The 144,179-nt window shown below is 39.6% G+C and overlaps 2 protein-coding genes across 4 annotated transcripts; one reads left to right on the forward strand and one right to left on the reverse strand.

The window, feature by feature from the left end:
* The first annotated feature begins 3,001 nt into the window (after positions 1 to 3,001).
* Positions 3,002 to 73,705, forward strand: gbf1 (golgi brefeldin A resistant guanine nucleotide exchange factor 1). 3 transcript variants are annotated; one of them, XM_020626476.3, is made up of 40 exons: positions 3,002 to 3,284; positions 7,197 to 7,301; positions 8,251 to 8,317; positions 34,480 to 34,611; positions 40,647 to 40,765; positions 41,286 to 41,394; positions 41,681 to 41,741; positions 45,775 to 45,829; positions 48,663 to 48,810; positions 49,311 to 49,540; positions 49,778 to 49,946; positions 50,137 to 50,348; positions 50,736 to 50,834; positions 50,997 to 51,191; positions 51,878 to 52,070; positions 52,208 to 52,339; positions 52,429 to 52,517; positions 52,619 to 52,821; positions 52,957 to 53,080; positions 54,454 to 54,579; positions 56,625 to 56,707; positions 57,673 to 57,909; positions 58,212 to 58,305; positions 59,061 to 59,237; positions 59,395 to 59,459; positions 59,617 to 59,740; positions 60,347 to 60,418; positions 60,586 to 60,680; positions 60,794 to 60,947; positions 62,332 to 62,557; positions 62,764 to 62,921; positions 63,218 to 63,467; positions 65,544 to 65,764; positions 67,712 to 67,862; positions 68,090 to 68,220; positions 68,424 to 68,525; positions 68,741 to 68,854; positions 69,241 to 69,418; positions 69,562 to 69,738; positions 70,688 to 73,705. In XM_020626476.3, exons 2-40 carry the CDS (start codon positions 7,206 to 7,208, stop codon positions 70,939 to 70,941), a joined length of 5,622 nt encoding a protein of 1,873 aa, XP_020482132.2. In that variant the 5' UTR covers positions 3,002 to 3,284; positions 7,197 to 7,205; the 3' UTR covers positions 70,942 to 73,705. The 3 variants fall into 3 exon arrangements, with proteins under 3 accessions (XP_020482132.2, XP_029131370.2, XP_020482135.2); XM_029275537.2 differs by having other exon boundaries at positions 7,202 to 7,301; XM_020626479.3 differs by having other exon boundaries at positions 3,003 to 3,284; positions 65,544 to 65,752.
* A 1,578-nt stretch (positions 73,706 to 75,283) lies between these two features.
* Positions 75,284 to 83,820, reverse strand: macroh2a2 (macroH2A.2 histone). Its single transcript, XM_020626961.3, has 9 exons — positions 83,599 to 83,820; positions 82,249 to 82,428; positions 81,195 to 81,301; positions 80,203 to 80,397; positions 78,931 to 79,029; positions 78,758 to 78,857; positions 78,582 to 78,671; positions 78,243 to 78,417; positions 75,284 to 75,817 (listed from the first exon to the last, which is right to left on the reverse strand). The coding sequence occupies exons 2-9, from the start codon at positions 82,418 to 82,420 to the stop codon at positions 75,652 to 75,654; spliced, it is 1,104 nt and encodes a 367-aa protein (XP_020482617.1). The 5' UTR covers positions 82,421 to 82,428; positions 83,599 to 83,820; the 3' UTR covers positions 75,284 to 75,651.
* Between the last annotated feature and the right edge of the window lie 60,359 nt (positions 83,821 to 144,179).

Raw genomic sequence — 144,179 nt, forward strand, 5'->3', positions numbered from 1 at the left:
GAAATTTGTTTTACACATGTTATTAGATTGTATGGGATGTTGCAAATGTACAGTACATGCTAGAACTTAGGCAAATGAAAACAGGGCTGTTATTGCTGCAGTGGTGCAGACATGTGGTATCTGCTACTGTGGAAAATGACATGCGTGTGTTTGCAGATGAAATGTTGCAATTACAAATCTAACAGGTGATCAAACACTTTGCAAAGAGCAAATAAAGGTCTGACACAAGTCAATTCCACAGGCTTTAAACACAGAGAAATACTGTGTAGGTGTAGGTGTAAATCACACAGCCACTTCTGAGTGCACAGAAAGATAAGAGATTGGAAGAGACAGCAAAGCAATGTCAGCTGGATATGGTATTTGTTTTGATAAGATTTGATTATAATGGGGCATTCTCTACTTTCAGCGGGGGAGTTCCTTTTTCACCCACGTTTTTCTTTTCACCCAACAAAACAAACATATCCCAAAACAAAACAGGAGACGCATTATACATTATATTAATGAACATGTAGTGTCGCATACAGCCACAACAGCATTAAACACATGTTAAAAGTAATATCACATACCAAAAATAGCTTTAACAGTCCTTCTTCAAGGACTGAACATCTTTATCAAATGATCTGATGAACACAATGCAAGCACAATTGTAACGTCAGGAGATCAATGGACTCCATACTGAAACAATATACAAGACAAGTGGTTTCTCTAATTTAATTGGATAATGTCTAAAATCCAAAGTAATCTCCAATACTACACTGATAATGTTTATGGATCTAAATAAAAGCCAACTAAAAATATTAAAAGGGTTTTCCTTACTGCTTTTTCCCGTTAGAGGTAGTGGGGGGCTGGAGCCGATCCAAGCTGTCATTGGGCGAGAGGCGGGGTACACTCTGGACTGTATGCCAGTCTATCACAGACATAGAGAGAGAGACAACCAGCCACACTCACATTCACACCTACGGGCCAATTTAGAGTCACCAGATATTAACCTAACGAGCATGTCTTTGGACTTTGGGAGGAGGCTGGAGTACCCGAAGAGAACCCACGCATGCACAGGGAGAACATGCAAACTCCGCACAGAGAGGCCATGTCTGATGGGAATTCGAACCAGGAACCTCCTCGCTGCAACAGTGCTAACCACAGCACCACCGTGCAGCCCCAGAAAACATGATACCAAACAATTTATGCTCTGAACAAGCCAAGCATCTGACACCAAAACGTTGCTTGTTTTGGGTCAGTTCCTTTAATATCACAAAATGTGTCTGTTTTGAAGACAAGAATGTTATGATGAGTGACATGGCCACATGAAATAAAAATAATTGCCATCTTGTTTTTGTTTTTTAATAAATCTGGCATTAATATGACCTTATTTGGTCAATAATAATTAATCTGATAAGCTATTACTGTTGCATTTAACTAAAGAGCTGAAAGATTAAATATTGTTCAAGTTGATAAAAATGTGGTTGCCATATATTTTCCATATTGTTGTTCTTTTTATTCATTCGTGTTGATGGCTCAAAGTTCAATTTTGACCTTGGGAAAAGTCATTTAACCAAAAAATGTGAACAAGGCAGAACCTCGAGTAAAAGCAGACTGATGTTGAACAGCTGATCTGCTGAAACTGTGTTGGGGTTGAAAAGTGGGACAGAAGGAGATACAAAAAGAAGAACACAGACAAACAGAGTAACAACAACAACAATGAATACAATGTCAGTAATAATGGTAAAAGTGTCTGAAGTATTAGCAGTAACAGCAAAGTGTGATACTAAACATATCAGTCTAATATCAACGTGAGCAACTGTAATGATGATGAAACAGGGAGGACTGATATTATAGAGGTTGAAGCTGAGCAGCTCTAAGATTCACTTTAATATTTATATTACTGATAATAGATATAAGGCTGATATTAATAACTGTAGCTCTTAGATTCACTTAAACATTTATAAGAAATATTATATAAAGCTCATATTTTCCAGAGTTTTAAACCACATCTCAGTTGGAGGCCTATTGAGTGTTTGGGAACATTAGGCCTATATCAGTTTAACATCAAGGACCCTTCACAAAGGACAAGATAAACTCAGAAACAGTCAGGACATTTACAGAAGAGTCTTGATCACAACCTAAACAAGATGACAACCGAGTTATCTCCATGCATTTCCCTCCACTGATAAAGAATCTGTCTTGTTTCTCATCTGAATCGTTATACTGTAGGTGTCAAGATATTCCACGTGGAATAGGCTATGTCTCTTTATCGCAAGCCATTTTGGATTTAACACTGCTTTCCTCTCAAAGCACCATATAATCTAGTATAAGAACATGTAAAAAATAATGTATGGAATGATTTGTTTTAATATAAAATCATTTATTTTAACTGAGGATTTGTCAGCCCATTTTTGGCTTTATTTCTTCCATTTATTGGAAAAGGAACTTTAAAGAAATGTACATGCGCTATAGTTGAACAGTACGTTTCCACCAGCTAGTTTTTATTAGAAAAACAAATTGATAATATTGATAATAGCCTAGCTCTGTATCTTGAATTAGCCTACATATGATTAAAAAGGGCTGACCATGATTATTGTGAGTAAGCTACAATAATAGCCTCACACTTTTATTCAACCATTTAAAAAGAACCACCCTAATGAATGATTTTGCACACAAACACTGATATTAAACCGGTTAAACCCAGTCATAGATCGCTCTTCTCATTGGTGATGCTGGCCGAGCTGCTGTCGTCATCAACACAATGCAACCAACCCTTACAGCACCACTGCTACCTTTGTCCCGCCCCTATCTCTGTGTTACATATGCAATATTCCTTTATTTAATAAAAAAAAGTTGCTATTTATTATATAAGAAACATAGTGCATGTGCTTATACAGTGGGAAATCGAATAGTATCATATTTACATGAATTGTAAGACGCCATATATCTATCAAAACGACCCGTTTACCGGCCTGTCAATCAATACTCAAGCTCGGTTGAGACTGCAGAGCTTTTCCACGTCAGTGTGTTTACCAAGAGCAGACTGACAGCTACAGGAAGGTGTTTCATTTATCCACGTATGGAGCACTTTTTGACGGGTGAATGAACAAGGGGTGTTTTGGGTATACGACGTGATCACGCAGTGTAATGTTTGAGGTTATAAGAGTGCCATTTCGTCGTGGTGAACTAAACTTTGCTCCTCTTCATTCACTGTTTGGCCGGCTAGCTTGCTAGCTTAGCCGAGCGAGGCTAGCATTAGCAACATCAGGACTCCATCTTTGAAGTGACAGACGAACACACAGGTAAAATACTTTATTTCTACAAGCGCTCAAAACTAATTGTATATTATATTCACTGGGGTCTTACTTTATTATTTCAGGAAACTAAAGCACTAGTTTCTTCAGAGAATGGACGCTGACAAGTCGTGTACTAATAGCCAGTTGACACGCTAGCAAATTGAGCTAGGTAGTTAGCTGTCAGGTTTCTGGGCTTGTAATTGATCTTGTTTATACCACAAACATGTTACCTAATCAGAAAATGTAAAGATAATAACGAATGTATTAGTCCTGCAATATTTCTCTGTATTATTATTCGACTTGGAGGACTGTCAGCAGTCAGTAAACACCTCAGTGTGGTGGAGAGTTAGCTTGCTAGCTTTCCTCAGAGTAGACACAAGTTAATCTAATTAGCCAGCTAGCACCTTCACCGACAACCATCTCATTGGCTTTAGCTGTTTGACTGTATTATGTTAAAGTATGGAGGGCTTCACTCCAACAATGCAAGATTCACATTAGACATCTCCAGATTCTTGTCTATAGTGGGATGTTTTTTATATTTAAGATACTACCTTATCTTAAAGAAACATCAGCTGTCACCTTACAGCAGAGATGAGCAACTTTGGTGACAGCAAGGGCCACATTCATTTAATTCTCACTGCCAGAGGGCCAAATTAAACGATTACAGTCGATTATGTCTCAAATTTAACTCAACATATACCAGTGATCAGATATTGTTATGGACATATTTCTGGTTTTCATGATTTCATGGCTGATTTTGTCATGTTTTCTTCATGTTTCCAATTAATTGATGTGTAAAAAATTAACCTGAGGGCCAAATTTAAGGTTGATGGGGGCCGCATGTGGCCCCCGGGCCGCCAGTTGCCCACAACTGCCTTAGAGCAAAAGAGGAAGCCTTGGATTTTCTCATCAACATCTGGTGATTTGTGAATTGTATCTCTGAAATGGCTATCATTATCACTAGAAATGGATTACAATTCAAAGGCTGTCATTCAAAAATGTAACCCCCAAAAAGACTGTTTCCTTTATCATTTTTAATGGTTATGAACTTTTCCAAACAGCAGGGAGTCCTTTTGCCCCTGAACACATTTTGACATGTAGCATAAGATACTGGCACAGGGGGGGGGCAGGTAAATGTTAACAGTTCTACAGTATGATTGATTAGAGAGTATTAAGTAGAACAATTCAGATTGATTCAAATGTATTTGTGGTTGAAGACAATGCTAAGAATGTAAGCCATCTAAAGTGAACTTCAGATTTCTACGTTTTCAAAGAATTAAGATGTGTAAACTTCATGTGTATGAAAGAGTTATTTATGTTCCATAGCATTGGTTTTAATTAATCTTCTGTTTGGTTCTGAGCTTAAGCTCTTTGTCGTGATTATTGCAAGTTCACTTTAACTGTCCCTTTGGTGTCTTTAGGTAACACAGATTTACTTATTGTAAATAGGACTTCCGCTTTCTTCATCTAAAAAAATGCTCTGCGGCTGGAAAGGAGAAATTATAATCATCCAAAAACTGCAGACTGACTGGCTGTTGTGTTTAATTACATCTGAGATAGACTATTTAATCAATCAATAACAAATAAGAACTGCGTGACATTTATCATATTTATTGACACAAACTTTATCTACAAGCCCTAAGTATTACAGTTACAATATGTTTACATTCACCCTTCTGTTAGGGCTGGACGATACGACATCAAATCAATATCATGATTAATTGAACATTTTATCAATAATTTCGTTTAGTTTTTTGCCCTCATAGTTCACTGACATGGTATTTACTGTAAATATGCTCAACTATTGAAGCTGGGATATTTTTTCTAATGAAAGAGTGCCTATCTGATTAATTATTTTGTGTTCATTAATTGAATATTTTGAACTGAAATCAAAGCGTTGCTTGAAATATAAACGACACATTTTAGTTTTAAAGTAAAAATTAGTTTCTCTAAAACAGTAAAAATAAATAACTTGCATTTCTTGCAAACAGTTTTTCCACAGTGTTTACATTTGACTTCTTTTTGTTCAGTGTCATCTTCCCTAAAGACAAAATGACAGACATTGCTTCCATGTTGCGGATTGGACGTGTCGTCAAGTTTCTCTGCCCTGAAAAAAATCAAAATCGACGCGGGCAAGATAACATCGGTTAGAGGTTCTGAATGTCGGTTTTGATTAATTTTCGATTAATTGCCCAGCACTACCTTCTGTAACACATGGCAATATTTATATGATTGAAAACTTTTACATTTCAGTGTCAAACATAATAAGCAATATTTTTTCCAAACAGATATCATCAGTGTTAAAATCAATGACTGACTAATCAATGACTAATCGCTTAGCCCAATAAGGCACTCTGTTATTTTGTTATATAAAAATATAGGGACAGATGTAACAGTAAGTTGTGATACTCTTACTCAAGCAAGAGCTATTCAGTTGTCAAATGTGTACCCTCAACTTACCTGCTTTTTCTAAGTCTGCTTTTCCTGCTCTGTGCAGAGTGCAGCTGTATTATGTTGGAAGTAATATAATATTGGATTACGGCTCAACATCTTTGATTCAGGTAGTGGTTTAAAAACGTAATCTGTGCATTACTTGTGGGAACCTCCATCCGCTACAAGCTTATTACTCTGTTCATACATCCTAGCGGCTACCTACCAAACCTTCATCCTTTTATCATTTGGAAAAGTCTGCTTACCATGAATTAAAGAAGTGGACTCAGCCACCCTGTTTCCACACTCAGAAACCTTCTCTTAAGAGTCTTATCTGGCATGGCTTTGAAGACCCAACAAAAAAGGTTAATCTGACCATTTGGAGGTACACTGCTGGTCAAATATGAACAGCATGTCATTTGGATTCTGTTTGGTTTTCCATATTGACTCTTGGCATTGTCAGTGTACACATGGAATTTGATGTTTGGTTCAAACATTTTGTGTTCACTTTAGGTTAGAATCAGTACTTTGACTTTAAACCTTCTGACATTTTCATCACATCTTTCGCAGTATTTGAATTTTTTTATAATTTATATATTAGGATATTTTACATAACAGATTAATGTTATGTTAATGTTAATTAACTGATTAATTATAGAAAACATTTGCCCTGTCTGGCAGTTGAAGTGACTGCTCAGAAGCCAGTAGTACCTCATTTAGAGAGCTAGTATATGGTGATTTAATTTATCTAAATACTGTAGTTTTGGTTCTATGTTTCATTAAGTGTTTTTTGTTGGATCACACATTCACCTGTTCATGCACCTATTTTTTAAATTTCAGTCCCATGATAATGTTAGTCAAACAGTTGTTTTAATATTCAAAGCTCTATGATAAAGACCCAGAAGCAACATTTACAGAGGTAATTTTCTTCCTTTTGAGTCTGGTGGTGTGTAGTGTTGTTTTACCTGAACTTCACACTATGAGATATCAAAGGCGTGTGAATGCTTCTGGAGCATCATGCCATTTCATCCAAACCGACTGTGACCTCTGTTAGAGTGTCAGTGTCATCAGAAGCAGCTGTCCTGTCAGCACCACTGACCGAGGAGCTGAAAAGACAGCAGAAGGACAAAATGTCTTCACCAGTCTGACTGATATCGGAATTTACTTTTAGACACAGTTAGCATACAGGGTTTCATGTTTACGTGCAACTGTTGCTTGAGAGACAGGAAGAAGAAGAGGGACATAAAATTAAAACATAAAAAGAAAAACAAATATTATCTTAAAAACTTTTCAAACTGTATGCTTTTTAGTCATGCTTTGACTGCTTTTAATGAAATATTTCCTCTTTAACATCATTCTATAATGACAATGAAGAACTTTGTAACAATGCATTTATACAAAGGGACTATAAATGACAACACACATGTGTTACAAGGGCTTGGATTGACTTTCTCTTTTCAAATATGAACTATTTTGTTTTCTTTTCAGAGCAGCAGCATGGTGGACAAAAATATCTACATCGTCCAGGGTGAAATAGGTACGGTTGTTGGAGCCATCAAGAGGAACTCCAGATGGAATTCCCACACACCACTGGTAAGTTACACACAACTAGAATGCTAAATCATTTTAACCGAGTTTGGGTTACAGTAGTTTTACTAAAGATGTTAAAACTGATGTGTGGTTAGGTTCTTAAAAAGTCTGTGATGCAGTTAACATATCATTTTAATGAACATGTTCCTTGTCAGATCCAGATGTTATAAACCATACAGTGAGTGATAATAATAAAAAAAGAAACTTCTGTAGAGCACTTGCATATTGAATGCTGGTGTAGGAGGAAGAACATGTATTAGGTTGCATCTTGATGAATTAATTCTATTTGTTGAGACAATGTTTACGTCATCGTTTTCTTTCTTTAACTTACTATCCTGCATGCAGTCCTGGTTCAGAAAAAAATACTGAGCATACACTAACGCAACTGATGTAATGTCAAGGATGCAATATAAGAAGGGCCTACATGAAAATGATGTCAAAAATCCCTCTCTGTCATCATGTATGACTCACTAGAGATTTGTGATGGTGTAAGTACCTAAAAAGACCTGGCCTTCTGTCTGTACTTTGAAATTTTCCTATCAAGGCAAAGCTGTTAATGCTTTTCTCTATTCATGTTTTTAATCATTGATTTAAAGGGTTTACTAATGACAAACAAAAGAGCAACTACACCACAAAGAAACTGAGGATTACACTGTTTAAAATAAGATCATTGCACAGAGAGAAAATGTTACTTTCAAACTCACTTTGAGTCTGTGGCCTCAATGAGGACTGTAACCTCACATGGGGCACCTGCTCTACTGACTGAGATAAACCAGTGTCCGTATATATTTAAGAAATTTCAGATGTTATTATTTTGTTCATTCAATCGCATCCTGAAACTGAGAATTTAGTTATTAAATTAGTTTCTACTTCTCTGAAAGGCAAATGGTGTCCAAGATGTTCGCCAACACTGCCATCATGTTCTCTTCTCATGCTTTATTTCTCTGCACAGGACGAAGAACAGGACCCATTACTTAACAGCTTTGGCCACCTCAAAGAAATACTCAACAACATCAAAGGTATGTGGGGCTGTGGTAATGTAGGTAATGTGTAAATTGATGGGATCAACTCTGATGACCGTACCACACAGACAAATTAACTTTTTCAATTGTTTTAACACATACATTTAATAAACCTTTGTGAAGAGATCCAGTCTGCGGCATAGCTTCATGGGTTGCACATGTCACATGTTATATGTAGCCTCAAATAAATCTAAAACTGCACAAATTGGCATCATTTTGAGCAGAGAGTTCCACCCAAAGGCAGATTACGCAACATGTACACTGCAACAAGGTGTTCGGACCCCCCTCATGAGTGAATCCTAAGTCAAAAGGGTAACTTTTTTATTTTTTGGTTCAGTCGCATGTTATGGTTATCTCAGAGATTTTACATTTTTAAAGAAGCCCTACCAATATCTTTAAAAATGATCTGCAACTGATCATCTACAAGTCCAATTTCTTCCCAAACAACAGTGCTTAACTTTTGCAGATGGTGGTTTCTTACTTCCCTCTGACTAAAATATAATTTAGGACACTCTTTGGGTCTAAGTCTGAAGATTGGACCAAATTCATGGCAGGCTATTTGCTGATGTGTTGATCATTTCGGAAGGCAATATATTTGGTACCTCAGTCTGATCTACTTATACATAACTGGACTAGGTTTCAGCCTCGTGCTATGAGTATTAGTGAGGTGAATACATCCAAAGGAAAGAAATTGGATACATTGACTGCTATGCCCTGCTTTTCCATCATTGTTTATCTGAATCCATTAGAAGTACATTTTCAAATTAAGAGACATGACTACAAATGTAAAACTGCATTGCTTAATGCTGTTGGCATTAAAGCTGTTGGCAAGTATTAATCTGTGCTTGATGCTTCAACTGGAAAATGACCTCCAAATCAGGGCCTCTTTAACTAAAAGGCCAAAGGTTAAGGATAAACATGGACTTTGTCCAGTGTAATCACACAATCACTTAGTGTGGTGATTGATCATTTGTGAGTCTAAGTGTTTATAAATGCAGTGGTTCCTTTCTGACAGTGCGCCCCCCCCCCCCCCTTTTTTTTCTTCTGAGAGAAGCCCAAGCTGGCTCTGAGGACAATCCTGCATGTTGTCATGCCTTTGCAATGAAAGTCCTGGCAGCTTTTACAGCGTTACAGCTCCTCTTGTAGAAGTCATAAGCAATGGGAAAGATGCAACACATGGAGCTCCACAGCCTGAGCCCCCACTGCTGCTGCCTTCCTCCAGGGAATGCCTCTGCCACAGTGAGATGGACAGGCGCTGCTGGCTGTGGAGGAATCCACCACACTAGTTAACCCCCCTCTTTGTCTTTTCCTCTCCCTATAACCCCTTTCCCTTCAGCTCTCATATCAACGAAGGCTGTGTTCTCTGCCCCACATAAACCACTTCAGTGTATTTGATCATAGTAGAATTGAAATGTTAAATTTAAATAATTTTAGGACATTTGCATAAATCCATGTCCAGGATGTTTAAGAGGCATGTTGTACCCTTAAGCCCAAATCCCTTGTGCACCTAGCCTCTCAAATGGTACATCCATGCCCTGATGAGAGACAAAATGAAGATCAAATAACCACAGTAGCTGAATTCTATGCTTGACAGACTGATCAATTTGTTTTGTTTTGTTTTGAAAGCAGAGTAACTACCCTAATAGATCTCTAGCTGTGTCTCTCATACAGAAACGCAGCAATATTTTGGTAGGAGATCTTGTGGGTGGGCTCTGTTACTGCTGCTTGGAGCCTTTGCAGCGGCCCAGCTGTCTGCTTAATGAAAGCCCAGTAATTCCATTGACTCTGGTGTGTATCTCCGCTCACTCTAACAACAAAAGCCAACCAGCAGAGGAGATATGAATTAGGTTTCCCAGCCCCTCTCTCTCTGGTCTCCCATTTTCTTTTCAGCGTTGTCTGTTGCCCTCACTCTTTGGCTGAGGGTTTCACTGCTCTGGGGGTTCAGTTCTGTTGTTTGTGATTGACAGGACCATGTGCTGTAGAGCTGGGGAGTAATGCAGCTGGAAGTATATCATCTGCAATTTTAGTTGGGTAAATATAGCAGGGAGTCTTGTCAAGCAGGGAGAAAAATTGCTCTGGGAAAGGAAGTGTTGTCTTTTCTATGAAATCAGGAAAAAAAAACGTCTTCAACTCCTGGAAAATGTGGTGCTCTCTCGATGCTTGAACAATGAGAGTACAGTTAGAGAAGCTCGGCCAACGATGGACCATATGTTGTGATGCAGCAGCTCCACCTTGCCCAGTCAGACAGGCCAATCTGCCACAGGAAGCAGGAGACTTTCCTCTGATTTAAGCGAGATGGTTTGGAATCAGCCTGATACCTAATGCTCCATCCCTAACCTCATTAGACCCATATAATTGAGTGCTTTCCACAGCTTTTGGACCAGCATCTGTTTATAATGTACACTGGTTTGCAAAGAAGTATTGTGTTTTATGTCCTACAAAATTTACTTTGTAGAACACATTGGTATTATATCTATAATGAAAGAAGTTCTGCGTTTAAGGTTGTGCAGTTCTCAGAAGAATTATGGGAGCATCATTGAGCAATGAGATATTTCAAGCCATTTAAGCCAATATGAGAACACACACACACTCCTGAGATTTTGTGGCTCAACCATCAGTTAAGTGTGTAGAGTAAGCTTAAGGATTCATGTCAGGCCCTCAAACCATTTGGAGCAGGATCTTCAGCTTATGCAAGTTTAAGTTGTTGTCATAATTGTTGAGCGCATCTGGCATGTTCAGCTAGACAAAAAATATGAAAATAAATGTAGAATGTGGTGAGGGACAGGATGTTAGAATTGGAGGTGTGTCATTTCCATTTTTGTCTATTTATAGTATTGATAAAACACAATTCAGAGGGCCTTGGTTGATAACAGGAAAATGTTCTGTGTTTAAAGCAAAAGATGCTTTATTTTTCAAAATACAGACTTAAAACCTATCAGCTTAGCTTCAGCTTTTATCCCTCTGCATACACAGATATCTGCCTATTTGTGCAATCAACAAATCTGTTAAGATTTGCACACCTCAAACTCTGGAAAGCCTGGCCCAAACATTCATTATCAATTATTCAACTATCTTCTGGCTACACTAGAAGCACTTAAATATTGGCTGTTGATCGTTTTCAGAGATGGCTGACATATTAACATTTGTTAATTTATTTGAAATGTCTCTACGGCAATGTTTGAGTCCATCAGTTGACGGTAAGAATTCTGGCAAAAGAGCATATTTGTATTGTTTATAGTTCACAAAATAAGACACTTAAATGGGTTGCATTAAAATATAGGACCCTAATTTGAGCTACCAAACCTTGGACACCCATACAATCTTTTCATTTTTTTATATACAGGTGCCTTGTTTCTTAAACCAAAATGTTGAGGTGTTGTTCAAAAATATGTGTTTGTGTCATAATTGATATTTTAAAGATTTCTTGACATTTTGAGCCTTTATTAATGATTGCTGTGGTAGGATATTACTTAATCAATGATAGTTGGTGAACAGTCAGAACAGAGAAGTAGCCTTTATGGTGACAATTGCCATGTGGGCAGTGTTGTGTCTAAACTGGGTGCTATACGATGCTGACAAATTGACTCTGAAATTTGATTATTTGCTGGAGGCATGTTGTGCCGTTATCAACCACAAAAGTATAAGAATACACTAATAGTATTATTGTCTTTGGTGCTATAACATCTCAAGCATTGTTCTGAGCCTCAGATTGAGTTTTGTCTCTTACCTGACATTGACAAGGGGTCTCTTTCATATAAGATTGCCATCACACGGACAAATCTGTCTCAATCTCTTGTTGAATAATTCTGTGGATTTATTTTATTCCTACCATACCCTAGAGAGTACAAGAGCACAGAGAGCAGCCTTTTATTCTGACATACATTTTATTTCCCTCCTTCTGCCCACCTATCTTTTTCTTTTATGTGGCACCTTTTTTATGCAAAAGTCACTGAGCCTCAGCTTCTCAAATCTTCAATTCTTTCCATCCACCCTTACTCTCACATCAACCCCCTCTGCTGCAGCGAAGGTCAGATTTTTGACAAGTCTGCAGAAGAAACAGTCTGCTTCTAAATCCCTTCATTTTTATTCATACAAATACAGGTTTAGAGCTCCTTGCAGCCCCCCAGATACAAAGCCAGAGTGGCCTTTTGACTGACAGCTTTCTGCTTTTCTTTCAAACACTAACGAAATTCACAAGCACACCTCTAATTGACTCGAATCACCAACACAGCACCAGAGGAAGATATCAGGGGGCATGGTAGTGGATTTGCAGAGTGAACATTGTGGAGGATGATTTGATTACTCTCCAGCTGACCTTTATTATAATTATGCTGGTTTCCCCAAAGCAGGGAAAATGCAGAGCTAATTTGCCTTGGAATAGTGGTATTATTTCAAAACTGATGTGTTTGTAATCAGTGATCTTGAGGCCCAAACATGTTACATTAATTTTGTGCATACACTAATTCGTTCCGTCTGTTTGCAATAAAATCAAGTACTCATTTGCACCAGTTTACTTTTTTTCTTCTCAGTTTCACACAGCCTAATCCATGCGTTACTGACGATCTTACTAATTCATCACATTTTGCTGTCATGTCAGTCAGCAAGAGAGAATGCACACATGCCGCCCCTCTCAGTCTTATTTCAAGGTCAAGCCCGAGTGTATGTCGTCTTGGTCCCCAGCTGTGGTCAGGCTGGCACTGTGGGGCCTCCCAGGGGTCACAGCCCAAACACTTGGGAACAAGTTGGGGCCTTTTAACCCCCCCTCCCCCCTCCCCCCTACACACACACACTTCCCTGCCACCTGATCTTCTCACATATATCACTCCCAATTGAATCGGAAGAAAGCAGCTGGGTGAGGAAGAGGAACCATAATTCATGTCGCTCAGCCACTTATGCAAATATGTTTACTCATGAAGGCATTCTGAGCAAGAAGAATCTGCCTCATGGCAATTCTTTACATGTCAGACACGTGGCCCCCGGTGTCCTGTAGCTTTAAGCATGGGATCACAGGTTAGACTACCAGTTCTACTGTCAGTCTTATTTTTCTTATATGGTCAACAGACAATAAACTGAGTGACCATAGTTTTATCTGACCAAGTCAGATTTGTTTTGATGTGGCTGGATAGATGACTTCCTTGAGATTTGTGCATGCATAGGAAAATAATACAGCGCTCAAATATTTGTTTTAATTGTTGGATAATCTACTTATTTTTTATTTAAAATAACATATAAGAAAAGTATAAAAAAGACCATCACACTTTCTCAGTAAATGTCTAAAAAGGCTTGTTTGAGTCCAAAAAATAGTCTATGATTTAAAGATTGAGTTTCCTATCATAAAAGATGAAAGTGTTGATATTTCATCTTCAAGACTAACTTGAATGGTAAGTTACAGGAATTGTCTGTTTCTTTTCAGTAAGCTGTCAAATGGCCCTTAGTTTCAACTATAAGACTAGTGATGACTATTGAGCAATTAGGTCATCATTTTTTAACTGCTCTGTGAATCTTAAGCATGTTTCAGTATATTGAGACTGAATACAAAAGAAGGCAACAAAGCCTCGATTTGAAGCTGAACTGGAAAATGTTTGGTGCTTTTTCAGGATTCTGAAACGTTTCCTCATTCAAATGTTTGAATCGTCTTATTATTAATTCTGTTAAATGACTTATTGACTTGGCTAAATGTTACAGCTATTATGAAATGAAAATTAAACATTTTAAGACCTTCTCTTAATCCAAGCCTAGGTGTTAACATGAGATGTGATCCTCCATTTTTAGTAGTTGACTGATTCAGGTCGGTATTACTGTTAAATGATCCAAACTACACAACACCACAGAAAAAAAGAATCCTTGCTGCATCTGTGTCTAGTTGTAATTCACGGTTTATGGGAGGCGACTCTATGGATTATACAGGTGTTATACATGGACAAGCCTTTGGCCTACAGGTTGTAAACGTCCCCATCAAAAGAGTGATGATTAATCGGTGGGCCCCCCCTCTCCAGACAGGCTGCCATCTAGTGCTAGTTAGTACTGTAGCTGTAAATCTGGCCAGTTAACAGTGCCCTAACCGGGGACTGACAGGCAGGGCTTAGGCCCAGTGTGAAGAGGGGATGCAACTGTTGTCCTGTCTCAGAGCCTCTCAACAATGTGCTGAGTGGATAGAGAGTCCCAGCAGAGGGCTATTAATCATGCTGGCCGGGGATGTCTGTTAGGTGTGAGGGGGGGTCGGGCTCAGGCATGGACGCAGTTGAGGGTGCCGTGGAGGATCTGGAAGTGCTGACAGGAACAGTGGGCAAGATTGGGGCAAAATAAACTAGCCCCCTTGAGCTCCAAAAGACAGAGGAGGAGATCGAGGGTCGAGTGTCTACAAAAAAATATACTTTGCATTCATACTGAAGCTTCCAACAGACATTGAAGGGTTTCTGCACAAATATGAACTTATTTCAACCAGATTTATACAAAAATCCCCAGTGCTTCATGTTATCTTCTAAACAAAGTCACAGAAAAAAAAGATGATTGCATCGACACAATTTATAACTGCAGGAATGTGATTTTATATACATATACGTATATGATAAATGATTTATAAAAACCAATAATAATAATATATAGAAATAAAATAAAAGGGGAGAAACAAGAAAAAACAAGAACATATTTTTATTAATTAAAATAAAACCAAAGTTTTAAGTAACCTTAGTGTTCCTTAATAAACGAGGATAAGCACAATTGTTGGATAAAATCATTGCTGGTCAGTTGACCGTGTCCACCAGAGCGGCCTATGTGGTGCTGGTTATTTGTTTTCCGGGCCTGTCCCACAGAGTCTAGACTGGATCAGTCAGGGTCTGGACCTTCTCTGAGTTGTCAGCTGAGACTGGATGGTGAGGATTTAGTGTTTTACTCCCTGCACCCTGGATTGTGTTTAGATGTTCTGTTAAGCAGATTCTTATGAGGTGGTAATTGGGGTTCAGGATACCCCAACAGACACCCATCTTGTTTTAGTGTACCTCTGAGCTAATGGGCTTTGAGTTCAGTGCTGCTTTAATTACTCCTCACTGAGCTCCGAGCATAAATAAAACCGGTGGTATTAAGGTGGGTTTGGGATGTTTCAACACCTATGAATGTAATGCTGACTCTCCACCGGAGGTCTACTCTAAAAAAAGACTTGGGTCTGCACGTGGTGACATGTTGATTGGCTGAACAGCATTTTTTTAGTTGGACTGAACAAGCTGGTATTGACAATATCTGAAGGTGTCAAGTGTAGGTTTTCAATGTGTAAATAAGTGTGTCTCCAAGTTTAGCCCCTGCGTAAGGCCGAGTTAGTGGGCATTTGAATTTTGTTGATATTTTTGGTGCATTATAGGACATTAACAGGCTGTCGTCTAATTGTGTCTGAAATAAGCAAAGTGCAACCAGTCATCCCAATCTGCTGCATACAAGGAATGTTATTTTCATATTAGAGTAATGCATATTTTAAGCAGCTTGCATCGTCAGAAAAAAAAAATACTTAAAGTTATTTTCAATTGTTTCTAGTCCCCTGTTGAATTCTTTGAGCATACAGTATGTGTACGCTTATGTGATTATGAGTTATAAGATATTACTTTACAAGAACTTAAAAAAAAACACAACACCAAATAATGTGTATCCACTTAACAAGTTTGAGTTACCATTATTTTGTCTTTCGCTGTCATTATTTTATTCAAGTGTCACTTTGTGTTGAAAAACTTGTCCCATAGTCAACCTGTTGTAAAATGATTATTTCTTTGGTTTGCTGGAAGACCAAGTTAGCGATAGGAATGAGTAGTAGAGGAATAAATTAGAACTCTAAAGTACTGGTAATACATTGTAAGTCGTAAACATTCTCTTTTAGAAAACAAATGCAAATATGAATCAGCTTTAAGATAAGTAAAGTAGAATTTTGTTTTACTGTAATATTTTTGAAACAAGCTGTGGAAAAAATGAAAAAGCTAGCTTGGGCTACCAGATTCAAACCACATCAGATGAAAGGTTTATTGTGCTTTAAATTGAATCTCATCTTACCGTTTCACATTATTTTGTCAATGTTTGTTAAAGATTGCTGGCTTCTTTTGTAATCATCTGTCTTGAACTGCTTTGTCCTGACACTCTATGGCACAGTGCAGAGATGTCGGCTTACAGCTTATTGATGAAAAACGACCCCGACATAAATAAGACTAAGTATGCTAATGTCACAGACTGTAGTTTGACTTGTCTGGGACTTGTATTATGTGGAGAATGCATAAGTCATAACTAGTTAATGGTGTCGCCACCATTCTGACGTCTGCTATGTTGCCATGCTTTCAGTTGTAAAATGTGTTTGTGAGAGCACAGACTAAAATAGGCTCTTCAAATCCTCTGTACCTTTGACAGAGGCCTATAACTCCATATTGATAGTTATATAGGGTAAAGTCCTGTAAAGTGGGCTTCACACTGCCCTGTTTATTATCATGAACAAACAATGTTCTGCGGGGTGAATCACAATGGAAAATCTGGGGTAAAGAATTGAGGCTGTTGTTGATAATCTTCTCAGACGGACAGCAAAGCTGGTCAAATCAAAGCACACAGTCCATTCGCTGTGGAAGCAGCAATGGAACGGAGGTGTTGGCTGTGGAGGGGGATGGAGGAGGGTGAGGGGTTGTTGTGGTAGAAAATAAGGGGCCCATATTAGTATTTTGGTGAGGCACTGTCTTGCTGTCTTGCTTGTGTGGTGCTCACATCCTTAAGCCTTTGGTGTCTCAGTGTGAATCCCACACTGCCTTGATGGACTGGGTTAATAAACCTCTCAGCAACCATCCCTCCCACACACACAGAGAAAGACAAACCGAACACACACACACACACACACACACACACACACACACACACACACACACACACACACACACACACACACACACACACACATGTGAAGTCTCTTAACACATACAGCTGCTTGTTATTTCATGCCCCATAAGGGTGCTGTGACCACGGACATTGTAATACACATATCCAATTAGCTAAGCATTGAATCACACATCGGTCTCAAGCTGGGATTCTCACAGATACATACATGCTCACTTTGAGAAGACATGGAATCTATTTTCTTATTTGCCTCTCATCACAAACGAGTGCTTTTTGTAACAAACTCGACTGCACTCACATTGGATCATTTATTTTAGCAGAGGGACTCTCTTTTTTTTGTGTTCACTTCATATTGTTTATAAGGCTAAACACAGTTTTCACTGGTTAACAGAGCAGGTTGGTGTATGGGGTGAGAAAAGACAACATGGCTCAGATAAGTAAAACCACCGACTGAAAAACGTCTTTAGTCCATAGTTAAAAGAGACATTATTTTGCAGGATCTTGTTTTACCAGTTAAGAGCATACTATGAGCTCCTTAACAGATACTAGTCATTGAAGAAGACTTGACGCTAAAACAGTCATTAGTTCATTGGTCTTTTAATTGTTTGTTATTCAGTTGTTTAACATATAGCATGTTCATAAAAAACCTTTGTTCAAGTTTTCATTACGGAAAAAGTTGATCTAATACTTTTTATCAAACCGAATTCTTTTGACATGACTAGTGAGAGTCTGAATACTTATCCAGTGAATATGGAAAGACTGATCCTTGGTTTCATTTGAATGAAATCACTCTACAAACTCTGCACAACATCCATACGGTTGTCATCCCCCTCCTGCTTGGAACAGGACACTGGCACAAGGCACTCGCCTTTGAGTGGACACCCAGAATTAAAAAAAGCTGTCCTATTTCTGGGCTGCAGCTGGGGGTTTGAAAGGAGTGTGTGCTGTAAAGGTGACATGGGTCAAAAGTTTCTTGTCAAATGATGGTGGGAGGAGGAGAACAGGCGTGCTGGTGGGCATGTTCTAAGGGGGTGAGGGTAGGGGGGGATTAAACAACTGGCCACATTTCGTAGCACAAATATTGAATCAAAAAGAGGTGACACATGCAGCAGGAGTGCTTTAAACCTGTTGACTCACCCCTTCTTAAATAGAGTGGGATCAGCACCGCTGATAACAAATTTTAACAAAAGCCGCCTGCTGACAAGGGAGGGAGCCGAGCAGGCCGGTGTGGAACAGTGCAGCTGACGACGAGACATGCTAACAACCTGGGACAACAAGGAGGTGTTGATTGCTCTGAAAGCAAAATAGACCTGCCGATATGTACAACCACGTTCCCTCCCTGCTGTCTGGTCCACTGTTTTTTCATTTCTTTGGACTGCTCACAGAGATGAGCTTCAAACAGGGAAGACTTCTTGTCTAAATATATGAATATAGTCTGCTTTGTGGATTATCTAAAGAAGATTAGTGATCTGCACAAATTCAGATTAGGGATAAACTAATGCATTGGTTTAACATCGGTATCAACTGATATTGGGCCTGTTGACATACATTGGCCCATTTGCAAATAATGTGGAATAAACCAATCTGAGTAGCCGATGTTAGTCTGTTGTGTCAAGTTAATCCTGACATCTAGTACTCCTAATTACTGATTCAGATAAGAGGATTTTTATAGGGCAGAAGAAGTTTCTGAATATATGTATCAAACGTGAGGCAATATTTTGGCATTGTAGGAGTCTTGCTTAAAAATAATTTGTGGAAAAAACTTTAAATTAAATTGTTGTTTAAAGCAGATTGTTCATATGTGCAGTGAATGAAGATGTTTTAAGGGCAGATATTTTTTTGTTTTATCAGCCTAAATTGAAACGTTTCAGTAAGGCAGAAATGGCCACTGCATCCTTGATAATTTTCTTGGGTCCACAGCTCGGAAGATGTAAAGTATAAACAGACAACTACTCATCACATGGTTAAGGTGTTAACCATCAGTATAATGCAACATACTTTGGGAAGATTGGTGACTCTGAGCATGGTATTAGCAGTTAGTGTTGTTTTATGATGTTTGCAACAAATGACACAAATACACTTAGAACACTTGAACTTTTAAAAACTAAATACTTAAACCTTTGTGAAGTTCTTTCTGTAATTTACATAAGCAATTAGTAAACAAGAAAACAACAAGTTAGACTACAAACAGAAATACGGCAGATTTTTTTTGACAGGGCTCAGAAGAAGGAACTTTATTTGAATGTTTTTTTTCCTTAAAAATAAAAGACAAGATAATGTTTAAGTGAGGTACAAGAGCGATAGTAGGCATACATGTCAAGAAATGCACATGCTTTTTCTGCAACACACTGTATTCTCATCCCAGTGTGATGAGCGCCCGTGTCCACAGGGCAGCCAATAGCCATCCCAGTAATGCAGAAATGTCTATGTTGATTTTAAACTGTAAAAATTCCTGTAAAACTGGCAGGAGCTAAGGAGGGTGTGAGTGGTGAAATGTTACTAAATTTACGACTTGTGGTGTGCGGTCGCGGGTGTCTTCTGTAGGGGGTTGGTTGACAGAGTAGACTTGGGGTGGGGTTGGTGTTGTGGGGTGGTAGGGGGTCAGACACAGAGGTCAAGGAACAACGAACTTGTGAACTAGAAGGGATGAGTGTTACTGTTGAAGTCAAGTGTAGGTCGAACTAATCCAGAGCTCACAGCACAGATTCCACTTAACTCAACACTGCAGATGTATTGGTCTGAGCTTTCAACTGTGTGCTCTGAGAAAATGTTGTATGCTGTGAAACTTTTAAGTCTTTTCATATAGAAACTAAAGCATTTTGAGTAGAGCTAGACTGGTTTATATTTAACTAATCGTGATTTAAGAAGGGAAAAAAAAATCTTTATAGAAACATTACTGTTAATACTAAGAATCAAAACCAAACTTAATGTTTCATTATCTAACAAGTCAATATGGTGAAGAATCATCTACAAACATTTTAACTTCCCTCAAAATAAATGTAACTTGACATTGCTGCCACTTTAAAAAGAACCTTTATAGAAAATATGTTTTAAGGAACCAGAGATTTCATCAGCCAAACTTCAAATGATAGTTTATTTACATGCACCAAAATATCTCTCTCAGTTTTTCTAACCTGAATTCATCAGGTGGTAAACATGATTCAAACTGAAAAAACAAACAAACATATATATTAGCGTCATCATGAGCAACCACAGGTCCTCAAGCCGGGTCTCAAGCTAAGGTGACAGTTCCAAAATGAGTACAGTTTTAATGGGCAGAAATTCCTACATTTGTATTATTCCTAATGTTTCTCCTTTCCAAAGCCAGCGGACCCAGTGATTATAACTGATAAAGTATGAAACAGAAGTCATTGGTCACAAATCAGAATACTTTGGCAGGGCCTCATGCTTCTACCTGAGCTGCTACTGACATTAGACCAGTTTTTTTTTTTTTTTTATCTCTGTACCTCCAGATGACAAGCGACTAATATTCTTTTGATTCTTTTGATAAAGTAAAACAGCCTCCATCTAAAATGTGACAATGATCCATCCATGATGCCAAGCTGTTTTTGTAAACAAGAATCTGTTCTTAATTACCTGCCTGGTTAAATAAAGAATCTTTTTTTTTTTTAATAAAAATCTTGCAGAATCACAAAGTAGTTTGTTGGAAATGCAGGTGTGCAGCTAAGCTTAAAAACCTTTATAATCATCATTGACATAAATGTCCTGACTAAGCAGATCAGTGTTTATCCCAGCCCTGCAGCACAGTGTGCTAACTGCTAATATTTCCTTTTTCTGTTTGGTATTGTCAGTCAGTGAGGTGTCGTGACTATTCCCAATGCTTCACTACCTGAGAACCCCTGACACAGCAGTCTCTAAGTAAAGTTATGTGACCGGTGTATGATTTATTTGATATATATTTATCACACTATGAGTAGAAATGTGTGTCTTGCTGGTCTTTTCAGACTGCTCCAGAGGCTTATAAAGGTGTGGATATAATTTTATCCAACATCTCTCTGCTTTTGTTTACATAGAAGTTTTGTGTTTAGCCACACAGAGGACATTGTCACTTGCACCCACAGACACACTACCCATGCCATTTTCTTTAAAGGTGACAAAAGGGATAACCAATTGTTTTTCTGTTTATCAGAGGTGACATGACCAGTGGCGCAAGGGGGCGAGGAGGCCCTGTGTTGCCATAGCTAAATATACATCCCTGACAGCTCCATAATAGGTTCCAGGAAGTTCAGTCGAAAATAAAAACAAAGCAACATTTCTAGCTGATTGGCTTTGAAAGGCCGTTTTTCCTTGCTGAATGGGAAAAATGTGGACTTCAGCATTCCATGGCCGTGATGCCAGTCGGATTGGATAGGCGCAGCCTTGCGTGTGCAGAACGAGCTTGGTGTGAGGGAGACACATTGCACTGCAGAAACCAACTTTATGGGAAAGAATTTGTCTACATGTTTAAAGACCCAACAGCAAACACAAATAACAGGAATGTTTTGAGATGTGCACATCTGTCAGTTGTGCTTTTAGAGTTTTGCAAGTGGCATTTCTATGTCAATATAGGGTATTTGTCTGACATGTGTTTGTTGACACTGGAACCTTTTCACTTTGTTTTTTGTAGTGTAGAACAGAAGAGTGTGAGCCCAACGTTTTGTGGTTTGGAGCTAATCCTTGTAAAGCCTTTAGTGCAAGCCAAAGTAACTGGAAACCTTATACTACGATTTTACAAAGATTATCTGAGCTTTTTTCACTTTAAAGTTTTTTTATGTAATAGCTATGATTTTGCATTTCCAGATGTTGCAGTGTAATGCCTTTTTGAAAGGGTATCCTGACACCTGCAATGAAACTATCTTTTTTTTAAATCTCAATTGATGCAGAAGTTAAATGAAACAATTACTGACACCTTGAAGCCTCCTGCTTTATGATGAACATTTAAACTCTTCAACGTTCTTCAACTTGTTACGTTATGTTTACAAACGCCCAGGCCTCCATCACTTTCTGTACAATTTTTTTGTGTTTATAAAGATAATGCAGTCCCTGGATCCCATCCCATTTGCTCAGCTGTCTGACATTACCTCACAGTATCTTTTGAGAAGGCACTTACTGCAGCATGGTTTAGAATTACTGAACTCCTGGCAAGCAGCTCCAGTATTAGACTCTAACACCCCTTCAGTAAAATTGTTTGTTTTCCATTTTTCCCCCCTTTTTTTAGCCTCTCGTGTTTGGTCAAATTATGTGCTGAGAGATGTTTTATGACAAACAGCAAGCCCTGGGGAAGTGCACTTTATACTTCAGTGGAAGTAAGCTGCCATGTGAATAGCATTGAAGTGGCTCATTTTTTTCTCCTCTTCAGCCACTCAGCTCCTCCTTCAGATGACACGCAAAGAAAAACGACAAAACTCTAATGGATGCAGAAAAGAAATCTGTAATGTTGTAAAATTTAATTTAAATAAATGTGATTTGTTTTTTTAGAATTATTTAATTATTGAGATGAGGATTTTATTTGCACTTAGGTCAATAAATTAACCCATCCCCTCTCCAGAAAATCCAAACAGAAAGGTTTTGCAACAGTTTGACTGTTATGGTGGTGCTCTCTGATATCCAGCCCTTTTGCTGCTGCGTTTCCCTAAAGTATGGCAGTCATGCAGGCCCACAGGGGAGTAATTTATGACAGTTGTCGCCTTGGTCTGCTAAGCCAGGCTAGGGCATCTCCAACCACTCTGTGCGGGGCAATTCAGTGCCCCAGTGGGGATAAACCCGATAGGCTTTAATGTTTCCCCACCATGGAGCCTGTGGGGCATCAGCGGTTAGAAATGTCTCCTGTATGCCCCTGTTGTCCAATAGTGACGGCATGTTGCCATGGAGAGGGCAACCTGTTGCATGTAGAGGGCTTACATGCCAGTTGTGTCTTTTGTAAAACAGTCATCTGAAATGCAAGAAACATTAAATCACCTCCCGTCACCCATGTGAATGTCGAGTTTTGCTGTCCTTTAAATTTCTATATTGGTATCCACTAGTTGTATAATGTTAAACAACATGAACATATTTCCGAGGTCATAATGGAGTCAGGTTTTTTGGGCTTCACCCATGTTGTTAAAGAAGGCAATAAAAGGTGAACAATTTAAACCGTTCAGCTTAAAAGTTGTGATATTTGGTTATTAGGGCCTAATTTTAATCGCATTTTCAAAATCAACCTAACATTTAAGTGTGCAACAATTTGAAAAAAAAAAAAACATATTGTAGGGTATGCAAGATTAAGTTGCCTGCACTTTTTATTTCAATGTGCCAGACACACTGTCATCAACATTCTTTATCTTCTGCTGCTCTGGAAGTATAAGAACTGGATTCTATTTGGACTGGGCTTTTCTATTTTTTGCTTTGTTTGGTAATTATAGGATGAAATTGAATGTAGCTCTCCATGTGTCAGAGAGGAAGTGATCCTTGTATCCATGCAGATAGAGCACCATGAAACAGATGCTGATGCTGGCCATCTCTTGAAACAGCCTCTGAAAAAGTTAGAACAAATTAACTAGACTGGTTTTAAAAATGAATCTCACATTTTTCACTGAATCATACTTAAGAATAATAATAGTTTGAAGATTTAATTCAATGCAACAGTGACACAATCACCGTCTCTCTCAAGCTCCACCCCTTCCTGCCGTCTCACCTATTTACATAGCTTAATGTTGGAACAACAACTCTTCATTCCTCCTTTTTACTAGTCGTGCTGGTGACCTTATAACCTACATAGTTGAAGTTATATCATCACATTTTTCATTGATTTCTTTCAAAACTTCCCTTTAAATATATTTCACTCTCACTGTTGCTCTACTGTCTCTCAGTTCAACTCTTTGGAACTCTCTTCGCTACGAGGTCAGACAGCACTAAGCAGTTGAAAGTTGCCCTTTACTCAGACATACTGTATGCGTCATGCTGGCAGACTATCTGTTACTGCTACACATTTGGCTGTTGATTTTTTTCTTCTTGTGTAGAAATGTCCAAACATTATTATTGGCTTACATTTTTCCTTACACCCAATCAATCTTGTTTTATTGTCCTGTGCAACAGTAGTTAATAACAGCTTAGATTGTTTATGACAAGTTCTATTTGTTTTCTGCATGAAGCTCAAGGTGAGGTGCAATGTGTAGGGGAACCTTTTTATTCATGTGTTAGCTCTGAAATCATTAAACAGCATGTAGCCCTGGAGATGGATCATCAGCAAGGCTTTTACTTTGGCAGTGATCAGCATGCAAAACCAACTCAGTAAAGTCGTTTTTCTGTGTTTGGGAACTGGCTGACTAGCTGCTGGCCAGAGGAACACACACTGCTCTGTTGTCTTCTCAAACCACCCACCCCTTCAGCCCTGGGTAAACTGAAACAGCCAAGATTAGTATTAATCCCTCTTAATGCTGGGGCTCATAATATAGTCATTAGGTGACTTGAGACTAAGCCATCCCACCTAACTGCTGCGATTTATTAAACACACACAGAGGATTTGCTGTCAATGCTGGCTGGGTATAAAGCGAGCATCACGTCTAAATACAGTGGTATCAGCCTATTAATACTGATGAGATGTGCTGTGAATGGCTACATTCAAATGAAGGCTTCGAACACTGAGGCAGGAATGAAATGGGATGCCTGGGCTCTCCACTGAATCCTGCTTTCCTACATGTAGTTGGAAATTCCTTAACATATTCTACATGCACCTCAGTTATTGGTAACGAACAGACTCTGTCAGGATGGTTTGCCTATCAATTTTAATGTAAGTAGGGCCGTTTGAATTTGATTTTAATCTTTCACAGATTCTGTTTAAATGTTTCCAAAATTCTGTGTTATCAGATTTCTTTATTTTACGATGTAATCACATCAGTGTAATCAGGTGATGAATTAATGCAATCTTTGATTCCTTACAGTTATTCACAGATGAACCGATTGTATTATCTTTGGCTGATTCTAATCTTTGATTATTACCTGGTCTGACATGCTGATACCATCTTTGGCTGATACTGATTTTCCTTCTGTAAAGCAGTGTATTTAAAAGCAAAAACAAATGACGTCTGGAACTTTTCTGTGATAAGAAATAATGTAATGTGCATAATAAAACGGTGACTGTTAAGTTGTTGTGTTTGTGGCCGTTCCGTGTGTCGCTGGGTGCACGGCATGAAGCGGCTCGTGTGATGGAGTCTGAGATCGTCTATATTTGTGATGAACGGCAGGTCACAGCTGCGGGCTGAAAATGGTCAGATTCTGGTTATCAGCCGATCTATCGGTGCACCTTTAGTTTTTCTCATTGTAGGAATGAGAGGGCCCTGTACATGACCATTTAAATATAAAGTTTGAAAGAAGTGCTATGGCTTGTTCATGGTAGATTATTCACTATGTCCTTACTCATAAATCAGAAATACAGCTTAACATATTTCTTAGACCTTGATGGTTTCTTGATTTACATCACACAGGAAACATTTTATAACTTCACAGCTTCTGTGTTGATTTAATGGCTTAAAGTCATCCTCACCAAGGATATAGAATAGTTAAAGCACCACCAGTGATGGTTCAGCTAGCTGTGATGCATTGTTAAGAAAATCACCCATAGCCCTGAGATAGTTCAGTAGGAGTTCTTCAGGGATTTAACTCTGGATGAGTGCCAGAGTTGGGGAATCTTGAATTGATGTTCACTGCTTCATGCTATCATGAAACAGTGTCATGTATTGACTCCTTAACCTTGAAGCATTATGTGACACTGTACTTCATTTAATTAATAAGAATCTATAAAGCAGCTTTGTCTACATAGCCAGTTAATTTAATGTTTTGTGAACAGTGTTGGATTCCCGTGTAGTGTACTTATCCACTCAACAGTAGTTTTTCAAACACTACAACAATTGTGTTCGTATTGGCCGTGTGTACTTTCCAACACTCTGTAGTTGCAATGCGAGCCTTTGTTGCAGTGGTGTAATGTGTCTCATGTGAACACAGCAGAGTCGGCCTGTACAGTGCGTGGTTTCTGGAATCTCTCCTACCCCATGGGAAAGCCATTAGTGGGGAGCTGAAGGAGTGCAGCAGGTGAAACAAATAAGGACAGTAACTCCCCACTTCTCTACTCACACACATAACGTTTGGTCCTGGGTCACAGTTTGGTATGTTTGGTTACAGCAGGGAAAACCAAAAAATGGAATGAAACCTTTGGACTTTTTATATAAAATGTTTTAGACATTTAGCAGGACTCTTTATTTAGTTATATTCTTAGTTTTTAATATATATGTATTTTTAAGGTAGGGGGAGATTACCTTCCCTTAATTGTTCAAATAGGCAAGATTTTTAAACTTGTCTTCTATTAATCTATTAGTGCAGGATTCAGAGCATGTACAATGTTAAACAGCATATACATGAAAAGTACAGAGGAAAAGGAGGTTATTGTCTAGTTTATGGATCGTGACTATCTCATGCGGATTAAGAAAAAAAAAAAAAAGCTCAACTCGTTGGCAACTTTACTTAAAGGACTGCAATCACACCTGGGTGGGCTGCCAAGTTATAGTCTGCGTTGGCAGACATTCTACTTCGGGATTCACTGCACACCTGCCTGAATGCATGTGTATTTATGCACGTGAGCGCAGGTGATCCAGACTAATGTCGCTCACTCTGTTCAGTCTGTCCTGAAGTCAAATGTTCGCTGTGTAATATACGGAGGGATTGTAAGGCTGACATCATTCTAAATTTATGCAGGGTTTTCATGCATTATGAGAGCCAGACTTGTAGGAATGTCATATTTTTTTCTGTTCCTGCAATCCCGCACTGAAACTCATTCCCTGAAATCAATATTAAGTGTGACTTTGTTGTTCATTTAAGAACAGGTATTAATGTTCACAATGACAGGGATTTGTGGCACAGCAATCAGGTAGTCTTTTGTTCTCCCCTCTCCACATTTCTGTAAATAATATAGGTGTGCTCGCCTGCAGGGAATCTCTTTCTGTCTATCTGGGGCTGTAACATAGGCTATGTGCTGGAATAGATTTGCATCAGGTCTACCTGAAAATGTGTATCAACTGAGGACTCACCTGTCTTGAGTCTGAGATGATACAAAGAAGCAGGCTGTTGCTGTTCACAGTGTTAATGAAAATCTCTCTTGTTGTAGCTCCGTTAAAGCCAAGTTGATTTCATGATTAACACATTTGAAAAATCCTTCAAAATAAAAGTCCCCACTCATTATGTTGTAGATATGTTTTTATTATGAAAGAGCCACAACAGGAAATGTGTTTACAGCTGCAGATTTACCCACCTCTGGAGAGAGAAGGAAATAAATAAACAATTTGCGTGATATGAATCTGAGGTCACCACAACTTTTGAATAGTCATGAACTTTAAGTGTACAGCTATAGTTGATATGTCTACTTCATTCCATCTGATCTCTTTGCTAAATCTGTTGGTCACATTAGCCATATTCAACCCCGTTTCATGCATTTGTTTGAGTTATTCCCACTTCTATCTCTAGCTTTTATTGGCAACTTCTACTATCCTGTTGCTTTTTCTTTCTCAACCTTCTTTGTCCCTCCATCCTTCATTCACAGCTTGCACTTGAGGATGGCGGCACTCATAAGAGGGGTGTAAAATCCAGTCCGAGCCAGAGCATGTGTGCTGGTTTATCCAGCCGAATGGATGCCATCTGCAGCTTAACCCTTCACTCCACCCAACCTCCAGCCCTCCAAACCTCATTACACCAACTGTACTCCCTCTCCCCACCTCCCTCTCTCCTGATCCTTTCCTCATCCCCTTTCTTCTTTCCCCGCCCAACATCTTCACCAAGACACACACTGACATTGGCAAGGGTACATGGTTAAAGGATGTGATGGAAATTGTGCGTCTTGCTCTCCAATGTTTGTTTTTCTGGAAATAGAGGTGATAATGCGAGCCTGCCTCATCTGAAGGGCACCTCAGTGGGACACTACAAGCAAACACTTCTGCTTAAAAAATGAAATGGGATAGTTTGGATTAGATGGCAGCATTTAAGCACGCGGCAGCTTATGAAGAAATGTGTAAAGTCAATTTTTTTATCAGCTTCAGTTACATAAAAATATATTTATTCAACAACCATAACATTCTGACAAACTACTTCTTTGAGCTCACAGTGATACAAATTATTTCACACACAAACACAAATTAATTGAGAAGTGTTTGTGTGGGTGAATTTAGCAGGATAAAACATCCGTTATTTATAAGCACACTAAGCGTAAAGTATGTCCATCCATCACAAAAGGGACAGCAGGCTGTGAAACACATTAAGTGGACGTTGGGGCCGGGCCAGCTCCCCGCTGGAATAATGTGGCCTCTGTGCAAACTATGCAGCATAGAAAATACATTTTATGTACAGGATAACAGGTGCAAAGTTCTGCAGTGGCTGACAGGCTCCAGCCAAGGCAAGGTTCAGTAATGAAGTCATGCTGTTTAAAATCACCTTCTTCTTTATTTTTTACAACATGAAAACAAGATTTTGCTTAAAAGATTTGACTAAAGAACTTTTCTATCAAAAGTCTCTTAAGAGATTAAAACAAAAAGACAAAGCGTTATTGCTTTTCCTCTGTCTGACACTTTAATGCATTCCCCAATAACGGAGCATATCACCTTTGACTCTTACTCTAATCCTGCAAGGCACATCTTTCCTTTTTTTTAGGCTATTAGAAAATAAGCATAGCAAGTGAGATTTGTTTATCTTATGCAAATCCTTGAAAGAGAAAACAAAGAGCTAGAATAATGTTTTACATGGAGGACCCCTTTAGCTTTCTTTTATTGTCTGTTTGAATAAATCAACCATTGCATAACATAAAACAAGGAAACCCATCATTAATTAAAAGTTGAATCTCCAACTGTTACTTCTGAGCCAGTTACATCCAGCAGAGCCCTGCCTGAGGAACTAAGACTGTGCTGCTGCGGCTCACAGGGGAGCAAGAATCCAGCATTGTCAGGAGATAAATCATGACGTGCAGAAAGGTGGCCAGTGAAATCTTAAAATGTATTCTAAATCTGACTGCCGACCTGTTCGGAGCGGCTAAAACAAGGCTGATGACCACTATGACCTAGTGTTTGTTAAAAGCATTGCTGCTCCATCTTCTAAAAGCTAAAGCTCTGAGACAGTTTTCTTCCTAATCCAGAATTAAATGAATCCAATCTTCAAACCAAAGTGAAATACAAGTATCGATCATCTTCTTCAGATCAGTCAGAGCGATTTATTTTTAAATGCTCCTCAAATGATAAAAACACGACTTTTGTTACTTGTCTTGGTATTAAAACAAAATTTAGATTATTTAACAATACCCCAGCTGCAATCAAAATCATATTTAAATAAGGATTAGCAGCTTGTTTATCCAAAAGCTGTACCTCAAAGGCTTCTGTTATAACTTGGGTGAAAAGCTTGATGCTTCTCCATAGAAGTAATGTGAAGACAAGTTTTTGATTGACTCAGTAGTGGATTATGCTGTAGGAGCTTATACATACTTGTAAGTCTGTTGGTTCTCTGTTTCTTGAACAAGTCGATTGAGCGTTCTTGTAAATACAAATGCAAACTATATTCCATGTACCCCTTCAGGAAATGCTCTCTGGCAGTAGCCATTACAGCCGTCCTCCCAAGCATTTTTTGCAAACTTTTAATTTCTCCGGGGCTTTCAAATTGCCTGTTTAGGTTCTGCAGAGGCATTGTTCCAGGCATCTATAAAATACCTCTGTGGCTCAATGAAATGACCATATGTAGCTCCATAGCACAGTTCCAACCTAATTGCCCCCTTTCACAAGTGTCAATTTCATTCAGGAGAACACAGGGATGGAGGGCAGGAGAGAGGAGTGAAGAGGAGTGGGGGGGGGGGGCTAAGGAAAGCTGACATTCATCAAACTTCTCCCGAAAGATGTATAAGAATACTGTCGTGCGGGACTTTGTTCGGCAGATGAACAGCAGCGTTCTCTCTGGATTTCATTTAGCCTTGCTCTTCTTGTTAAAGCGTCGCCTCTCTCCTCAGCACGAGGAGCCTCTGCATCGCAGCCAAGGACCATGACTCTTAATTTTAGCAGCTGAAGAGGTCCAGATCAATAACCATCAGTGTTTGGTTTTGGGCCGCTGCGTCGGTCAAAGTGGGGGATACAGCCCTCCCTTAACCCTCCCTGCCTCTGTTACACCTTATAGAAGGTGTCATTCTGTTTTTGCCCATTATCACAACACACACGTGAACTGTTTGTTAGTGGGCTTTTGTGTGTATGAGCTGTGCACACAGGTTTTTACTGCTATGACTTCTACGATATGCGACAGCTTGTTGCAAGGTAATTCAGCTATTCCTGAGGCAAGACATAACTTTAAAAAACTACATGCAAGTTCAGACGATGCAAAATTGACCGCTGTACGACGCTATAATGGGAATATTTGCCTATACGCTATGTGTAATTTGACAGAATCAAAGTATCAACAAAAGAGAATCACAGTAACTGAAAGAGTATCATAGGGTGTGTTGTAAGACTGCGTCTCTAGGATTAGCAAGTCTGTTTTAAGAACAATAACAACCAGAACATTTGTAGTTGCAGATTCATGTTAAAGTCATGTTTATACTATACTTTAAAAATGATCTTTGGTTGATTACAGACACTGGATTTAATGTTTAATTATGATCTTTTGCCAAGTTGGCCACTCAACTATCTCCAATCATTGTGCGATAATCTTTTCTTCTGGTGTTGTCATTTCAAGAAGAAAAGCTGTTGTTCATCATAGCTCCCTATGAGAGAGACAGCTAAGGTAGAAAAATCTGATTTATTAGCATCAGACTTATTTGTGTATTTCTGCTACCTTTTTCCAGAGCTCACAGAGGTGCAAAGTTTGTCTCTAACACTAAATGTTCTTTGCATCATTTTTGTTCCATTTGGATAATATCCAGTGTACTCTTTGTTAAATTTGCTTTACAAGAGCAATTCCAGTACCGTACAAATGTAAATCTTTCTTTATTTTCCTGTACCAGCACTTGAAAGCACTAGAAACGTTGCCTCTGTTGATCATCTCTTTTACGCAGTGATTCCGTGGAAGACTGGCCTGTTTGCCTAACGCCTGGCTCTGTTTAGAGAGCTTTGGGAAGATCTTTGGAGCCTTCACATTGATTATTTTCTGTGTTTTTTTTTCTATAGAGATGGTTTGGTTTTTTATATATATATATATATATATATATATATATATATATATATATTGTTTATGTTTTATATCTAGATGTTCTCTGAGCAGATGTTTTCTCCTGTTTTCCTGACAATAAGGTGCATCTGCAGCACTGATTTGTCTCCTGCTGTTGCTCCCTGAGTTATAAGCCTTTTCTGCTCCAGTGCCAATACATGTGCATGTGTTAAAGATGGGCCTCTATTTTGCGGTGAGCCGGCCTCATCCCGAGGTGCTCTCCTGGGGGGCAAAGGTTCACCCCTGCTTTCCCTCTCTCTTTGCTAGGGTCATTTGGAGAGGTAATCCACACATGGCTGGATACTCTCACTACAGCTCCAAACAGAAAGATGGAGCTCCTGCTTGGTAAAGAAAGATAGGATTAGGTTCATGCTGAATCGTAATGGGCTCATTTCACAAACCTCTTCTTTTTTTTTTTAACCAATTAAGCTGTACTCGAGTTGGACTTGTACACATTCTTAAATCAGGACTTGTACCCAGCAAACCCAGCCCTTAGATGGCAACATGCACGCCTGGTTGAGCTGCTTTAATCCTGCGTTTTCTTTTTTATTTTGGTCAATGTCAGCCAGAGGTTAACCTGGTTATAGAATGATTGCCTCACCACAGCTGTAGCCGTCGTTATTTATTTCACTCCACTCCACAAGCCCCGGAGATTGAGTTGAAGTACAGAGCCTGTATTTAGACTTTATATAAGAAGATTGGTGGTGGCCACTGACAGACCGCTCCAGTCAGCCCTGTGTTCACCGATGGCCAGTCGGATCAATACAACACAATTGAGTTTTCCAATCTGTGGTCTTTGGGAACGCAGCCACAGCACTTACAGGGTGATCGCATCTGATGAAGTCTTCATCAGGGTCTATTGACAGATTCATTTGAGCACCTTTCTTCCCCCCCTTACTACACTGTAAAGTAATGGGACACGAAAACCCTCTTTAAAAAGTTTTCTTGCAGCTGATGGATGGATCAAACCAACAGAGCTATCTCTCTCTTTGAAATTAACTCCTTTTTTTAAGTTTTATTTTTAGAGTTATATTAAGACTTTGCTTAAGTCATGTGTTTGTTATAGCTTTCACTGGGATGATTTGTTTTTTGTAGTTCTAGTCGCTAAATTTACACTCAGTTACCCTTCATTCATTGAGCCAAAACTGCTAAGCTTTCAGATTTTTACAATAACTAAAATAAAACACCAGATGAAAAAATATTCAGAAAAGAAGCGAGCACGATTTGCTTTTGAAAGCGAGGCCCAAAAGTGACCTGGCGGCTGATAAAGGGACTGTGTAAATTTCCAAATTATTTCATATTTGATATCCAAACAAGCCGCAGGGGTATTGGATATCACACGCTAATGCAAGGCGGTCACATGTGCACTTGGGAAATTGGTTGGACCCTCTCCCCGGCGCTTTTGATGTCCAAGTTGTTTTTTCTCGTCTGGAGTGGAGCTGCTCTTAAGAAAGCCATAATCCTCACAGTATTGCTGTGGCAAGCATTCCTCTGGCACAACATTTCACAACGGCCTGCGTGACTCCACTAATTTTCTGTTGTTTTTTTTACCTGTTTTGTATTTTTGCCCCCCCCCCCCCCTTGACCCGTCCTCTCTGAATTCTCCAGAAAAAGAGGGACTATTGAAGTCAGGGTGCATTGGCTAAAGGTGGTTTCCTTTGTCCATGAAGAGGGAGATCTGCTGCATCTTAGACTGCAGAAGGACTGGATTTGATAAATTAAAGGAATCAGTTTTTAGATAATATTTTATTAATAATCAATTGATGTTTTTTCCCCAAAATTTATTTATTGATATTTCTTCTTTTTCACAAACAATAACAAATGGCTCAGAAAAAAAATGGTCTGAACACCATCATCAACCCATAGTTTCTTGTTTTTGTTTTTTTCCAAAAGAGAGCTGTGTCCATAGTTAGTCAAGCAAAAATGCTTGCAAGTGTCGAAGCCACAGTAGAGTTTGAGAAACGGAGGTGTAGGGTACATATTTGCATGAATCGTCCTTTTGTAGAGTGAAGTTAACAGGTCAAATATTCAAGAGGAAAACACTCCATGATAATCTTATGCCAGTTTGCCTTTGAGGGTGATTTTTCTTGCTTATCTATGACAGAAAGATATTCTTCCTCACAGCATAAGTGAGGATATCATACAGTCTGCTAGAGCGAGTACAAACAATAGCATCTTGACACGGATGACCCAGGAGTTAAGAGACAGGATTCATACACAAAGTCACACCCAGAATGTTTTCCCCATTAACGTTTTTAATTTCAGAAGGCATAACCTTTTTATCTTTGCAATGTTTTTGGTAAATCATTGCTTATGACCTCTGTAGAACACATTAGGGCTGATTTTTTATGGTCTTGCTTATATCACTTCTTCGCTGTCGCTTTGAAACAAGACAGTACTTTTGCCATTGCAGATCTTTGCTCACGTCCACCATGTCTGTACACCTCTGTTCTTCAGCTAGGGATATCAAACAAGGATAGCCAAAAGTAGATAGTGCCCTCCTCTGGTTAAAAACATTGTATTGCAATATATTTTTTGTCTCATGGATTGAAATTATGCTATCTTGAGGTAGCAAAATGAGTGATCATTGTCTTAAACAGTTGAATTATTTATTTCAGTGTCTCGTAGCTGTTCTCTCCCTCTTCCCATCTCTACTGCCTTCATAGTTCCCTTCTTTTTTTCTCTTCCCTCTTTCTCTGCATCCTGTGACGTTAATTCCTCAGTAATCGGGCCCCCTCGGGCAACAGTGCTGTTTTCACAGACCCTTATACACAGTGCAGGGAAAAGTACATTAAACTCCACAAAGCACTGTTGACCACTCTGGGCCTGCCTTGTTGTGTGAGCAGCAATTTCTGAGGTCAGCGTCTTCACAGGGGAACCCCATGAGGTGTAAAATTGCCCAGTTTTAGTGTTCAAGCTGAAAAGAAGAGAGTTGCTTTCTGTTTTTGAGTATGTGGTGCTTGGTGTTAAAATAGTATAATTTTTAGATATTGATTAACTATTGGAATGCAATTAAATATCTAATAAACTGATGGGGCTGAAGTTAACTACGAGTAAGAAAGTGATCTGATATTGTGCTCATAATGCTTACTGTTGTATGTGTTTTGTTTCCTCCTCAGAATTATCAGATGTTGAACCCAATATTTTCCTGAGGCCCTTCCTAGAAGTGGTCCGCTCTGAAGACACAACTGGACCAATAACAGGCCTTGCCCTTACCTCCGTCAACAAGTTCCTCTCCTATGGCCTTATAGGTGAGAAATCGTCATATGTTTTTTTTTTCTTATATTTTGTAATATTTAAATTGACCTTGAACATGTACTTACTGTTGTATGTGGTAAAAACCAGCACATGAAACTGAACATGACTAAGATTCAGGAACTTGTTGTCTTTTTTTTGTTTTCTTTATAGTTCAGTCATCTGTCATGGGTTTAATGTCTTTGCAGCACAGAAAAAGGGTGTTGTAAACTATAAACAACGTTAACTAAATAATTCAGATCAGAAATGAGCTTATAATGCATCACAGCATGGCATCACACTAAGGGGTTTTTATCATATAGCACTACCACACAGTTCTGCCTTTATATCACTGTGAAGGTTAACTGGATTTATTCACAGTATTTAATGGTAAATGGACTTGAGCTTGAGTTTGTCGCATTCTGACAAACAGAAGACTATGAAGTAGCTTCAACACATGCATGAAGACCCCACAGGTTTCTCACCAGTGACAGTGAATTTTCCTGAATATCACTTGCTGTGTTAACACAATACTCAACCTGAGAAACTTTTACGTGGATGCTGTCAGAAAAAAGTCAGAATGAAATTGGTTTGAAAACAAGAAAAAAAAAAAAAAAACAGAGCCCAAACAGCAGCTTCATCATGAAAGACTCAGGACATTGTGATGTGTTAAAATCACAGTCATGTGATGGGAATTCAAACTCTGAGTACTAACTAATTTTACTTTTAGCTTTACTTTTTTCAGCAAGGCTTCTGAATTTCAGCCATAAGCATATGAAGTAATTTTTGGTCTTTTGTCCTTACCTTTGTGTATATTGATGTCAAAATAGTACAGACGAAATCTGGATAACAAGTATGTTATTGCAAAATACAAATATTAGGCCTGGACTGGTGTGTAATGTGTCATGTCCACATATTTTATCCAGATACTGATCACATGTTAGTTTTTGTTCAAAATGGGGCTCTCTCTTCCGATAGCATATGGCTCATCTTTTCTAACGGCATGCTAAATGTTAGCCACTGCTGCGGCTGATGATCATACAAGTTCAACATTCTGATAAGTGATGCAGAAGCTGACTTGTGTTGACGTACGCACAGGACTGCCTGTCTTCATCAGCCTCATCATGGAAATATGACAGTGTGTCTGCCAGTGTTGTTAAGTCACCAGATGTTGGTCTAAGTAGCAGGAGTTGAGTCAACATAACATTGCTGTCAAAACAGCTGCAGTCATCGCTAAACAACTACAGAAACATTGTAGCCCACTATTAAAAAGTACTGGGTATGTGTTCTTGTTCCCCACCGGGAGACTGGTACTGAAGTTCTCCAGAATATATCTGAAAAGAGGCCTGTTTTCCAGAGCTCACACACACATGAACAAACACTATCTGTTCAACGATCACCAACTAAATCAGCCCCTGACTCCCAGAGCCTCTGTCTGTCACCCTAGACCCAGCACTAGCTCCCTTAATCCCACCACCCTCCCACCCCACACCCCTGACGCCATCTCAACACGACTAGTATCTCATCAACACTCTTCTAAGGGGAGCATCACCGAGGTGATGCAGCTCAGTTGCTCTCACTCTGCACTGACTGTAAAGATGTATAAATCTGACAAAAGTTGGACATCTTTATAAACCCTCCTTTATCGCAGTTTGCCTTTTGTTCCTCAAACAGCGTAAAGTCTCTGCAGCCCGCTTTCACTATCTCCTTCTCTTGTTTTACTAAGCCATGCATCCATTTCTGGTTCTGTGGGTGGGGGTGGGGTCAGGCTGTGAGAATGCAATATTGAATGTGAGTTCAAAGAGTATTGAAACTTGATCTTGGAGAATGTGTCTCCCTGAGGAGACTCAAGACATTTTTCCATGAAGGTGTACAGTGACTGTAAGATTTAGATTTTCAAGTTGAGGTGTACTCTCCCCTGCAGTAATTGCATCAGTCGTCAAGTCAATTGTAAAACTACAGAATATAGATTTCCATGAGTTATTAAGTAGATAAGACGATAACAATTTTGACATGTCCTGTGAGTTTTAATTGAAGAGACAACAGTGGTTTAAAATTATATCCTTGCTGAATATCAAACACTTAACCGGCTTTTTTTAATGAATAAATCTGAAGGTGAGGCAGACATCATATGAATGCTATATGAAGGGTGTAACTGCAACTCAGCCTGCAACTCAAGATAAAAAAAGCCTTTCTTTTATGTATTCATCAGGATTTGTTAGGGAACCATGAAGGAAACTGTGGGCATATTTGGGGATAATTGATGGCTCAGTGCTAGTAATATTGTGCAAAATCAACTAGATTGTGTAACTCCAACTAAGGCCAACCATGTGATGACATCGTCCATGCATAAGGACAATTGTTGCTGTCAAAAAACACTAGTTAGATTTGCATGAGCTCATATACGTTTACTTCAGAGCAAGTCACACAAATCATAAACCAATATTTTAACAATAACGTTCATTATTTATTCATACAAATAAACATTCTCAAAAATCCAGAGGGATGTCTTTAAGTCTGTACTGACTATTAATAATTCATGCCCAAAATACTTATTTCATATGAGCTAGAATCATCAACTGACGTTTGGATGTATATTACGGAAGAGACAGAAAGCACTTTAATGCTGGTGTTGTCGAGTACTGCCATCTACTGGCTTGGAAGAAATACAAAATCGACCTTTTGTTGCCATTATGATCACAATATTTCTCATCTCTTTTGGATTCAGATTTTCTTAAACTATGTTTCAGGTTTTTTTTTAATTTGATAAGGTAAAAAAAAATCTGTTTGTTTTAGTTTAGTAACCTGCAGTGAGACATACACTGCTGAAGAGCTTCTGTATGTGGACATAATGTTGCTATTGCATTGTGATACTTGCTGAATTAATTGTGTTAAAGTTGTAAGCCATCAGCAAAGGATGTAGTGTGTTGATATTTAGGATCAGTTTAGGTAGGAACAGAACACATTACACTATGATCCCTCTCTAACTTTACAGTCAGAAAACCCACAGGCAGTTACACTCCTATTAATGCTGTCTGTTAAATCTCATCTTCCACTACAGTGGTTAATGCCAAACATTTCCCCCTACTCCTAAAACATGTCCACCACCTTCCTCTAATTTTTTTTTTTTTTTTTTTAAGCATGTACAAGGTCCAAGAGAAAGCAAAAGGAAATCATCTCCACCTCACACCCACTCATTGCACTCAACCATTTCATTTAGTGGGAGATAATTCCTCTCAATCTGTGGCCTGAGGTCTACTGGCATAGAGGGAGCAGTAAACTAAGCCTAGCTGCTGACAGATATCCAGATCCCTTCTCTCTCCTGTCTTTTCCCCATGCTCGTCTCTCCTCCCCCGTTCCATCTTCGTTCTCCCTCTTTTCCTCCTGCCCCGCACAGTCAGCAAAGCCCCTCACAGTGCTGCTAGCAGCCATGTGGTCACTAGCCCCCACAGGGCTCAAAGCGAGGCTCAGCTGAGGCTTAACCTGCAGCCACTGCCAGAGTATATAAGCTTAGTGTACAGCTGTAGTCTGCCATGATTTAAGGGTTCCATACATTGTTATTCTTAAATAAAATCACTGTTACAGGAAAAGAAAGAAGCACATGGAATGAGAAATGATTTTACATGTAGGGGAACAAAGAAAAGAGAAACAGCCTCCTACTCTACTCAAAACCAAATCCATAAAGCAAATTCTGGTTAAAACAGAAACAAATCACCACATGTTTGCAGTAGTTCGGTGAAATTTAGTTTTTAATAATGGACTGATAAAACTGCTGTGTGTGTGAAGAGGAGCCTTCAGAAAGCTGGTATAATTGTTTTAAAAAGACACACCATGCACTTCAGAAGAGAACAGTTTAAACAGTGTGAAGATGCATCTAAACTAAATCAAACTGAAAGAGACAAAGACAGTGATAGCTTAGGAAATACAGAAAAATAAAACATTACTTATAAAAAGTACGGAAAATGGGGCCCAATATATTTTCAAAACATGTTCGTCTGTAGTTCAGTGTGTTTTCATCTGATTGTTGTTTTTCATTTGTTTACTTATAAATGAAAATGAACTACACAGAAACACGTCAATTACTAAGGGTTGTTTTGTTTACATTTGTTGACTCATTACAAATGGATGCATAAACACCAACACTTAATTGCCATAGAACACCCAAACAAAATCCTATTACTTAATGTATTCTATGCATTAACTCCTGTGTTCAGCCACCATGTTGCTAATGCTGGGAGCGGCTGCAGCCTAGCTGAAAGGTGATCTTGTGCCATTCAGAAAATGAACAGGTGAACAAACTAATTTTCTTCTCTGACCATGGAAAAAAAGGGCAGCAGTCCCTTTGTTTGGTTTCTAAAGATGTATTGGCCCTCATGCAGCATGTAGCTAGAGAGCTTTTTGTGTGCTGCACTCTTAAACACCAGCCACTCTGCGCTCTCTGCTCAAGCTCTCTCACGACAGTCTTTGATTTCTGTGACCAGAGTTTGATATCACTTTAACTGCTTTATGTGGCAGCTGGTTCAACCCCCCATTGACTTTGCCCACATACCCTCAGGCACACACTCACTCACACATACACACACTTACTGAGCCTCTCTTTTCCTCAGCGATATTTTAACAATGCCCCCTCCACCCCTCCTCTGGACACGGCGTGTATAGACTGTGTGCCAAGAGAAGGATTAGTGTTTTATATCACTTCTGACATTCTGTTGGATCCCCCTGTGGCTCCAGTTTCTGTGTCTAGATGTTGGATGTTTTCAGCACAACTTCCACGCTTGTTGCTGCCCTCGCCCTCTGGAGGGATGTTAGCATTGCTCTGTGGAAATTGCCTCTACAACACGTAAACCTGATCTCAGCCATTAACTTCTTACTGCTAAGCTCTCTGCACTGCAGCTCTGTCCAACAGCCTCCAACGACTAAAACGTCCCAAACATTTGCCGGTGGTAGTTATCTATTTATTAAAGTTATGTCATTTACCAATTATTAATTGCACATTAGTAATTATATGCTCACTAAGCAAGGTGCAGTGTCACTTTAAGCCCTGAGCTCCCAATCTCCTCAAATTCTCATCTGCACCTCCCTTTCTCTGTCTCCCTCCCTCCCTCACTCTGTCCTTCCGCTCCCCTCTCTTTCCCCCCTGTGCTTATTAGTTAATGAATTGCTGCTCCTGAGGGCGATGGGAAAGGAAAACAGGCTGGCTCCAGGCAGATAGCTGGTCAGCCGCTCGGGTTTCAAAAACACTGGCTCCTGTTGCTCTGACAGCCAATTTGTCCCAGCCTACCTCCAACAAAAGGCCACATCTGGTCATTAGATCCAAAGGTTGGAAGGACAATGTGGACAGGCTGTACTAGATTTGTCTAGTTGTGTTTAGTGTGAAGCTGTTGGAGATGTGTTATTGGTTGCGTAGTTCGCTAACAATCATAACCCATACTACATAGATGTAATGGCTGATTAATCATACATCTCGGTAAAGGTTATGCATTCAGATTAGGTTTTTGTTGTATTAGACACCACAATGATTTCAAATTCCGGCTGAAACATGAAATGAAAAAGGAAATTCTAAATGTTTTAAACCTGTGCCCTTTTTTAATGACCTATTTGGGTGTTGAAATGACTCGTAGATTAAAAAAAATGTTTAGAGATTTCTTCAACGGATCACTTCAGTCAGTGGCAATGACCCAATCAAAATACTTTGATTAAAATTGCACATTCAATGTACTTTTCAATACAATGTATTGAAGTTCAACATGACCATATGACATGTGAAACAATATCAGTAATCATGAATTTAAACCTCTCTGACATCATCCCCAAATCCTGAACATGCAAAGTTTGTTAAAGACAAAATCATGGCAGAGCTCTTTAGTAGGAATGTTGAGCGGGTAGTAGATGTAAGTGGCCAGTGAATGTATTCCATGATTATGTTTAGCTGGCTATGATCTACATTAAGAGTCTAAACTCAAAGACTCGTTCCTCCCTCGGTAACATTGCTTCTCTTCAGTTTCCTCGCCCATTAAAAAGTCTCGTGATGATCTCTCTCGTCTGTTTGCAGATGCTGACCATGAAGCGGCAGCAGAGGCCATTGAGAACATGGCAGATGCAGTCACACATGCTCGATTTGTGGGAACAGACCCTGCCAGCGATGAAGTCGTGCTTATGAAAATTCTACAGGTACAAAGTCTTGCACTTGTCTTTTTTTAAGTGATTTTGTGGCCTTTATTTGATAGGGCAGACAAAGGGGAGCAGGAAATGTTGGAAGGAGAGAGTAGGAGATGACTTGAAGCAAAGGGCTAAGGTTGGATTCGAACCCACAGCCGCTGCGATGAGGCTCTAGAGTAACAAGCCAGGCAGCACTAGTTGTGGTTGTTATACTCTGCAGCACAAGGCTTAACCAACTTGTGTTTTCCTGTACATAATAATAAACAAATAATAAAATAAATACCTATAAAATACAGTATTCAAGGAATTGTCTGTCAAAAAAGAAATGAATATCTGAAATATTGACTAAATCATTTAATGCTTGTTAAAGGAACATAGTGCATGAAGCAGGTCGTCAGGTTAAAGTATGTTTTGATTTATGAGACAATTCTATTTTCTACGTATTTTCCGTTAACTTGTCTGATTTATTTTTTGGATTAACTTAAGGCTTGTAGATTGGTTTTTCAAAACAGTCTTCTTGAACTATGTTCAGGTCCTAAGGACTCTACTGCTGACGCCAGTCGGAGCCCATCTGACCAACGAATCTGTTTGTGAGATCATGCAGTCCTGCTTCAGGATCTGCTTTGAGATGCGCCTTAGTGGTAAGTCACATCAATCACTCATCAAACCCAGATTTTTGACAAGATTGTGATTGGCCCTATACTGACCAGGAGAAAAGACTGTTGACTTGTCAAAATTTTCAGATTAGATATTGATGGATGTAGCTGTATTCTCACTATTTGTGTGTCATGTTTCTCGATCTCTTTCAGCTTGAAGTCATGAAGACGCTACTTTATATTGTCTCTTTGTCATGCAGCCTCTAACTCTGACTAAACTCTCTGCCTCTCTGTTTGGGTCTAATCTCTGACTTCTCTTCTGTGCTTGCAGAGCTCCTCAGGAAATCTGCTGAACATACACTTGTTGACATGGTGCAGCTACTATTCTCCAGGTAAATAAATGGGACAGTGGTGAATGGAATATGGGGCAGCTTATAGCAGACATTTAGGCTTTTTAAGGCCCTGTTTCTACCAAAACATCTTTTTTAATATGCAAGCCTTATCGCTAGCCAAATAGTTTGTCCCGTGCCACTGTACATTGCATAAAGAGAGGATACACAAGGCAAAAGTGTATATTCTCGCTGAGCATTACCATTTTTTTTTTTCTAGTGAAAAATGTCACGGTGACTTTTTCTCAGTTCTCAAATTCCACTAGAGGAGGGGTGAGATAAAAACCTCTATTGTCAAATCCTGGATGTACAAGTATTAAAAAAAACTGCAGTCTGAGAGAAATGAGTGCACGCCCCTCGTTTGTCCTCTTCTACATGTGTCAGTACTCCCCCTCAACCAGTCAAACATTTGCTGAACGCTTTCTGTGCAAAACATTTATACTTTTGCTTATATTCCATATTATTTTAACCCAGGTTATCACGGTACCAAAATCTTAGACTTCAATGCAATATCAGTAAAAATCAATAATTCATAAATATTAGGTGCTTTCTTGTTTTTAATCACCACATTTTTGCAGGCAGACTCCTCAGCACTCAATACTGTCTAAAATGCACAAATAAATGGAAACAAATAGGTAATCAGACATTGCTAATGTACTTGTGTAATTTAGACAGCGTCACATCCTCTGATCTGTGTGTTTATAAGAAATACAATACATCGGCATCTTTATGAAATGACAAGACATCTATTTTTTTCTTTCTGTACTCTTTGATACTATAGGTCATTAAAATAACAGGGATTGTATCGTTTTAAAAGATGCAATATCAAAAAGTAACCAAGTATCAGAAATTATGACAACCTTCACTGTACCTAGACACAGGTGAAGCTTTCAAGTATTTCTGAAAGCTTGAGCAATATCCAAAGTGCCAGGTAATGTATTGGTACATGTTAAAACATAATGTTGAAAAACACTTTATTCAAGTCAAACATTTAGTCCAACACTTGTAGGATAGTATGGAAGCTGCTTTAAAGTGAATTTTCCAACACAAAAATCGCAGGTCGTCTAACTGCAGATGAAGAGCAGGACAGACTGCCACTGCACTCCTCCATTACCTCTGGATTAGAGATTTGTGGTTATCTGCATATATCGGTCTCTCAGGCCTCATTATTCACCTCAAAGCTCATGAATTTCATTTGGTACTGTGCAAAGGGTCAATGGGCCACTGATTCACTAATGCCATAACATGATTTCCCCTTTGGCATTTAGCATAAGAGCCTCTCTCTACCCATCACCCCATACACACGCATATGTATGTACGCACATACACACACGCAAACCAACCTGTGCAGATGCATCAGAGTGCCAGTCACATTCAGTCACAGACAAGCGGATGAGCCAATTGAGCTTCACACCGCGTGATCTGCATATAGATGAAGCTGGTCTCTTCTCCAACGGCAAAGCTGCCAGCCCCATAAATACTAAGAAGCATACCCCCACACACACACACACGCTTTGCCAGCAATCCCAGACAGAAGCAATCAAGAAAATCAGCCACAAAAAAGAGCTCTCAGCTCATCTGCATGTAAAGGAGCTCACCTGCAGAACAAACAGAGCTTAAATACAGTTGTGTTTTTTTCCACCTCCCCTCTGAAGGCGTGTATGTTTCCACTGAGACGATTTGATGCAGGATTGATCACAAAGTGAGGGTTATTGTCCCTCCAGATATGTCCAGTGTTGGTTTTTGCCAAGCTTGTCGCCATTCACTGATGCTCCCTCCAATCATTCTTGGCCTGTTTTTGTTTACTGGCAGGACTCTTACATGGCACCTTGTTATCATATCCTTTAACAAGAAAAGCATGGCAGCCACAGTCGTAAACAGAGACATTCCTGCACATGAACATGAGATACAAAGTTATTGAGGGCATTTTACTACTTCCTTCTGATACCTCACACACACACACACACACACACACACACACACACACACACACACACACACACACACACACACACACACACACACACACACACACACACACACACACACACACACACACACACACATCTCATTTTGCTCCAGTTCAACCCCAGCCCCCCACTCGTCCACAGACTCAGGATAATAGAGATGTGAAAGGGTCTGGGCTACACGCCCCCCCTCCACCATCCACCAGAGAATAATGAGCAGCAGCTCTCCTCAGCTCCTCAGAAGGAGTCTTAGATTGCCTGCTGAAAGTATTAGGCATGTTAATCTGTTGGACCCACAGATCATCCAATAATCGGGCTCACAAGACAACACTCTATTAACGCTGACTTAATGTCAGGAGGGGGGCTGCAGGCTCCTTTTTTTGTTTGTCTGTGTGTATGTGTGCGTGACTGCTGGTGACATCTCATTTTCCAGCCAAGCCTAAGAGTCCACATCAGCATACACACCAACACACACACACACACACTAACGTACTCTTTGTGTAATGCCTTGAGAACAGCAGCCAGCATTGCTCATCAAACGCTTAAAAAGTTCATTGGCTCAAGTTTTAAAAGTTCAATTTCCTCCCCCTGATATTGCCTCTCAAGCAGCTTAAGACACATTCAAAATTCCTTTTTTTTATTATTTTTTTTATAATTTGTAAGCCCTGTATTTCAAATAGCTAATCAAATTTTCAGCGAGTAGGGAGACACACAATAAACAGGTTTGAAAGTAAATCCAAAGATGCAAATAACTAGAAATAGTTTAATTAAGAACTAAAACAACTGTCAAATTATTAAATCAGTAAATCTTCAACAACCAGTTTGATGGTTGTTGGTCAATAGCTTTTGATAGTTAATTGAATGTCTTTGGCTATTGGACTGTTAAACAGCTGAACATTGGACTCATGAAAAATTGTCAACAACTCAGGTTTATTCGAGGGATACTTCATCCATTTGCATTAAGCTTTGTATCATTATAAACCTGGTAGTATTTTTGAATGGTCGTGCATCCCGCCCTCATTTTACCCTGAGACGGGAAATCTTTGTATTTCTTGTCTGCAAAAGGAGCCTCCAATGACGCAAAAAACGTCATTTTATGCCATCGGCGGCTGCTGTGGCTAGCGGGGGTGAAACTACATCGCTAGTTCCTCATATTTTGATGTTTTGTCATTTGATGCTGATTGTCTAAACACAACACTAGGTCATTCTATACTCAGGTATGTGTTGCTGTAAACAAAGGCTCATAGGTTGCCTCCTTCAAGAGAAAAATGTGTCATTTATAAAAAAGAAGATCTCAACACTGACAGAGCAGACTATATTACATGATGCATGCAGCGTAAGGATAAACTGGGGTTTAACATCACAGCCATATGAAGAGGTGTGGCAGGCAGATGGAAGTAGAAGAGTGTCACCATGTTTTACCCAGATAGAAACCAATGAGAGAGATGGTTTGTGCTGACAAAGGATCAATATGCTATTTATTTATAGATAAAGGGTTAGGTTAGGTGTTTTAAGCTGTGCCCAACAACCTACCTTTGGCAAGAACCTGTGGACTACCTCTGCTTTTTGTCTTGCTAGTTTGGAAAGAAATGTACATTGCACACAAATCTGAATTTCTCCTTTAACAGGGAAAATTTTCATTGAAAGTGTCGCGTTGAATGGTGGCCCAGTGGTTAGTGCGCGCGGTAGGGAAGCAGTCCTCAAATGCGGGCGGCCCGGGTTCAAGTCTGACCTGTGGTTCCTTTCCCGCATGTCACATCATACTCTCTCTCTCTCTCTCTCTCCCCTTGATTTCTGGCTCTATCAACTGTCTTGTCTCTCTTATAAAGGCACAAAAAGACAAAAGAAATCTTTAAAAAAAATAAAAAAGGTGTCATGTTGCCAACATTGTTTTGACAGTTGTTAAAACTTGGCACTACTTTATACCTTTTTTAGTTACATGTATACAGTTCCCACTGTTCCTGTGAGTATGATGCCTCTGCAATGAACAACTGAGGGTTCTGTTTATTTCAGAAAATATATTTTTAAAGCCTAATTAATACATATAACTGTGTATTTTCTTCTTCCAGACTACCACAGTTCAAAGAGGAGGCCAAGAGTTACGTGGGTGCCAACATGAAGAAGGTAACAGAAGTGACATGTTGAATGTGTATTTGATCGGCTCGCTTTTTGTCCATTCTCACAGTCTTATTTATTTTCTCATCGTCATTGTGCTGTTTTTTTTTTTTTGTTTCTCTCTGAATGTTCTATTGATAGCTCTGAATCACAGTAAATGACAAAACATAACTTAACCTTCTTGAAGTGCCATCACAGCCACATTATCCCTCTATATTGTGATCAGTACAACTTGATTTACTTTACAGCACTTTAGGAAAAACTACCTTGACTTATTAAGCCGTGTAATAAAAGGATTTGAAGTCTGAATCAACCTTTAACACACATATTTATGCTTTCCCTTCTGCTTTCACATGTTCAAATTTTGAAGCTCCCTTATATCTCATCTCTGCCCTTTAATTTAGTTTAACTTTATCAAACTTTTAGATATCAGTTGGAGTTGCCCATCTTTCTGTGTCTGCCTGTTTTGCTTCCGACAGACCTCATCCTGCATCCTGGACCCTCAGGATCTTATTTTTGCAGAGCAGCGTAGAAACACAAGTCAGAGTGGCCTAGAGAGGGTACTTAACTGTGCGTGTGGTTTGCCTTCTGGCGTAGTGCACTGAAATAGGCAGGTTAAACATGGCTTATTGCTGGGAGTGCATGAGGTTGCATTGGGTTGCTATTGAACGTTGGTGATTTTCAAATCTTTCATGCATTTTTAAGTTATTAACAATCATCACTGAATTCATTCATTCAGAGATACAGTTACGTGTTGTTTCACAGTTTTTCTTTTGTTGCAAATACTAATATAAAGGACTTTGGTGTCAGCAGCAGCTTCCAGGATATTGTAAGCATGAAACGCTGCCATTTAAATGCATCTTTAGGGCAACTCATTTTAACATTTCTTGGAGCACTTTGATGACCCTTAGCAAATTTAAATGACTTTAACTTACTATAGCACACTTCAAACTTCCATAATGTGGGTTGAAAGACTTCCAAGATAATTGTCTGGTAAGTTTTAAATATCTGTCCAACAGAAGGCTAAGGATACAGAATGCGACTGATGTTGGACAATCCAACATTAGAGTTAGCCTTCAGACACATTAATGGTCTGGAACTAAACAGGAGCTGAAAATTGAAGCTTCCTGTTGATCAGCCTGTTTCGGTTTCTCGAACTGACACAAATCTGACTTGGGTATGGACTTAAACTTAAAATGTCATGATACGCAGTTGCAAAAAAAATTGTTGAGACAATGTGATAAAATGTGTGTAGTTATAAATGCGTCTGTAAATATATTTGCTGAGGCAGGAGTGGACACATCAGATTGAGTGTGTATGTGTGAAGTGGCTGTGTTCTCTACATCAGTGGAGGAAAGTTAATGTATTTCTGCCAAACCAACTTCTAAACCTACTGGTTAAAAACTGCTGTAATAAAGCATCACTCTTGTAGCATAGTTGTAGCTGTTGTTGCTGTTTGCATGCTCTGTCTGCCTGATCACTCACACATTACCTGGCTCTATGCTGGTTAGAGCTAGTAGTGGCTGTGTCTGTCCCCAAACCCTGTGCTCTGTTTGGATCCCGTCTCCCCCTCCCATCATGCATCAATGTGTATACTCGAGTGTGTCTTGTGTTGGTCCCACTGCTGACATGTTACCCATCACTAATCACGGGCACATGCCCGCTCCCCTTCTCTTTGAGGCTTACAATATCTTGTGGAAAAACAAACGAGTGCAGGTAAGGAAGATAACTTTCAGTATTTAGGCTGGAGAACCTCTCTCCCTAACCCCTTGTCCCCCTGTCCATTTTCTAAGACCTCATTAACCTCCCACTTCTTTAGTCTGTGGATTGAACTAGAAGAGGAACTTAACTTGTGCTGTAATGAAGAAGTGAAATTCATGTATTAAAGATCAAACATCTGGTAGATGTTTCTTGACCTACGTTAAACCTAGTTCAGTATAACATGTCTGTGCTTGTGATTTCTCATATTACATTTGAACTATTACGACTGTTTTTATGGGTTAATCCATTTACGCATACATCTCATCTATCATGCCACCCATATGCTTTCTGAGCCGTTAGAGCATAGAGCATGTTTTTATGTATTCTTTTAAAGAAATGTTAGAGAAGATCACTATACAGGTAGACATTAGAAGAATGCCTGATACTAGAAAAATATATTTTATAAACAAGCCAAAAAAAGTGATCATGAGAGAGAGAGTTCATTTATAGAACCGTTTAAAACAACGGAACACATCAAAGCAGAATAAGACGAAGATTAATCTATAGTATTTGTAAGCATGTTCACACTGTGCTGTTGTTTTTTTTGTGCAATTATCTTTGGAATTCTCTGCTGGTTGATTCACAGCATAAGCTGTGTTCATTGGCTGTGATCAAATAGGATGTTATTTGTTGTAGCTCACTCTTTATCTCAGTTGTCTTTTTTATGTTCCTAATCCCCTTCTGGGTCTGATATGTTATACAAGATGACAATTGAAGTTTCTTTCAATATATACAAGCTTTATTTAGATACCTGCATTGTTGTTGCTTTAGTATGTTATTACAGTGTAATAAACTAGTCTTCAGACCAGATGATGTGATGTGGAGACACATCAGGCTTACAGTTCGGTCTTTGCTGTCGAGAAAAAGCTTCACTAATGCTTCATAGCATTGGAGTGTCAAAGCCTCTCACCCTAGTGCTTACAAATTCTATCAGCTACATTTCTTATCTTCTGAGGACAACATTTGAATGTTTCTATCCTAGCATAGCATCCTATCTGATCATGGCTTTTATCAATAAGTGATGATCCAGCAGTGAGGTTCTTTTCGAGTGTTACTCATTGATTCAATCTGTTTCCTCTAGTTAAAGATGCGTGCTGGTGGGATGAGTGAGTCATCCAAATGGAAAAAGCAGAAACGCTCACCAAGGCCACCTCGCCACATGGTCAGAAGTTCTTCCGGTCAGATGGACCCAGCGCAGTCCAGCACCCTCAGTAACAACAACATTTCAGGTAAAAGACAAAAACTTCTATTAACCACGCAGGCACCAATCATCTTCCCTCAGCTTTCAGGACTTTCTTAAACCTGTGATCACAACAAATACTGCAGTTGACTTTATTTGTCACATTATTGTCTGCAGGGTAAAAGGTGGAGAATTTATTAATTTGCAAATAGAAAAACCAGAAATCTGCACAAGTTTGTACATTTGTGTCTGGCGAAGGGGCGGCTGTGGCTCAGTTGGTAGAGTCGGCCATCTTTCACCCGGAAGGTCGGGGGGTTTGATTCCCAGCTCCTGCAGCCACATGTCCGATGTGTTGAGTTTGTATGAATGGATTAGTTAATACTGATGGACAGTTAACGTGGCAACCTCTGCCATCAGTGTGTGAATGGGTAGGTGTGAAAGCGCTTTGAGTATTCAGAAGACTAGATAATAGCTATACAAGCTCCTGTCCGTTTACCATTTACCATCATGCATGTTACACCATTGTATGACCTGCTCTGTCCCCTTAAGGTGGCGTCCCCTTTATTGAGCCAGGCTTGTCCGCCTCTAGCCTGCCAGCTTCGGACAGTGCTGCTTCGTCCATTTCCAGCCCTACAACCACAGACAGCGGCCTGGACACCTGTTCCAAGGCCACCTCCAGAGAAGACTTGTCTGACTTAGAAAACTGTAGCTCATCTGTGACCACGCCTAGCGCTGCTTCTACACTAGCTGGAGTAGAGCTGGGCTCTCCAGATGCACAGGTATGACTGTTTCGAATGCCATCAAGATGTCCAACAATATCCTGTTTAGCCATTATCAGTTATTACACCCACATACATTGTATGACTTGTGTCTACAACTTTTTCATCCTTTAGCTGCCATAGTGTCTTATATTCTTGTTTACTCAAGCAGAATGATAATCTCTGTTAGTGGACTAATGTGCGGCTTCAGCTTTCACAATTTCTGGTGATTAGTTTCATGTTTCAATTTGTGTCCAGTCTGAAGGCAGGCCGGTTGGGACAGCTCACTCAGCCTCAGTGGAGTCCATCCCAGAGGTTCTGGAGGACAAAGACTCCATCACAGAGCAGTCAGACAGCGTGTCTGTCCACGACATTGACTACGTCAACCCCAGAGGTGTCCGATTCACACAGTCCACACAAAGAGACGGTGAGGATGATGAGGGTTTCACTCTTTATACAAAGTAAAAGACTAACACTTCCTTTGAGTATCAAGAATATGTAAATTAAAGTTGAGATTGAGTCTTTTATCTACACACTGTGGAAATCTTCTGTACTTGTCATATAAAGTCAGATCTGCAAATGAATAAAGTTTTTCCTTCACCATCACCTATCTCTAGGAGCTTCCATCGTTCCTTATGGCCTGCCATGTCTAAGGGAACTTTTTCGCTTCCTGATCTCCCTGACCAGCCCCCATGACCGCCACAACACTGACGCCATGATGCACATGGGCCTGCAGCTGCTGACCGTAGCACTTGAATCAGGACACCTTGCTAATTACCAGTCTTTACTGGGACTGGTGAAAGATGAGCTCTGCAGACATCTCTTCCAGGTAAAGAAGAATGTTGAAATGTATGCTCATATTTTTGTTTTGATGTGTTTGTTGTTGAATTCATATTGGTGTGATTGGATTTGACCATGAAAGTGACAAATCATTTGGTCGATGTTATGTACAGGGAGGATGAGAAATCTCTCCTACTTTGAAGCTCGCTTTATTTTCTTTCGTAAGAGATATGTTGAAGCTGAATCTTTCCTGAACCATATCTTATATCACAACACAGTAGCAGTGTTTTAACCATCACTCTTACCTTCAAAATGAAAGTAGTAAACACATTTAACTACAGTAAAATGTGAGCTTGCATGAAGAAAACAAAAAAAGGACGGTGTTGATTTTCTGTATTGATAATTTAGTGTTTATTTTCTGATTCTTTTTTTTTAGTTGCTGAGTGTGGACCGTATGAACCTGTATGCTGCTTCCATACGAGTTTGCTTCTTGCTTTTTGAAAGTATGAGATTACATCTAAAGTTTCAGCTCGAGGTGAGAATATAACCAGTGTACCCTTTTACCTGTTTGATAAGCATCAAATGATCTGCAGGTTCTATCAAATGACCATTAGCCTAAAGCAGAGTCTAAAGTGACACATTTGTAATCCAGCTATTTGGAGAAACTAAAGTGGACTTGTAATCATAACCCTGACAGATGTACCTGAAGAAACTGATGGACATCATCACCTCAGAGAACATTAAGATGCCCTATGAGATGAAGGAGATGGCTCTGGAGGCTCTGGTCCAGCTGTGGAGGATCCCCAGCTTCGTCACTGAGCTCTACATCAACTATGACTGTGACTTTTACTGCTCCAATATGTTTGAGGATCTCACCAAGCTGCTGTCCAAGGTAAGGAGCCCCCTTAAAAGATCACTATAAGCTTAACGATGATGAAGATTTCAGATTGTATTTAAAAAATCTATATATGAATTATTTTTTTGTACAAATGCAGTGGAATGTTCATTAATAATCATTATTATACTTCAAGTAATTAACGGTTTCCATCACAATTGAGAAGGATAAGATCACATTTTTGATTATGAGTGGATTCACATTTTTACTTTCTACATTATCTATTGTCTATTGAAGATTCTGCTCTTTATCACTGATTTGATAAGTCATGAATCAGTCTCGAGATATCTTCCTTCTATGGTCTAGTAGTTATGACGTGTGGCCCATGTACACAGGCTATAGTCCTTGTGGGTTTTAATTAATTTCAAGCTGATAATTGCAAAAATACCCCAAAATAATAACCAAACTCTTCTTCTTCCACACTCATAGTATACTCACAAATCAGGAAGTGTATTGGCAATGTAAGGTGATTTCAAGATTCACAATAGCATCAATAAAATTAATTGAATTGTATTTTTTTTAATTTCTTTGATCAATATGACCTTGATACAGATACTGAATCTGTGTGATAATAGCAGAAATCCTTTCTGTGTTTTTTTATAATCTGGGATACGCCTCTAAAGATGTTTTTATATCAAATCAAATCCAGTATTTTTTAAAACAGATTCCCTCTCTCCTTACAGAATGCTTTTCCAGTATCAGGACAGCTGTACACCACACACCTCCTTTCACTGGAGGCTCTGCTCACCGTCATTGACAGCACTGAAGCCCACTGCCAGGCCAAGGTTGTCAACAACACAGCTCAACAGGACCAGTCAGAAAGCATGCTGGCAGAAGGAGAAGGTTCAACCAAAAACGGAACAGACACTTCAAATGGTAAACTCATCCACCGACACAAACACTGACTTTAAGGAATGTTTTGACCACACTCTAAAGCACCTCCTTATTATTTATTCATGTAAGTATTTTATTTATTTGATTTTAACCCGATACGGTTTCTCTCGTCTATGCAGATCTTAATAGAGTGAGCAGCACCAATGGTCTTCCACCATCTAAGACTGCAGCAGTGTGTCCACCGACCAGTGGACATCTAATGGCAGAGAAGATGAGACTGGGAAGACAGGATCAAGGAGACAATGAAACTGGTGAGCCTTCGGCTTTGAAGTTTTACTTTACATCAAAGCATTATGATGGAGACAGTCAGTTGAAAAATTATTTTTTTGTTTTCATCCAGCTGAGAAGAGAGCCCCGAAAAAGCCTCATCGTTTTTCATCATGCTCACCCGATTCCCAGGAATTGCTGGACATTAGAACAAAGAAAAAGGTGAGAGGTGTTTGTTGCTTTTATGTTTATTTTAAAAGTGAACATCAACAACTAATGCTAAAAGAATGTACAACCACAACTCACTTTCTCCATGTGTTCAGCTGCTGATCACAGGCACAGAGCAGTTTAACCAGAAGCCAAAGAAGGGGATTCAGTTCCTGCAGGAGAAAGGCCTCCTCAATGACCCTCTTGACAACAACCAGGTGGCCCAATGGCTCAGAGAAAACCCCCGACTGGACAAAAAGATGATCGGGGAGTATGTCAGCGATCGCAAGAACATGGAGCTCCTAGACAGCTTTGTAAAGTATGAAATTCCAGCCCATAATTGTTGACCATTGAAATGTTTTTTTTTTTTGTTTAATTTTGTTTTTTACCACCTGGATTTTAAGCTTAGTGGAAAGATGAAGATGGGGCTATAATGTGAATCTGTTATTTGCAGCACATTCACCTTCCAGGGGCTTCGTATTGATGAGGCCCTGCGGCTCTACTTGGAGGCCTTCAGACTTCCTGGAGAGGCTCCTGTCATCCAGAGACTCCTGGAAACCTTCACAGACAACTGGCATGTAAGGCACTTCTCCTTCACTTCTGAAAAATCAAGACACAATTCTTAAGTGTGTATCACCAGCAGTGAGGCTGTCAGATGAATACATAGTTCTGATCTGTGTGCCTCATTATTATACTTTGGACTGAAGTCTAACTTAGATAACATATTAAGATAACTTACAACTGGACTCTAAAGTGTTAACTTTTCAGATTCATCTTTGGACTAAAAAGTTGTGAAACTGAATACTATGGATGTAAACTGACAACTTAGAATCTTACCAGCAGCATGAGCAGAATATAACCCGTACCCAATCAGGATAAAGAGATTATTTTTTAACAAGAGATAAACCATCTGCAAATCCCATTTTATATTCCAGATTTAAACCCTGCTTTTACTTCTAGATCAATTACTGCAGACCTCACTTCGACTTTTCATATGAAATGACCAAACCTAATATTGTGCCAATAATCTCATGTTTTTATGGCATAAGATTTACTTTCACTCATTTAATTTCAGCAGCCTCATGTATTAACTATTGATGATATGAGGATTATGGCTTTATGGCTTACACTAACATCTAAGATCTGGGCACTCTTCAGCAGAGTTTGCCAACTTGAAACCAACGTCTCCTCAAATCCATGTCTGACCTGTTTCCATCACTGATGGTTGGTAGGCATGAAAGAAAGCCTGACTTTGTAACTCTGCCTTATTCAGTTTTTTATTTGTTAAAGACTCAAAAACACAAAGAGCTGTATGTGTCTGATGTTGGCTTGAAAACTGACTTGTCTTTTTACTTACCTGACTTCAACATCACATACTTTGACTGACTAGTGGCTTACAAAACGACTTATTTGTACCACATCTGTAAATGTATGATTTACTTACTGCTGTCTGCTCTACACACCATATCACCCATCTCCAAACAGAAAAGCAAATCTAAAACACTGTTGCATGATTGCCCCTCAAGATTATTGTAGTAGGATGACATAAGTGTTAAAACAGACACACACATGGATCCACAACGATGGACAAAGGACAAACTAGAGCGAGGGGACATTTGACTCCTCAAAATAGCAGGAGGAGCCATGTGGAAACTATTCCTAGTAATGTCCTTTTCTTAGACTGCGCTCATACATAGAAATAGAGGCCTTGAAAGAGCTGATGAGTAATTTTAGTCAGTGACACTGTAAATGAGTTTTCCACTCTATGGGAGCCACTGGAATATCAGCCGAACATGCAAGGTCAGATTGAGCTCTGATTCAAACAAGGATAGGCTGTTCTTATGTAATACAGAGTAATACAGTTCCCTGGTTTTGTGTTTGTTGGTTTGAAGCCTCAGATTATTCACTACTACTGCATGTAACATTTTGTGTAATGTATGTGTGTTTGCAGAAAGTGAACGGCTCTCCTTTCATGACCAACGATGCAGGGTTTGCCTTGGCCTACGCTGTGATAATGCTGAACACTGATCAGCACAACCACAATGTTCGCAAGCAGAACATACCCATGACCATAGAGGTGAGTGGTGTCTCTGTTCATTTCTATTAAACTTTGTCATTGCATAAACCAAGATGAAGGCACAAAGATGTGTGATATTCATCAGGCCTGGAGGGCCAGTGAAAAGACACCACAAACATGCTTACTTAAGACCAATTCTCATCTTTGCTCTCTGAATATATGAGGCTCTTGTTGATGGTATGCATCATGACGCTTTTGAGGTGGAGAGGTGCTAAACGGATTATTAGTCTTGAATATGGATTGTAAAATGTGAAAGCAGTCATGGATTATTGTTCGGCCTCGCTCCTTTCTTTGCTTTTTTCGCAGCTTTAATGTTAGAAAGAGTTTTAAATCATTTAATTTTTAAATTAAATTAAAACGTCACAAGAACTTATGTCACAAAATATCTCAGACAAAACATATAGGATCATGTATTTATGTTATTTTGGCTGAAATCACAAAGTAGATGAAACATCAAATGAACACAACTATAGGCTTTAAGAAATGTGTTTTAATAATCTAATAATAACTTTGTCTGGCTTGAGGTAGAGGCAGGACCTAACTCATCTTCATCATCTGTTTACTGAAATAGTGAATTTATCTCTCGGTGCATCTTTGTGCGGCAGTACTGTTTTTTTTTTTTTCTAAAATAGCTGCCTCAGATTAAACCATTGAATGATCTTAGAAATGTGTTCAGATTTTATTCTGAAAGGACAAAAAGAACCGATGAGTATTGAAGCATCTTGGATATGCCACCATTTGTGTCTGTCTGAATGTACTACATTCCTCTGATAGTGTTAGCATTTGCACTTGTGAGGCTTGGCGGCTCAGAAAACCCACAGCCAACAGCTGTAGCCAGTGGTGGTCCGTCTGAGAGGTGAACTCATCCTAAACAGGCGGCGAGGGTGTGCGTGTGTGTGTGTGTGTGTGTGTGTGTGTGTGTGTGTGTGTGTGTGTGTGTGTGTGTGTGTGTGTCTGCAGTCTTTGTCTCTGTGTTTTTTTTCTGCCATTGATTGACAGCTGATGAAGACTAAACAGGGTCTCTGGGGCAGCTTGTGGGTGGGCCACTCTCACTGACAACAATAGCAAGCTCTTGCTTTCGTTCTTTCTTTTTTTTCTTTCTCACTGTATTTTATGTACTCATAAATTGTAGAACAGATCGAGCATGCCGCATCATACAGCTGCTGTTTTATGTTGTTTTAAATATCCCTATACATTCTCCAAAGGTCACTTGCGGTGTAGTGAAGAAAGCTCGTTGACCTCAGGGCTCAGACAACAGGCAGAGGCTTCAACACAATAGCGCGGAGAGGACTAATAAAAGTGGCGCCTAGCACTTCAGTTACTTAGCAGCTTGCAATTTGTAGTATTCACCACAGCATGTGTTGGCAGTGTGGTTATTTTTGAGACAACTATGCCTAGCATCACAGTGTGTAAATGAGATCCTATTCTCAAGGATCTGACAACGACATGTATGTTTTCAGGGAGGTGCAGGTGAGGTCAGTGGGATTATGTCCATAAAACAAAGCAAGCTGTTGATTTGGAAGCTTGTTGTTGCCAGCTACTGCTCCCTCAGCCACTCTGTGATACCAAGCAATAAACTATATTTATGTGTGAGCGTAAGAATGTGTATGTCAAATAGATGTCTGATCCTGTACCCTCATGCTTTCTCGGGCTCTCTTGCTGCCGGTGTTTATTTTCTGTGTGTCCCTGCAGAGAAGCTCCTGTTTCCCCTCTTCTAACCTGCTAGTAGAACAAACCCTGCCACAAGACCAAGCCTTGAGGCTGTCAGTCATCGCAGTGTGGCTCTGTTTATTTACAGGAGGCTCTGGGCTCTAATCCCTGCTTTCTCTAATGCTGCAATTTAAGCATATTAAGTAACACATAACGAGTGTGTTTTAATTGTCGGATGCTCGGTTAAAGAAGAACTGAATGCCGGAGGCTTTGGTGTGTAAAGCTAAGCTACTGACTGGCATGTTAATGGTGTTCAAATAAAGTTGAGGATGAGGATACCAAATAGTTAAATTGTTCACAACTGATTGCACCTTTTTTGTTTTTTCTTTAAACAGCAATTCAAGAAAAATCTGAAGGGAGTGAATGGAAACAAAGACTTTGACCAGGACATGTTGGAGGACATCTACGTTGCTATCAAGTAAGCTGTATACTGTAGGATTGACCTCATCCTCATTAACAACATCAACATCAGATCAGTATCTCTCACTCAACTAAAGAAAAATAACCTTTAAAATTGTAAACGAATATCTGACAGCCCTGCTTATTATTTTATAAGTTGTTTGTCTATTCTATCAAAAAAAAACTCTTGAACTGTTTCTCACCTGTTGGATCATTTTGTTTTTTCCATCCAACTGTCTAACAAACCCAAAGCTTTATTCTGGAGAAGCAGGAGCTGGAGAATGACGGGAAGACGAATCAATTTTCATTACTTTAAGATATATGTTGTTGATATTTTTTTTTTAATTGAATGAAATAGACATTTTCAATGATGAAGTGTACTCAGAAGACTTTCATTTGTGTAAATAATTGTTAAAAAATGTTCAACACTTTTCTAAAATGTGAACAGCATGGCTGCTCCTCGGTAGATCTCTGCCTCCTATACTACAGATAGTGCTGATGGTGGTGTAGACTGCAGAGTTGGGGCACGCTCTGCTGGACAATTAAATGATCACACTATTTCTAAACTGCTCAGTGTGTCCTGATGATTTAAAAGTTTTCATTTCTCTGCAAACAGATTATTTTTATCTTCATCTATTCATCCAATAGATTGTTCCGAACTCAAACTTCAGCAAATTTGACATCCTATCACTTATCCAATTTTTAAGTCTGTTTTTATTAAGGCATTTCAAGTTTGAGGATTTTCCCTTTTTTATTAATATAAAAAAGGGAATATATTAGACATTAAGATAAATGTCTTCAAGAAGTCGTGAAAAAAAGTTAATTTATCTTTACACGTAACACTTAGGCATCATATCGTTAGTAATCCTTTAATCAGATTCCACAAAGGTTACCCTCTAGCCTTTTTCATTGCCTTCATTTCAAAGGTGACATGAGCGGACTGATGTTACAGCTGATCTGTTCTGTTTTTCTTTTAATCTGTAGGGGTGATGAGATTGTGATGCCAGATGAGCAGAGTGGGTTGGTGAAGGAGAACTACGTGTGGAGTGTGTTGCTACACCGTGGAGCTACATCTGAGGGTGTTTTCCTTCGCCAGCCACCTGGCAGCTATGACCATGACCTGTTCACCATGACCTGGGGTCCCACCATCGCTGCCCTCTCTTATGTCTTTGATAAGAGTATGGATGACACCATCCTCCAGAAGGCAATCACTGGCTTCAGGTACACAGTTTCAAGTACTCACCAGCTAAGGTCGTGGTAAAGGCGGATGCTTTGAATGAGTACATAAATGTACAGCAAAACAACAGACATCCAATATCTCTCAAATAAAGGCATAAAAGCTTAAAATCTTAAAAAAAGAGTTTGCTGATTGGTCACTGAACAGGGCCTCAGAGTCTACAACAGTAGACACAAAGTTCATTACTAAAATCTTTAAGAATGCAATCTCTTACACGCTGAGATGTTTCTGTGATGTTTCAAGATATATACACTACATTCATTTATGTTTTCTTTTCTTTTTGCAGGAAATGTGCAATGATAGCAGCTCACTATGGCTTCAGTGATGTTTTTGACAATTTGATCATCTCCCTCTGCAAGTTTACCACTCTGAGCAGTGAGGTATGTGGTTACATTATAAATACAGATGAATGAATTTGTTCCATGTTATCTTTAGGATAACCACTTTTACTTAGAAGTCCCATGATACATCAGTTTGTTTGTTTCCATTGCAATTAAAAGTGCGAGACACACACAGAGTTATTTATGGTATTTACAAAAGAAGATGAAGGAGGAAAGGGTTCAAGTAACACAGCGGTACATAGTTGTTCAAAAGCAGCATGACTTCTATAAGGAGGATCTGTTGAATAAACTATAATTATCTTTTTAAATGGCAGGAAAACCCTTTTAAATTGAACTTAATTGATCACTAAGTCAATATTTTAATCAAGTATTTCTCATAATTTAGGACGCTGGATAGCCTAGCGGTTATGATGCGCACCTCATGTGCAGAGGCAGAAGTCCTCGTCGCATCAGCCGTGGGTTCAAACCGGCCTTTCCTGTCTTTCCTGTCTTTCCTGTCTAATAAGGCAAAATAACAAACAAGAAATCTAACTTTAAGCAAAAGTATTGCTCTTAATTTCTTTTATTTAACAGCTTCATGATTTTTTTTATTCAGTGGGCTATTAATAAAACACACTTACACCTTCTGTACATGAATGACAATAAGGTTATGTTGTATGTATACTGAATCTGTTAGTTAAACATACATAATCACAGATGTGGTTCTAAGAACAGTCAGAATCACATCAATGAGTATGTATGAGAAACTGTGTCAGAATGTCCGTTAAGTTTTGGTGTGTCCCCTCTCCCTGCAGTCCGTAGAAAACCTCCCTACAGTATTTGGCAGCAACGGTAAGGCACAGACAGCAGCCAAGACCGTGTTTGACCTCGCCCATCGGCACGGCAACATCCTGAGGGAGGGCTGGAAGAACATCATGGACTCAATGCTGCAACTGTTTAGAGCCGAGCTGCTCCCCAAAGCCATGGTCGAGGTCAGGACTGGTTTTCTACTCTCCAAACATTCTTTTACATTCTGTCACTGAATGATTCATGTCTGCTTTTGAAAAAAGACTGCACATACGTTCTGTCTTTTACATACTTTGCTGCCACCTGCTGTCCATTGCTAAAACAATGTGCTTGTTTTCACAGGTTGAGGACTTTGTGGAACCAAATGGAAAAATTTCACTTCAAAGAGAGGAAACACCTTCAAATCGGTATGCATAGATCCCACCTGCTCTTTAAGTCTTTATTCCTAGAGGAAGGGACCATCTCTCTGATGATGATGATGATGATGAGATTAGAGTTCACTGAAACAATCTGACCAAAAGTCGAGAGAAAATAAATACATTTTCATACTCTGTTCCATGACAGCGGCGAGTCAGCCGTGCTGAGTTTTGTCAACTGGTTGACGTTGAGCGGAGCCGAGCAGTCAGGACTCAGAGGACCGTCCACAGAAAACCAGGAGGCCAAGCAGGCTGCCATCCTTTGTATAAAGGTAAAAAAACATAACAAGGTTATGATACTTCAAAAGTATTTCAAAGCATAACTATTTTTGAAATAGGTTTGTAGTACAGCCAATAAACGTTTTGCTCTATAAAATACAAATAAAAGAAAAAAGTCCTTCCCTAATCAATTCTTGGTTTTTATTTTTAAATCTTGCTGAAATGACTTAAACCATAAAACCATCATCTAAGGGTTATTAATACATAGTTTACGTAATCCTTATCGTACTGCAAATGATGTACACATTACCACTTTTCTATAACACGGAAATAAGACAAGTTTTTTTGAAAATTATTATTCTGGAATTTACAGACTGTTCAATTTAAAGTATCCTTATCTGGTTGTTTTTCTGTTCTCCATGCACATAGAACATGTATTCTACATTTTGTATTAATGACAAAATTTCTAAGACACATCAGCTTTAGGTAGTTTCTGAAGTTGTTTAAATATTTCCAGAGTGACTTCAATATATCAGATCAAGTACTCTGTATGTTCTCTGGTAAACCGATACAATCCTTGTGGTTTCCCACGTTCAGACAGTTTTCATTGTAATAATGTATAAATCATCATTTGTAAATGTTGTTTTCTCTCTTTTAAGCAATGTGACCCAGAAAAGCTGATCACAGAGAGTAAATTCCTGCAGCTGGAGTCTCTTCAGGAGTTAATGAAGGTAATGGTTATTTCTTACAAACATTTCTTGGCATCTTTTACGTAAAATATCTCATAGTTGTCTTGTCCTGTGTTGACTTTATCTGCTTTGGTAGATGTATTTTCTCATTTGTTTGGGACCTAGTTTGGATAATGGCGATGGTGTCTAACTTGGTTTCTTCTCCCTAGGCTCTGATATCAGTCACCCCAGATGAAGAGACGTATGATGAAGAGGATGCTGCCTTCTGCTTGGAGATGTTGCTGCGTATCGTTCTGGAGAATCGGTAATGATGGGAATTGTGATGATGATAGCTAAACAGCACTGACAGTTTTTTTTTTATGATGTCTTGGTCATTTTCAACACATCAAACATGTCCTTCTCCGTTTGTGTGTGCAGAGACCGTGTGTCATGTGTGTGGCAGACGGTACGTGACCGTCTCTGTCACCTCTGTGTTCACGCACATGAGAGCTGCTTCCTTGTAGAGAGGGCTGTGGTGGGGCTTCTACGACTCGCAATCCGTCTGTTGAGACGGGAGGACATAAGCTCTCAGGTACACACACACTTACACAAATCTTGACATACTTGGACACAAACACTGCAGCAGAGTCGGTGTGATATTACGGGCGGAAATAATCATTTCAAGTCAGCAGACTGTCCCAGAAGTTTGAAACTTCAGCAATGTGACTTTTACTTTTTGTTATTGTACATTTAAAAAAGAACATTTATTTTGGCATGTTGCTGAATAAAAGCTTCTCTTACAATCTCACTGCCCCGCCCTCCTGAGCAGACATTTGTATTGATTGGTGCACACTTCCAACTCTTCTCTGGGCCAACGTAACCCCTTCGTCATCGCCTACTCATCAGCAAGCTAGACTTTAATATTCTATCACCAGTGCATGATGCTCTCTGGTTTCCTATGAGTAGGTATCTGCTGACTAATCAAGTCATAGGTATTTCTAAATCACATTCACAACTTCATGAGATGACCTTAGGGCATTAATGTTAAATCTGCCCTGTCACTCAGTTTGTTCCTCAGACTGGGGCTCGCAACTTAGAAAAAATCCTGTCACTTTTGAGCTTCCACTGATCCAGAGGGACAGAAAATAGTGACACCTCAGAGGACCTGAGGGATCTTAGTTTTTAGGAATTAAGAGGGAGCCAATCCATAGAGTTGAAAATTTTTTATACATTCTCTTACAAACACTGTCGTTTATCCCAAATGCTCACAGGAGAGAGAAAAAATAATTCAGATTTTAATGCTTTTGTTTGTTGAGATTTGTGACATGTTAAGCACCTTTCACCAGGGTCACTTAGCTAATCCTGCAGTCAGTCTCTTAGTCTTGAAGAACCACTGACACTAGAGGAGAGGGGACCTTACTTTGATGACCTCGCAGTCAGTTTGATGTTTTAAACCTTCCACAGGTCATACTCACGGCACTATCATGGATGTTAGAGGTGTTGATGTTTTATGTCAATGCGACTTTTCTAATTGGAACACCTAATGTAATAAAAACTCCTTCGTTGTTTTTAAACAAAGACTATGTGAGTCGTGTGCTGACAATCGGGTCATTACACATTGACCTGACCTCATGTTAGAAGACATCTTCACACCATGAGCCATCTAATGCAGAGATAACTGCCTCACATCTCAACATTTTCTTTAGTTTGTACGTAAAACAAACAAGTAGGGCTCATCACTTCATAATAAAAATGTAGTTAACTAAATGTTTTCAGAACGGTTGTGATCACACTTTCCCCTTCTGTCTATGCATTTTCTTCTGCTCCTTCTTGATCAGGGGACGGTTATTAAAGTTAGCTTAAAATAAGTGGAATTAGAGTCAAAGGATGAACATTATAAATCCATATTGATAACAGCAGGATTACCATACTTAGATTTCAGCCCTAATCTCCTCCCTCTCTGCATGCACCAACAGGTTCTCCTCTCTTTGCGGCACCTGCTGATGATGAAGCCTCACGTCTTGTCCCGGGTCACCAGGGAGGTGGCGTTCGGCCTCCACGAGCTGCTGAAGACAAACGCAGCCAACATCCACTGTACAGACGACTGGTACACGCTCTTCTCTCTGCTGGAGTGCATCGGAGCGGGAGTGAAACCTCACGCCTCTTTTCAGCTCGCCTCCACCACCACTGACAACGATACAGGTTCAGTATTCCTCTCAGCATCTTGACTTTGTTTCTGAGGGTAAAAAAAACTTCTGGAAATTTAGCAGTGATGAGCATATGAACATATTCACCAAACTTCCAGTAAACTTGCTGTTCTGCAGTGATGAATAATGAGCCCTTCTTATACAGAACAGTCAAAGAATTTAAAGGATTTTTTTCTTTCTTTTTGCTCTGTGCCTCTTTAGGCGCTCAGTCAGATAGCGAGCTGCAGTCTCATCATCCAAGTGAAGCAGTTTTAGACCGTGGCTACACTTCTGACTCCGAGGTCTACACCGATCACAGCAAGGCCAGGATCCCTCGCTCCATTACGGACGTGGATGTAGCCAGCAGTGGATGGCTCGTGGTCAGTACAAACACACGCACCCACATCCTCACACATGTACAGAAAACAGCGAGCACCGAGATGTACTGTCTTTTTCATTTTCATTCAAAAATCAGTCATGTGTTAAGTGTCTCACATTATTGATTTCAGTACTTCATGAATATTTGATTCTTTGAAAAAAGTCAGAGTGAGAGGTTACAACACTTTAAATGTCAAGATGGAACCTTTAATGTCTTATTTATTGATTTAATGTACTTTGAAAGATTCGATGGATGCTTGATGTGTGGTTTTCTGTTCTAATTCTGTTTCTTCACCAGGTTGGCAAAGATGACCTGGAAACCAGTAAGATCCCAACAGTGGGCTCTAAAGCTCAGCTGAACCACCCACTGGTAAACCAATACAGTCTGACTCTGGGTCAGGACCTGGGCCAGCACGACACCAAGTCTCTCATCAAGTGTGTGGAAACACTGTCTTTCATCGTCCGTGATGCCGCCCACGTCACGCCTGACAACTTTGAGCTGTGTGTTCGAGCCATACGAGTGTTTGTGGAGGCCAGCCTCAACGGAGGTGAGACGATGAGATGCTTTTAAATATCAGTAGAGTTTTTCAAAGGACTACATTACCTAGATACTGAAAGCACCGATGGTGCAATGGATCACAAATGGAACGATTCAGGTTGGATCAAAGATTTGTGTCACGTGGGATCATTTCCCTTTTCCATTTATCTCTCCTTGTTTTCTCATATTTGCCAGTTTCAAAAATTCTCCATTACTTTGATGTTTCTTTATCTATATCTGTAAACATTTTTCTTAATAAGATTATATAATCTGTATTGTTCTGATTACCATCTAAAGACCTAGCTTTATAACTAAACATTATTTAAGAAGCTTTGATTTGAAACTTCAAACACGTTTATAGCCTTACTGTAGTGTATTATATCACTCCTGTATGAGTGTACCTGTCCATGATGAACAAATGTATTAGGGGAAAAAAAATGACATTACAGAAATTAGTCAATCTCGTTCATCTTTTTTTTTTTAATTTCCAGCTGTTTGCTCTTATTATTCCAGGGCAGAGATTTATTTCAGAATGACTTTCAGAAAAAAACAAAAAGTGTTGTGTAGCAGTTTGTAAAAACGTTTGGTTTAAAACACAATGCTTTGTCATCTTCTTTACCTTTATGTCCCACCCTGTGGCTGCCTTCAGTTTTGTTTTGTTTTTGTCCTCCTTCATGTTTTCACCTCAATCTGTCCTGCCCTACATTCTTCCCCCTCTTCCTCTTCCTCTCTATTCTCTTTATCCTTCTCCTCATCTGCCCCCCTAACCTACTCTTCTCCCTTTTCCATTCATCTCTCCTTGATGCGTTTGTGATCTACAGACGGGGATTAGGGTTGCAAATGGCAGTGGTGCACTTGTGTTTTGGCACTAATGATGGCCTATTCATTTGATCCTGTTGCTGCAGGCTATTGGATACAATCTGTCAACAGAGCTTTACAGAGACGGACAAAAGAGATGGGTCGATCAAAGTAATGGGCTGAGGATGGCGCTCATCTGTATGAGATACTAATAGTGAATGCAAAATCTTTTAATACACTGTTAGGCCTCTGTGATCTGACTTCATATGCCATTGTCAGAGGTGTTTGAAAGATAAAAAAGTATTTTGCATGATAATGGCACATAGCACTTAGCTTAGGGGCACGGGCAACGGCTGCATGCTGGTATATGGGACATAGTCAATTCTAATTGTTAGATGTAGTGTTGTAGTTCTTGGTTTTGGTTTTAAGACTGGTCTCGAGACCACTTTTTTTAAGGTCACGTCTCGAAATAGAAAGCATTTTTACTCTGCCCTGTCTCAGTCTCGGTCTGGGAAGACTCCAGGTTTTAAGTCAAGACCACGATTAACTTTTTCCACGTCCAGTGAGTGACACACCCCTTCACACAAGTCGATAATTTTTCATTGAAATTAATGGTCTTGGTCTTGACTCGGTCTCGATCCCTGAATGTCTTGGTCTTGTCTCGGAGCACTTAGGTCTTAGGTTTGTCTTGGTTAGTGTGGACTTGACTACAGCACTAGTTTGATTTTTATTATAAGCCATGACTCATTATTTTTGGATTGTTTATATTTTGACCTGCTTCACAAAAAGGTTTGAGAAGTAATCCTGTAGTGAGTGAATGTTGGTAAGGTGTAAGGTGAAAGACAATGGCACAGCAGCACTGTAGACTGGCCAATCAGTCACAGTGTGCAAAACGTAGTGTTTCATATGTAGCTGGGGGAGTAGAGGGTTCAGGTTCCTACAGAAAACATTTCACAATGACTATTTAAAGCTTTGTGGAAGAGAGTTCAGCAGCCAGCAATACGAAAAGGTCTATAGTTTTTCTGAGGCTATTTCAAAGTCCAATAAAAACCACAGTGCCAATAGAACTGTTACTCTTGAATCCACAGACATCCGTCGCCATCCTAATAGCCTCTCAGTAATGTCTTTTGGCAGTGCTCAGAAAATTGTGGATTTGCTAATTCTGCCAAATTTTGAGCAAGACAGTATGATCGATGAAACAATCAGTTAACATATCTGGTCAGTCAAAACCCCTCAAGTTGACAAAGATAAATTAACAGGGTCATTTTTGGATGCTTTGCTTCCTCAGGTTATCGCAACCACGACAAGAAAAAGAGCCACAAATACGACTCCTCCAAGTCCCGGATGAGGAGGAAGGCAGGGGGAAGGGAGAAAGAGGGTGCAGGCAGCACCAGACGAGGTGGCGGCCGGGTATCCAGCCAGCGTCCATCACGCTCCCATAGCGACGATGAAGAGGACGAGGGTGTCCCTGCCAGCTACCACACAGTGTCATTACAGGTTAGTCAGGATGTAAGTACAACGGCACTCTTTACCCTTCTCTCTTCTGTTGATTCGAGCACAGCCATCCTAAAAACATCTTGTTTCTCCCACATTTTTCTTTTCATTCAGTGTAGCTGAGTTTAATCCATAAAGCACTAAAATAGTTAATATAAAATCACGTACCCCTAAACAGTGATTTGAAACGAGGTGATTGTGGCATGGAGATGTTTCTAGGAAACCATGGCTTTTGCTCTCAAAGGGACACTAAGGACGGGTGTAACTTCCTAGCATGACTATGATGAAAGTGTTTCAGCAAACCTCCGCTTACATCTGTCATGTGTGTCAGATTACACCCCACCTCACTGTATCCTAATGGTCCTGTGTGGCGTTGGCTGGGGTGGGGATGAAAGGTTAAAGAATAATACCAGTGTATATTTATCTTATAGGAATAGACTGTGGGTGATATAAACAGACACCAGGTCTGAAAGTCAATGTGCCAAAGTCCCTCAAAGCTTGACCAGCTGAGGGTGACTCATCTGATTGCAAACAGAAATATAAAGAAGTCTATGAGAAATGAAATTACTTCAGTTCCCTCTTGAGAATTATGACCACCGAAAAAAATATTTAACGTGTTAATGTTCTTTACTTTTAGTTACTTCCAGTCTTCTTTAAAGGTCTCATATTATAGACATTTTTTAACAATTTTAAATTAGTCTCAGAGCTCCTCAAAACATGTCTGTGAAGTTTCTTTATATAAATTCACTCTGATTCTGCATTTCATCATGCCTATAAACCCCTCTATTTCAGCCCTGTTCAGATCAGGCTGTTTCTGTGTCTGTAGCTTTAAATGCATATCTGCTGTGTCTGACCACGCCCTCTCTCTGGAAGGGCTTGGGTTGGTATACAGTGAAAAGTCAGACTCAGTGGGCAGAACTAACACCTAGCTGTGGAAGTGTCACCCACCTGGAGGAGGGGTTACTGCCCTTTGTGATGTCATGAAGGGAAAATCTCTAATCAGCATGTTTGAGTACACATTTTCTGAAAAGACGGAGAAGATGGACTTTTCTTATAATTGGGGGGTTTGTGGACAGGCTAGGAACACATATTAGTGTAAGAAAAACATTGTGAAGTGTATTTTACATAATGTGACCTTAAAATCAGCATGATGTTCATTTTGTAAGTGCTCATTGAGTTTGATATGTTTTTAAATTGTGGCTACCTTGTGATTAATATTTACCAGAAGGACCTTCTAGGTTTCAATTATGTCACCTCACTCTCTGTTAGAAGGCACGTTAGTTAATGTCCAATATGTTTTATCATGACCTTAGTGTTGGTGTCTTTGTTACTAATAGAAAAAACAAAACAATGGTAGAGGAGAGCAACACCCTGGTATCGACCTGTATTGGAAGGCATCAGGAAAAGATAATATTACACTGGTATAATCCTTTAATCTATGCTGTGAAACCTTTGTTTTCCCTTTCTCAACAATCATACAGACAAAGCTTCACTCTTTCTTACGGCTCCATCTGGTTGAGGGAGATTCTCAGGTCTACTGCGAGTATTAAATAAACTATCTGTGTCTCCGTGTGGTGAAAATGAGACTTCAATTCATTTTTGTCTCAACATTTCAAATAAATGTTATAAAATATTATTTTTAATGGTTGGTTAAAATAGATGAAAACTTATTTTAAACACAATCAACTTTTTACCTGATACCTAATTTCACCTGATTACAGCCAGCACTCTTAAGATGTATAAAGCTACAGGGTTGTTGTCAACAGCTCATCAGCTACTGTTAATGCCCACAGGATATAAAGCACATCATCTAATTGTTTGAAAGATTTAAGGAGACAAAAATATAAGGGACTGTGTGCTTGTTGCTTGTGGTAAATGAAACATGTTACAGTTTTATTCAGACACTCCTTCCATTATAAACTTGCATTATGAACATGTGTGTTGGTGTTTGTGGCCATGCAGCTGTTAGACCTGATGCACACACTACACACCCGGGCTGCCAGCATCTACAGCTCTTGGGCAGAGGAGCAGCGCCATCTAGAGGCTGCAGGAAAGAAGATCGAGGCCGACTCCCAGACCCTGTGGACCAGCTGCTGGTGCCCGCTTCTGCAAGGTAGACTCCTTTACAATATCGAGGAGATACACAGTCTAATGCAGCCCAATACAAGTTGCTTATAATGTTTTATTTTCCTTTGTTTTAAACCCCATTCTGGCCTTATGTCTGTACAATATGCTTTCAGCTTTGTTGTTGGTTTCAGTCAGTTCACCGGGGGACAGATTAATTAGGTCAGTATAAATCTCCACAGCAGGTCATGTCTTTGATATCATTTTCCACTCCAGGCATTGCTTGGCTGTGCTGTGATGCCAGACGACAAGTTCGTATGCAGGCCCTAACCTACCTCCAGAGGGCGCTGCTGGTCCACGATCTGCAGACACTTGACGCAACCGAGTGGGAATCGTGCTTCAACAAGGTGAGAAAGACAGACAGCAAGAGATAGACACAGACCAGTGTGAAATCTGTGAATGTGGTCAGATATTCTGAACCAGATTGTTTAATCCTAAAAAAAATCTTTTAGGATTAAACAATCTGAATCCTCATATTTAATTTCTACTGTCGGGACACAAGTTACACCTGTGTTCATTTGAACACCTGTGTGTGTGTGTGTTTTTGCAGGTGCTTTTCCCTCTGTTGACTAAGCTGCTAGACAACATCAGCCCAGCAGATGTGGGCGGTATGGAGGAGACCAGAATGAGAGCCTGCACACTCCTGTCAAAGGTTCAAAGCAGCACACACCAAAAACAGACATTAAATATGTAAAGAACATTAAGAGAACATCTCAAACCATCAGACTATTTGGATTGATAGTCTTTCCATGTTGACCCATGAAGCTTTTACATTTCCTTTGATGAATATGTTCATCCTGCAGCTTTGTGCTGGGAAATATTTTGTGTCACCTTTTTGTTATTAACTTGACATCATCATCTGACCAGGTTTTCCTCCAGCACCTCTCTCCTCTGCTGTCTCTACCCACCTTCGCTGCCCTCTGGCTTACCATTCTGGATTTCATGGACAAGTACATGCACGCAGGATCCAGTGACCTACTGGTGAGGATACTCATATAGCAGTTAACACACAGTTTTGATTTGATGCATTAGTTAAATGCTGTGAGGATCTTGACTGCTGGAGCAGGAAATGAGGACATGAGCTGATCAAAGCCTGATTATACAGAGTGGCCTGAATGGTAAATTCCTGCATTTATTTAGCTCCACATATGGTGAACAAACTTTTGCAGTAAAAATAACTGAGGTTAACTCCTTCCTTGTAACACATATTTTGTGGTCTATAAATTTGCAGCAATTACTGCCCAAAGCTTGAACTTCATGTTGTCAAAAGCCGGATCACATTTTCCTGGATTTTAAGGTCTGAACCTGGTATTGACTAACTGACCTTCTGACCTCCTCTTGTGCTTCATTTGTGTTTGTGTGTGTAGTTGGAGGCAATCCCAGAGTCTCTGAAGAACATGCTGCTGGTGATGGACACTGCAGGGATCTTCCACAGCGCCGACTCCAGGACGGGATATTCAGACCTCTGGGAAATAACGTGGGAACGAATCGTCTGCTTCCTGCCTCACCTGAGGGAGGAGCTCTTCAAACAGACAGTCATACCAGGTAGATGATTAACGTGTAGGGGTGAAGGAATATTGATACTTCATTGTCTGCTTTGCTGACATTGTTCATTCTTAAGCTGCTCAGAGGAGGTGAATAGATGGATGTGGCTCCAGTTTCATGTTATTTTGCTATTATGTTTCTAGAACCCAGTCCTCCAGCTGAGCCCGTACAGCCTACAACCCCAGCAGGCCGGCCTCCATCCCCTCAGGTGTCACAACCACCTGCACAGCCACCCTCTCCAGTCCCAGTAGCCCCTGCAGAGACAAAGACCCCCAGCAGGCCAGCGTCCCCACAGGAGCCCCAATCAGCCAGTGCCAACGGTAAAACTCTAAGAAATTTTACATTATGTTGAAAAAGTTGATTTTGTTAGTCTGACTAAAACTAACTCTGATTTCATGAATTCAAACTTAACTCACCCAGATCATGCGGTTGGGAGTCGATTTGCTCTCGCATGTTTACACCTCAATGGGCCCCAAACTAGCCTAAGCATCTGTGCATGCTCCAAAGTCTCAGTGTTGGGCTTTGACCCGAAAGTCGAACAGCATAACTGTGTAGAAGAAAACTGGGAAGAAAAATAGACACAGTCATGTAAAATGCTAGAGCAAAAACCACAAATCTTTGGATGGACGAGGAGTCACTATTTGTTGTGTTTCAGCTGACAGAGTTAAACATATTGAAGTACATGGATAGAAGGAAAACAAGGAACGGGGATTGGATATCTGATGTAATAGGTCACCTGGAAGAAGGTCCAGTAGTAACTAGCCGAAAGGGAGCATATTGCCCATTACCATAGAGGAGTCAGACATACTTCTGTCAGTCAATCAATTCTCCCCCAAAGTTTGTGACAGTTGTCCATGGAGTTTTCGACTTCACAAATATGATCTTTGTCTGAGTGGAAATGCTTTTCACCAACAAATGTGAAATAATTTAAAGGGAAGTGAGCATTTCTGCTCTCCAAGGACAGGGGCAAATTCTGTTCACACTAGTCTGAGAGGAATGAATAAATAAGTATTCTGTATTTAGTAATATACTTTTACTAAGTATAAAACACTCTGGTGTATATTTAATAGATCATTATTTATTCATGGTATGATTGTAAAATGACAGAATATTGTGCTGAACATTTGAATGTGGAATGTGTCCTCTTATTTTATATCCACAGCATCATAGTTTATTGTGTATATGTTCTGAATGGTATCTTCTGTATGTGGTGTTTCATGAAAGAATTGGATTAAATCTTCAGTGTTGTTTTTCATCTCTGTTTTCCAGCATCAGACCGATCGTCTCCAGTCCCTCCCTCAGTGTCCCCCATGCCGGTGCCGTTAACAACGTCCCCTGCCCAAGTTTCTTCACCCCTGAGCCAATCCCCCCTCATCCTGCAGCCACTCGCCTCTCCACTGCAGGTGGGAGTCCCACCCATGTCCCTGCCAATCATTCTGAACCCCGCCCTCATTGAGGCCACGTCCCCTGTACCGCTTCTGTCAGGTCCCCGACCTACAAGTCCGTCTGACGAGGTCAAGTAAGAGAAATACCCCCAACCACCTCCACCACTCTGTTTTCTTTGCAGACCTCCACCCCTCTGAACAACTGGACCCATCAGCTTCACAAGCTGCTCGTGAAAACTGTGATTAATGAACGAGAAGATTATTAAGATGTGACACCTCAGTTATACCACATTTGAAGAAAAAAATCCCACTTCACATTTGAGATTTATAAAAAAGAAAAACAGGCAATCAGTGGTGCACCTTTTGGTTAACTTTATTTAATTTTACTGCAGACAGTGTGACACAATGTCCAGATATTAAGAAAATGCATAACAAAAACCCCACCAGGAAATGTTCAACGTTATTACTGTAAGTAAAAAGTTCTATCTGCAGCCGGGGTTGTAACTCTTATGGGAGAAACGTAGTGTTGTGGCAGTCAGCAAAGAAATGATTTTGTGCATTGTGAATGTTTTACTTTCCAGTTTCTGTGTTTTTAGACTCATTACATTATATATAAATATATATATTTTAGACAACAACAAAAAAAGAAAATAACTTCAGATCAGTGAGCAGGGCTTTAGAGGATAAGACCAGTGTCAATTTGTTATTGTATTAAAATCTCATACTTAAGACTTCTGAACGTACCTTATACAGAAGAGTGGGGTTGACCTGGATTTAGCACGGTCACTCCCGTGTTTCCTCATTCAGTCGTGAAGGATACACTTACCACCTGAATGGCAGCACAACCCCCCCATCATCACCATCCTTTAGATTTCAACTTGATAAGCCCAGGCTGACCTCCTGAACTACTTCTCACACCGGCGTTTTCATTTATGTGGAGATAACAGGCAGGGGCACAAAAGTTGGTTATCTGGATATAAGATACTGCATGTTATTGATTCAAAAGTCCGATGCCCCAGATGTTCTAAAACAGACCTGATAGAATCAACCATGACTAAGGAAACAGTGTGAGTCAAACTGTAAGAAAAACGTTAAACCCCCTCACCCACAGATATATAAAGCTTTGATTTTCAGACACCTTGTGGTTCCCTCTTCCACTAAAAGGCAAAAGGGGATTGTGTGCACATGAAGCCTGTTTCAAACACCCCACGGATACATCACGTCTACAACATTCCTACATGTAGATAATTGAGCGAGCCCGGCCCCCCTGTACAGAGAAGAGTTAGAGATCCAAATAGGGACATTTATTCTTTATTATAACAAATATGTGATGTCATTTTATGTTTGTGCTGATCAGTGCGTACATCAGTCCACGCGTGATTAATCCCCAGAGCCTGAGGCGCTCTCTATGTAACTGATAACTTCTAGCTCATCATATCACGAGGAAACCTACGGAAGCTGCAGTGGGATTAAGAGAACACCTGACTGTTGATGTTGAATAATTAATAATTATGTCATGTTTGAATTGATCAATGAATTTATAACATAATGCTTTTTTTTTTTTTTTTTTTTTTTTACTTTGAAACCATCCCTCTCTCCTCCTGTAGCATGAATACTTCAGCGTTTCATTTTAGACGGTGTGTTATTTCAGAACTTGTTTTAAATGCATCAATTTATCCCGCCGGACGTACAGAGAACAGCACGCGCAAATCTCAGCAGAACAAATAAACTTGAATATTTGGGTCTCAATGGATACTCATGTACTGATGTACCAGATGTGCATAAAGTCTGTAGGCAATGGAAAAGTGTTGGCATCAAAAGTGTTCTAGTTTTGTTTTTAGGCAAAATAACCAATCACGTTCGTAGCATTCAGAGAAAACCTTCTGTGTGGAGAGCAACTGGGCAAAATGTTCAAACCAAAATACGATTCAAAGATAAAATGTGATGCATTATATTGATTAAACCACCCAGCTCTGAGGTGACAATAGCTCCATCTGAACCTTTTGAAAACATCACCTATCATCTGGCAGCAGTTTCACCTTTCTTGTTGATAGGAAGTAGCCTAAATGTTGTCTTGAACGCTATAAAAACTAGCGTTGGCCTCAAGTCAGGCTGTGAACCATGGCAACACACACAAATAAAAGTCTTGCCTTCTTGTGTTTATAATCTGGAAACCCATTGCCTACACCACAAGCCTGGAAGTGTTAGAATGAACATCACTAAATTTGAAGGCGCATACATAAGAAGCTCAAATATTATAAAAGTTGATTTGGCACGACTTTAAAGACACATATATATTCAGATGGTTTTAAGAAGAAATACGTCTTTGCTATGAATTCAGAGGTGTTTAGAATACTTAGTTACAGTTACACTTCACAGTCAGGTATTACGTTACTAGAGTTTGTTTCCATAGAAACCTGCTGACATTCTTGCATGCTGACTGTGCCTTGTGTACAACGACATGAACCTGACAAACTGATGAAGACTAATTCACCGTTTTAATGCCAAATATGTGACCTGGAGTGACCCGTACATGTGCACAGATGGCAAAGCATCCATTCAAAGTGGCCCTGAGATCGTCTCAGTGATGTTTAATGTTATTTATTGAGTTTCAGAAAGCAGAGATGGATGATTCTGCCGCAGTCTAATATACATACTGTAGATACAGTGTGTGTGTGTGTGTGCGTGTGCGTGTGTGTGTCAGTCAGGTAACACTACAGCCTTATAGAGCCACCAACATGAGACAGTCAGTGAGCTGTGTGTTTTTTGTTGTATGGGACTCTTTCATATATATATCAGGAGTTGATTCTTGCTCGAACAGGAAATGACATGAATATAATGTGTATATATAAATGCAAGGTAAAGTACTTTTTACTATGTAATAAATATAATGTAAAGAATGGCTTGTTCTGCTTTTTGTTGTGTTATTTGACCTTGAAAAGTCTTTTTTAACTCAGGGAGTCCTCTGGCAAAAAATGTTTTAGTAAAGATTCTCCTCTTAGAATATTTTTTAAAAGGTGAGTATTTTTGTGTTTCATGAATGCGCTTCCTCAAAAAGTGGAAAAGAGACAATTTCTCAGTTGGATGTCTGTCAAGTTGCAGTTTTCCTCAGCACTCATTGTTTTTCATCCACAGGATCACAGTGAAACTTTGGCTGAAAGATGGACGTGTTTAAATGTTTAAAATATTCACACAATCCGTAGAGGGCGGGCTTTATACAAGAGAACACCTCTCATTGGCTAAATCCTAATCTCCACACTCGAGACACACAGACTTTCAGACGCGGTCCAGGAAAGTGTGTCCTGTTTAGTGATGTCCAACAGTCAAATCACTGGGTGCACGAGGACTCTGATGATGCATTTCGACACTTTCCTTTGAGACATACCCAGAGTTCTTTGCAAACTTGGTTACATTGGGGACATGTTTGTTTAGCCATCGTTTTGATAGTTTTCTAATATTAACACTGTAATGTATTAATACAAATACACAATAGATAAACCTTTTTTTCTTATTGGTGGAGTGTGCATTTCAGTTCCAGTCCCTGTATGATGTCATGATAGTGTGTCCAAGCCCTCACACACTCACTCACTCACTGCACACCTGATGTCTAAAAGCCTGTGATGGTTCAGTGATTCGTCTTCAGGTTAGAGTGACATTAGGCCCGTCTCTCCTTCTGGACTTTTTTCTCTTGCATCAAAAAAAGAAACAAGTATACCAAAGGTAATGAAAGCCCCTCCAGGTGATACTGACTGATACTAGTTAATTTACAAGAATTGGAGTGATGCAAGGTCCAAGGACCTTGACCTTGGACCTGTATTTCCCATTATTTAGTCAGTTCATCAAGTGACAGTTTATGCCATGTTAGAATCTTTTCCCTCCAGGCGATTCTGTCATTGTGTGTAAACAAGAATAGGACAGGAATGATGGCAGAAAATATTTTTTCTAGGACATAATGAATTTGACCTGATGGTTTATATATAAAATTGTCATCACATTCATCAATACATATGAGGAACAAACTAAAATACAGACAGTTGAATATTGATCTGTCGGCCCTGCACTACATCTGCATGTTAGTGCTGTTGTGTTTGTCCTTTTACCCATCCAGTGACGGCACATTAATTCAGTTTTAGCAATAGCTGGCGAGGATCATTTTTAATAATCACGTTACAAGATCAAACACACTGGAGTCTGAAAATAACTTTGACAATTCATTATTTTGAAAAGCTGTTCAAGAGATTCACTAAGTTTATACAGCAGAGTTAAACTGAGCTCTCTCAAAGCTGTTTCATAACTGCTGTCATGTTGTGCAAATAGTCCCCTCGGTACATATGGATACCTGCATTTAATAGCAGTTCATCAAATTTGTTTCGCTAATTATTCTCATCAACTTCTTGTTTTTACAGTGCTGTAGCATTTGAGATTGAAGTAAATTGAATGTTACATTTTTTAACTTCTCAAAATAAGAAAAGAATAAGTGTTGGTGTAAAACATCTGAGTTTTTATTTCAAAGCAGAATGAGAACCACAGATCTTTAGTAAACTAACTGTATCAGAAACTACAGAGGCAGGAAAAAGAAAACTGTTAGAATTGTACATGGAATGTAAAAACATCAATGAAACGAGGACCCATAAACTGTTCAGATTTAAATTATCTAATCTAAAAAGAATTATAACATTTTGAAGGAACAATGAAACATAAATGTGAAGAGCACTCCACTCACAAATATTTTTTTTCCTCTTAAACCAAAGACAGATTCCACATGAAAAACCCCTACTGTCAAACCACCTATCTATACCAGCGGCGACAAACAACAGTTAGAAAAACAAACTCCTTCAGCAGGGATCCTCACTTGGTGTCCAGCTTGGCCATTTCCTGAAGATAAATCCCAATGCTCTCACTGTCAAACAACACAAAGTAAATGTTCTTCAGAGAGGAGCTGGTGGACGACACAAAATGGTTGGAGATGGCCTTGAGGATGAGCTGGGCGGCTGTTTGCTTTGGGAAACCGTTCCTGTGAGAGTCGGCGGGATAAAAGTGAGAAGTGAGAAGTGAGCAGTACATTCTAGTGAAGAATTCCCATCATGACCTGCAGCTAAAAGCAACATAGATCCAGGGTGCGATTTACCGGGGTGGGTGGGGGGGGTATTTCCCCCCCTCTGGTCTATATATCCCTGCCTCTGTTGAATTATTTTTTATCTCCGGTGGGGACAGAATGTGTCCCCCCCCCCCCCCAACACAAATCATTCCAACAACATCTCTCGTGAAGTAAACTCCACGCAGCCACCGTCACTCCGTCTCGTTCCACAGAGAACTACTCTCGGAGATTCTGCTCAGAGACGGAGAAATGTGGGCGGGTCTAATTTTTAAATTGGCTAATTTAGTCAACATGACATTAAGATTGACAGGTGGTTTGACCGATCACAAATGTCTATAACATTTAATACACAAAAACAGTATTTATCAAGCACTTTTCTTATATTGAAGCTGACGTCTTACAGAGAGCGCTACTTGATGAATTAAATGTAAAAAAATTGATTCAAATATTCCGTGCAGTGGTTAAATTCAAGTTCTGAAATTGTTTTAATTAAGTAATATATATAATTCTATATATATATATAAATATATTCTATATATATAAATTCTATATATAGAATAATTACTTAATTCAAACAATTGAAGAACAAAAATAATTATTCTATAAGAAATTATTCTGAAAGAAATAGCCTAAAAGGCTTCAAAGTCTATAGGCCCACTTTATTTTACAAATCGCACCTTGCATAGATCTAAACCATAAGGTGATACCGCAAGTGTCACTATCGTCCTACACTAACCGTTACAGCTAAGGCCTGGCAGACACTAAAAGAAAATTTGAGATCCCACACATGACGACGAATCATCCCAGATTAACAGTTCAGTTCTTAAAGTGTGTGGCGTGCTCAGCACACTAACCGATTCATTCACCAACCACCAGAGTCTCGACTATCAAAACGTGTAATCTCTCGTGGTCCAACTCCTCTCACTGTCAGTTGGATTGTGGTTTGCTTTACAGGACACGATGTATAAAGTGAAGGTTGCTCCTGTATTTATGACATCAATCTATCTTTATGCTTCGCCTTTGCTGTCGTCGCCATGGTAATATTTGTCGTGCTTGCTGCATCAGTCAGCTTGCTTCCTTGGTCGGCAATTGTTCTGTCCCACGTGCCAATTCAGAGTCCGTGCTCGGCCGTCCTCGGTTTTCTCACCACACAACAGGATTTCTGATCTCAAATCAGGGCGGCCCTGATCGTCTTCCAAGCAGATCAGGGAGGTTAAAAATCACACCTCAAACACACCTCACACCACAGGAGAATCAGGCAAGATAATGGGGACTATAGTGGGAAGGGTGGAAATCACAGACCAATCTCTTCAGGATAAATGTGCCTGAATAAAATCTACCAGAATGCAAGTGTTCACTACTGACAGGCTAAGACTGTGACTCCAAGTGTCTGACAACGTTAAAGAAAGGATCCCTCCTGAGATCGAACTCACTGTGAAGGTAAAGGGGTTGTTGTGTCTTGTGCTGCTTCAATCGGTCAGTTTGATGTTTTCTTGTATGACTTTGGTGTTTTAATGTTGGCTTGGTTCACACACATTAACACAAAGTGACACTAATACTACCTTAACAAAGGGATAGTTTTGTAGTGATGCTTTCCATAATGTTATTAGGTCATTTCTATGAGACCTTGTGGTAAAAAACAACACTTAGGTTTCTTAAGTTAGTCTTTAATAAGGTGTATTCACTCTAAGAGATTGCACTGAGGCCACAGCAGCTTGAATCTAGACTACAAGCTGAAGCAATCAAAAAAAAAAACTATTGTATGTATGTGTCATTTAGACACCAAAATATGTAAAAAATACAGACTTTGTCTAACAATTCCAACCGTATAAAGCTCTTAAACGACAATCAAAATATGAAGTTGGTGCCTTATTCTACCATTCTGGGCTCAATAATCAATCTTTGTTTCCCAGCAGAGTAATCTATCTATTACGACCAGCCGACACTGTCGTCCTCATTCATGCACGGCCTGCTCCGACCTCCACCTCAGCTGCAAGGAAATGTGGACAACAGGAACGCGAGGAATACAAAGACTCTGGTCTTTCACCTGCTCTTTTTTAAAGCGTCTCGAGTTGTGAACACTTGTTGTGAATTGGCACTATACAAATAAGGATTGACTGATTGAGTATAATGCTCAGGTGTTAGAAAAGGAACTGACACTCCTGTTATTGACAAAGAGTCAAGAGTCTCCGTCAAGCAGCCATTTCTTTAAACTTCATGTCAGAAGAACCGTATGTCATCCCTAGTGAGCTGCACGTCAAACCTAAATGGACAGTAAGCAGTACCGGCTGACACCAAAACACCTTCGCTTCTGTGTTGTGAGTGAAGAGGGGGAGCTCACCGTCCAGCAGGAAGTGAAGGGAAAGCCACGGACTTGAGCTTCTTCTCCTCTGCTGCAGAGAGGCAGTTCTCCACCGTCTTCTCCAGCTGGTCCTCGCACTTCTCTGAACCCCACTGAGGGACGTTACAGTGGATGACGAAGCGAGCTGCCATCCCACTGGCCTGACTTACGGCCACTGCAGGGAGCAAAGACAGAAGTATGGCAAACTTTACACACATAGCTCAGGTCTCTGGATGTGTCGAGGTATGTTGTGTTGTTTGGAAAACACTTTAAAATGTCAGATATATAATCTGGGTAGTAGTGCAACAGATCACACATCTGTCACATGACATTCTGTACCTGATGCCACCTCCAAAGGTCCTTGTGCTTTTCGTAGCTCCTTGACTGTATCCTGGAACTCTCGGCCTCCTACTTTCTCCAAGGCGTTGCCTAAAAGAGAGCAGAGCAGAAGGTGAGCACACAACTCAAAGCTTTGAAGGAAGTGGTTCATAAAAAATAAAACAAGTCCTTCTCACCCACTCCGTCTTTGAGGTCCATTTCTGCATTTGTTGGGTTAATTATCCCCTCCACCTTGATCGTTCCAATTTTACCGATTTCACTTTCCGTTAGTGAAAGCTGTGGATTCATACAGTCATCAGCTAAGCGCAAGGAAACACACTTCTCAAATGTAAACATACGGGAGTGTTACCTTCTGTCCAAGGAAGAGGCTCTTTGCTGACAGGATGGTGAATCCTTCTCCTGGACCGTCTTCTCCTGTGGAGTTTGGTACAGACTCGCTCTCTGCGTTCTGTGCCGGACAGAAAGAAAGACTCAGTTAAACCAAACTTCAATAATCACAGAAACAAACACATAGCAAGGTTTCCCACCTCACTACTTGAGGGGTACAGATATCCAATAGAGTATCCAACTCTCCCACAGACTCTTGGGTTTGTGACATGTTCTTTGATTAAGTGAGTCTGAGCTCTTCTAGCTTTAACAAAATATATTTTGTTTTCTTTATTTAGTAGAGACCCATTGAGCAGATTGACAATTTATTGGAAATATACTGATGGATATCAACCAATCAATCCATCTTGTATTTGTATAGTTCAAAATCATTATTAAAAGTTATTTCAGGAAACTCAGAGCTGGGCTCCTGAACCATTAATTATCACCTTTGAAATTGGAAGATCATTTGAAAAGTAATTATTAATATTATTTTTTAACTTCTGGTAAATTTGGTTTCCAATAACGTCATTTTGTTTCACTTGAATTCACTACTGCCAACTTGAGTCAGCTGACCTCATTTGCTGCTGACCCTGTTGTTATCCCTCTTATCAACTGACACATCTGTTCCATGAAAAATGCCGGCCGTGGAGGCGCGCAGATTTCTGTGAAAGACGTTAATACTTCTGGCAACTTTGTGGTGCCAGTGCGCAGCACACTGACTTGCCCGTTTCTACTCAGTCTCTCATTGGCTGTAGTAGTCACGAAGCACTAAGGTCCTAATAGTTCAAATGAGGTGTGAGTCGAAAAAGTCGGAGTTCATGAATTAGTGCAGAGAATAAAAGTGAAAACTGGGAACTGTGGTGTAAATTTTGAAGCAATACGTGGCTCTTTATTAATGTGATTTGTTTGTATTAAGTCTTTTACTGGACTAGTAGACACTTAATAAGAGGAGCAGGTCTAGACAGAACTCTTTATTATTTATAGAGACCTGACAAATAGCGTTGACACAAGTGTTGTTGTTATTGTTTTAATCTTTTTTTGGGGTGCTAATAACTGGTATTGTAGAGGTGAATTGACAGACTTAAACCCATAGGGCATAATCAGTCAGGCTCTAATGTTAGGGCTGGAAGTAAATTCTTGAAGGTCGGATCTTGAAAGAATGTCCTTTGCATCATATGGGGGCTTTTTTAATGGTCTCCCCCCCTCCCATCACATAAAGTTATATTCTGTCCATGTCGATGGCTTGACTGACCTTTGGCTTTCGCCCTCTTTTTCCTTTAACCTTTTTAAAGACTTTGACGGGTTTCTTGCTCTTCGAGCGTTCCTCTTTCTCTGGGACGGATGCCTGGCTGTCCACTTTCACCCGGCTCCCCCTCTTCTTGGACAGCAGCTCTGGGTGGATCCGAGGAAGAACCCCACCATTCGATATGGTGACCCCACGCAGGAGCTAAAGGGAAAACATTTCAGAAACAAATATTTCAAATCCGTGGACACATTTCCAACCTACATGTAATCCCGAGGAGGCTGTTCTCTTTAAGTGACATGTTCCGTGCAAGCAGATGTGAAATAAGAGTGGACGTTCCCAGTAGAGATCAGCCACGGTGTTGGGATACTTCACACCCTCTGAAATATTAGCTGCTACACACACCATCTGCTGTGAGACCAAAACCTTAACGATCAACCACACAGGCCTCACACACAGGGAAAAGACTTCACTCACATCATATCAAGGACATAACTTCTAACTAATAAAACAAATAATAAATGAGTGAACACAGCCAAAACACTATTTATGTCGGCTGCTACGCCACTGCTTTCTCTGGAAACTGTAAATCTGTGCTATATTCTAATGTTTTCAGAGACTTAACGATGCTCAGTCTGGTATCATGAGTGTGTCATGCTGGAGCTTCAGGTGCGTCTGACAGAGCAGAGGAGGTTAAAGGAGCACCATGCAACCTGAGCCACCAGCGGCTGATGGTAGAGAGAGATACGTGTGAATGCCGTGCCCCTAACTTAGAGATCAACACTTTATGTCCAATTTCCATCATAATATTTTTGTAAACAAAATGTATTGCTGTGAATGTTTCCCCTGCGCATTTACAGGTCTCAATATTTGAAGTGTCAACTAAGCTTCTCCTCACTTTTCCTCTTCACTCTCTTGTGATGATATCACCCTCTGAACTGTCTCTGATGTCAGAGGTCTACACCTAACTATTAATCAGACACTTTTAAACGCTGTGTTACCTGGTTGAGCTCCTCGTCATTGGCCACAGCTAGCTTGATGTGCCTGGGAGTTATTCTGCCTTTCTTGTTGTCCCGTGCGGCGTTTCCTGCCAACTCCAAGATCTCAGCTGAAAAAAAGAAAAGAACACTGTATATCAAACATGCAGGGCCCTATCGTACGCCCCGCACAAAGCACCTTGCCGTGCAGTTCAGGTGTCTTTCCTTTTTTTTTTTGAATGCCCAGTGCTCACCTTGTTCTAACAGCAAAGGAACTTGCGCTCTAAGTGTGTAAGGTTTGTTTTAAAATGAGTTGCGTTCAGTCAAAAAGCTGGCGCTCTCCTATCTTGAGGACGCAGAAAATGAGCGCACCTTCAACCACCTAAAACCTGCTCAAAGTGTAAAGTCTGTGTCCCAGTGTGTTCCAGATATGAAGAGGACGCATTAAAAAGAAGGGCAAACTAGTTCACAATACTCCTCAACTGAGCTTAATCCACACACGGGACGCACAACAGTGCACCTACTGCACAGTTTAATATCAGTGTATGTGCTGACACATTCAAATTGTTTTTTTTTAATGGAGTAGAGGGCTGGGAGAGGAAAAGTTTTTGTTTCCGTTTGTTCCCCAGCCCTCCTACGAGCGCATGCTCTGTCTAAGACACACAGAAACACATGAAGAAGCACACACACACTCCCATGCTACAGAGAGTTGGATTTATAATACATCTTATACATAACTATCAGTGCCACTGACAATCTAGCCCACAGATATAAGACCGTCCTGTATCCTTTATGCAGAATTATAGAATGTAGCCAAGGAAAGAATGATTAGCTATGTGTTGTCTATTTACAATCTGTAATTTAGATACAATTAAATACTTAAACAAATAATATAATAAAGCATTAAAAATCAACTAACAACAGCAGTTTAATATTTGTTTGCATTTAATTCAATTTATAATCATTTCTATTTGATTGCCATTAATCAAGAACCAACACAAGTTTTGTTTTTTTGCTCAACTTGTTGACAGCTAATGAAATCATTATCACTGAAACTGTAATGAAGCTTGAGCTTTACCTGCCAGGTACTCTATGACTGCTGCCATGTAGACAGGAGCCCCCATACCGATGCGGTATTTGTGCGTGCCAATGCGCAGGTATCTCATCATCCTCCCGACGGGGAAGATGACACCCGCCCTGGCTGAGCGAGACAGCTTGGTGGCCTTCTTCTTTCCTCCTCTGGCTGACATCCTGCTATCTGATACAAAGCACAACCACACAGAGAGGGTTAAAACAACTTACGGTAACGCTTCACATTTGAATTCATAATATTACAGAAAGAAAAAAAAAAAATCCAAATATTGTCAAAGGTTGTTTTTTTTTTCATTGTGGGAAAACAACAATATTTCTGGCGTTATTTGCCAATGTTATTTTTATTCTGATATATTTCCAGCTGAAGGAAAAGTAGTTTAAACCTGTTCAAATAAAACCAAAACAGAAACACATTTTAATTGTATAATTTATAGTTAAATATTTTGTTTACATCTTATAAGTGATGGACTTTGACTGTCAAAAACAAATTGGATGAGAACGACAACATAACAGCAAAACAACCTTGAGTTTTGTCTAGGAGGGAAAAAAAAAGGATATATACGTCACAACCACAACGGAGCTGCCTTAACAAAGTCGGTCGTTTTCTCCTTTTACTTCAAACCATACATATTGACAGCGTACGGTACGAAAGGTTACCGCCCCCCTCCCCCCTCCCCTCCCCCGAGGTCTCCATGTAAACAAGTTCCAGCAATGAGCGCTCTGATAGGCTGCGGCCTGCATTCTGGATGTATATATGCACTACAGGCGCACGAAAAGGTGGAAGGATATGGCGCGTGTGTATGTGAGTGAGTGAGGTGTTCGGCGCATGAGCCGAATGTAAAAAAAAAAAAAGACGGGAATGTGACCGGTGCCATGAAGCCTCTCGTTACTGTACCGTACCGAGCCTTACAGTCAAAACAAGTCGCTACGCAGACGTAAAAACTGGATTTTTCTACCACTGTTACTGTCACAGCGACACAAGCTGACACACACTCACACACACAGAGGTGATTTTATTTATCAGCTCAAATGTAGCAGGGACACGCACACAGTTAAGGGTTAATGTTAGCTAGGTTAAACCAGGTCGACATGTTTTAGCTAGTAAAATCATTCACTCCTTCTATTGCTTGTAACCCCTACAATAGAAGAGATTAACCACAACGACCCATTCCTCTTAATAAACCCCGCCCGCCCCCTTTCTTTTTTTTTTTTTTTTTCCATGTAGCCTCCAATCCTCTGCATGTGTGTAATTACACCAGACATGGAAAGTAAAGCGCCCCCGTCTATCCGGATATGCGCCGAGGCATGAAAAATGGAAATCCCTCCAAGTTTATACCTGTTTTGCACTCCTTTCACGCGAATCGGTGCGTGCCAGAGGTTCTCCTTCGCGAAACACGGAATCCCCCACGGTGAAAGACGTCGCGCTTTGTTTTGGTTCCGTTTATTTGCTGTCCTTGTGCGTAATCTTGCTTCCTAACCTTAGGGGGAAAAAAAAAAACACACACACACACAGCAAGCAGGAACAGCGTAGTCTGGTCGGAGGCTGGCTCAGTGCTACTGATGCTGCTGAGGGGAAAAATTCAGTAGAGGGAATATTCATTGCAAACGCCCCCCTAACATGGCTTCAAGAGGGAACATGTTGGTGGAAAGAAACGCGATGTGATAGAGAAGGTGTGATGTCAAATAAAAATAAACAATGTTAAGAAAAAAATAAATGCTTTTGTAGATTCAATGGTTCAATAAACTGACCTCTAATAAGGCCTTATAATATGTGGGCTCTATTTTAAATCACATTTCCCTGCCTCCCAGGCTGTTTTTCCTGCACGTCTCCAAGTTAACAGGTAGCCTGCCGAAACAGTAATTGAACATGCAGACTGGGAAGTGAATCAGACAGATAATCCTGGCAGCCTCTTTGATGCATCATAAAAGGGATCGCAGGGGACAGAAAGAGTCTCGGCAGCCAATCAGATCACTTGACTCCGTCTTTGATACGCCAAATAGATCTATGAAGGGGAATGCTAGCCAGATCCACTTCCTTTAATGCATTCCACAATGTTGTCAGACACTTGAAATAACAATCTGAGACTTTAAGTGGAAAACAAGCAGTTTTATTGATTTTGATGTGGTGCATTCCCCCCCCCCCCCCAAGGATTAGGCCATAGCTATTGGAACCAGATCAGTTTAGACAATCCAATGAAGCAACTCTATTTTTTTTTTCTCTTCTGGTGATTATCAAGATCCTCAAAAAAGACTTAAACTTAAAATAAAATAAGAATTAGCCTACACTTAAAACAAGTGCTGAGCACACCACAACAAAACAACCAGAAACAGAACATTTTCTTCATGATTAAGTACAGCCATGAAAAAATGCAGTACAACTTAATCATCTCTAATTCGAGTCTATATTTATTTTAGTGTAACACACTATACACTATATTTCATCTCTTCATCGCCATGAGTAAGTCAAGGCTACCGTCTTAATGTGAGCAAATAAAACCTCTGTGCAGCCGAGAGTCACTTTGTATCCAGCATTTATTTAAAAAATGTGCACAGTTTAGAACACATCTGTGTAAGTGAAGTGTAGATTTGCTTTTGCATTATTGTATTTATATTTTATTTGTGCAGCTCATCTGTTTGAGCTTGCTTGATTTAGCTTGTTGACTTTGTTTATCTGTTTGTCTGCTTTTATATCCTCTATAGAACTCTCTAGGCCAGAGTGTTGCTTGTATGTGTCAACATAGGACCTACTTGGTAAACAAGTTGAGCTTTAGATTTAAGAAAACACTTTGCTTCTAAATTTGTTTGGCCATTTCTTCAACATGATTGGGTGTGATCATGGATGATAAGTTAACGTGGAAATCACTTATAGCTCATGTTAAAAAAAAAGTGTCCAAGAATATGTTTGTTTTAAACAAAGCAAAGTTTCTCTTGGATTGTAAGGTACTGCGGATTTTGTATAGTTCACTTATTTTGCCTTATTTTAGTTATTGTGTTGAAGTGTGGGGTAACACACTTACGTCACAAACATTAATCCGTTATTTATTTTACAGAAAAGAGAGAATCATTCATAAAGTCCACTATAGAGAGCACACCAACGGGCTGTTTTTAAGATCAGGTTTATTGAAACTGAAAGATTGAGTTGAGTTACCGACACTTGTGGTTATGTTCAGAGCAAAGAGTAAAGTATTACCTGAAAGTTTACAAAAGATGTTTGTTTTTAGCTCAGAAGATGAAGAGCATAGAAGAAAATGTTATTCTAAGAAGAGAAGAACAAGAACAAGAACAACTTTAAAACATAAATGTATTTCTGTCATTGGAATTAAATTGTGGAATTCTTTAAATAATGATTTGAAGGGTTGTGTTCAGATATTTCAGTTTTAAGAAAATGTATAAGAACAAAGACTGTATGAAATTGGCAGTTAGTGTGCTTTGTGTGTGTTTTCGTTCTAATTTCTGAGGAAGTGAAGACTGAATTGTCAGATTTGTTTTATGTTGGCATGATATTCATTCATTGATTGTAATTGGACAGACCATCCAGACATTTATTGTTTGCTTTTTGAGTAAGGGGCAGGCAAAACAAGATTTATTCTTCTCCCTGCTCCTTTCCGTACATGGGATAAAGTGTGAATTGTTTTTTTTTTTCTTTTTCCTTTTCTGTTGTGTGTTTTGACATGTACGGAACAAATTAAAAAATGAATGAATGAAAAAAAGAGAACATGAATGCCATTTTGAATGCAGCCAGCAGCATACGGCCATATCCGTTTTGGGATAAACTGGTTTTGTAGGTCAATAAGCTAGCCTTCTATCCTGTTTAATCCACACAAACAAGACTTTATCACAAGAAGAAGAAGAACACTTTCATCCTCCATATCAACACTACTGCTATTTAGGCCACCGCGACCCCTACTTCATACATGGGGTGGAAACTCAAAGGCCTCTATGTTGAGATGCTGTGTTCCGGATTTACAAGTTGTGTAAACCAAAGGAATCTGACAATTTCATTAACTTTCAATTACTAAGGCCAGTGAAACTCCATATGTTTACCGAGTCACATTAATTTAATGTAGCCTATTTAATGTTGCTAACTGCCGTCATATACCTTAAATTTCCCTTTTACAAAAGCCGATATTATTAGTTCAACATTTACAAGCTATAACACCAGTGTTTAATGGTGTTGCTAGAAAGAATAGTGTATTTCTAGCAAATGTCCACCAGTACATTACGAGGCTTTGGAGTGGGTACTTCATCATATGCCTCTCAGACAGAGATTAACTGTTGTTGTGTTTTTTAATCTCTTAGTCTTAATTTTGTTAAATTTGGGTCAGTTTGTGGGCAGTTCTTCTGCAGAATCAAATAATAAATACTTCACCTCACTTGTAAATCCCCCCCATGCCCTCAGTAGGCCTACCTCTCCGACCTCCTGCACCCACACAACACATCCCGTAACCTCCAGTCCTCAGACACCGGCCTGCTGTCCATAACACACACCGGACCCCATACCTATGGAGACAGGGCCTTCAGTGTCACAGCCCCCACCCTCTGGAACACTCCTCAGACATCTGCAATGCCCAAGCTTTGGACAAATTCAAAAGACTTCACATCTGTTCTCCACAACCTCACTTAACTTTGCCTCTCCATCGGTCTCCCATCCTTTTGCTACCTGTCTCCTTTTTTCTCTCTCTCTCTCTTTGTTTGGTCCCTCCACCATGGAAAACGTCCTTGGGGCCTTTGAAACGAGCTATATAATTGAATCTATTATTATTATCATTCTAGAGCTGCCATAGGGTGGGGCGTAACAGCCCTCTGGATTTTCAATATGAACGTTCAGTTGCCTGAAACAGAGCAGATACATCATCATAGCTTCCCACTCTGAGTGTTAATGGGTCTGGGTTAAACAGTCCCTTCGTTAATAAGGTGGACTATCTGATGTGATTCTTCAAATAGAAGAACATTGATCAAGCAATTTGATCCCAATCCTGTTCTTTATTGTTGATTCAGGCTGTCACTTAATTTAAGACCCACCTTGGTAAAATCACAAAAAACCCACTACAGCAGAACCTGCTCACTGTTTTCACTGGGATGTCTCTTAAAGCCCACCGTATGTCGTGCCTGTGCTGAAGCCTCTGTAGTGTGAAATGATTCTGTTGAAACAGTAACCTCTAATCACCATAAAACCAGCATCATATGCTTTGTATTTTTCATAGTGGAGACCATCTGGGACAAGCTTTTCTATTTTGTTTATGTGCTCATTAAAGTCTTACTACGTGAGTGTAAAACAGTGGCGTTGAGTTAGAATAGTTAACAGTGTATTGAAGAATGAAGAATAAGACAATAGTTGCTGAGGACTAAGTGGTTTGATGCTTATAATTTACAACGTTTTCTACAATTTTCCATTCATACTTCTATTTTGTTTCACATGTTTTAATTATTGCATATGCAGTGTACTAGAGCAGTGTTTTTCAAAGTTGGGGTTCCAAGGGTTAATTTTAGGGACCACAAATAAACAAAAATAAGAATCAACTCACTAATATTACTACACATAACATTTTTGATATATGTCTTTTTAGATGATATTGATCACTGCATATCCAACTTTGTATTCTTTGTCTATGAAAATCTTTCAATATAATTAAATAACACAAAACAAAGCTACATACTGGATGTAATGAATGATTAACAAGGGAGAAATATGGTTTTTTTAAAAGTGTAACTATTACTATGACTGTTGATTATTGTTGGGACAGAATTTATAAAAGACTGTTAACAATATTATGGTATTTGCAATCATAACAAAAAAGGAAGTTGTACAATTTGCTTGAGGGGGTCCCAACTGTAGATGGATGCTATATGGGCAACGTTTGGAACAATCAGATGGTTCCCAAACGTTGCCATGACAATTCTGTGCGAGAGTACCTGGAAGCTGATGCAGAAGACAATGAAGTTTTCCACATTGCTTTAAAATAATGAGACCACATAAACAAGTAAAAGTTACAGCTCATTAATTTTTATGATCTTATTAACACTTAATGGAGTCAAGTGAGGCATGTACAGGCAACTACTACAAGCTACAGGGCATTTTGGAAGTTAGAATAGTGGTGCATGTTGAACCTAATGTTTGCATCACACCACTTAAAGGAGAAAAAATAACAGGAAATGTTGTCATGGTAATGCCATAGTGATTTTAGATAGAGGTGCATAAATGCCATGTTAGATTTGAAATACTAGCAGGTCGTTATTAGCACACTACACAGTAATTATTTAACATGGCAGTTTCTTAACAAAAATGAAAAGTTACAGCATTTAAGTACTCAAATAGGAAACTAATGACTGAATTTGTATGATGATTGTTTGAATGCACCAATCTGTTTTACTTACAAAAAAATTAAAGGGCATGTGTTTCTTACATCACAGATAGGTAGAGGTTCTGAGTGGATTCGATTACATTTAAAGTATAATCTAAAATAATTAACAGTATGACAAGATATGATTGTGAAAATCAAGTTACAGTGGAAAGCATGGCTTCCTTCAATCCTGTTGTACATCACTCTCACCACTAGAGGGCAGTACAGGACTGCCTGGAGTTAAGAACAAATATGCAACCCTGCTGAAAACATCATCCAAAAATGTTAGTTTTTTTCAGTTTATCTGATCTGATTTTGGACACAATGTGCATATTTTAAACAAGTAAATGAATTCTTATTCTTTGATAGGAGACACTTTAAGGTAAAGGTGAAAATAAAAAGTACTAGATGAGTGTATAGGGGAATTGTTAACAATAGCAAAAAAAAAAAAGATGACTGTTTTCAGAATAAATAGCACTCCAAAAGTCCACATCCACTGTGTAACTTGCATTTCTGGTTCTATTTTTTTCACAGCCTCTAACGCTCTTAATAATCTGTGCAATAAATAATTTCAGTTTTCATGTTAAGCTTTTCAACACAGGTTCTCTCTCTATAAAGAGATTCTGATCTCAATAACACTCACTTTTTAAATAAATAACTATCTTTCAATAAAATATTAACACTGAAGCAACAAAGGGTTCAGAAGCTTTAAGAGTTCTGACTGTTTCTCATCTAAAGGAAGAAGTCCGGTGGTCTTAGAGGTAAAAAGTTCACACACCAGGGAGGAGGTCAAGGTGGATGGATAAGAGACTCTTGTTTATTTCCTTTAAAGTTGTTCATTTCCTGTCTCCTTAAGAGAATAAAAGCTGCTTTCCTATCCAATATGTGCAACCTTTCTCCAACTGTAACCAAGTGATCATTTTTGTAAATGACCGACTTTGATTTCACTGATTTTAAATATAACTAACCTGTGTAGTGGTGAGATGTGAGGACTGTTTCTTGTCTGTCAAATGAATTCAAGTGGGTCTAGTGGTACAACCAAGCATAAATCCTCCCAACCTCAGAAGTTGATCATTGAAAAAGTCTTTAAACTTGTCGCAGTGCAAGGTACAAAATACTATCATAAAAGAAAACAAATGAAAGTAACTTAAGTTATGCCTCCTTGCAAAATAATACAATTTTCACAGAGAATGGAATAGAATTAATTTAAAGGTAATGGTGAAGCATTAAATACAACAAAGCCCCATTGAGAATGACCTGTAAAAGTAAAAATAACCAGTTTAATGATACATCCCCTAATGGTCATGAGTCTTTACATTCATTTTTAAGTATAGTAACAAACTACTTTAGTTAAATTACCTCATGTCATTTCAAATATATAGAGCAGGTCTAAGCCGTGTAAACATGTTATTACTCTTCTTTTTTCCTCTTGCTGTCAGAGGGGTGCTAATCTGGATCTCCGTTATATGGCTAGTGATTGGCCTCTCAAAGACAATGACAATGGTCATCCTTCAATTAGATGTCTTTGTTGGTTCTCGGTCGTCCAGGTCAGGGCAAATCGAAGCTTGATCCAAAGGGAAGTTCAACCAAGTCCAGTTGCTTTTGTATCAAGCTTAGATTCTTCACTTAGCAAACATTCTTCATTCACATCCACAATATCCTAAAATATCTCAGGGAAGATAAACAGATACATTTTTATTATTTATTTTATTTATTTTTTATATACTTTATTAATCCCCACGGGGAAACTCAGTTATTGAGAGACATGCTTCTCACACACATAGGCCCGAATCCCACACATGCTCAAACAGGACCTGTGGACATGCATTAGTGGAGCGATGTCAGTGTGGAGCTGCTACACACTGAGCGCACCAGAGCAGATGGGGATTCGGTGTCTTGCTCAAGTGCGCCTCAGCAGGACTCGTGAAGTGCCCAGGCACCTCTCCAGCTACCAGACCAACTTCCATATTATGGTTCGCATCGGGACTTGAATACCGGCGACCCTCTGGTTCCCAACCCAAGTCCCAACGGATTAATCTAATACCACCCAAAATATGGTGGGATTGATTGGTACAGCTGTGATAAGTTGTATAAAGTCTATGTTCTAGTTAACCCCTCTCTCCAGATGTTCCTGTATCCAATTGGGCAGGCCCTTCTGTTTATAGTGTGTATTAATGTGCAGGTTCTGTCACTGTGTGGGGCTCTGCAGGATCCTGGATCCTCTTTCATGACCTCCACCTTTGGGATGTGATCAGAGGGGTCAGGCAGACTACTGGACTTCCTCGTGCAGTATCCAGTGGGGATCCTGAGCCTCTTGGATTAAAAAGGGGGGGGCATGGACACTCTGAGTCAGCATGCACTGTGGTGATGTAGAAAACAGCTGGATACAGTCTAAACAAAGCTTGTGTCTAATGTAGTGAAAAGACTGGACCTGGATCTTGTGACTCTGCTGCAGGAGGAAGAATTGATGCAGGTGTTGTGCAGTGTATGTTTTCCAATAAACATGATACAGTGAGTTTGGATTGACAGAAGCTGGACATTAAAGTCTTTATTTATGGGATATGATGCGTGATCTCCCTGCCATAGTCTGAGTATCAGAAGGGCCAAAGACAACAAATATTTTCTCATGAAAAACAACCAGGGCTGCAGAGACCATTCTAAATCAGATCAGACTAAAGTGTAGTGGAAAATATAGACAGTAGTTTACTGAGAAAAGTATTTGAAGACCCCTGTTCTCCTACTTGTGTGGACTTTTGATCCCTGACTGTTTGGTTTGGGCTCAAATAACCAGTTAAAGTAAATATTTCTGATGATTTATAATTCTAATTTATAAAAAAATATAACAAAATCAATTCTCCCTGTATCCTATTTATATTCCCAAACAACCCAAACATTAAAAAAAAAAAACACCAGGTGTCAAACAAAAAGATGTTGATAGAACAAAAACAGTAGGCCAAAACTGTATCAATTATCCAGCTATCTTCATGAGGATAATTTCCTGAAAGAACAGTTGAGAACTTGTGTTCATAAACAGCAGCTCTCTCAATGTTTTGGATTTGGACTGCAATACCCTCATTAAACAATACATGTCAGAGTTACATATTGCTCCTTTAAGATAAAGGAGAGGTCATGGTCTTATTAAATGCAGTTCAGCTGGGACTTAAGACTGACAATTGTATTCATATTTAGGCAAACGTAAGGTCTGTCCCCAAACTTAAATAAATACATTTGGTCCCTAGCCCTTCAGAGGTGTATTCACATGAGAAAATAAAAATCTGTTCTGTTTTTCTGAATTAATGAGATAAATATCACACAATTAATAGTGACCTGATCATGAAAGAAAGAAAAAACTGCCCAGTTTTTCTGAATTAATGAAACAATTATCTTGGAATTATGAGGTGCATGCATTCGCCTCAGTTGTGTGCTCCACAGGTATCCAGTCTAGTGAAACAAGATTGGAGGCTGCTAGCAGCAGTTAATGTCCGTAGTATCAGAATGATAGGATTAGGTTCAACGATCACATCTAGCTGTACAGTTCAGGTGTAAACATATCCTTGCTTTGCCATCCACCTACTCTTGACCTTGAAAAAATGTAAAAAGAATACTCAGACTTATTGTCGTGGAGCCATCTGACTCCCCACTGAGCTGTCGATCTTTTAAAAAATATTTATGTTTAGGCAAAGAAGGTGCACATTCCTCTAGCTCACAAGTTAATATTTATATAAAAATATGTGTGGATAATTTAGTTTAGTTACTTTAGTAAATATGTGATTAACATGAATATAACATAAACTTATGTTGCTTTTTAAAGTATAAAAAAAGGTAATGTTTATATTATGTATGTCTATGATAGTATGCTTTGTGGGAAACTTGAATTAGAATTGATTTTGTTCAATCACTCTTGAGTCTCATCCACCCCAGGGGGAGGTGAGATTGATTACAACTGAAGTCAGTGTGGCACTGATTACAGAGCTCCTCTCTGATTGGCACAACAGTGTATGTAAGGTATGTGAGACCAGCAGACTGGTTGATTTGATTTCTTTTAGGAGTAGACTGAGGAGAGAGTTTTTTCTGTTTGACTGCCTTCTCCTGTGTTTTGTCTGCAGGAAACATTTAATATTGGATGGAAGAGATGTTATGTTGTTTTTTGTGCGTGAAGTCTTTACACTGGCTCCCAGTCTGTCAGAAAATAGATTTTAAAATCCTGTTGCTGGTTTGTAAAGCGCTTAATGGTTTAGGGCCAAAATACATTAGTGACCTCCTGATTAATTATGAACCATCCAGACCGCTCAGGTCGTCTGGGACAGGTCTGCTCTCTGTCTCCAGAGTCAGAACCAAACATGGAGAAGCAGTCTTCAGTTTCTATGCTCCTTATATCTGGAACAAACTCCCAGAAAACTGCAGGTCTGCTGAAACTCTCGGCTCTTTTAAATCCAGGTTGAAGACACACCTGTTTACAGCTGCCTTTCATTAAACAGCTATAATAATATTTTAAACTTTTACTCCGCACTGTAATTAATATTGTTTTCAACTCTTTTCATTTCTTTACTTTTATTTTTTTATCTAAATTTATTTAATTTTAATAATTTTTATTTGAACATATTTTCAGATTTAATAATTTCAGTGATTTTTTTTAATGTTCTTTTTTAATGTTTCTTTTCTTTCCTCTGTCATGATGCTTTTGTCTTGTGAAGCACTTTGAATTGCCTTGTTGTTGAAATGTGCTCTATAAATAAACTTGCCTTGCCTGGCGTGTGAAGTCGGCCTGAATAAACTTCAGACTCAACTAAGAAATCTGCAACCTGGTTGTTCATCCTTATCCACTCACACTTCCTGCTATCAGGAAGTACAACACAACATTTTAAAATAGATCAGGATGGGGGTCACCTTTAGGTGAAACCATATTAAATCATTAATTATTATCATTATCGTTTGAAATGAAAATAAAAAGAACTTTGAAATGAAAGTTTGCACATGACAGCAACAATCTATCTGCTGTTCTTTACACTTGAAGATGAACATGTTTGTGTGTCTTTAAAGTGAACACTCAGCACTTAAGTCTATTCATGGAAATGACTTCTGCTTCTAGCATTACTTACATTAAATAGCAATATTAAATATTTGTATGGCTTTAGGCCGTTTCATTCCTTTGCATTGTTCTTTTGGTTCCAGAGTTTGGATTAGCCTATCAGTGTGTGCCTGTGTGCTACGTTATATGCCTTAAACATCTCCAGGAACAGTGGGGGTCCCAAGTCTCTGGCATCCTTATTTTCGGGGTCGTGAGATGAAAAGTTTGGGAACCCCTAGCACAGAAATTGTGTACTTTTCAAACACCTGTGAGCTGCAGGTCTATTACTTCACAATAATCCCCCATCTCCCCTGATTATATATCCATTAATAATTCTGCCAAAATGCTCTGCCTCATCCGACAAAGCAGCCTCATGAGCTTTTTAAACCACGATCATGAAGGCACTGTGACAGATGAGCATCCACTGAGGATAAAGCAAAAGCTCCAGTATGTCAGTTTATGTTCAGGCTCAGGGGCTGTTTCCATGTTATCCCAAGGCCTTTTGTGATAGCTGGGTAATCATTTAGCATTAAAGCGACCACTTCCTTTATTCTAGTATGAGCTTGTATCCAAGCAACAGAGGCATGTCATGCCTGGCCATTATTTCTCGCTGCTCCATCCAGGTGGTCTATTTCTGATCAAAAGGATGTTTTCATTTGATGTGCTGTGGATTAGACAATGTGCCTTCACATTCATGTTTCAGATTGTTTATTAAGTGGTGTTCATCTTTATGTTGTCTGATTGACATCAATGATTGTGGCAGACATCGAGAACATACATCATCCAGTGTTGTCGTTTCATTAAGAACTAGGGATGGGTGTTGCAAATTAGCTTCTAATTTTACCTCTATTGGATGGCTGTTTTTGTTAGCTATGTATATTGTATCCGTACCATAATAAACTCCTAAAGGGAAAGAATACAACATTTCCTTACAGGTTAAGAGGTTATATTTGAATGTACCCAACAATGTCTTGATGCTCAATCTTTGCAACTTTTCTGAACACTTAAAGTACAAACAAGGCAATGAGCCAGCTGTTCTTCTTTGAACCATTTCATTCTGCTACCTGATGAATATTCAGCTGTTTACACAAACTGCAATCTGTTTTTGTGTGTGATGTGCTTACACCCTTCTCACACAGACACAAACACTGGAACTGTGACAGTCTGTATACATTTGAGTCATATGACCCGCAGCTGTTTACTATCTCCATCAAGTATAAACCCAGAGGGGGGGTCATGCTTCCAGTTGTGTGTGTGTGTGAATGATTTTGTGTTTGTATCTGCCTCTCTGCAGCTAATCTCACATACTACTAGAGTTCCAGCTAAATACTTGTTCAGTAGTTTTCTGTTGACTGTGCTGTTTAAACTTCAGTTGACTGCTGACTTGTTACAGCTTTTATCTTGCCAGTAGTGGCTGAAAGGGATCAGCATCTGCGTCGCGATAAACAAGCGACGTGGGTGTCAGGTTGGTTGGCAGATGGTTTTCTTGCAGTAAAGAGAACATCTATATTTCAGCTGCTTTGTAAAGCCTATATCAGTAAAGTAATGTTGGTCTTTTGGAATATATTTAGGCATCTGCATAATCTGGGTCTGTACATTTCAGCGCTCATCCTTGTTTTTTTCACCCTGGGAAAGTGACCCCGCTGATGGTTGGGTGGGACTTCCTACCATCTTTCTCCCCAGACCGGGTCGTCACCTACACACATCTGACATGAGAGGGAAACCCTGCCTTTCCTCTCCTGCCTGTTTGTGGACAAATATCATGACAGCTTAAGGGGTGACAGAGCTTTTGTGTGATCCGGTCCCTGCAGGGTCAGGGTGAGTGCAATGGAGCCCCAGGTCTGATCTGTGAGGTTTTCTTATTGGTACAACAAAGAGGACTTGCACAGCCGATTAAAGCAGGTACAGGTCTAGAGTTTGCGGCAGGGTCCACACATTCTCACGCCACACAGATGGATCCTTCCCGTCGAGTGCGTGTAACACAGCGTACTCAACATTTTAGTTTGTGCTCAGTTTATACATGAGGCCCCTGGTATGTTTGTTTATAGCCATTTTCACATGTGCACTCCGGATAATATCTAGATATTTACAGGAGGACCGCTCCGGAGATTCTCCCGAACTAGCCGTTCACATATGCTCCTCACAGCGGGGGACTTTCCCTGTCAGAGGGGAGGGGCTGCGGGGGATTTCCTGACGTGAGACGTGACGTAAATAAACAACGCGGAAGTAGCGGCCGTACCAACAGAGTCCGCTACACAACACTATAATGAGATTTTTTGCCTTTATATCAATGCTATGTGTAATCCAATGGAATGACAACATCCACAAAAGAGAGGAGAACAACAAACTGATGAACAGAAAACATAATGTAGCCGTTTAATTACGTGCACGGAGATCGTAGTGGTCGCATGCAGACACTTTAGCCGGTCACTGTATATAAACGTCACTCGGGTCCCATTGGCTCGAATTGAAAATATCCGGAGTACATTGGGCCGCGTTCAGATATCAGCTCACTCGGATATTCTGCAGATAAAATACTGGGGGTCTGGCCGGATAAACACCGGGTAAAATCTGCGTGAAAAATGTGGCTGTTTGCGCTCACACATAGCCTAAAAAGAACCTCCAGGAAGCCAAATCTTTACATTAAAATTTTTTTCTTTTAATCATGCTTGTGATTGCTTGTTGCTTTTAATTATTATGCAATTCCATATCAACTAATTGCAGCTGTTTTGATATACTGGAAATCCTTTGTGTTTAAAAAAAAAAGAGAAAAAAAGTGACATCAATGTTCAAATGAAGGTGTTATCGAACAATTATTTTTAAACATTATTAACAGACTTTTACAACAAAAAAAAAACATTTAGAGAAAAATCCTCAAATGTCTACATTGTGTCAGAAAAAGGAAGCACAATTTGAGGCCAGCTTGTTCTGGGAGAAAAAAAAATGGCAGTCAATTGTGCCATGTTACAATTTCTAGAGTAGCCTTAACATTAACGACTCGAATCCCTGTTGAACAGACTGAAGATGTGTCAGAGTCTCTTGGTGGCGCAGCTGGCTCGCTTCCTCAAACTCACGCAAGAAATGTGTAACATCCTTGCTGACCCTTTAGCGTTTGTGAGGAGGAGTGGGGGTGGCAGTAGGCGTGGTAACTGAACTGGTTGTTGTGTCACCAGTCTCTGTGGTCTGCTTACCTCCAGGCACTCTGATGTGCCAATCACAGGAAACAGTATGTCACGTCATGAAACTGAGGTCATTCATTTTGCTAAAGATATGGACGCAAATGATTATTTATCCCGAGGACGGTGGCTCAGACTTCCAGATACCCCCCTCAGGGGAACCCTACAAAGCCCAACTCGCACCATTTGCAACTTAGAATGGCTAGAATTTATTTCAATAATTCATTAAAATTAATTTAAATACACCGCGTTCAAAATTATTTTCTCTGATTTTCCTAAATAGCCGATGCAAATGACAGTCAGTATAATTTTCAAGTCATCAACCGTTAAAGTATAATTCATTTATTGCACAAACCTCCCAATGATAAATGTTTAAAAAAAAAAAAAAAAACTCAATATGCACTGTTCCAAATTATTATGTACAACATAGTTTCAAAACATTTTACTGTATAGGTTGTAAAGAACTGAAAATTTGTTGAATTTGCAGCATTAGGAGGTCATATTCACTGAAATCAAAAGCTATTTCAATCAAAAACATCTTAACAGACCAAGTTACATGTTAACATAGATATCACCTTCAAAATTCTTGATCAGGTTTCAAGGATCTCTCTGCTACCGAAAAGCGTCAAATAGTGCAGTGGCTTGGACAAGGTATGAAAACATAATGCAGCCGTTTAATTAAGATGTGATTTGAGAATGCAGCAGGATATTATTCGGAGAATTCACCTCGAGCCAGTAGTAGAGGGTGGTGACGTTTATATCCAGTGCATAGACTGTACGACAGTGACTGCTACAATCTCTGTGCACTTAATTAAACGGCTGCATTATGTTTTCTCTTAACCAGTATGTTGTTCTCCACTCTTTTGTTGGTACAGGCAGAAATCTCTAGCAGAAACAGACACATGTTGGACCGCCATCGGCCAAAACTGTGTTGGACTTGGAAAGTGGGATATAGTGAGATGCAGAAAGAGAGAGATGTAAATAGTACACCTCTGGAACCCTAATGATGTGGAAAACACTACTACTGGCCAGCTTTACTCTATTGTCTGAACAGTAATGTGCTAATGATTTATTGATGTGAAATACATTCCCTGACAAGTTAAATTCTTCTTACAGTTACGTGACTACATTTATCTGCACATATTAAAGTGTGTTAGCAGACCCACGAGCCAATTCAATGTGTTTGATCTTCCTAACATCCTGTGGTTTTGTGATGCTTGCCATAATTAAAGTCAGATGGAATGCATTTGGAGATCCAGCATGGGTTAACCCGCGCCTGTGTGACAAACCCATCAGAAGCAACATGTGGGATTGGCTCAGAGCTGTTTCCCAGCAGAGGAGCCCCTTGAAAAGTCATCTTCCAAACCACACTCAGGTGGCACAGTTAAGAGGCAGCTGGAAAAGCCATCTGACTGTTTACTTTGTGTCTGTTTGGCCCACTTTTCCCAGGCATTCGTGACTCATGCTAGTTAATGATCAAACCTTATTTTGGAATACTTCGGAGAGTTATCAAAGCTTTTTTGCAGCCTAGTGCAAATGGTTTTAAGAGTTTCTGATCAATTTATTTTCAGCAGCATCTTTGAAGTTTACTTCGCTAAAATCTCTAAAGCAAATCAATGTACTGAAACTTAAAAATTACATTTTTACAAGTGGAAATAGTGCATAAAAATCAATTAAACCTAGTTCTCAATGGGAAAAAAACCTCATCTATGTTTCACATAATAATGTATTTTTAAAGGAGATAAGTATCACTTCAATCACAGACCATATCAACAATTTGTTTCTAAAGCTGTTTTCACATATATACTCTTGAAATTATGTAGATAATTTCAGGAGGACTCGTACGGATATTCTCTTGACCTGGCTGTTCACATATGAACCTCACAGTGGGGAGACCAAACCTGTCACACACCAAACACGCAATTTAATACTCTTTAATTGGGATCTTAGTAAATCAGGCCCTTAGAATTCAGCCTTTGGGTGTCGTCGGACGTGTGTTGACAGTTTTAACACAAAATTGGTTAAGTTTTCCAACACAGTAATTGTGTCAAATATCACACTAAATGTGTAGTCCTTATATTGACACATTATTGTAAATGATTTGAATTTAAATAAACAGACACCCTACTGTAAAAAAGGGTTCATATTTACTGTACATTGTATTATACAATTTGGTCATGAATATAAAATGTGTTTATACAATTTTACACTCATTTAAATTTCTTTCTTTATTTTATATATGTTATTATTCCTCACAAAAAAAAGCCATCTGCCTGGGATTTGACTAAACTCGTCTCCCTGAAAACATGACAGCAGGCTTAACATCTGAAAGGTCACTCATACAAAACATTTCAAATACATTGTCCACCACATAAGTGTCGTAATGACCATCAGAACATTCAAATGATCAACATCAATACCTCTTCCTTCTCACCTCCTGTACTCCCTGTTCTAAAGGTATTAAATCAACATATAATAGAGTGGAGAGAAAGCAACAAGAAAACATTTAAAGCAATAGCATACCAACACATAAGCTTCGTCCAAAACATGAGAGTGGGTCCGGTTCCTCTGATGGGTATGGACCCACCTCTCTCGCTTCTCATCAAATATTTGAATTTTTTAAGCCTGAGCTTATGAGGCTGCACTGCCTGGCATGAACTGCAAGTTTTGCAGACAACATTAAGTGCTGTGTGGCAGACCCCACACTTCATTTCTGTTGAGCCCTGGCCTGGCATTTCTATCAGAAATACAGTGAGATAGACACAGACAATATGAGTCAGTATGATACTGTGAGTGTGTGTGTGTTCACTGACAAGATGAAGTCTCGCTCAAAGTCCATTAGTCTCTTAAGGAGACCGGTGGTCTGACGGAAGCACTCTTTTTGTCCTTCCCTTTTCCCCGTGCAGCCTTTGTGCCCTGCTCAGGGTTGATCCAGATGAACCGCCTGAAAAAGTTTGTTCAGAGTTGGTGCTGAAAAAAACCCATTATACTGTAATAATATAAATGTTTTATAAAACTTCTTGCTCATTTGTTCTGTAGTGTTCTGGACATTCCATATTGTAGTTTATATAATGACCCCCCCCTCGAGGTATGAACCCAACCATGGATTTGGAGAATCATTAGTCCCCTACGTATAAGGTCAATGTCCAAAACTCCAGCCCTTAAAGCCTACTGATTTTTGTTAAGCATGTGAATGTGCTCAGGGGTGAGCGCAGACTGGTTACAGTCAGTCCAGCAGCAGATAACAGCTGCTCTGAAGGGACTGAAGGTGCAGGGATGCAGAGCTACTGTCACGCAGTAACTTTGCCAGCTTTTAATACTAAGGTCTGCTCTATCAAATTTAATGTGATCGACCAAAGTGTTACACATTAATCGATCATCAGTTAATCATTCCCATCCCTAATGTAAGCATCGAACCCTTGAATGAACTCCAGGATGGCTGCCATGCCATCTTCATACTGAAGATTAAAGATTTACAACATGGAAAAGACAGCAGCAAGCCCGGACAGGAAAGATGGAAGGATGCTTTCATAGATGACCTGCCCCTCGATGCTGACCTTTCAGCCGTGAATGCTTGCTTGAAACTTGACAAAGAAAAACCACACCGAGCAACCACGCTCTTAGCCTACCTCTAGTTTAGCTTCAACAAGCACTCTTAACTGTGGAATCAGGACAGGTGACACTGTATGCAGTGAGAGGGGAGCAATGTCACTAATACAATACTCACAAGGCTACATTACACTATTGAGCTTATCACGAAAGATGAAAAAGGAAAATATTTGAGAAGACGCCAGGGGTAAAATACCTTTGCCAGGTTCATCATGTGACTTAATTGGTATAAATACTTGACCTGAGCGTGAGCAAGACGGAAGATATAGGACTAACACAATATCAGTTGTGAAGTGATGAAATGCTAAGAAAAACACTTGGTGAAATACAAGAAACACTGTTGGCTCATCTAACCATAAAAAAGAAGAATTTCCGTACATACCAAAGAATATCAGTCGAGGAGTTGCAGGAAGTGCAAGGCTTCTCTCCACATCAGCTGCTGTGGCAGATTCCTAGTTTGAAAAGAAGCTAAGCCCGGAAGAGAGAAAATAAGGTCTCATCAATATTTTCTGGACTAACATCAGAATCCTCAATATCTTCTGCATCTATATGTAGTTCTGATGTCATATCACTGTCTTTGTTTTCGGAGGTTTCAGCTTCAGTCGCATTTCCGTTACAAATCAGAAGTACTCAACAGCAAGTGATCTGCAAGTGATGACAGATTGAACGCTGCTCACTGCTGTAGTAACATGACGTTGGGATATAAAGAAGCCCTTCTACATTCACTGCAGCCCACTGTAATTTACTGATATTAACAATTTTTCAATAGTCCTCCCGCACTGACCATAAAAAAAAAAAAAAAAAAAAAAAAAAATCCTGCTGTAACGGAAAGAGCCTATTTGGTTAAATCATTCATATCTTGTATCTGACGAGTTCATTTTGAGGCATTTGCATGGACTCGCTTCGTGTTTATTAGCTTATAAACTGGAGGATATTCTCAGTCGATCTTTATTTCTATAGCGGCAATTCACAACAAGTGTTATCTCAAGACACTTTACAAAAAGACATTACTCAATGTTATTTAACATTACAAAAGAGCAGGTAAAAGAGTGTACTCATTGCAATGTTACAAAGACCCAATGTTAATCCATCATTAGCGTATAGCACTTAGAAACATTTAGCAAAAGTTACAGTGGCAAGAAAAATAGAACATTATGCCAAGTTTATCTGGTTTAATATGAGCAAACTTTAAAGTGAAGATAGTCTTTAAACTAGCTTGACAGCTAAATGCTATTGCTAAATGCATTTTTATTAAGTTACTTCAATTTCATTTCATGTTAATAACCTTGGCTCTCTACGACCAAACTAGTGAAGGAATGTCCTTTTTCATGGCACATAAAATCCTATCCTGAACAGTAATTTGTGTTAATTGTTGACTTTTTATAATCTCTTACTTAACACTTTCTAATTTTATGTCATTGAGCAGCCCTTACGGCCAACTTCCACCAGTTGAGTGTTCGGTCCGTCTCCGCTCCGTTTCGGCAGCGTAGGTGATAGGTTTTTACTTTATTCAATGTGTATGCTTCCATTGGGTCCCCTTCGCTCCGTCTCAGCTCCGGCAGTCCAGTGCCCTCCGCAGCAGATATGCGGGACGGGAAGTCAGACACCCGAAACAACATTAAAACATCTGGTTAATTTTCAAAATAAAACACTCCGTTTTAACAGTTCAGAAAAAAACGACTGTTTGTTTGTGTGTTTATAAGGTTTAAATATAGTTTCATACCACATACATCGTATTATCTCGCACTGTTGCGAGTTAGTTTGTTAAAATACCGCGGGAATTCCTTTGTCTCTGCACTCCAGTTGACAGCTGTGCTCTCCGTGATGCAGACGGAGGACTATGCTTTGAATCTTCCATGTAATCATAGCTTAACATTGAAGGATAGTCAGATATGAATGGTATATAGATATTGTTTTGTTGATGAAGGTAACATCCTCGACATTATTACCCCTGTCAAACTTCACCTTGACTCTGAACAACTGAGCTTCTTCTTGTCTCAACCTGCGCACAGATTGTTTTACCAGAAACTCTCACGTGTCTCGATAGAATGAGCTTTTGCAGTGAAGCTGCAAGGAAATAATACCTTTGAGGGAAAGAGTGATAGAACCTGAGATCAAAATAAGAAGAATAGATTAGCAAAGCATAACCAGAAACATCAGGGTGTAAATCACTCTCCTGACAATTACTATCAACCTTTTTTATGATTGAAAATGGTATTGTCAGTATGGCCATGGCTCTGTTTTCAAACAACATCATCAACAACAAAATGAAGTCTCAGTCAGCCAAGAAAAAAATTTCGACTCAGAACTCTGATGAACTGCTCATCAATCTCAACTGTCATCCATTCCAGACACTAATTGCTCACTTCCTGTCTTTTACCTAAAAAAGCAAAACCTTTCCTGTATTATGTATTCATGCAGCTTAAACGCATACACTACTGTAAATTCCCATATGCCGGAAATAACATTCAAATAGTGAAAGAGTAGTGGGAGAGTCACCAAAATGCACTATAATGCTCCTATAGGAGACACAGTAGTGATAACACTGTTGGGGACCTATAGGCAAAAACCACAGGGGCCCCTCCAACTCCGCGTATCTCTCCCCCATAGTAAATGCTAGACTAGCATTACTATTACATTCAGCCGTCATTATCTGCTCCACTTACGCCCCTTCCTGCGTTCCTTTTTTCCTCTTCCTTCTTTAGTATTACTGGATAGACAATTCCGCTTCATTTTAATTTTAGGCTTTCATTAATAAACTAGGGTTAGGAATAATGCATGCAACTCTTTGTGCAACAAGATTGAGGGCTGTCAGATGGGGCCCACTCAGGGAGACTGTATACAGTCATTGAAAACTTCACAATATTAAAGTTTGTCAGCCCTCAGGGGTCCCCTACAAGCCTGGACCCCCAAGCAATTTCCCGCTCTGCCTGTTGACAAGCAGAACCTCTGATGAGATGCAATGAAGAAGACAAAATTCAGCACTACGTCATCCATGGCCATATCACTGCAGGGGGTGCTTCAATGTAGCTTAGGCCATCTGACACATTTAAGTCCAAAACCTACTCCAAAAAAGTAGCTGAAACTCAATGTGTCATCAATGCAGGGCAACTGTGCTAACACCTTGTAAAGGCTGCTCATGTTGGATTGGAGAATTTAGGGCTACTTTAGGTACCAAGTGTAAACCGGTACAAACAAGTTTGACGTTCGGCCTTTTTTGCACTAGAACTTTATGCTCCTAGGTAGGGCTTTCAATCCAGATATAGGGTAAGACAATATCGTTGATATCGATATAGTTTATGTTGCATTAAAATAACGTTATACGTTTCTTCTGTAGAGCTGCCAGTTCACCTATTTCTCATCTCACTGTCTCTCTCTCTCTCTCTGAGCCAAACTCAAAAAACTAAATGCTAAACTAAGCTCAAGTCCAAGTCCAAATGGATAACAAAACACACAACTGTGTTTATTTTGTTATGCAGAAAATTAATTAATTTCACAAACAGGTAGTTTGTTTTCATGTACATGCTGAACTTGTGCAACTGACTGTTAATAAAAGACATATCGATATTGAGTATCGCCATTCAGTGAAAAAATATTGAGATATGAGTTTTGGTCCATATCGCCCAGCCCTACTCCTAGGTGCATGTCCTGCATTGAAGCCACTGTCTACCACCCAAGCAGACTCTCTGGCGTTATAAACTAAGTTGCCTTATAAATGCTTCTTCATGTTGTGGGCATACATATGCTTCAAATTAACATACATCGATATGTAATTTATGCTGACAGACAAAAATGAAGATTGATTTCCATGTATATAATTCTATGTATCATGAGTTCAGGACTGTTGTACAAAGTGCTGTGAGACTGGGCTGGAAATGAAATATGAACTTAATTCACAACAACAATCACTCATGATTCAGCGGTGAATGAGAAATGGTCAGGAAATGAAACACAGGCCACAATAGCTTCAAGATTATAATCATTACTCAATGAGCACCAAAACGAATCAATGACCAGTGTCCATTTATTATCCAAGTCACAACTTGGCTGATGAGTGTGCACTCTGAGATTTCTAAGCCACAAAGTTTGTTATAAATCAGGTTCCACAAACCCACTGCTACCCAACCACCTTAATTAGCTTTGGAAAAAAAATCTAGTCTAGTGAAATAGATGAGTAATAGAGCATAAAACTTCCCAGTTTTAAACAGCAGTTATTCAACAGGTTGTGGATGAAAAGGGGTCTTACAACAGTGTATGGAAAAGTTTTTCCAGAATTTGTGGTTATTATTGCATATACTTTAGAAATAGCAATATTAGGGATTATTTTGCAAACTGCTGCAATGTCAGGTACAAATACACTCTCTATTAACAGCAGCAATCGTGACAGAATGTAATGTGCCTTCCCTGCACACGGCAGATCAATGGACTTCCATCGCTGTGACTGAACGCAGTGGTTGCTAACTATGAAACTTTCCTTAATGTTCTGTTGGACAAAGTTTTTTCTTATTTGGTTAGTTTAACTAAAATACCATAAGGAAAGATCATGGTGTTTGGAAGAAAGAAGTTTGCTAGTTATAGTCTTATGTTTTGTTGCACCTCACCCTCCACCCTGACCGCCTCCCTATGCACACTTTGTCACTCTATAAAAACATCACCTGACTCCCTCCTGTCATAAGTCCTGTGGCAACGTGAAGCCTTTGTCACCTGAATGTAAACAAATGTTGTTCTTTGGAGGAGAGCTCACTGAGATGACAGGATGCAGTGGAGGGGGTGGAGCAGGAAGTGTAGTTTTAAGTTTGATCAACCTGATCTGCTAGGCAGTCCAGGCCTGGATACCTATTCTAGGTATTTTTAGCTACCAGACGGCTGAGGGCTGCTGTGTGGCAGACGGGGAGGGGGGGGGGGGGGAGCCTTACAGAAGATTCTCCCCAAGGACCACAGAAAAACCACCCCCAAATCCCCCCCATCATCTGCCCAAGTACCCCCTGAAAAGTGTGTCAGAATAAAGTAGAAGATCAGATTGGAGCTGAATCAAGGAGCCGGCTTCAGGTTTCAGTCTGATGGACGGCCCTCTTGTGTCAAAATAAGTCCCGAGAGTGGCGACAAAGCCCGGGCCACTGACCTGTCCCTGCTGCCAAATCCTGCATTCCAGCCGGGTATTTTTAGTACTGGTATTTAAACTTGGCAACACATTACAGTACACAGACATACCATGTGCATTTCCTGTTCCTGTAAAAGACGGTTTGGAAGCACACATAAAAACGATGCATGTTCACTCTGTAGTAGTTTTTTTTACTTTACAAATATAGATGAGGGGTTTGAATTCCACTGTGTTTGACTGAAAACAGAAAGTTTTATTAAAAATAAAAAATCTAATACTTTATTATCCAACCCACATAAAATCACCTCGACCCCTGACATTAAGAGCTGAGCTGAAAAAAGTTTAATTCATTCATGAAGGAATTGCTCACAGTGCCGTCTCTTAAAGTCTTAAATTGACTTGAGAATATCAAAATCAAACCATCTGTGTATTAAACACAACATTGTTATAAAGCATCATGTTAAATGCAGAGTCAGTAGTGTTGTTCGTTGCAGCTTGTACTGTAAACACAACATTCAAACTGGGCCTCTCTTCCTGGCCTCCAGAAGTGCACCCTCTCTGCAGTATGTGGTGTGATCTTTACCACACACTATCACCAGCTAACCACCATTGTTTGGCCCCTGCCTGTCCAACAGAAAGTCAGCCTAAGGTTCACCCTTGTTTTGTAACAAACTTTATGTAGGTGCCATTTCACCTCACTATGGTTATATTGTTTTATGTATTTCTGCGTCTTATAATTAAATTGTATTAACTACTAAACTCAACTGTACGCTATCGTTGGCTGTGGGAAGCTCACCATCTTCCCGCCGAGAAAAAGTCCTGTGTCAAACAAATGAAAACAAAAAAAAAAGACGCAGTCACCACCACACATGTATGGAGGCCCATAAGTGATGATTTTGTATAAGTCTATATTTTATAGAGTCTCTCTAACGATGCAAAAGAGCAGTCAGACTTCACATAATAACAATGTTTTTTCACTGTCTCCTTCCTTCTCAGCTTCTTGCAGCTGTCAATCAATCAATCTTTTTTTTGCATTGTATTCAATTTATAACAAATATTATCTCAATACCCTTTACATAAGGAGTATGTCTAGAACAAACTCTTCATTATATTATTTACATAGACCCAATAATCCACGATGAGTACAGCATGGTCACAAATACAGCCTGTCTTATTAAAACATCAAAAGGGGATGACACATCTTAGATCAACACAGAGAAACACAGTGTTGATCTGTCTCTGACTGTACATGGCTGAAGATGTGTTTGCTCCACCTGGTGGTAGCTGTAGCTGTGATTGCATTAGTCAAATGCACCTGCCATATCACACTGTATTGCTCACCCACGTGAATGTACTTGTGCATGGCTGTTATAGCCTTAAAAGTGGGGTTGAATTGTGTTTTATTATACAGAGCTCTCAGGGAAAGGCCTTGAAAAGTGTTGTGTGTGTGAACCAGAGCGGGGGGCTTTAAACAGCTACATTTTGGTGTCTGTGTTTAATAGGTCAACACTGCCTGCTCCAGGATATTAACCAACTTGTGAAAGCTAGCACAAGTATTCTTTAACATAGACGCTCCTCATTGGTAAACAGTTGATAAAAATGAGTGGTCATATATCTTCCAAAAACTGTGCAAAAACACAAAACAGTGTCTCAATTTAAAGAAGAAATTCAATGTGTTACATTTGCTCTCTTTCGCCTGTATTTTGTGTGTCATCCTGGTTTGACAGAAGCTGTAATTTATGTCCCTTCAACATGAAAGTGGAATGCTGTGACACCCAAATGAATGGGCATCTGGATATGTCAGTTATGTTCTGAATGTAATCTGATTCCTGCTGTGCGACCATGAGGAGACCAAACTGTCCTGCTTGGCCTCTGGGAAGACGACCGCTAATTTCCCAGCACTCTAAGCTCAGAGGACTGCTTTGACCAACACCAAACCTCTCAGTCAATCGAAGCTTTTCGACAGAGAGGAAGGTCTCTGTTTATGAAATGCACAACACGTTTAACGAGCACTAAACAGAAGAGATAAAATGCCAAAAAGCGGGGGTTAAAAGTTACTCTAAACTTTCTAAATTTTAAATTGTTCTGACTCAAATAAAGAGTTAAGCTTTGTCCTTTCTTTACATTTCACAACGCAAATTATATAGTCCAGTAAAGAGAAGTTTCTAAGGTCTAACCTCTGTGATTACTTCCTTGGCCCAAAGCTTTGGTTGCAAATTGAGTCTTTGTGGTGGTCATGACAGCTCCGTATTGCCAAATCCAAAACTGTCTGGGAATAGCAGTAGAGGGCACCATTGGGAAAAAGGGTTTGACTCTCTTAGACCAGCAGCAGATTTATTTATCTGTTTGTCTGCAGTTATCATGCAGAGATGGACACAAAATCTTCTTCCTTTAATACATTTTCAGCCAGCTGGTCACAGACCACAGATTGTTTCAAAAGCAGCCTATGTGCAGTTATGTAACTCTAATGTCCTGAAGGGGAGTGAAGTTGTTTAAAAGTGTGATTGCATGCAAGGCTGTGAGAAAATTATTGTTGTTACAATGGCAACCTGGAATCCATATCCACCCTCTAGTCTGAATATGATGAACATGTTTTTCTTTTTTTTGTGAGCTACCTTTTAGAACTACATTTTGTCCAAGTTTAAGGTATAATATGTGGAAAATAGTAACTAAAATATCTTAATAAAAATATAAATGGAAATAAAAATATCTTGAATAAACCTGTTATATATTTTTGTTGTTGAGTACTTACATTACCTGTAATATTTCCAACAGTTATCAAAGCCAGAGAAATCCGTAATTTTAAAGTTGTAATGCCCCATTTCTTTCAAGGCGGCTGCCATGACGGAGCAGCCATGACAGACACGATGGTGGGGAATCACTCTCATGATTTACATGCTGTGCGTTCAAGTTGAAAGCCACTGGAAACCAAATTCCACAGTAGACTTCTAACCATGTTATTTTATTAGACTCCAATACATACATACATACATACTCTTATGATGGTTTGAGTTGGGACGGTTGATCTAGGTTTTCTTACAGTTATGAACATGTTGTGATCACCCTGGGGTTGTCCTGTTTGATGCTTTTGTTCTTGGTTTCTTATGTGTGGTTTGTTCCAGAACGCCAGGAATAACATCCTACGTACTGTAGGATGTTATTCCTGGCATCCTACAGATTCCTGGCGTTCCTGCAGATGATGTTTTGGGAAGAACTTAAAAAAGGATATTCTCTGCAGCTGATCTTTAATGAGAGTGGTCTTGTGTGATTTTAATTGCATTCCAGCTCTCTGGAACATCTAACTCAGTGGTTCTCGAACTAACCCTAACCCGTACCACCGGTGGTACGCGGGCTCCCTGTGGTGGTACGCAAAGGAATCTCCACAATATTAAAAAAACCTTCAGCATAAAACACCAATTTTTTTTGTTGTTGTCGCACTCTATCTTATTTGTCTTGTATCTATTGGGTTGTATTTATATCAAATGTGTTTTCCCTTTTCCCCTGTAAATTAATCTAGTTTTTGCAACAAACATCTTTAATCTTCTCAATTTATGCGCGCACACAGACATAAACACCAGGAGTACGCCATGTATTTTGAAAAGTTCCACTCGATATTCCGTTATTTATAGGAGTTCAGTACTGAATCAACAGAGAGCAGCTGTAGGCCTACATTAACAGATATTCTGTTATTTATTGGAGTTCAGCATTGAATGATTTACATTTTTAAAACGGAGCCAGGAGAAGCTTCTGTTGTGATGCATTTAGAAGAGTGTACGGACATTCGCTCACCCGCTCTCTCTCTCTTATGTGATTCTGCTCTATTTTGCTGTGTCTTAACTATGTGCAGGAGTCGAGAAGGATTTTCTTTAAAGTGAGTTTTGCTATGTTGAACGCAGAGACTTATAATACAGAGGCTTTGGTTGCACGGAGCCTGCACTTTTTCTCTCATGCGCGCAAGCTGCAATTTTATGAACAAATGAAAAATTAAATAAGAACAGGTTGGATATATATACTTGGGCCCAGGTATCATCCTTGTGTGGGAAACACTGGGGACTAAATATTCTCAAACAGGTTGTTGGTATAAAGTTGTCATTTTTATTGTGCTGCACTTTTTTTGATTTGGGTAAATGTCAGTGTTATGTCAAGTTTAAGTGCCAGTTCTAGCGCTGGCCCTTAGTAGTCTTATAGTGTGGCTGCCGACAGTCAATAATAAATAATATTCTTTTTATGACTATATTTGCCTCATGCGTAAAATGTGTGTAGAAATAGGCCTACAGTGTATTTTATCGTCTACCATAATGGTGGTACTTGGAGAGCCAAATATTTTCGGAGGTAGTACGCAGTCTAAAAAGTTTGAGAACCACTGATCTAACTGAAGCTGGACAACAAATTTAAGTCATTTGTCGAACCTGTATGCTACTTTCCCTGCTGAACAAGTTACCCTGAATGAGAAGTGGACAAGGTCACATTTCTGTGACATAAACTAAGCTAATTTGAGGTTAGCAACCCAGTTACTTACAGAGGAATAGACAAATTAGGAAAGCACCTTTCTGAACAAGCAAGCGCTAGAGTTAGCTCACAACTTTCCGTTTGCTAACCCCTCACTCCTCACCTTCAGCAGCCTCACCTTCTTGAGCAGCCTCACCTTCTTGTCTACATTGTTATGGATAGATTCCCAAAGAAACTAGGTCAGAGGTTTCCTTGCTCGTCAGAAGCTATTGACTGCACCTGTGATGTTCTCCTCACCTGATGGCTGTGGACAATCAGCTGGGCTGGGAGGTTATATAGGGAGGTGGATTGCGTCTTTGCTCAGTTAGTTATGTGTATCCTCAGAGTCAACACCTTTATTTGGCTTTCTGTCATTTTGTTTTGAATGACTCTCTCAGTTGAGTGTGTGTTTTGAAAATAGTTTTCTTTCTGTCATTTTGTGGCTCCCTCCATTCTTTGACTCCTACTGATCTTAGTTTTGAACTCCAATGTTAGTTTGTCTATCTATTTGATAGAATTAGTCAATTGTTTGAAGGGTTATGCTCTTCTTCCACCTTAAAGAAATCCAAGGCCCACTTACGTAAAGGTGCAGTGTTTAGTTAGTTTCCCAACTTGTGACCTCTAATATTAAGATTTTGTTTAGTAACATTCAGTTACTTCTGGCTCCAAAAGAAAACAAAAAGTGAGATGGTGACAGCCAACATGCTAAAGGCTTTAAACCCTCTACAAACCGATGTGACTTTATTGTGGCCAACTTCACTTTGTAAATATGTCACAGGATTATGTCTGTTACATGTTAAAAGCTAGCTTAAAGTAGCAAGCTAAGCTAACTTGCATGACATAAACTTGTTTTTATTTGTGTACATGAGCAAAAGCTAGGAATTACAACTAACAGAGGTTTTATTTTTTTGCTATAAATATGGTGGTTGATAAAGAGCAAACTAAAGGTTTATTAACAAGCCAGTTCAACTAACCCTGTGTATCTTTTGGTTATCATTTTTCTCTAACCCTGACAAATGAGGTTAAGATAAATGGTCACACGAGGCTGGATGTCAACATTAGTCAACATAGGGTTTCTGTGGGTGCATAATCATGAAAGGGGTGTTGTTGGCTTCATATCCTATAACCAAATATTGTGTAAAGTTAAGAGTGAACCATGATATAAGAAAAATATGAAGTCAAACTTGTACCCCATACTTAAATCAGCAGTGGTAGACACATGAAGAACTGGCAGAAGAAATGTCATAGACTGTGTGAATGTGTAATTTTAGGCTTATATCACTTTAGCTCACAAGTTACAGACCTGAATATATTGACCTCTGTTCTTCCCTTTTTCAATGAATAATTTTCTCACGTCTGTTTGCGACAATACTTCAGCTTTTGTCGCAATGGTATACAGAGCAGTATGAGCTTTTTAAAAGGGATAAGGAATCGAGATCGGAAACAGTATGTTTGCTTAGTTTATATTATGTTAGTTCAAAAAGTAGGAAACCGACTACTTTTGGTCTCTGTTATAGAAAAACACCTGGAAAGCTTTAATAACATTTTACATGATTCATTTTGATATGAAAAATCATTCAGTGCAGACAGAGTCATTCTCCCTCCTCTTCTCTTATGATCACCTCACAGACCTTTGTGATCAAGAGATCTGATTGGTCAGTAGGTGATGTTTTCATTCCAGTTGATCTATTTGCTGAACATAACCTGCTCCAGGGATAGGACGTGATCCATATTATTTGAACCGAAAACTCAAAGTTAATCATTAAGTTACTTTGATAACCAGAAATCCTGCTTCGTAGAATATCTTCCTGGTGTCACAGCATCATTACTTGTGAGCAACACATCACAGAAGTCCATTGGTAACACATACAGCCTATGGATTTAGAAGCGACCCTGTATGACACCAATTGTTTTGAGTGACTCTCATGTCATCCATGTTGAATGTTTGACCCACTGAATCATCATGGTCAGAGAGCTATACAGTAACTATTTTATCGATGATGTTTATGGCACAGTAACACTCTGTTAATCCTCTTCGGTCACATGAACTTAAATCCAGCTCACGGTACAATGCCGTGCAGTTTCCGACCTTCTCCCTCAGTGTACTCTGTTTTGGGAGCAGGGGGATTGTTGTGTTTCCATTCTGCAGGCACTCAAACCAACTTCCTGCAAAGTGCTAATTCAGTACTGGAGCAGACTTCAGAGCTGCATGGAAAGGCAAACTGCCTGGCTGGCATGTAAAATGAATTAATGATGAGAGCTCCCCACCTGTGAACCACACTCTTTGAGTGTCACACATTTTTGAATAAGAGCCCGATTTTCTGGCTGTCAGGCTCCCTGGCGAGGTGTTGACAACATGTTTCCTAAAGACTGTGTTTTCCATGACACTGAGTAATTAGTGATGAGAGACTCACCAGTGTGCTGGCATGGCCTAATAGGATTTTATGAGCTTATCCTCTTTCCTGCCAGGACTCTATGTTTTCCTCTATAAAACACTGTTTCATTCATTGTTTACATAAAGCAAGAAATGCAAAAAAGTTACATATGTCGTGTACTAGATTTAATACACATTGTAAATCTACTTGAAAGCACATTTTTGACTTAATTAAATGGTTAAAAATGCTATTTCAAGCTGTGTCTGCATTTGTAATTCATTATATTTATAACCACTGATTAAAAAGGGGACGTTGAGTCACGCAATAAAAAACAGCTGTGATTTTCAAACAGAATACTGTTACATCTTAAAGCCCTCATGATTTACCTGTCTTTTATCCTCACGTATTGAAATATATGTGCTGACTCAACCATCTGCTTCTTATGGAAAGCAAATACATCAAAAACCTCCCACCATTCACAAAAAGCTCAGAGAGGCAGTGCTGAAAACTGTCTACCAACCTGCTCCTATTTGCCACGTGAGGGCAAAAACACACGTGAACACACACAATGATGGAGTGCTTTTGTAGCTCCTCCAACAGACTGAGTTGTGGCAGCAGGTAAGATCCTGCAGCAGTCAGGCATCCATCTGGAAAAGAAGTCATGCTCATCAATCATGACATGCAGCACTGTGGGTCGGCCAAGCACTCTGACCATGGTGAATGTGTGTCTGTGAAAAAAACAAAGAAGAGAAAATTTACTGCTGTGACTTACAGAATTGCACTCATACAAATACAGATGTTTGTTGAGCAGCCAGATCTCCATGTTCCCATCAGTGGTGAACAAGCAGGCAGCAGCCTGTGGAAGCACTTAACCCAGGTTACCTCATTGTGTTACTGCTGTGTACGACATTGACCTGTATACTGCAGAGCGTGCAGGTGAAAATAGAAATAAAGGACAGTTCACATGTTTTTTTAAATTCCTGTACATCTTATAGATTGATATTTGTTATTGAATCTCCCAACTGGTTTTACACGATTTATCGTAAGATAAAGATGATTTACATATGAATCTATATTTTTATATCATAGACATCCATGAAGCAGGTTCCTACTGGAATGTTGACCAACCTTAACGACAATGCTGGTTTTCTTATTTTCAAAAAATCTGACTGATCTGTACCCAATCCCAAGAGCATTGGTTTCCTCGACAGGCAAGGCGTATAGTAAATCTTCAAGGAACACACTAGCTGCCATCTTTACTAAATGTAAATCATAATATGGATACCACCCTTGTGATTGTACACTACAGTCAAGAGGCCAGTATGACAGCTTTCTGGGTTCTGTCTGAGGCCAAGAGATAATCCAGAACTATAACCCAAATGTTCTTACAGAAAGACTGGAAGCAGAGGGGAAACAGCTTTGACAACAGTAACAAATATTTCTGACAACACATGAAATATAAGGTGGCAGTTTGTAGTTTGAGAGGGGAGATGAATGTATTTAGGTGCAATACGTGCACATGACCTACGGCCGCAGCAGCCAAAACACAAGACCGCCCTGTCGGCAGCAACCTTCTCGCGGCTATATTGCTGGCCGCCGCCGGCCACTGCCATCTCAGCAGCCGAGACATGAGGCCTGCCTGTCGGCGGCGGTGAGGACGAGGAGCCCAGGCCGGCTCGAGCTGGGGCGGACTGGTAGTGTCGGTGCTCTCACTGTTTGCCTATGGACACAGACATAGAGTCCGTTTTCTGCCAGGAATTTCCAAGATCAATTCTGGAAGAAATCTCTGAATCAGTTGAGGAAATGGCCGTATGTGTTGAAGTAAATATGTCTGTAAATGTTTTTATTACCATATTTCTACTGCTATATTGTATATTTTGGAGAAACTGTAATGATCGAATTTCCCTTTTGGGATTTATAAAGTATTTCTGATTCTGAACTAGGACCTTAGTGGGAGTGGCCTGCGGTGCTGTGCATTCTGGGATTTGGTGTCTTTCATTCACATGAGCCAAAAAGACACTTTCTGCCTTTTCTCGGCCAAGAAGGCACCAACTTCAAAATGTATTTCACATTTCTACTACATATATGACCCAATGTCAATACAGATTCATGTTTCAACGGGTGAAGTATCCCTTTAAGTAATTCATGTATTTCTAAACAATCACTTTCACAGCTTAATAAAAAACAGTACCAGGTACAGTAAGTCAAACTGTCAGCAGATTATATAATAAAATAGAAAAGTTTTCCAGTCTGCTAAACTGAGATCAGAAAAACTCTGGAGTGAGCTCTGGAGTTTTCTTTCAGAGATGAAAAGATCTTAAGATGAGAGGGAAGATGAGAAGTGACGCAGATGTGGCTCCTTTTTTTCTTTCAGCCTGGTAGCATCTGCTGTCAGTATTAACCACGATCCAGACCGAGTGTCCCTGACTGTCATGATATTATGGAAACACACAGCAGAATAATCTGCGAACCACCAATCTGCTTTGGAAATCCTGAAACATTTCCCCACACCATCAAACTCGATCTGTCAGAAGCAGCCTTAAAAAGGAGAAATCTACAAGAGACACATCTGTTCCTTTATTTTTCATCCCGAGTCCTTTTACTTCAGCAATATCACACACTTGACTGACTAACAGCATGGCTGTGTTCAGTCATATGCATCATATATATATATATATATATATATTATGTGTGTGTATGTGTTGCTTTGTGTGTGTCAACAATTGTCGTCAACCCTCTTCTATGTTTTACGTGTCAAACCAGTGAAATAAGAGTATCTTTGTGAATCCAGCTTGATCCGTCAAGACAAACACATCTTGATGTGTTGGTAATGAACTTCTGTATACTCAGAACACATGGCTAAGTGATACACAAAGTAAAAAGTCCCGTTATGGGTGCTTTATACCAACTGTTTATACTTTTATTGAACTGCCAGAGTATCTTTGAAGTATTCAAACTGTGCTGAAAATCGAAAATTAGGGTATAAGAATGTCATCCTAAACTTTAAGTTGTGTACTAACTTTTGCCAGCAATGCAGAGGATGAATATAAGGTCGTAATACAACACATGCATGGCTTTATGTGATCCTGAAGCATGCTTAGTTTACAAGAAAGGCGGACTAGTGTACCCATGCTTGTGCTCGTTCATAAACTGTACCGTACTGAAGCACACCTCTTCCAAGCCGGCCAGGGTCAAGGAAGTGTACACTGTGCTCAAATGTACTGGACTTTAGCAGTGAAGCGTGGTTGGGAACGGCACGGATTGCCTAGTGTGGGTGCGCCCTCACAGACTTCAGGGTTTTGCTTGTTGCTTTAGTCCTAAAGTAGACCTTTGATATACAGTCATAAGCTTGTGTTACAGGATTTAAAGACTTATTGTTTTAGCAAGTACTGAAGATGAATATGTAATATTCTATAAACAGCTGCAGTCATTTCAGCAGACAAGAAATAGTTACTTACTTTAGTAATCAAGTTATTCCACACATCTAAGAGTGAGACACCAGCTGGTCAAAAGAGAAATGGAGAAATGACTTGACACACACTCTATGTCCTGTGTAAATCAAACTTCTCATTTGAGCGGTACTTCAAGTAGAATTGAGGCTTTTTCTTGTTGAATGGACATAAGTGTGTAAGAAGCAAACACACAGTCCACACTGCGCTGTCGGTGTTTCTCCCTGCCAGCCCCGAGGAGACATGTACAGGGATTAACAGTTGCAGAGTATTTGTCCTGCAGCAGGTGGCTGAAAAGTTAGCACACACATATCTCAATCTCCTCATTTGACACGTTTGTTAATTCGGTGTAATTAACTGTAAGTGTCGGTTCAAAAGTTCCTCCATGTCACATGCTTTACCATATTTGGGGCTGTTTGTTTATGAGTCATGATGATGGACAGTCACCCCAACAACATCGCATAACAGTGTTGGGTTTCAAAGGCTGTGCCGGCATGCTTGACTCCTCTGTGGGCATCCCTTTGAAGCCCATATCTGTTGAGCTGGGTATCACAACAATACCAGGTAAATATAGAGGCTCTGCAGTACAAGATATATAAAGGTGTCCTACATTTATCAGAATCTGATCCTGAGTCTGAGCTTTTGGTAAGTTGTAAATTTTTGTCGTTTAACATATTTTGATCACAGAGACCTCTGATACAAATTTTGTTTTTGAAAATGCTGCATTATTTTTGTATTGAAAATGGGCGCTGCCAACCCGAATGGACACAAGTCCTTATCCTGTTCCTGATTTTGTACTCCAAAGCGTAAGTCAATCAAATGCACAGCAGAGGGGGAATATTAAAGCCTGTACTCATAGTGTGTGGAGACTTCATTCAGGCTAATATTGAGTAGTTTATGCGAGAATTCCATCAACATTTTGAACTTACCAAAGGATGAATAAACACTTTGCCTTCCTGCTATGTTTCATTCATAAACCGCTAAATCAATGTCAGTGCAAAAGCAACCATGCTTATATCGGATTGATGGGAAAATATATAAAGAAAGTACCGTAAAATCCATAATATAAATCGCACCAGTGTATAAGACGCACCCTGTTTTTAAGGTCTCTTTCAGAGAAAAAAAACTTTAAACTCTTTTCCTGCATGAGGATTTATATTGTGTTCAGCGATGTCTACAACGTGCAGTTTCTGTGCAGCTGTGTCGTTCTTAGTTCCGTCTGTTTTCACTTTCGGGAGTTTGCGCTCCTACTAGCTACGGTACGGTAGTTGAGCTCTCAGCCTGCAGGGAAAGTTGTGAGGCACAGACCTGCTAGCTTGCGAGTCGCGCTGCCCGACTCCGTTGGTCACTCTTTAACTTTAATATAAGACTCTTTCAATCAAAAGAGTACTCGACAAGGTTTATTTACGAAACAATATACCACTGTTTCTGTAAATGCATGATTATGACCTCATGAGGTTGAAAGATGTGAAAAAAGTCGCGCAGCCAGACTGGTCTGTGTCACCGTCTTTTCCAGCACAGCGTGCACTCAGCTTTCAATACACAATGAATGGGGATGGGTTTTTAATCACATCAGGTCGCAGTGATAGGGGCTGCTGCCCCGCTGTAATGACGGCGCGTGTTTCACTATTTTATACTGGTGTATTGGTCGCACCGGTGTATAAGCCAAGCTCTAGGAAATACCTTGTTCAGGTCATGTGCCCCCCATGCACATGAACCAAGCAACTTGAATGGTGCTTTTAGACAATCAGCACCCAGCAAGAAAAAAAGAGCTGATAGAAAGGTAAATGGATGAGTAGATGCACCTTTCACCCATAACGTCCTCTCTGAGAAGGTAGAGAGTAAGCACCAAGAATGCAGCAGGGACGATCAGTTTGAGGCTGGTCTTCTTGCTGACCAACTAGCCCTGGTGTTCTAATGGTATCCCCCCTTACCCTGGCTCAGTCTGTCATACAAACAAGCTTTAAGAAGCCAACCATCATTCCTGTTGAATCTATAATGTTTTACAGTATGAGCACTTATCTGAGGATACTCGAGTACATATACATTTGTCATACAACTAGCTGAATCAGTTTAAACCAGTGGTTCTAAACTGGTGGTTCAGGTACCAAAAGTGAGTCTTGGGGAGGGGTTTTCAGGAAAAATAAAGTGTCAAAAAGTATTTAAAAAAAAACCACTTTAAAAACATGTTTGATTTATTCCATCTCTTTATGTCACATAGTTGATACCAACTGAGGTCCAAACTGCACCTTTTTCACAAAACAAATCTCATTGGTTGAAAAATATCTGAAATTTGGGTCCCGATTTCTTATTAAGGAGTTGGTGGTGGGTCCTGAGGCTAGACCAGTTGAGAACCACTGGTTTAAACCGCTGGTGAGGGTTTATGAACAGGGTTTACACTCACAATGGATCATTGCTTTCCTGTGACTGCCTGTTTGTAGAGCATTCAAGGATGAAGAAAACTAAAAGAAAATCATTTAAATAGACTGAAATATCAAATAGAAAAAAAATCGTATTTTGCTTCCATGAACTAAAAGTGAGCATCCTGTTGAAGACACAGACTCTCCCCTCTACTGAAACAGGATCTCAGTTCTTGATCAGGTGGCAAAGAAGCTCCGAAGTAACTGCTTCAACACCACAGACCCTCGGGTCAGCCAGTCCAGGATCATCTGTGTCACACCTTATCTCTTTCGGTGTTTGTGGAGAAAGAGTCCTGACTACAGCAGCAGGTCAAGTTAGAGTATTCTGATTCTCATTATCCTCTTCAATGTCGCCTACAACCACCAACAAACTCTATTATCATCCTCTTTCTCTTACATGATTTCTTCATTGTATTGTTTTCATTGCTTTGTTTTGCTGTTATTATTTGTAAAGTGTCTTTGAATACTTAGAAAAGCACTATAAAAATCTTATTATTATTATCATTCTGTCTTCATTTTAAAGAAATCTCTCCAAACAACTGACATTTCTTCTATAAATACGGTCTATAGGCATGACTGGAAACAAATTAATTTGCAGAAAGCTATAACAGATCCTCAGTAAACTCTGTGTATTTACAATAGTAGTGTTTTGTTGTAGGGCTATAGACTTGTACAGAATCTACTGCAGCAATAAAAAAAACAGTTCAACCACAACATAGGACCCTGACAATCCAAGAGAAAGTCAAATGGTTGGCAAGACCAAAGAAAAAAAGCGTGAGATGAGGTGGGCTTCCGCTTGGTTCAGTCTAAGCCCCCTGTCCTCAGCCTGATCATGTTCCCTTCTCTGCACGGCTGTGATGAAGTGTTTTGTATTGCGGTTTTGCATAACGTGGCCTGACACGTCATACGTTGCAATCCACACGCTTAAGCCCCAGCCTTAGAAACGTTTATACTGTGATGTTGCTCTAAAAACAGTCACTGTGCCACACTCATGGTCGCTAGGGGCCTTACTAGCGCTTGATTAATGGGTACAACTGTGTGCGGGGGAGGGGGGGTAAAGACACCTGTCCCTTCCTCCATCAGCACTTCCTTCCCAAACTGAAGAGCCCTTGTGCTAACCTGGGCTGGAATGTCACCTTGGCAAACTCGGGGTCATGGGGGCGCTGTGCTTTTGACAGCCCCTCCCCAAACCCCCTGCATGCCATGACAATGTTCAGCATGTCACAGTCACAACTTAATTGAGGAATAAAAGTGACAGAAGTGAATGGAAATACGTTTTCAATGATCTCTTTAGGCCCTTGAAGGTAGCAGTATTATCATTTTTGGAAAGTTGATTGGAATTTAAAGGACCACTATTGAAAAAAGTTAAAGCTGTTTTCTATATTTTTATACAAATAAAATTAATAAATTGTGTGATGTCTTATCACTTCTAAAGATATACCCTTGCATAATTACCACATAGTCTCACAGTTCTCCTTAGCTGCACAGAACTTTCAGCCTGCGGTCTCACGCTTTGTCTTCAGTCTCAGTGCTCTCATAAATCAGGCCATCTAATGTGTTACGCTGGTACATGCTTACTATGTATATAGGCCAGCAGGGGAATGCTGAAGCTAGTATCGGGAGTCTATTATCACCTATTGGTATCACTGATCCCATGAGGATGGAACAAATTAGCCTGTTCTGACCGAGCCAACCTGTGTTTAAAAAGTGAAGCCAATACAAATGAGCAAGTAACTGCAGTTCCTTGAGTGTCCATGTGAAATATGCTCCAAAAGCCAAAGAATTCCTTTCAGTCCCCTATTCAAATGCTCGTTTTTACAACAGAAATAAAACATGCTGACTGGCTGGTACATGCGAATAATTTTGGTCTGAAAGTCAATAGCCATGTCTTATTGGTATACTCTGAACAGGGGATTACTATTTCTTATCGCTCATCCATATATTCTAGGATTTATGTATAATATGGGATATGGTAGGTTGACTGACAGGCGGTAGCATTGTAGCTGTTTGTCAGGAAGTTAAAGGCCTGCAGCTCCACCACTTTGCTTGTTCATAGGTTGACAGAGAATAAGATGGAGACGGTATTTCCAATGTGGCAACCGCCATCATGGAGCTTCAAAATTTCACTTTAGAAACAAATGGTTGATGTCACTGAGAGTACATCCATGTTTTTATACTGTATAGTCTATGGTTTTGACATTCCTCATCAGCTTATTTTCCTTTTTGAATACATTACCACCCCACATTAATTGTCATTTGTAAACTTAAATAAATTACAATGTTTATCTGCTGAGTTTGCACTCATTGTTTATCATACACATTATGTATTAAAGGCACCCACACTTATACAAGTTAGACTTCAGTCTAAACAAAAATGGATCAAATAAAAACAGATTTTACTCTGAACTGCAAACCACTAATAAAGTGAATTACAGATTTAAAGTCAAGCCATGTTCATAACATCCATTCCTTTCTTTCAGATGTAAGATATTCAAGTAATGTTGATAAGCAGTCAGTGCAGCAACTGTCTTATTCTGTCCCTCTGTCATTCACTGCCATTCTCTTCCAGTCCACCAGATGCCATCCTGCTTGAGTCATTTCCCAATTATATCACATCCACACAGCTATTCCCTCCTGCCCTGCTATGAAACCATATCCCTCCACTCCAGAATACCTAACTGTACAAAGCCCTTTCTCTCATTCTTTAATTTTCCCAAACCAGCCTGATGAATATGTACTGTATGTCTTTGAAACAGTTCCTAAAAGGTGTCTTCTTCAATTCACAAATTAAAAGTTTTAATTTTGAACAGGACTATCCTTTTCCTGTTGCCTAGCACACATCTGCTGTGGCAAACTAATACAACTGATACTTTATAATTGACGTAAGAAGTTTAGCTTTACTTTATGATGATTATTATAAATTATTGTAAATTATTCAACCAATACCATATTTTTCCCCTTTTAAACCAAGTATTTATTGACATTTGCAGTATTGGTCACATCTTTCACAAGTGTTTTGGAAGTCTGACCATACTTCCATGCAATTTATTTTAAACCAAATGTTGAACTTTCAGAAAACCCAATAAAAGAAATGTCTAACACTGTCTTGCTAGTTTCTGCTATGCTCAGCGCTGCACACATTTTTCTTAAAAATGTTTTTGCATTGCATTCCAGAGAGCCTAAAATTCCCATTCACTTCACATGTGTAGGGTCATTCCTACATTTTGTATTTTAATGTATTTGTGTGGAAGTTTACATTTAATTGTATCCATTCCAAATAGGATACATCGTAAAGGTTAATGCAAAAGGTTTTTGAAGGAAAAATTATATACTGTACATCGAAACAAGAAAATGTAACACATGGCGCTTGTCATATAAAACTCTTCTTCTACTGGAAACTCTCTCTTGTTATGTGATAGGGGTCAGTTGTTGTGTGGAGCTTTTTGGTGACACAGGATGCTTCTCTTCGCCTCTAGGCAGGTAATAATATAGTATAAAAAGGAAAAAAACACTGTTGTGTTTTACTCGTAAATATATAGATATGGCACCTTCCTGCTTTCTTTCAGCTGTTTCACTGCTGACTGAAGCTTTAATTGCACTCAAAGTACTTATCCCCATATTTAAAACCCTGAAACCTGAAACATGAACATGAATATGCTGATCTAAAAAGGAAGTCCCCTTAGTTATTATAGATCAAAGTTAGAATGTACAGTCTTTTTTTAAGCTGCTTTAGCTACGAGATATCTGATACACAGGGACGGTTGGGGCTGCAGGTGGAACCATCATAAAGAGAGCAGTTCCTCTCTTCACTTGTATATTTTATTAGAAAGATTCCAGACGGATATTTAGGAATCAGAATTAGAGACACTTTATTTATCCTCAGGAGAAAAAATGATAATATCTAGAGATGTGATATAAATAGTAATAATAACAGAGTATGAATCCGCATATCAATAGGTAGATAGGAAATAATAAGTTAAAAAAAAAAAGTACAGAGTATTTCAAAGCTGAGGTCTTGAAGAAGATGGTGAAATATTGGAAAAATAAGACAAATGAGCAAGAGCAACTGTCAGCAAATGCCCTACAACTGCAATCTACATTTGCTGCAAGTATCTAAGCAACTTAAGTTTGCTTCGACACATCAGGCCACAATAATGCACTGTATTGTGAAACATCATCAAGGCCAGCAAATTCACTACTCCTCTAAGGCAATCTTAAAAATGAAAGGATTTTGTACTCAGTTAAAGTCTGACCTTCTCAGTTTCACTCAATTTAAAGAAACACAGTTGTATCTATTATTAATGATGTCAAATCATTTCCAAATCACAGAATTATATTAACTTGGTGAGACAAATATTATTATAACTAATAGAACTAATGGCTATTGCAACAAAAAAACTAGAATGTTGTGGCATGTAGACTGAAGAAATTCTATCTAATTTGCAAAAGGAAATTCTTGCATTCTTCAAAAAGTGGAGCCAGGGAATTTAGAGCACTTTCCATAAAAACATCCCTGTCATTCCTGGCTCTAACAATCAGTCTGGGCTTTCCCTGAGTCCCCCCCCCCTCCCCCTTAAACAGAGGCGCATCATTGGGAACCAGTTCATGCCCAGAGAGTGCCTGAGCATCACACTGTGTGCAAGCAGCCTGGAACTCAGCAAAACCTGAGGTGTGCCAGCAACCTGAGCTCAACATTATCTCATGGAACAGAACTCATCAAAGTGAACCAACAGGTCAGATCGACAGCCTACAAGAGAGGAAACAAACCTGGTTTTCCATCTGCACATTAATCTGCAGAGATGGAAAGTTCTGGTCTGATGTGTCAGGTTGTCTCTTCATTTTTTTACGCTTCAGTAAAAAATAGACAGAATTAAGAAATCATCAGATTTCTTTGATGATCCATGGACCAGTATTCCATTTATTTATATAACAGGTTAATATCAGGTTAGCTCATTTATAATGAGACTTCACCATCTCTCTGGACCCATCTCTTAGGGTGGTCTCGGGCACGATTTGTGAGATGTGAACGCAAACCGCGCTCAAACAAGGAAGTGGACCTGGATATGCCGTAATTCTAAACAGCTCCTGTTACCTCAAAAACCGTCGTATCCGGGATCCCATTTCATCTTCTGTGCTGCACATTATGTGGTCGTAGGAAGAGGGCGTCTCACAAATAACAAAATCCTCCATGGTTAGCAGGGGGCAACTGCGGCTGTGGCTCAGTTGGTAAAGTCGTCGCCTCTCAACCAAAAGGTCAAAGGTTCGATCCCCAGCTGGGCAACATGTCTGATGTGCCTTTGGGCAAGACATTTAACCCCGAATTGCTCCCGCTGCTTCGGTGGCGGTGTGGGCACTCCTTCGGGTGGCGGTATATGAATGGGATTAGTTACTTCTTATGGATGATACTACATAGTGATCGTTACCATCAGTGAAAGGTGTGAATGGGTAGGTGTGACCTGCGGTGTAAAAGCGCTTTGAGTAGTCGGAAGGAAAGAAAAGCAGGATAATGGATAGTGAATGGGTTGTTGCGAAGGTTGAGAAAAACCCATTCCACGATAACAACCCTCTCACTAAACGTAATCCCTTACCTGAAGAAGCTATCAATACAATTAGAATACAATTTAGCTCACTGGAAGACATTCAGCCCAGACTTACTCAGCTAGTAAGAGCCAAGAACTACAAAAACTGATTATTTTTCCATTTTCTTATTTAAAAAATCCAACAAACTCCACAAACCTGGCCAAGAGTATTTGACAGTTCTGCACAATGCGGTCCTTCTTGTCTTGAAATACAGATGTAAAGGATGACCTGGTCCTTGCAGATCTTATACAACAGGTATGTGTTTTTAACTTTCCTTGAAATGACTGACATTCAGAAAAAACAGACTCATTAGCGAGACTGATTTTTATATCAGAGAAAAGGCGTCCTAATGGGTTTTACTGTCCGCCTGTAATTGCCTCTTTGACCTGTCAATCTGGATCAAATTTAACTTTATTTGCTTCATTTTGTGTCTTCCTCCTCATTCTGAAATGATTCCAGCAGACACATGGACCTCAAAGTCCTGCGTTCTATAAGAAAGCAGCTCAGTGGTCACAGATGTTAAAGGGGTTGTGGATGAATGCTAGCATATGCCTAATTTAAGCCACTGTTTTCAAGAGAACTGGAGAAATGCACTGAGTTTTTCTGCAGACTCACCTCAGCTTTTTGTCTTTCTGCTTGACCTTTGTAGCAGCTTCCGCCACGAGCATCCGATACCCTAATTAACCTTTTGCAATAGCCCGTATCATGTACCTCGGGAGAAGTGAGGAAGGCATAAAGCTTAGAATGAAAAAGAAAAACTGTTGGCAAGTTGACCCTGAAAAACACACTCAGTTACATTCTCTTTTCCCTCTCCCCAGCACACTTGTTTCTTTTTTTCTTCTGCCTTCCTTAAATCCCAAGAGCCCAACCACAAAAGTGACCCGCTACAGATCTCCAACCCGCTCTGTCAGCCCCCAACACTGTAATTATGTCTCGCTAATGTTCCTTTGAAAGCCTCACTCCTCTATTTGAAATGTAATATCATCTGTGTTGTGGCACTCCAGACTCAAGAGGGAGATGAAAGTAGGAGGCCATGAAAGGCTTTGTCAACCTCAGAGACAACTTATTAAGCTATTGACAGCCTGAGCCACTTGCTCTCCACTATTGACATTTATTTAATGGAAATACATTTCTTCAGATATCTTGGCTAAACCTTCAATGGCTACAGCCACTGATAGAGGAATTATAGACTGCAGAAAATAGGTTGATGTATACATCTTATTGTATATGTGATAGGATAGGATAGCTGAGGTGCCAACCGGACACAGGGAATGCCGGAAAGAGAGGTAAACGGCCGTGATTCAACTCTGACACTAAGCTAAGTAAAAGAAAGTGACTCACCTGTACTGTGTACACATACACACAATAACATAATGGAACTCGAACCCTGAAGTTGCATAGAGCTAAGGGGTAAATTTCTCTCTCCTGCCAGCCACAGCTGCATTTGTTTTTGAGTTTGAATCATTTCGATTTTCAGCCTGTTTCTTGGAATGGGAGTTGTTTAGGCCCAGGACTGTGAAAGTTTGACTTGTCGGACCTTAGTGCGAGACAATTGACCAAACATGTCAATGGGCATCAGCTAGCTTCTCCACTAATGCAATTTAGCCCAAATATAGAGAATATTGTTTTAATTTGTTAATGCACACTATTCTTAACCCTACAATGTGGTCATACCACTGTCCTGGGTTCACTTGAGTGTGTACATTTTTACAATGCATACCCACAGGAATCTCAAGTCAATTACTGAAGAGGCACATCCAATTAAAGTGCATGTTGGGTTATTGAGGCGGGGCTGTGGTTGCAAAGTAAGCCCAGAGACTCAAGACACTGCCTGGTTCCCTCCTGCAGGATTTCACCACTGATAGCAGACTGAATATTTAAGCTCCGCCCCCAACTTTTAAGACCCCGCATGTCTGACATACCTCACATTGAAGACGAGCCCTTGAAGAGGGTGTGAATAACTGCTGAGATGAAGAGATGAGAAAAGCAGGCCTCATATGTCCACATCTAATAACCACCCAGTAGACTGGTCCGCTGGATGAACATGCTTTAAAAAATATTCTTGGGGGATATTGGGGGTTCAGAACTCTATCTGGTGATTATCAAACCAGGGTTTTCTTGTTGTTGGAACACTTTTTGTTGGGTAACATGCTAGCAAATGGTTTGATGTTAACTGTCAGTGATATAAGGAGGTAATGTGATTCTTTCGCACTGACAAGGTGTAAGACAAATATACTATATGGCACTGACAAGATACCCAGACTGTTAACATCCCTGTCTGACTTACAAAATACAGAAAATTATTGATGTTTAAGGCTATAAATGAAGAATACACTATGCTATTTATTAATGGGTTTGTGTTTCCACGATTTAAGACAAACTTATTGCGATATCTTTAATAATATGTGATTTTTCACACTTAAATGTAATAGAAATCAAGTATGTCCTCTGAAAATAACTCATGACTGTCTACAATGAGTGTAACACCCGAGTCCCACTGTCTGTGATGCTTTCCGAGTTTTCTGAGTCCTATCTTCAGTTTGTTTACATTGCCGGGACGGCCGGCCGGCTCATCCCCCCTATAAAAGTTGTTTAATTGAGGGATTAGAGAAAAGAAGAATAACATACTGTACTCACTGCTTAATTGAATGTCACGTAAGCGTTTCTAGATCACGGTCATTTTGGGTAAAGTGTGGTACATGCAGTGTGAAGATACGAGCATAATAAAGATCGCTAGCATTAGCATGCTAACACAACAATGCAGCGCGTATAAAGCCTTTAAAGTGAGTTTGAGTCTCGGGTTCACAATTTTGAATAATTATAAGAGAATGTTCAAAACCGCAGTTTGGTTTATTTTGGCCTAATCACGTCGGAGAATTTTTTTTTATATTGTTGCTGTTTGTTTTAAGGCTGATTTTTTATAACCAACAAAAAGGAATAAATAAACTGGACACTTCTGGCAATAGCGAACCTGCATTCGCTATTGCATTAGTTTAAAGTTAAGTTTCACTTTTGTTTTTGAGTAAATGAGCCCATGGCTGTTCTGCTGTTGTTTCTCATTGTCTGTATACTGGAAGGACTTTTCGGTTTTTTGGAGCTATCGAAGACCATATCTGTAAATTTTATGCTGTTTTGTGAACATTAAACAATTTGTTTGTTTAGCTGCTGTTTAGCATGGATAATGTGCTGATAGGTTTTTATGTACATTTAAGAGTAAGATATACAGTACATTTTACATGTTGTTTGATTACATCTATGTATTTCTACTTACCTTAGTTTTTGTGATAGTAATTTAGGTTGTAAGACAATCTATTTTCAAGAGCTTGTATTCATTAATACCTTTGTAACTATTTGTGTTGCAGTTTCACAGTCAATTCATGTCCCTCAGTAAACTTAAAGACAGTGCAACTTTCCGGTCTGAGAGTCTTCTCTGAGCATGTTTGATTGTTTGGCTAGCTGGATAAACTGCTTCAAGCACGAAGAGGGAGGCCAGTATATATCCATTGATTTACTAAAGGCACATGGGACTTCATCTTAAAACTTAATCCTATAAATATTCATATGCATGCAGTTTCTATGCTTGTAGTTCATCCAGATTAAAGTTATACCAAGATACAGCAGATGCTCATTAATCAATTGAGTAAAGGCAATCAGATGACTGCAACATCCTGCATGTCGGCCATCCCATAATCCCTTATAAATCAAAGATATGGAAACATCTTTGTTCCTCACCCCAGACTGATTCTATATCTCATTTCATTGAACTATCTTCAACACTATCAATCTTAAGGGGATGGGCATCCATAACAGCTTACAGCTTTTTTGGCATGAGCTATGAAATCATTTCAAGGTGGTGTAGAAATGTACACATTTTTAAATAGTTAGATCTACTGGGGAAACACCAATGGATGGAGGACCACCAAAACAGCTGTGTCCCAATTCATTGACATCATTCTTATAGGGACCTACCATTGGTACCCTGTGTAGACCGCTCAGACCCGTATGAAATGAGACAGTTTGGTGTCAGGTCAGGGGTTAGATCCCCAGCTCTTGCAGCCACATCTCCAAAGTGTTCTTGGGCAAGACACCTAACCCAAATTTGCTCCAGCTGCTTCATTGGTGGCATGATAATACCCTTTGAAGGATGCGTTCCCTGAATTGATATAATCTTTTTGTTTGTAAAAAGGTGATGTAAATGTACAGGAAAGTCTTGATTTCTGTTAAATTCATACACTTTAAGTGTTGGGAAAGATACTTTGGAAACACCATAGGTTTAAGGGGCGGCAGTAGCTCAGTCGGGCGGCAGTAGCTCAGTCTGTATGGACTTGGGTTGAAAACCAGAGGGTCGCCAGTTCAAGTCCCGGCGTTGACCAAATATGGAAGTTGGTCTGGTAGCTGGAGAGGTGCCAGATTGCTTCCTGAGCACTGCCGAGGTTCCATTGAGCAAGGCACCAACCCCCCTCCCCACCACCAGCTCAGGAGCGCCTGCCGGGGGCCCCCCCCCGTCACTCTCACATCCCTCCATTAGTGCATGTCCATAGGATCCTGTTTGTGCATGTGTGTGTATTTCAGCCAACATGTGTGTGTTGCATGACTTACAGAGTGTAAAAACAGAATTTCCACTCGCAGGATCAATAAAAGTAAATCTTAAATCTTAATCTTAATCTTAAGATTACCAGTTAAGCAGTTAGAGTAAAAGTATCAGAGGCACACAGCTGGAGTACAACAAGACCAAGGCATTGGATGGTTGAACATCCCATGAAGTGTCTTGACCATTAAACCAAATTACTGAAGGCAGGGACATTTAAGAAGCTAATAAAGTTATTTAAGCAAAACATTTACTAGTCTAGTTTGGTTATGTAATTTTTTATATTTAAATAGTATTATTTTAATACCTCCTGCCTGACTTCACTGAGTTAAAACTGTCATAAGATCGCAGGGAAATCCAAGGTCTTCCTAAAACCCTTTTTATGATAGTTTTACCGCAGTGTTCCATCTGTTTTTCACAACATCACTTAAACGATGCAAACAGCTGATGCTGTTAACTATCCCCCTTTGTAAAAACCCAAATATATATACTCTTCCTAAAAGGAAATATGGCTGATTCCACTGTGCTCCCATCTGAGAACACCAGACCAGAAAAATACCTCAATGCCCAAACCTTTTAAAGATTTATGATCTAAGTACTAGTTTTACGCTTGGAGGCAATCATGTGGTTTTTGACAAATGGATTTAAACTATTTAGGTATTTTTTTCAAACTGGGATATTAAGTTCATTAGTTGAACTTGGCAAGTGGTTGTAGGGTGAAGAGGCTTGTGGGTAAAAGGGGAGCCATGTATCATGAATGGTTCGGCAGATGTATTTTAATCACTTCACAGACAGTCTGAGACAGCAGAGATGTTTGGGCAGATGGTGTGTGTGTTAGCCTGCAGAGGAGAGGGAATTAAGGCAATGAAAGTACTAGTTTTGATGGGTTTCACACAAATTCATTCAATTCATGCAAGATATACTGATCCAACGCTTAAAGTTGTTTCAAACAGCTTTAAATGTTTCAGGCAGCTGGCTCCATCCATATGAAAAATGTTCAAGTATGTAAATCTGACTCAAAAACAAATTATGAGCACATTCTCTTAAGTTAAAAGGCTAAAAGAAATGACTTGTAAAAGGGAAATATACCAATAACCTCTTGTATGATAAGAAGAGGTCAAGTGTTCATAGTACAACCAGCTGTTTGAAATTCTTATCATAAACTTGTTGTCATTAATGTGGAAGTTAAAAATTACTGCATGTGCGTAACTACAGTAGTCCAAATCTGGTCTGTGTGCTGTAAATGGCATTGTCTTACACTGCACTAATGGCAGCAGCAACAGGCACTAATAATACTTTATTGAAATCACCATTCTTCTCTCTGATTATCCCGATACCTACATTTTGATTTCAGTTTGACTCGTAACCAGTTTAATAATTTGTACAATTCATTCCACAGAAACCAAGCCTAACAAAAAATCTTTGGTTCAGTATTGACAAATAATAGCCATTGTTTAATTCGCCTCTGGAAAGTGTGTAACTATGGAGATAGAATTGTCTCAAAAAGATTTATACATATCCAAATGATATGTATAAATATGCATACATTTATTAATATACAAATATAAAAACGTGGCATACAAATAAATAAACAAATTTGTATAAATAAATGTGTATTTCTAAATATATTTTCGAGATTTGAAAATAAATATGCTTGACTTTGTGTGTGGATTCTGCATTTGTGGATCGCTTTTGGGCTTTTCTCTCCGACGTAATTTTGAGACATTCTTACCGCACACTGCCATCCACAAATAAATACCCCGGAATTCAAATGCGAAAACACCCTTCCCTTCCCCCACAGTGTTGTGCAGCCACCGCTGGTTATGGTTATGGTTAGGTATTTGGCAGACGCTTTTAACCAAATTTACCGTCTATGACTGCTGCAGGATCAACAACATGGAAGCGAACAGTGGACTAACTGGATGGGTAAGTAATAACTAGTGATAACTGTTTCTTGTGGGTTGTAGTTCCATTTTTTTATCTACTAGACAGTATACAAGAGTCCACTTAGTCAGTGTACAGACAGATGTCACTGTCAGATGTTACCGATGTTGACATGACGTCTGCGAACGTTAGTCAGCTAGCAGTTAGTTCTAAGTCTACTGTCCCTAGCAAAAAAAAAAAACAGATCAAGCCACCTAGCAGCTACAGTGTGACTGGATTAAGCCACAGTCAATTTGAGGTAAAGAAATAAACAAGAATGCTTATTTGTTTTCATCTGCAGGCAGCGTTGTCCACACAGTAGTATACTTAGTATGCACTTAAACTTAACATTTGTGATTGTTCCAGCCCAGAGACAAGGAGGTAAACCTCTGCACTGTTTCCTCAGTGTATATTTTCTGTTTTCCAGGATGCTTCATTAGGAACAGTGGGCATATTGCTCCCACAGTATGGGTGGGCCCAGTGTCCAGTTTAAGTCTGAGCTCAGCTCTAATATTGCCTCAGGCCTGGGAACCATCTATCACAGAGCAGTGGCACAACATGAGGTGGACTGTAGGCCCCCTTTGGGAAAGGATGTTTGTGTTCAAGTGTTTCCTGATTTTCTCAGAGAACCTTCCTATAAGACAACCTTTTGGTTTCCAAATGGACTCTGTTACAGTAATAGTACTATGTGTAGGATGTAGGAGAGCGTTCAAGTCTTTTCTTTTGTTTTCATGCAGTGGCAGAGAGGCATAGAGAATGACTTGTAGCTCTTCTCCCCTGAGAAACACTACATCCTCTGTGGTGATTAAAAGATTCCCAAGAGCCCCCTCCCACCTAACATGAACTTTTAAACCTTTTGCCATTGTAACACAAACTCACCTGATATAGTCCAGGAAAACAATGAATACAATACATACCAAACAGCATATTAGAATCAGTTAGTAACCTATTAGCTGAGCTAGTCTGAGCATGATGTCAGTGTAAAAATGGCCACCATGTAAAAGAGAGGGACTAAATAATTTCCCCAGACTACATTTATACTGTGCAAGATTTGCATCAATAGTGCAAACATAAATATTGAACCAATATTACAATATAGGTCAAATAAAGTAAAGGGGGGCAATTGTGCTTAAGCAAGGTACGGTACAACTAGGCCTAGTGTGAGTGCGCCCCTAGTTGGGAGGCTAGGCAACTCTGGAGGGCACTCCACTTTTTTGCATGCGAATTAGGGGAACTGGGGCGCAAATTGACTGCACCATGCTGTACTTGTAAGGACTGCTGGGAAGGTTGCTTTGCTGCACTAAGCAACTCTACATCTTCCTCAGTGTAGTCTGCCTCTTCACCATTTTAGAACTTGTTATGAATCTATTCTTCTAATTCTAATTAGATATTGGGTAATCATTCTATTAACCATTTGTCCCTCCAAACAGCTTTAGTCCACCTCCTTTTGCATTTTTGTCTTTGATCAATTCAAACAAACTCCTTAAAATTATTTTGAAAACACGTCTCTGCCTCATCAGAAACGAATCTTTGTCCTTTATTAATTTACAAGAGCAATCAGTATGTTGTGTATTTCCTCGGATTCAAGCCCCCCAGGTGGCGTTGTCAGTTCTTCTGTTCACATATTTCCACCCCCACCCTTACCACACCATCCGTCACTATACACCAGAAGAGTGAGAAATAAGTCATTGTGCAGTCTACTGGAAATTATTAAATGATTTATTTGATTGTAATGCAACAATTTAATCTGAAAATAATGGAAACATGATCTTATTAAAAGCGTTAAAACCAACAAACTACTTGAATTGTTCAATGTTATTATTAATTATTCAATTCATTATTATTAAATAAATTGTGTCCTTGAAAATAGTGTTTGGTCTTCACAAAGTCTTTTTCCAAAAATTATTCTAGGAAAATTTTGGCCAGTACAGTAACTTTTGTCTTGTTCCAAAGTTGTAACCAAAATGTAACCAAGGGACTACATAATCATCTAATCATTGTTTTGTATCACGTTTAAAACCCTCCTTTGTAGTAACTGTGTGTAAATACTACTCAACTTTAACTCAGCAAATAAAACATGTATATTCAAACATATTTGAAGCTTAATTAATTGTAGGAAATCAATAATACAGTATAAAAATTTGCTGTGTGTGTGTGCGTGCGTGCGTGCGTCTTCTTTCATGTCATGGCCTTGCTTGATATGACAAGAAGCAGCGTCGTGCTGCTATAGCGATCAACCTGTGCGGGTCAGAGGCTGATAAATCACATTGTAATAACACACGTCAGCAGGTAGGAGGGGGAAGTCTCAGCCAGCTACTGTAAATCTTTGTCCCGCTACTGTCCACAGACTCTCCGGACCACCCCCCACTTTAACACTGAGAACGTTCTCAGATGTCCCACCCACTTTCCTCTCCGTCTCAGAAGCAGAGCAGTTTATTGAGCAGCTCTGTTAAATGTCACTTCAATTTAGAGTCTTCACAACCTCACATTGAGTATCATTACACAGTTCATGAACTGTGTGACTCATTCATATATCAACAGCCTACTCATTGGCTTGACAAATTTATAGACTGAATATAGTCATGGCTAGTGTTTTTATAATCTGTGTTTATAATCAACAACAAATTAATGATACTTAACTTTAATGAAATATCCATAACTCAGAGTCAACACAAAGGGAAGTGGTTGTGTCTAAACCTTAAAAGGAAGTACTTGCTTGAATCACTTTTTCCAACTGCTGCTTAGCTTTGAGATACATGTGAAGTGCAGATTCAACAAATTAAGCTTTTTGGTAAGATTTACTATTAATCCCCTGATCCTTCGGTCTGCATGTCAAAGTGGTCTTGGCCAAGACACTGAGGCCTTTAAAATTAAGGGAATGTGTAGATGAAATAGCTGATCTTTTTCATTCTTCTTTCTTTGCATTGTTCAATATGTGTGGCAAGTATCCTGCCCAGATCCACAAACGGGTCATGTAACTGAAATTCCAACAGGCTATATAGATCTTAATGAAACCATCAGGCACCAGGAATGCTGAAAGTTGAGACATTTTTTCTTAGCAATCCATTTATCCATCAAGAACATTGAGCAACATTTAGCAAAGTTACAGTGGCAAGGAAAAACTTCCTTCGAGCGGCAGAATTCCACAATTTCCCAGTTTGGGATCAATTAAGTAATTCTATTCTATTCTATTCTATAGAACCAGACTCATGTTGAACAGTCATCTGTCGAAACTGTGTTGGGATTGAAAAGTGGGATAGAGGGAGATGCAGGAAGAAGGATAGAGACAAACTGAGCAACAATAACAACAATGAATAAGATTTATAGATACACTGTCAGTAATAATGGTAAAAGTATGTGTAGTATTATCAGTAACAAATATGTATGTCGATTACCAGCTTGATATGAAATACAGTCAGATTTGAAAAACAGTGATCCTCTTAATCAGTCCATGAAATGCAGTTAGATCTTCTTGAAAGTTTGGTGGAATTTGGTATCTCCCTGTAAATTAATTCCAGGCTAGTGCAGTGATATCCTTTGTAATTTGGTGCTCACTGTTAATATGCATTCATTTTACATAATTGATAGAGATTTCCTCTTGTTGCATTCATTCCATGATGAGGGTCTCCTGTTGGCTTAGGCTCTTCTGGCACCAATTCCAGGAGTTGGGTGCTCATCACCGGCTGTAATGCAGCACCTTCAATTGTAAACGATAAGTAAAGCTGCACTATTTTTTTTCTTTTTCATTTTAGATGAAACTGAGGATCTTACAAATTGTTGGGGTACCACTTTAAAGTTGGAGTTGCAACTGTCTAGCACATTGTGCCGGATTATGCAAATGCATCTGGGATAGCTTTGTTGGCCAGTAGATGGCGATCGCAAAAGAGGAGGCATGGAGGTCCATAGTACAAAATACTGCTCCGAAAAGGAAAATTACAAAAACACAGAACAACCATGTTATGGGGACAGGTCTGCAATGTCTGGCTTATATTCTGGATAACATTTAACAGGTCTATCGTAACCATTGCCAACTTACATCGGAACTCAGTCTCATATATATTGCGATGGAAACTAACCACTGCTTTCCTTCAAATCTCCAGTCACCTCAGGGATGGCAGAAGGCTGAGCAGAAAGAGCTTGTCTTCATCCTGCACAGCAATAGAGCAGGAGTAGACACAGCAGCAGGTCCTTTCAGGGCCAACATCAGCTTTTCTTCAAAGCTGCTGATGACCTCTGCTCTTCCTGCCTGAAGCACCACTGTCCACTTGCTCCCTCACAACACCCACACTCGCATTGGCCCTCTAATTCACAACAACCATTCTCTCATCCAAACTGTCATCTGCTCCCTCTGTCATTTTGCCCGACCTCTCATACATGCCTTCATCTACAGAGTCTGTCTTCTCCCTCTGACTCTCTTGAAACCATATGCACATTCTCACATTAATTCAGACTCAGACTTTTCACATCACTCACTGATTTTCCTCTTGCTGTGGCATTGGCATACTAGAGGATGTTGGCCTTGACCAAATAAATCCAGAAATGTCAAAAATTGCTCCTTAGCACCAGATTGTTGTATTTGCAATAAAAAACGCTTTTAGATGTTGAATTAGAAATACAATTACTAAGTTCTTTGTAATATAAATCCAATATTTTCCATGTTTGATGTTTTCCAAAAGTAATCAAATTGAATCAGACAAGATAACACATTTCTAATATGCTGCTATGTATTGTGTCAATAATTACAGAAATTGCCATATACTATTACTTTTACATGCTTTACTTTCTAATATAATATTTTCTAATACAGAACTACGCTGCTGAGAAAAATACCAACCAAAATAATCATTTTTGGCCAAATACAGCAGTATTTATACTAATCAGTGAAAAGTTTAAAGGCATAATAAGGATAGTAGGTTAGCTAACATAGGATGCTATGCACAACTCCTTCAGCCGTTAATATTAATGCCACATTTCACAAAACGTACGTACTGTGGAAGCAAACATCTTCGCGTCAAATTTGTGAGCCTCCTGCTGAAACAAAGTATCGACATGTGCTTTCAAACCTCCTCTTCATTCACCTGGATCAGAAAGTTTATTTTCTTCGTCTAACTTCCGGTTTTCGCTGGAAGCACTGGAAATCTTTGATCTGCCCACTCGTTTGTATGCACTTCTATTCATGAGGTGCTTTGCATTTACCCTTTATGGTTGAATGTGGGTGAGCAGAGGTCATAACAAGGGGCTGATTTACTGTACGTAGGCACATTACCAGGTGGATGGTGATTTATAAAGGGAACATTGCATTCAGGTTAGTTTTATAAATCTGAATCATTTTGGGCACAGGCCATTTCAGGGTTTTGGTCACACGTGCACTTTTAGTATGGATTCTACGCACTGTTTTAAAAATGAGACCCCTGCTCTTTATCCTTCAACTCCTGTTTGGACTGGAACGGGAACAAGTTTGCTTATTAGCTGCACTGTGGCTGAGAAGCGGCACCTGAGAGCTCAGGGCAGGGAGCATGAGAGAGAGAAATCACACAACCAGTTAAAACCCTTATTGAAATTTTGAAATTCAGACTGAAGGAGGATTTGTATGATTTGTGTTGGCAGTGATGTTAACCATGTCTTACCAGTCTATGAAAGACTCTTATTGTTCAAGTCATTACCAACAAGTCTGAGTCATGTCTGAAACATAAAGGCACGTTACAAATCAAATAAAATCCAGTCTTGAGAAGTCATTTCTATTCCCAGTGTCCCAATGGACAAACTTAAGGTACTTTCAGAGGCTGCTAACTTCATTGTTTCCAAAGTAAACATGACAGCAGCCATGTTCCTGAGCTCAGCAGTAATGGAAGAGATGGCAAGAGCCAGCTATTGTCCTTGTCGCTTACTTCTTCTTGGTTAGCTTCTGTTTTAACTTCCTACTGCAGTCAAAACAGAAGAAATCAAACCAGTGTTGCAGCTAGACAAGGCAAGACAAGATGTATTAAAGATGCTGTGGAAATCTAAGATAGAGTATATTTGCACTGTCATATTTGCCATGACAGTGTTTTGCCTTCACACCAATGCTAAATGAAATCCGAGATATTCACAGAATTAACAAAAGAGTGGAAAATTATGTTTCATAAAAGAGTCTCAAACAAATTCCTCAACCGATCACCCGCTCCCTTGTGGTGAATTTTCCCTGAATATCTCCTGCTGTGTCCTTACAACAGCTTGCCCTGACTTAACTCTGGAATTTTCTTTTAGGCTTGGCAAGAAAAATTCGGAGTAACATTTTTGGCCGTTTGTGTTCACACATACAGCTCGTCCCAAAAATTTTGGTAAATATTCAAGGGTTTTGTGCATGTGTGAAAGCAGCTCAAAAGTACGAGTACAATAGCGCTATGATCGATATGCAGAGGTGCTGCATGTCAACAGGCAAAGCAGGCAACTGCTTGGTACTTCAGAACAGTAGGGGGCCCATGAGGGATCAGAAACTTAAACCAAAGAAGTGGCTGGCCCAAAATGTGAACATTTTGCAACATCATTAGGAAACCACCCTAAAGGGGCGTCATCTGACAGCACTCACTCTCATTGCCTTGCTGAGCATTGCATTCATTATTGTTGTGCAAGCCACAGTTGTCCAATGAAAGTCAACAAAGAAAAATGAAGAGGAAGTATCCTTCTATAAGAGAGAAAAAGAAACAGGAAAATAGAGGAAGAGGATAAGGGTCAGGACATTGGCAGACATAATGGTGATGAACGCTGGTTGGAGGGCCCCCCTTGATTTTTGCCTAGGGCCCCAACAGACTCTAGAATCATCGCAATCCATCCAATGATTAATAAGAGATTATTTTTCTATACAAGCTGTAGAGCTTCTGACCACCCGACAGTGCCATTACTTTACAAACATCAAGTCCATGATTGATGATCATGTAAGTTAAGTGTGTCTTTATATCAGTTAATCACTCAGATGTAGCCAAAATTTAAATCAACTATCAAAACAGAGAAGTCAAATGGAAACAGACTTGTAAATTTGGTGACAGCTGAAGTTATTTTTTAACAGCTGTCACTCAATTATTCTTATTGCAAATCCTACATTGTCTCTCCACTTCACTAAACATGTCAGCACCATTATTGCTTGAATACTTTCCAATGATGTAAGTACCATGCTTCAGTGAAACCGTCAGAAACGGAAATAGCAAGAACACTTTACCACAGTCCCTTAATCCTTGTCATCCTGATACCTTATGCGTCATTTCCTGTATTTGGACTTCTTACATCTGGTCCCACAGCTGAAGGTTTCCATTCATAATTGTTGTAAATATTTCTTTACATATAGAAACATACAACTAAAAATAACCCAGCATTTGTTAAAGACAGCTGTACTTTGGAAGGATTACTGAATTTTATGATTTCATCTGCAGAATGGCCTCAGGCCTCTATGAAGCAGGATGAGGAACCAGATTGAAAGCCCTGTAATATTTTAGTCCTCCACTGTGGAGGAATGATAGATGATGCAGACAGCCGTCTTGGATCTTCTGACTGAGGTTGACTTCCAGGCCTGGGTCACCCAGAGTGCTTCCCCCCAAAGGGCCAGCTGAATCTTCCTCTGGTCTGGCCTTCTGTTTAAGACCATTAAGTATAAGAGAGACAGCGCAGCTTAGCATGGTTATATTCTAAAGCTTTACTCTGTCTGTCTGTGATTGTTTTTTTGTGTGGGAGTGTCTTTAATTATACTGCTGAATAAAAGCCTGACTTCCTCTTGTTAAACTGGTACAGATATTGGTGGCCATCTGACGTTCTGATTATTTATGCACGCTTATAAAAAATTGCACATTACAACTCAATAACATTTAATTTACGCATATACATAATCAAAATGAATGGAAAAAAGTACTGTACCTACTGTGTCATGCATGGTCATGCTCATCACTTCACAATGTACTAATGACTGACAAATTCATCTCCTCCTTTTTAGCTTCTTAACTATCTTAAGTTAGCGAACATAGGTTAGTTACATTTACTTTGTAAGATTGTTGTAATCCAATCCATGATCTTTTCCGAAACCTTACCAACTATATTGGGTGCCAAACACAATCAAACTGTAACCATTTCAAAACTATAACCACAATTTAAAAGTGACTCGAGAGTCACCCGGGTTCAAATCCGACCTGTAGCTCCTTTTCCACATGTCATTTCCCTCTCTCTCTCCTCAACTTCAGACTCTATCTACTGTCCTATCTCTAAAATAAAGGCAAAGAACCCCCCCCCACCAACCCCAAAAAAGACTGCTCCTCACTTAAAATTATGTTTGTCAAGCTTTTTTCTGATATCTAACCAGACAGTGCTTATTTATGTTGCTAACATTACCGCTTTACAAAAAAAAGTTTGCCCAGGTGGTAGATATAGATAATCATTGTCAAAGTGCAGGGCAACTGACCAAGCTGTCTTATTTTAAAATTCTCAAAGTGAGAACATGTTGCCGCATAATTGGAAACAGTTTAGTACTTTGACCTTACACAGTCCATACATCTACTAGTTGTCAAGGTAGACATATTTGATTGGGATAACGCCCAAGTAATAAAATAATTTGAAAGAGTTTTTGATAATCCATTTGAACACCTTGAGTGAAAATATTTATGTTAACAGACTAGCATAGACAAACAGTATAGATTACAGTCCTCGAACAGCTCAGCAGCAGAGTATATCCAAAACAACGGCGGCTGTCGTTTCCTATGAGTCTGCCCAGAACAATGGAGTCTTAAGCCCCACAGCAGTGTCTCATAAAAACACAACAGCTTATATACCAAATATTCAGATGTCCTATTAAAGCAATCGGTGTTCGGCTTCCACATCTGTCGGCCATGTGGGGAGGAAAGGTGCTTTCAGTTCAGGTGGCAGATGTGTTAATGCATAAGCAATGTAACATTAGAGTCTGCTGCAGGTGTAAAATACTGCTGTGCTCAAACAGTGCGGCACGGAAGGCGGTGGTGACTGCTTTTATGATACAACTCAACACTTTGCAAAGTCACGCACACCTTTCTAGATGTGGCTTTGATTTGTTCTTTTGATGCACATGGCCATTTGTTAGATTGTTAAATTGAGATTTACAGTGAAAACACCTCCCCTGTATTGTCACTGAGAGGGATTCAAGTACTGGTGTGTGCAGCGATTGTAACATTTTCTCCTAGTTATGACCCAGTATCATGTAATCACTGGACTGTTTCTTTGAATACATGCGATTTAGGAGATTTGAATGATAACATGATAAAGTTTTCTTAATTATGTGTTTATTTTCTCTGTTAAACATTTACATTTTTGCAACAAAAAAAAATAATGTGACTGCTGATTGGTGTGATCACAGTCTTCCAGTGTCTGTGATTAGAGTCTGGGCCTAAGCAACAGTCTGTTCTTAAATAGCACAGCATGCTATTGGTGAGACTGCAGTGCATCTTTCAGCTCAAAATGAAAACTCTTTAGATACTGTTGGGGTTGGACAGCAAAGGTGAAAAGCTGATCTTCTTTTTTGGGATATAGCCTTTACACATGGGGGCGCGCAAAATAACCTCTAGGCTGCCTGGAAAGGCTGATCTTTACATGGTTTTGTAACGCATGAGCTACATCCCTCTTGTGTTGGTCGCATATTGTTTGTTGTTACACTTTTGCTTATGTCACTCAGGCCGTATATTTAACAAAGGAAAGTGTATGAGTCAAACAGCCTTGCAACTCACAGGTACATGCTACAGAACAATGTGAGCAGGACTTCAAATCAGTCAGGAGTGTCAAACAAAAGAAATCACAGAGTTTTAGATAAAGAACGAGTGCATGAATATTTCTTTTATTGATTGATTTATTATTTAATGCAGTTTTTTTTCTGGCAACATATTTTAGATAATCCTTAGAGAATATATTGTCATTTAAATTCTGAGAAAAAAAAAAAAAAAAAAAAGCACCTGTGTATCACAATGAAAAAAAATCAAAGCTATAACTCAGATTCCTTTGTGTCTCTTGACATCTGCACTTTTACCACAAGGTCCGTCTGTTTGGTTTTATGCCCTGATATCAAACGTTTCCTGCTGTGGTGCCTGGGGAAGGCAGTGGAAAATAGCCAAGGAACTGCAAGGTTTTTATTGTTTCACTATTCTTCATTAATGTTCACCCTAATACCTACAGCAAAGACCTGAAGTAAATCAGCTTGTGTTCAAGTGTTTATAATCTTCATTGCTACATGACTCATGGCACTTGAAAGCTAAAGTGAAGAGCATCTTGTGCTTCATGTCCCCGTAGGACATGAAGCAGCTTACAATAGCATCGGTGCATGGTTGTGTTGGTGTGCTTCATCGCTGCACAGCTGATACCCATCATAACAACGCGGCATGAGCACTGGTGTTTACTTTGGAGTCAGTGATTGGGTGCCTCTTGCTTATTCTAACAGAGCTGGACCTCATCAAACACAGTGTTCTCTGTGAGTCAGCGCCAGCGGCTAAACCCGCAATTAACCACCAGTCCCCTAACATTGGCTGCATGAGGAACGGATTAGTTCACAGTGTATTTAAAAACAGGTGCATGCTCAAATGGGCGTCACATGCTACGAGCACCACTTACAAGTATGGGCCGAGAAGAAATGTTGCTTAGGGAGTCTTCTAGGTGCCTTTTTCTTGTATTCCATAGAGGGAAGATGAAGAAGATAATTCTCTCTAAGACTTAATTAAGGATTTTAAATATTTTAAAATGCAGACTAATGCTTAATCGACCATGTTCCCACATCAACCATTTTCCTGTGATGTAACTCTTAGGGTGGAAAGCACAAATGCTGTTACCTAAGGGATCATGTATAGTGACGAGCTGTAAGTCCCAGACAAATGGGACTTGAGACTTGACTTGGACTCCTCAAAAACTTCAGACTCGACTCAGAATTGAAGTTTGGGACTCAGGCCTAATCTTTATTACTTATCAAAATGAGCTGAATGAGCCCTACCATCAGACTGTACCTAGTGTCTGTGAGTGGCCACCCTCCACAGATGGTAGCTTAGGAAACATTGGGTTTACATACCTGGATCACAACAGTTTAAATTATAGCAGCATTTGCAAAACAGCAGTAGCCATTTCTGTGGTCTCAGCCTCAGACTGAAAAAGCCCTATTGGTTAAGTCTCATTAAAGCCCCCCTTCCCTAAAGGTCCACTTTTACGAACCAGCTTCTCAGAAGCCTGCTGAGGTGCACCTGTGGCAGCACCCATCAGCACTTACTTACTCAGTGAAATCGAGTATCAAAATATATTGCCAAACAGCCTTGTCGTAGATAATGATGTCTTTCCTACCTCCTGAGCATGTTCTGGGGTAAATCTAAAAACAGACAACAGTAGTTTGACATCTGACTGTGTCAACTCACTTGTGTTAGTGAGCATAGGTCAAGGAAGGTCAAAGGTCAGTGATGTGTGTGCCACAGCTCCCTCCTACAAAGACCATTAAGCAACAGACCACTACTGTTGTCACAAGAACAGCTGCCATGATGGATGCATCCACACCAAAAACTGATCAGAAGGTCAAGGTAGAGCAGCATTGTTGCCGCTGACCTGCCAGCTATACCACACTATCCTTGGTTAAGGGGTTTTGTGTTTTCAAGTTAGAGGCGCTTGCTGAGCATCAGCCGAGTCGTCTGTGAGCAGCTGTGAAAAAGATCAGGCTTGCCTTCTGTGAGAGGCACTTAAGCTAAGCAGAATGCAAGGGTCAGCACTCTTTCTGCTTGGGTGTCTGTAGCAATGTTTGGACCAATCGTAAAACCATTTTTACCCTGCATTCATTTGAGAGTTTGACTGCAGGATCACTTGAACTTATGTTTATCCTACCATTACTGCCTGAGAATTAGAGACAATGGTTGGCATCCTTAGTGCAACAGAAGGTGCCTGTTTTCAGGCTAGCATCGATGTTCACTGTCTGCTCAAGTGACAGTATTGAAGTCAGATCGCACAATAATGATCTGCTAGGTTGCTGTCTGCTGCTTGTTAATATGAGCAAAGGTCTCCCTTTATCTGCTGTGAGTCAGCATCATGGTTTGTAATCACCATAGAAGGTTTTTAAAGGATAACTAAGGTGATTAAGACTTATTTTTTATAAGAAAAGGGAAAGAAAGGAATTTGGATTGAATATTTTTGATGAAATCTCAAGAGTTCAGGAGGTTCTTCATGCTGAATGAATTTAACAGCATAGTGTCATGCAAATCTCCAAAGTTGAAAAATTTGTATTGCTTTATTTGTTTCAATACTTTGCTATGTTTTACACGCGTCTAATTGCATTTTTGCATTAGCTCAGTTTGTAATCTTGCCACATAAAATTAAATGGTAACTTCCAGTTAGAGGGTAGTGTCCCATGAATCGTGTCCATGTGGTTATTGTCGCCCTATAGGAAAGTTCAGAGGGGACAAAAAAACATGTAATGGTTTACCTCTGTACAACCACAGATTCTCTGCCAAAGTAGATGGCAGTTCACCAATGAGCTTGATTCTTCACTAGGTTTCTGCCTGCTAAGAGTACATTTTTTTGCCCCTGTTGCAAAGTGCTTGCTAATGGTGTATTATGTTGGGTTGCTTGATTGATTGATTGGACAGGTTGCATATTAAAGTGGCTAATGTTGACACTGAAACCAATAGAAAAGTAGGTTATTCTGTGTATTGCTTATAAACTGTAACTGTCATCTTTCTATAGATGTTTCAGGACAAACCCTTTTTTGTCATTGTTCAGCCAGGTGTGGAGGATGTTTCCCAGCTTGTGTCTTTTCTTAAACTTTCCCAGATTGGAGTGCATATGGCAGATTTAGGGATGAGGGTGACAATATCAGTCACCGTTACTCTATAAAACACACAGGAAGTCCTTTCTCTTGGAGGGATTGAGTATACCTCAGGATCCACCCCCACCTCTCCTTTCTTTTATGGCGGCATCCAGGCTCTTCAGATTAAGTTCCCTGCTCCTGAGCAGCTGTCTCTCTTTTGTTCAGGTGGATTGTTTTTCAGGGGCTGAGGTTTGTGTGTGACTGGGTTCCCTCCTCTCGGGTCCTGATGGACTTTGCAGGTTGGGGAATCAGGGGGAGACAATCTCTGGTGGGAGACAGAGTGAGGAAGGGCGAGGGAAGGAAAGAAGAGGAGAGTGGTCACTGATGCTGCAACTGGGAATCTTATCAAGTTGCTCGAAGGAAGGTTTAATGGACATGCCCTCCTTCCCTTTGTGTTTCCTTTCACCAGTTTTCTTATTTAATGTATTTGGTTCCCCTCGTGACACAATTCATTACATTAACTCCAACTCTATAGGTCAATCTATAGCTGATTATCTCTCTTACTGCTTGATTTCACCTCAGTATCCATGTCAGAGGAAGTTTAAGTAAAAATGTGTTTTTTCTATGCGCCACAGTTTTTTTCTAAATGGTTGCCTGCTGGGAGCCTTTAAACTTATTCATTTCTTTGTTTGTTCAATTGTACACTTACAATTGTTTCAAACAAAGAAACAAGAAAACATTCACTGGATTTTCCATTGAATTACACAAAACAAATCAGCTATATACACTTGTCCCCATACAAAAATGCTGTTATGAATGCAATTGGGGTTCAGCTTAGATTCATGCTTTCTCAGAGTATTTTTCAAACACAATAGTTTTTTGGATACACAGCAATCAGACAAAAAGACTGTCAGAAAATATATTGAACAATGTGTGACTGTGCATGCAACTCATATAATCTCTCAAGACCTCAGTTCTTAACAAAACAAAGATATCTGTACCAGAATCAACAGGATGTTTTTGACTGTAGAGCATAAATGAAATGTTTTAG

This window comes from Labrus bergylta, chromosome 10, assembly GCF_963930695.1.
Source record: "Labrus bergylta chromosome 10, fLabBer1.1, whole genome shotgun sequence".
NCBI lineage: Eukaryota > Metazoa > Chordata > Actinopteri > Labriformes > Labridae > Labrus > Labrus bergylta.

Coding starts and splice junctions, on each gene's coding strand:
- gbf1 (XM_020626476.3), top strand. CDS start 7,206: ATGGTGGACAAAAATATCTACATCGTCCAGGGTGAAATAGGTACGGTT. Junction 54,580..56,624: donor ACATACCCATGACCATAGAG/GTGAGTGGTGTC, acceptor TTCTTTAAACAG/CAATTCAAGAAAAATCTGAA. Junction 69,739..70,687: donor CCAATCAGCCAGTGCCAACG/GTAAAACTCTAA, acceptor TCTGTTTTCCAG/CATCAGACCGATCGTCTCCA.
- macroh2a2 (XM_020626961.3), bottom strand. CDS start 82,420: ATGTCAGCCAGAGGAGGAAAGAAGAAGGCCACCAAGCTGTCTCGCTCA. Junction 79,030..80,202: donor AAAGAGGGCGAAAGCCAAAG/GTCAGTCAAGCC, acceptor TGTCCGGCACAG/AACGCAGAGAGCGAGTCTGT. Junction 75,818..78,242: donor CCTTCACTTCCTGCTGGACG/GTGAGCTCCCCC, acceptor CGACTCTCACAG/GAACGGTTTCCCAAAGCAAA.